Source organism: Homo sapiens, chromosome 2, assembly GCF_000001405.40.
Source record: "Homo sapiens chromosome 2, GRCh38.p14 Primary Assembly".
Lineage (NCBI taxonomy): Eukaryota > Metazoa > Chordata > Mammalia > Primates > Hominidae > Homo > Homo sapiens.
In genome coordinates, this window is record NC_000002.12 from 30,176,401 (window position 1) to 30,279,846 (window position 103,446).

The window sequence follows — 103,446 nt, forward strand, 5'->3', positions numbered from 1 at the left end:
ATTCCCATGGTGTAAATAATCTTACCATGACTGATTTCAGGCTACCAAAGTGATATCCCTAAATGTGGAGTTGGGAATGGTGTGCACACTTGTGTCTCATGAGCCAACATAACCCGGCTCCCATTGGTCCTACTGGTACTTTGGAACTAAGAATGAAAATGATGTGTTGGTTCTCTTTCTGGCTTCGTTGCTCCCTAGTTGCAAGACCCTTTGCAATTCACATCTTCCCTGGGCCTCAGCTTCTTTATCTGTAAAATGGAGATAGCAATACCTACCTGGTATGACTCCTTGGGCTGACGTGACAATTAAGTAAATACAGGACATGAACAACTATTGAAACTGTGAAACACAATGTAATCGAAAATAATTGGTAGTTGTTGATGCACAGACTACTACTGTAGTCGCCAAGGTGGTGTGGTCCAATTTTAAAAGTCCCAAGATATGGAATTCCTTTGTCTTTTGATCTGCTGTTCAGCTGGGCCCTGGAGCTGTTGGTTTACTTACCCTAACCTTTTTTTTTTTTTTTTTTTTTTTTTTTTTTTTTTTTTTTGAGATAGAGTCTCCCTCTACTGCCCAGGCTGGAGTGCAGTGGTGCAATCTTGGCTCACTGCAACCTCCACCTCTGGGGTTCAAGTGATTCTCCTGCCTCAGCCTCCTGAGTAGCTGGGATTACAGGCACGCACCACCATGCCCAGCTCATTTTTTGTATTTTTAGTAGAGACAGTGTGTCACCACGCTGGCCAGGCTGGTCTCGAACTCCTGACCTCATTATCTGCCCACCTCAGCCTCCCAAAGTGCTGGGATTATAGGCGTGAGCCACCACGCCTGGGCATCCCTTTTTTTTTCTTTCTCTGTGACCATTTAACTCAATGATTATCTGCACAATTAACAATAAAACAAGTTAGGCTCTTCCAAGCCACAGGAAACAAAGACTGGCTCCTGTTACCTGAGGCTGCAGAGCTTGGGAAGCCATCCATTCAGATGTCCCACTACCCACCGGTGCACAGGAACAAAATTCTTGTCCTTCAGGGTTATTATGGTGGCCTGGTCACTTTGTTGTCCCCTCAGAAATGGATGTCCTTAGTCCCCTGCTGATCACAAAGCTCTGTATCCATCTCTCAGTTTCTGTCTCCTCTTGACTGCTCTCTGCTGTGACCACCTCTACTTCAACTACATTGAAAGACACTCAGTGCAGTGGTAGGAGCCTGAGTCACAGTGCCTGGGTTCACATCCAGCACCATCGGGTTCTTGCTTTGGGATGGGTGTCTAATCTTCCTGTGCCTCAGCCTCTTCATCTGCAAAATGGGGACAACAGCACCTACCTCATAGGGTTGTTATGAGATTAAAGAGAGTTGAGGCGTGAGATGTTAAGAACCGTGTTTGGCACATGGCAGCAATAGTTGCTGGCAGCTGCCCTCTGCTTCCATGGCTGTCTCTCTGTGGTCCCCCATCGAGTCCAGGTTCTGAAGAGGTCCATTTGACACTGTTCAGTGGAGTGTTTCCCTCCTGGAGGGACGGTTCTTGTAGATTCTGGCTTCCCTTATGTCTGCATAAATGTGGCTGCCTTTGATGACATAGTAAGGTCCCAAGGCACGGAGCACGGCACATCACAGGGAGGAGCCACCGGAGCCCATATTAATCCAGGAGGAATGTGGTCATCTCTCAGCTTCTCTCCTTTCCAGCAAGCAGTCCTTTCTGAACATCTGCAAGGAGGCAACATCAAACCACAAGCACTTCCAGGAAGACACAGTCCATGGCAGGGTACAGGAAGGCTCTGGGGATGATGATAATCAGAGCAGCATACAAGAACATTGTAGTTACTCTTTCATTAGTGGACATTTTAGAGGCTTGCCCTTCACTGTCCTTGGTTGGAAAATCCATTCCTTAAAGGGTGTGGCGACAGCCAATCTTTTCCCACCCCAGTGCCCCTGAGTGGCCCCCTCCCATTGGGAACAGCCTGTGAGGATATCAGCGTGTCTCAGGCTGGGGCATAATCATCTCCAAGGGGCATGATCCTCTTGATAAGAAACAGCCAGCTCCTTCATTTTCCTCAGAAGGAAAGCATTTAAGAGTGTGTTTCCAAGGTTCAGCTGCTCATCTAATAACAATAATAATTACCTTAATGTTCTTCAATAGGGGATTAGTTAAACAAATTATGGTACATACATGGTACATGATGCAGCCATTAAATGAAGTAGAACGATACACCGTATTTCATTAATCCTTATACCACTCTATATCTGTACCACGTGGGTGGCTTTGAAGTCAAAGGGCAGCGCCCAGTTGCATCCTGAATTAAAATCATCCCCCTGGATGGGAGCCAAAATTCCATTTCCATGCTGGCTGCCTGAAACGGGAGACAGATGACCCGGCATGAACAAGTTTCCTGGAACATCACTGGGAAGCCAAAAGGACATTGTAGAGATGAGGCTGAGGCTAGAATGACAATTTCTGGGAGACGGCAAGGTTCAGAACTGGATGTTCCAAGTGGAGGATGAGTATGAGTCACCAAATTGAGAAAGTCTCTAACACTCCCTTGCAGTAGCACAGTCAGATGGTCAGGCTGGTTCAAGGACGGCAAACTGCCTGCCTACCGGCTGCTGCCTTGAGGACTCAGCTGCTCCTATGGGACTGAACACCTGGGAAGCGTCAAAACAGACTGCTTTCCGCTGGAAATTAGAAGGACTAGCAGCGAGTCCTGTGCTAGGGAACAGAGAACATGTTTGGGAAAGGGTTAGAACATGCCCCAGAAATAACACAAGGCTGAACAGGCTCCAGAGCAGAGATGCTGCTGCCCACATGAGCATCTGCAAGGTCCCACCCAAAGGGGAGCTGGCAGTCCCAGAGCCACGTGGGAGAGCATTTCTGGGCAGGTCTCCTTCACCACTCTCAAAGGAGCATATGGCAGCATAGATAGCAATTGGGGCTGATATGCTGAATTCATAACCTTACAGCAGGGACTTGGGGAACATTGACATCTCCTGTAACTATTGCAGGGTGCTTTCTGCCTGGGACCTACAAGCAAGGCTTGGAGGTCCACACATGCCCTCACTGAGTTCCTGCTGCAATGGAGTCTTAGCCAGTTCATGCTGCTATAACAAAATACCATAAACTGGATGGCTTACAAATAGCAGGAATTTATTTCTCACAATTCTGAAGGCTGGGAAGCCTGAGATCAGGGTGCCAGCATGGTCAGATTCTGGCGAGAGCTTCTTCTGGGTTGCAGATGGTGTTCTCACTGTGTCCTCACATGGCAGAAGGGGTGAAAGAGCTCCCCTGGGTCTCTTTTGTAAGGGCATCAATCTCATTCATGAAGGCTCATGACCTAATCACCTCCCAATGGCCCCACCTCCTAATACCATCATCTGGGGTGTTAGGATTTCAACAAATACATTTGTAGGTAGACACTAACATTCAGACCATAGCAAATGGTATGCAGCAGAGATGAATAAACCAAGGTATCGGCTCCCATTGTTCTGCTCAGTCACCATCTACCATGAGTACCAGGGAGCTGAGGAAGAAGAGAAGCAACTCTAGCAGCCAGAAAGAAGCAGGATGACAAATGGAGCTCCGATCTGAAGGGTCCAGGCAAGCCTCCATTGAAACCAAGGCAGGTCCCTGATACTCCAGGTCTTAGTGGGTGTAGACAAGCAGGGTCCTAGGCCCAGGAATGTCAAGCATTGGACAGGAGTCTATAATTTGCTTTCCATCTAGCAGAATAGTCAATAAATGAGAAAACTGTGCTCCAGTCATTCACTCAAGAGGTTGGAAATGGCTTTGTATTAGTTGTCTATTTGCTGCCTAACAAATTGCCTCAACACTTAGTAGCTTAAAACAATAATAATTTACCTCTCACAGTTTCCATGGCTCATAAATTCAGACAGGGCACATCACAGTGAGGATGGCTTGTCCTTGCTCCACTATGTCTGGGGTCATGGCTGGAAGAAGCAAAGGCTGGGGCTGGCATTATCTGAAGACTCATTCACTCACACGCCTGACTGTTGATGCTGACTACAGGCTGAAGGCCCAGCAGGGACAGTTGGCCAGACACCAGCGTCAGCCTCTCCACGCAGCCTGGGCTTCTGCAGAGTATGGTGGCTGTCCAAGGGCCAGGCTCCTGAAAGAGGGCCAGGCAGAAACTTCATGCTTTTTATAACCTTGGGAGTCACAGAGTATCATTTCTGCCCCATTATGTTTGTTATAATACATAACACTAAGTCCTACCCATATTTAAGAGAAAGAGAAATAGCTTCCATCTTTAGATGGGAGAAGGGTTAAAGAATTTGTGGACCTATTTTAAAACCACCATAGGCCTCATAGTTACATGGATTTTGACAAATAGGGACATTTAAGGGTGACAAATAAGGGCATTTAAGGTTGCTCTCATATTCCGTTTTCTTTGCAAAACTAAGATGCTGAAATTTGAAGAAGATACAGATTGAAAGACCTTAAGACTTTAGCTTTTATGATGCCATGCCACCTCCAGCCTAGGCACGTAAGAAGGAGGTAAGAGGACTCATTTAGGCTCCCGCCAGCAGTTCCCAAAGGGCTCCCTCCCAGAGAGGAATTAAATATGCTCTGATGATTATGATGTAGGGAAGGGAGGCTTTCACCTGTAAATATAATAGGAGGCATCATTAGACATTTGGGAAGGTCCATAGAAAAGTCAACAGGGGGAAAGCGGGACTGGACAAAACCTACTAGCATGTAAGCAGGAATCTCTCTACTGTCATAGGTTTTACCCTAGTCTCTGTACACACTAGCTATCTAAATTACACATGCCCTAACATAACTACTCACCCTGCATGAGCATTAGTTTCCTCATCCTGTAAACGTGAATGATAATAGCAGCCATGGCATAGGGTTTGCACGGGAGTTAAGTGAGATCATTCATGTACTGTGCAGTGCCGACACTTCGTGCATTATCTTCAAGGTGGTTGTTGCTATCTATCCTGTTACCAGCTGTCCCCCAACTCCACCGCCTCTAAAGAAGATGCGAGCCCTGCCTGTTCAGTTGTCTTCCTCTTTCTGAAGCTTGGAGAGATCCAGCCTTGCTAGGGGAGTTTCTGGAGCTTTTCCTATGGGGGAGGAGAGAATGAGCAAGAGAAAGAAAGGAGGAAGCAGGACCCACACTGAGAGAGAAGTTTTTTAGGGAATTTTGAAGGAGGAAACGCAGGTCAGCTCAGGTGTGGAGCCAAGTGGAGTCAGGTGTGAGCCAAGAGAAAGGATTTTCTTTCTTTCTTTTTTTAAACGGAGTCTTGTTCTGTTGCCCAGACTGGAGTGCAGCGGCGTGATCTCGGCTCACTGCAGCCTCCACCTCCCAGGTTCAAATGATTCCCCTGACTCAGCCTCCTGAGCAGCTGGGTTTGCAGGCGCATCACCATGCCCAGCTAATTTTTTGTATTTTTATTAGCGATTCTCCTGCCTCAGCCTCCCGAGTAGCTGGGATTATTGGCGTGTGCCCCCATGCCTGGCTAATTTTTTTGTATTATTAGTAGTGATGGGATTTCACCATGTTGGCCAAGCTGGTCTTGAACTTCTGACTTCAAGTGATCCACCCATCTTAGCCTCCCAAAGTGCTGGGATTACAGGCATGAGCCACCGCGCCCAGCCACCAGAGAAAGGATTTTCTAAGACAAATCCTTTATGTGGTTCAAAAACTACAATGACCAACTTGAGTTTCTCTAGATTAACTTTTGGTTGTTGTGGATGTTTCTGGTCAGGACATTGCTCAGAGTCTGGGCCTTGTGCAGATAACTTTATAAGCATTACATAATTTTAACTAAAATGAAGGCTCCAAACTGTTGGTATAGCATGCTTCCATTTGTGTTAGGTTTTTACATAGAAAATTTCTAGAAGAAATAAAAGTAACCATTAAGAGTAGCTTTCTCTGAGCTACAAGAGATACTGATTTTTCATTTTATACCATTTGTTTTACTAATTTTTTTCCAACCTGAGCACATGTAACTTTCTCTATTTAATGTAAATTAGTGTTTTTAAAGAAATGGCCATTTATTAAATCCCCATTAAATATCCGTCAGGGATTTTTATTTTATTTTATTATTATTATTATTATTTTGAGACAGTTTCGCTCCTGTTGCCCAGGCTGGAGTGCAATGGCACAATCTCGGCTCACCGCAACCTCCGCCTCCCAGGTTCAAGTGATTCTGCTGCCTCAGCCTCCCAAGTAGCTGGGATTACAGCCATGCGCCACCACGCTTGGCTAATTTTTTTGTGTTTTTAGTAGAGACAGGGTTTCTCTATGTTGGTCAGGCTGGTCTCAAACTCCTGACCTCAGGTGATCTGCCTGCCTCAGACTCCCAAAGTGCTGGGATTACAGGCATGAGCCACCGCGCCCAGCCACCAGAGAAAGGATTTTCTAAGACAAATCCTATATGTGGTTCAAAAAATACAATGACCAACTTGAGTTTCTCTAGATTAACTTTTGGTTGCTGTGGATGTTTCTGGTCAGGACACTGCTCAGAGTCTGGGCCTTGTGCAGATAATTTTATAAGCATTACATATTTTTATCTAAAATGAAGGCTCCAAACTGTTGGTATAGCATGCTTCCATTTGTATTAGGTTTTTGCATATAAATTTTCTAGAAGAAATAAAAGTCACCATTAAGAGTAGTTTTCTCACTGGGTGCAGTGGCTCACGCCTGTAATCCCAGCACTTTGGGAGGCCAAGGCGGGTGGATCACAAGGTCAGGAGATCGAGACCATCCTGGCTAACATAGTGAAACCCCGTCTCTACTAAAATACAAAAAAAAAATTAGCTGGGCGTAGTTGCTACTCAGGAGGCTGAGGCAGGAGAATGGCGTTAACCTGGGAGGCAGAGCTTGCAGTGAGCCGAGATCACGCCACTGCACTCCAGCCTGGGCAACAGAGGGAGACTCTGTCTCAAAAAAAAAAAAAAAAAAAAAAGTAGTTTTCTCTGAGCTACAAGAGATACTAATTTTTCGTTTTATTTTTATTTATTTATTTATTTTTTGAGACAGAGTCTCCCTCTGTCACCCAGGCTGGAGTGCAGTGGCACGATCTCCGCTTGCTGCAACCCCCTACTCCTGGGTTCATGCCATTCTCCTGCCTCAGCCTCCCAGTAGCTGGGACTACAGGCACCCACCACCACGCCTGGCTAAGTTTTTGTATTCTTAGTAGAGACGGGGTTTCACCGTGTTAGTGAGGATGGTCTCGATCTCCTGACCTCATGACCAGCCCGCCTTGGCCTCCCAAAGTGCTGGGATTACAGGTGTGAGCCACCGCGCCCAGCCTAATTTTTCATTTTATACCATTTGTTTTACTAATTTTTTTTCCAACCTGAGCACACATAACTTTCTCTATTTAATGTAAATTAGTGTTGTAAAGAAATAGCCATTTATTAAATCCCCATTAAATATCTGTTAGGGATTTTATATGCATTGTATCTGATCCACACAACAACTTTGCAAGATTGATTTTATCTCCTATTTTATAGATGAGCAAACCTAGGCTTGAAAGATGAAGTGAATGTATTGGTCAGGATTCTCCAGAGAAACAAAATCAACAGGAAAGAGAAAGATTTATTTTAAGGAATTGGCTCACGTGATTGTGGGTGCTGGTAAGTCCCGAATTCATAGGGCACGCCAGCAGCCTGAAAATTCGGATAAGAACTGATGTTACCGTCTAGAGTGTGAATTCAGCAGGGCAGCAGGCTGGAAACTCAGGCAGGGTTTCTGTGTTGCAGTCTTGAAGGAAATGCCTTCTTCTTCTGGAAACCTCAGTCTTTGCTTTACTTAAGGCCTTCAAATAATTGGATGACGCTCAACACATGATGGAGGGTAATCTGCTTGACTCAGCCTCTACTGGTTGTGTTAGCCACATCTAGGAAATACCTTCATAGCAACATCTACACTGTTGACTCAACATCGGGCACTGCAGCCTTGCCCGTCTAACACATAAATTAACCATCACAGTGAATTGGCCAAAATTTCACAGCTAATAAATTGTTAGTCTGGATTGGAACCCACAGTCCCACAGTCTGGAGCCAAAGGCTAGAAGTGGATGAGCAGACTACAGGCATAGGGTATACACAAATGGCTGGCTGTCTTGGGCGAGTGGAGTAAAGAAGAGGGTAAGGCATAACCCTTGCAAGACACTCCCGGATCAGATGGCAGCTCTCCTGCGCTTCTCCACTGAGCTCTGATGCCAACTAACCGGGAGACACTGGAAGTCACTCCTCTCTCCATCTGTGCTGTTGGTTTTTTCCCTCCTCCGAAGGGAGAGATTAAAGTAAATAGTCTTTAAGGGCCCTTTAAGTCGTACATGTTAAGATTCAATGCCGCTGAGAGGAAACACAAATTAATACCACAATAATGTACCACTATATGCCCATCAGAAAGGTTACAGAGACTGAAAATGCCAAGTATGTGTATAACTCAATAAGAAAAGGCAAAAGTTACATATTTTTATATATATATATATATATATATATAATTACACAAAAGAAGCTACACTATTTTTTTTTAAATAAACGCAAAGAGGTGGTTCTCATAAAAGTCAGGATACCACTGTCTTTAGTGAGGAAGGAATGAGTTATAATCAGGAAAAAGCCTGATAGGGCTCCTTGAGTCCAGATGGTGTTCTGCAGGTTTCTTGACCTGGAGGTGGTTGCACAGATGATCACTTACAGTAATCCATTAAGCTCTTCACAACATTTAGGTTTTATATACAGTCATGCAGTGCATATGGACATTTTGGTCAGTGATGGATCACATATACAATGGTAGTCCCATGAGATTATAACACTGTATTTTTACTGTACCTTTTCTATGTTTATATATGTTTAAATACATAAATTCTTACCATTGTGTTACACTTGCCTACATATTCAATATGGGAACATTCCGTCCAGGCTTGTAGACTCAGAGCAATAAGCTCTACCATGCAGCCTAGGCGTGTAGTAGGCTACAACATCTGGGTTTGTGTAAGTACACCCTGATGTTTGCACAACGATGAAATTGCCCAAGGACACATTTCTCAGACTCTGTTCCCATGGTTAAGTGATGCAATACTGTACTTTTATGTATAGATGGTATATTTTACAATAAAAATTTCTAAAAATAAATAAGAAACTTCGAAGTTGCTGCTCTCTTGATGCCCTGGAAGACAGGAGGCTCTGGGAAGAACCCCAGGCAGACAGCTTCAGCTCAGAGGCCTGACTCCCGGGCCAGGGTTCTGGCCACTGGCTCTGCTACCTTTCCGTACGAGGAAGGGACTTTGAAAAATTTTCTCTCCCTGTTCCACTCCTTTCAGGGCTCTTAATCAAGAGGAGGCACATCTTATTATAGAAGGCGCCTTCCATTTCACTCCAGACACAGCCTTCTCTTCCCTTGTCTGATGTGTTGATTAGATTTCAGGCAGGATTACCGGGGTTGATGCCATTAAGTAAAAAGTTATCTCCTTTGGAAACAGCCCAGAAAGTCTGGATTCCATTTTTAAAAGCCTCAGATCCCATTAAAGATGAAACATTGAGAACCAAGTGGATTTAGATTGGGTGGGAGAAATCAGAACTCCAAGTGCTGGCAGGCTCATGTGAACACCTGGGTGGGGAAGGGGGAAGAGGGATGGCGGTAAAATGGGGACAAGGAGTGTACTTTGGCAGTAAGATCAGCAAATTCTCAGCAACTCTCTTCCTCAAGAGCAAGTGATCAATAAATCAAATACTGCCCATCTGCTAGGCAGTCACTGAATAAATTACGGTATGCTCACACCATGATATATTGTGCGTCCATTAAAAGTACAAATTAGAGTTACATCAATGGACTTGGGTGGATTTCCACCAGGTATTATTGATTGAGAAAAGCAAGATACTTCAGCCTTTAAAGCATCTGTAACATGCTCCTATTGTATAAAACAATGACAAACAACCCTCCTCTTATGTACATGAATACTTCTGTACATGTATATGTGCCCATATGAGTCTGCATGTACGGAGCAAAATATGGAAAGAAACATACCAGGTTGTTAACATCAACTACCCAGCAAGATTTTGGGTGGTGGTGGGTGCTGAAGAGGATGGAGGAGACATGAAAGGTGGAACCAAACAAAAGAAAACCATGAAAAACAGCCAGCAGGAATGATAGGATCACATGTATGTGTTTATGTAAAAACGAATAAGGGGTGGGGAATTTAACTATGTATTGCACCTCTACTTTCTCTAGCCCTATCTCAGGCATTGTAAAGAACAGAGGACAGCTCTGTTGGCCGGAAGCTTACACTCCCTTTGGGAAAACAAGGCAAACCCATGCAGCACTCAGTGAGCAAGCCAACATAATTCAACGTTCGAATTCCCTATCTCCTGAGTTCCTATCACTCTATTATATTGTTTATTTAACAAGCATTTCTTCAGGCCACACTAGGTGCCAGGTGTGATCATTGTCCCTGAGGAGTTAAAAAAGCAATATAATTAGAGATGGATATCTAGTGCTAAGTAAATATTATCAAATGGGGTTAAAATAGCTGTAATTTGGACAGAGAGAGGTGCTGTATGATATTTTGTCTTTATAGCCTTTGTAGTCCATCACATCAGTATCTAGGGCTGGAGAAAGACCTTATCACCCATCTAGTGTAACTTCTATATATTAATTATGAGGAAACTGAGGCCCTGGGGGAGCAAATGAGAGTAGTCCCTTCCAGTGATTAGCAGAGCTGAGCTACAGCCCACAGCTCAAGAACCAGGCTTGTTTCTGTCCACCACACAATAGTGTCTTCAAGCAAAACTAAGAACAAATAATGTCTGAGAGTGAAGGATTTGATGTTTTAATGATCTTTCATCTGAAGCAGCAAATATAATAGGGAAAATATGGTGCTATAGGTTCAATTGTCTCCCCCCAAAAGATGTATTCAGGTCTTACCCTCTGGAACCTATGTATGTGAGCATATTTGAAAATAGAGCCTTTGTGGTATCGATGACTGCTACACCTCAGCCCGGGGCTGCACTGCCACCCTGGGCAACTTCAGTAGGTAGGTGGTCCACGCATGGGGCATAGCCATGGTCTCTCAGCTCTGCTTAACCACACGGGTCCAGTGTGTGCTTGGCGTGTTTTCAGGGAGGCAGAGAAAGGCTCTCCTAATGCACGACAGACCCGCCCAGAATGGCCTCTCTGTTCCTAGGAGTGTGACAATTTTTGGGTTAAAAAAAAAAAAAAAAGAAAATAGAGCCTTTGCCTATGTAATGAAGTTAAGATGAGGTCATACTGGATTGGGGTGTTTCCTAAATCCAGTATGACTGGTGTCCTTATAAGAAGAGAGAAATGTGGACACAGAGATACAGACACACAGGGGAGAAGGCCACACCAAGATGGAGGCAGAGATGGAATGCTGTATCTGTCTGTAAGCCAAGGAGCTCCAAGGCCTGCCAGCAACCACCAGAAGCTAAAATAGGCAAGGACGGATCCTTCTCTAGAGCCTTTGGAAGAACATGACCCTGTAGACACCTTGATTTTAGACTTCTAGCCTCTAGAACTGTAAGATAATATATTTCTACTGTTTTAAGCCATGCTAATATACATCGCTTGGAGTTTGTTAGATCTAGGTAAAATCTTGTTTTTGTTATTTACAAGACGGATGATCTTGGACAAACCAACAAACTTCGTTGATCCTTGGCTTCATTACTGTAAAACAGGGATAATAGCAGCACCTCGGTTGCTGTGAGGATAAAACAAGGTAACTCATGGACAGCACCCAGCTCCTAACCACTCTACTGAACTCTGGGAAAGGAAATGGACCAGGCTGGGCTCGGGGAAGGTAGCAGGCTCTGAGTCCCTCTTCCCCTGAACCTCATGATGCCATGTGGAGCAAGGCTGGCCAATTCATCTTTTTGGCTGGAATTAACCTACAGTAATGGCTTGCATGCTGTAGAATAGCTATGCTGTTGGCTGAAGCCTATCCCTCCCTGACAGTAACAACTTAATGGTCTAGAGAGTGATGCTGAGGCAGGAGAATGGGGTCTGGAGGGAGGGAACATAAAGCCAATTCACACTGACTTCCTAGAACTCAATCAAATAGAAACACTTCAGCTATGACAGGAAATACCCTCTCCATTTACATAGGGCGTACACCAACTAAATGACTTTGTAACTTTACTACATTCTCCTCATTTACATAGAGTGTACACCAGTGAAAACCTCTAGAGGGTATTTAAATGCCCCAAAATTCTGTAACGGGGCTCTTGGGCCCTTATGCTCAGGCCCACTCCCACCCTGTGGAGTGAACTTTTGTTTTCAATAAATCTCTGCTTTTGTTGCTTCATTCTTTCTTTGCTTTGTGTGTTTTGTCCAATTATTTGTTTGAGACGCCAAGACCCTGGACACCCTTCATCATTATCAATGCTACAGAAAACTGAGATGACACTGATAAGAGAGGGCATTGGTTTGAGCAAAAGACCCAGGTTCTATTCCTGGCTTGAAGACTTACTCTGTTGACCTTGGAATTTGCATCCCAGTAGGAATAACAACACCTTCAGCCTCATAAAGCATTAGTAAAAATGAATGTGTTCTTAAAAGTCCTTTGAACAATGGAGCAGAGCTACCAAAAGACAAACTGAGTCAGCTATAGATACAGATGTAAATTTAGGTTTCGCTTCTAGAGTAAGGGAAAGACAAAATTCCTGTTTGCCTGCATATATCCATTAAACTCCTTTTGAACAATTGCTAGGATCTGAGGACACAAAAATGAGTAAGATGCAGTTCCCTGTCCTCAAGTCCTTGCAATCTGGTGAGGAAGACAGTGCAAGAACCATGAGAACAGTCAGAAGCCATGATCCTGACTTGAGAAAGGTCTGGAGGTTTCTGGAGCTTGAATGGAAGGAAGGATGGTCAAAGAAAGCCTTTCAGAGGAGGAAACTCTGTGTCATTTTTTCTATTGCCAATTTTAAAAAGTGATTCTGGTCTCAAGATCTCAGAAAAAGCTATCATAAGTCATGGAATCATCTCCTATTTATTTTACAATGTATGAAAAATCCTTGATCTCCCTCTTTGCCTCATACCTTCTAAGAATGAGGTACCTTAAAAACACATCCACACAAAAACCTACATATGGATGCTTTTAGCAGCTTTATTCATAATGCCAAAACCTGGAAGCAACCAAGATGTCCTTCAGGAGGTGAATGGATAGGTAAACGGTGATACATTCAGACAATGGAATATTATTCATATAAGATACAATAAATCTTTCTGAGTTTGTCTTCAAAGGGTTTAGCCTATTAACTTCCTTATCCTTTGTTCTCAAACTCAACTTTCTTTTTCTTCCTTGCCCCTAGTTACTGTAAACAGCCTACCCCCTTCCCGTCAGCTCTAATCAATAACTCACGTCTGTTCCCTTGGTTACCTGTACCCATTGTTCCCCCAAAAACTGCACGTCTCACACACTCCACCTCTGTACCTCACGTTCCGCCTCCCCTTTTATATTTAGAAAAATATATACAAGTAGCCAATGGGGTCAGCTCAGATTGTGCGGTCCGACCCCAGCCCATGGGGGGGGGTGACACAGAGATAGGGACTGCATTAAGGATAAAAACCCCCTGGTCTCCTTTGTTCTCTATGCTCTTGCCATCTTGATCAATGCAAGTGGCACCCGTCTGCAGAAGTAAATTGCCTTGTTGAGAAAATTAAACTTTTGCCTGCGTGCTGGTTTTACTTCGCGGCACCAAGCATTTATTCCTGAAGCGTTTTATATCCAACATTCAGCACTAAAAAGACACGAACAGCCGAGCGGGGTGGCTCACACCTATAATCCCAGCACTTTGGGAGGCATAGGCAGGGGTATTACCTGAGGTCAGGAGTTCCAGATCAGCCTGGTCAACATGGCGAAACCTTTTCTCTACTAAAAATACAAAAAAATTATCCAGGCGTGGTGGTACGTGCCTGTAATCCCAGCTACCCAAGAGGCTGAGGCAACAGAATTTCTTGAACCTTGCAGTGTTGTAGGAGTTATTACGAAATTATCTGGCCAGGCGCGGTGGCTCATGCCTGTAATCCCAGCACTTTGGGAGGCCGAGACAGGCAGATCACGAGGTCAGAAGATCGAGACCATCCTGGCTAACACAGTGAAACCCCGTCTCTACTAAAAATACAAAAAATTAGCCGGCCTGGTAGCGGGCACGCCGGTAGTCCCAGCTACTCAGAAGGCTGAGGCAGGAGAATGGCGTGAACCCGGGAGGCGGAGCTTGCAGTGAGCCGAGATCGCGCGCCACTGTACTCCAGCCTGGGTGATAGAGCGAGATTCCGTCTCAAAAAAAAAAAGAAAGAAATTATTTGAGACAGATAGAGAGGAAAAAGGGTCCTTGGGAAGTCCCAGCTCTTAGAGCTGGGCCGGCAACTTTTGATATGCAAATGCAGGCCATTAGAAACTGGGCCTACCCAAACATGGCGGTTACTGCTGCCTTCTTGCCCTTGCCCCACATGTTCCTGGCAACGTCCGCCACATATCCCCACATGCGTAGAACGTCACAGCGCCCTGCATTTGCATATTAAAAGGCTAGGAAGGGAGGGCCAGCTTTTTCCCTGCTACGTGAATAAAACATGCCTGGTCAAACCAATCCGCTAAGCCCTGTGCAAATCAGATCGCCTCCTCCGGCCTCTGCATGTATACCTGGCTGGCGTCCACCACACTTGGGGCCCTCCTCTTTCGGCTTTGGAGCCCCCCTCCCTCTGTCTCTGTAAGGGGAAGCCTCTAAGTTCTGCCTTCTTTCTTGCCTATTAAACTCTCCGCTCTTTAAAACCACTCCACGTGTGTCAGTGTTGTTTTACCTAATTCAAGGTAAGACAAGAGCCCTGGTGTCCCTCCACTCATGGGAGCCGTATCAGCAGTGAGCCGAGATCACGCCACTGCACTACCGCCTTGGTGACAGAGCGGGACTCCGTCTCAAGGAAAAAAATAAAAGACACTAGCTATCAAGCCATGACAAGACATGGAGGCACCTTAAGTGGGGATATTAACCAAGTGAAAGAAGCCAATCTGGCAAGTCCACCGCGCCCTGCCTGCCTTCCTCCTTTCTGGTCATCAAACTGTTTGCTTCTAACAGTGCCCAGTGAGTAGGATTCTATTGAGTGCCAGGTGTAGGAGGAGAGATGCCAGCAGGAAAAAGGAGAAGCAATGCTGGCTGCTTCATGGTACCTGTTAGCTTGAAAACACAAAGATGCTCTCCCTGCGTCTTGTTTGACAAGCGATCGGCGGGAGGCGCGCTTGTTGGCATGAACAGGAACCACTGCCTGCTTTCCTTGACATGGAAGAGCATGAACTTCTTTGAGCAGATCTGTGTGGCAATGTCACCCTGAAATGAAAGTGCCCGGAGGGTCACAGGACACCCTGCTGAGGATAGAAGAGCCAGTAATCCCAGGGCTATGGAATTGAACAGCAGAGCAGCCCAGCGATAATGGAGGGGAAATGTCACAGAGGCCCTGAAAAGAACCCTGTGCCTTTGAGGAGGTAAAGCCAGGGGGAGGGGCAACTGTGACAGGGGCTGGGGCGGAGAGGGTGCCTCCTCACTTCTCTCTGCCCCTTATCTTTCCCACCTCCTTGTTATCTTACGAGGAGCTGTGCTAAGCCTTTCATGTGCCTGTTTTAGTTTTGGACTGACAGCCTGAAGATAACCTCACTTCTTTTATGAGCAGTGGGACCCTGAGTTATCACTTAGACCCTCTGAGGCTCCATTCCTACGTGAGAAGTGGGGACGTTAGTTCCTGCCGTAGTCACTGAGAGTGTGGGCAGCAGTGGCAACCCAGGCTTAGAGGAGGGTGGACCAGGCAAGGTCCCTGACGCCTCTACCCACCCAGACCTGCTTGGGCTAGTGAATAGAGACATGATGCCTCTCGTGCAGGTTTTAGGGGAGAATTTTCTTCATTAAAAGCTACCGTTCGAATGCCTCCTTGGTGCCAACCACACTCACTATATCATTTCATATACAATGCCCCGCTCGTATAACTACCTATGAGAGGTTAAATGGTTCCCATTTTGCAAATGAGGAAACTGAGGAGCAGAGAGTTTTGATGCTCAAGGTCACAGAGCCAGGCCTGTGGGTGCACTACACTGTCTGCAGTGTAGCAGGCTCTCGACAGCCATTGGTTCTCTCCCTGCCCCTTCATTCACAGGACTGATGTAAGAATAGGCAAACTGTGGAGACAGTGAAAAGATCAGTGGTTGCCCGGGAGGGATTTATAGGCAGAGCAGAGAATTTTTAGGCCATGAAGCTATTCTGTATGATGCCATCATGGTAGATACATGTCACTATATATTTGTCAAATGACAAGGCATTTGTAAACAATAGATGAAAATAGTACTTTATAAATATAGGCAGCTTTTTTAAATATATACAAAAGTCCTCTATTTTGTAAGTTGACATTTAAAACTAAGAAAACATCACAAATTTATAGTCCTGTAAATATTCCTTAGACTAGGATTACAAAGAGTGTTCACCAACAGAAAATATTTCTACAGTTCCCCAAAAAGATTTACTTAAACCATCCAATGACTCATTTTTATGGTACTGATGTAGTTTTGAAAGTCAAATAACAGTCTGTAAGGACCGAAAATCAAAATAGAGCTTTCTGTTAAAAAAAAAAAAAAATCATTTAGCACTCGTGGAAGATATTCAATTAGGAAAAATAGAAAGAGTTATTTTTCTTCCTGGTGGCTATCTCATATCATTTCATTTTCTGTTCATCTCCACTGCATTCCCGCAGCGGGCGCCTCCTCCATGCACAGCTGCGCTGGTCTCTGGTTTCGCCACCTCTGTTCCCTCTTCACTGGGCTGTGACTTTGGTTATAACTAGTTGTGCCTTCCCAGAAGCCGGCAGGGGAGGCCCCCAGGATGGAGCCAGGGTTATAGGCGAAGTACCCAGGCAGGGCCAGCCTCATGGACACGTGTGTGACCAGAGCAGCCACCCAGGGCCCCACACTCATCAGGGCCCCCTGCGCTCAGGACTGAATGCTCTGCAGTGGCTATCTTGAAATTCTTAGTAATTCTTTCTTTGAATTTGTGCTTTGTAAGTGAAGTCTGACTCACAACGGAGCCTCATCTCATTCCCTGTCCCTCCCCCTGCTGCCTCCCTAGGTCCCTCCTCCCCACCTCCTGGTCTCCAGCCCTGCCTGGCCTTCCCCTCCACGCTCCTGTCCTGCCATCACTGCTATCCTCTGCCCAGGGTGGTGACCAGGTCGCATCAGCAGGGACAGACCCACATTTCTGGGCACAGGCATGGGAGGATTAGGGTCAGACACACACGCTGTGACATCTTGGGATGAGGCAAGTCGGCAGCTGTCCTCTTTCAGGGCTGGCACAAGCAACTCAGCCAGAACCTCCCTCCACCCCCGATGCAGCTACCAAGTCATCCCAGTGTGGAAGCTGTCATCCCTTGGGGGTCACCTGGCCTCTCTGGCTTGGATGGCAGCTGGCAGGCCATGGGAAGGTGAAAATGCTTTCCTGACCTAGCAGGGGCTCTGTATTTTTTTTTTTTTTTTTTTTTTTTTGCATCTGCATCAAATTATGTAGCCAGCCTTCCCCTCAGGTCTCTCTTCCTGCCCTTCAGTGAGCACCAGGGTCCCCAGGTCCTGTTTCCTTCTCTCTGTACCACCTGGATGGTGCTCTCGTCCTTCCTCCTGTTCCTCTTCTAAGCCCAGCTTAGATTCTGCCCCTGCCCCAGCCAACACTTGCCTTCATCAGCGTCCTCTTCCTTTCCGTGCCCATGGCGCTTAATGCAGCCTGGCTCTTGACCTAGTGGCCTTCACCTCTTTGGGTCTCAGTTTCGTCTTCTTTATAATGGGGGAGAGAAGATGTGGCCAGCTCTTAGGAGCCCGTCCCCAAGGAAGGATACACATTTGTGGGCCTTGCTCCTCAGCAAGGATGCGAAGAATTCGAAGGATGAAACTCAGGCTTCCCTAGTGCATGCCTCAGTCCTCATCCCTATGTGCAGCCCAACACAAACATTTTCGCAGTGTCTCTTGAATTGAATTCCTTAGAACAAAGGTGCGTCAGCCCTTTCAGACTCGCCTGATCTCTTGCCCATTGTGACTTCGAGTTTTTGCATCCATCATGCGTCTCTCAGTTCTTCCAGCTGTTTCCAGTGGGCTGAATCCATCACAGTAGGAAACCTGGATTAACCTAGAGGTGGCCTCTCCTGCCTGTGTGTCCATCAGAGGCCACTGCTGCCCCAGTGTGGGTGCCCGGGGACAGCTTCCCTGACGCACTGTAGCCATCCTGCTCAAGTAGGGAGCACTCCTGACCTCTGTCACCAGCTGGAGGATCAGCTGCCCTTTCGTCCAGACAGCCACTGGCAGCCACTTGGCCAGACACCAAGGGGGATGATGGCTTGAAGGTAGGCAGCCAGTGTGGGAGTCAAGCCTTCATACAGCACAGTCAAAAACTCGTAAGTGTTTGTGCAAGGATGGAATCTGCTTTCCAGGGGAAGCAGCGTAGGCCATGGCCCTCAACTCTGTCTGGTGATAGAAAAAAGGCAAGAGACAAGTCCCTCGCCCAAAGAGTGCTAGTGCCAGAGACAGTACAGATTTGAACACAAATAGTCAGGAGGACCACTCTACTCTCTGGGCTTCTCAAATTTTATCATGTACAGGAACCACTTGGGGAGATTATTTAAATCCAGGTTCCCAAACCTCACCCTGCAGAGGGTCTGATTCTGTAGGTCTGAAGGGAGGTAAGGGGGGTGCTGAAATCCCAGTTTATAGCAAGCACCTCTAGTAATGTTGCTGCCCTCTCCACAGACCACACTTGGAGGGCAACTCCCCCATCAGCGAGCATCAGGCCACCTACCCTGCCTGCCCAGGCCACAGCCAGCGACTGGGGGCCAACCACGAGCTGATCCACAGATACTGAGGCTTGACTTCAACTACTGAGCAAGAATAAGAGACAGAGGAGAAACTGGCCAGTTTGTGCAGACCTGAGATAGAAGGTCAGGTAGCCTCGAGGGCTGGACAGCTATGCTGGGTTGTATTAGCCTGAGAAACAGAAGAAGCCTGTGATAGGGTGGAGAACAGAGAAGATGGCTGGAGAGAGACCCAGAGAGAGAGAGAGAGAGAGAGAGAGAGAGAGAGAGAAAATAGGAACCACCGCTAGAGCTGCCTTTCTCCTTTCCTTCCTTTCCAAGGTCTGAGGCTTCAGCCACGTTACCCTGGGTTCTTGTGCACCTGCACCCATCCAATCAGCCCTCCATTCCTGGGGTAACTTGGTTTTTCCTCTAAAGTGCTCTGACACACAGGACAAGCGCTGACCCTTGGCTGGAGCAGGCCCACCTCCCTGGTTGTGGTGGGGAGAACCTGCCTCTGGCAGCCTCTAGGGCCCTGGCCTTGGTGATATCAACAGCAGGGTGTATGATGGTGCATTCTTATTCTCTATTTTCTTTTTTCTTTCTTTTTTTTTTTTTATTTGAGACAGAATTTCACTCTCGTTGCCCAGGCTGGAGTGCAATGGCGCGATCTCAGCTCACTGCAACCTCCAGGTTCAAGCAATTCTCCTGCCTTAGCCTCCAGAGTAGCTTGGACTACAGGCATGCGCCACCATGCCCAGCTAATTTTGTATTTTTAGTAGAGATGGGGTTTCTCCATGTTGGTCAGGCTGGTCTCAAACTCCTGACCTCAGGTGATCCACCCACCTCGGCCTCCCAAAGTGCTGGGATTACAGGTGTGAGCCACCGTGCCCAGCCTCTCTGTTTTCTAGGATAGATTCCTGAAAGGGGAATTCTTGACTTGGAGGGTGTGAACTTTTTTTTTTTTTAATGTTTTCCTTCATGTTTCTCATATCTGCTTTCCAGAAACCCTGATCACGTGCCTGTTCTGTGGTTACACACTGAGCAAGCAAAAACCCCTTGCTGGGTGGAGAGATTCATGGCGAAGGGAGCCAAACAGGGCTGCACCATACTGGGAAAGACTGCTCAATGTCAAGCGCAATCGCTGCGGCTTCTGTTTTCTTCAAAGAAAGCAGATTCCATCCTTGCACTAACACTTATGAGTTTTTGACTGTGCTAGTCAAGGGTTTCTGCTGTAAAAAGTTGAAACCATTCTTGGTTTTCTTAAATAGAATGAGGAAATTCTGGAGGGTGTCATCAGCTGAATAATGTCCCCCCACAGATATCCATGTCCTAGTGCCTGGAACCTGTGAATGTGTTATGTTACCAAAAGGGACTTTGCAGATGTAATTACATTAAGGATCTTGAGATGGTGGTATTATCCTGAATTATCTGGTTAGGTCTGATATAATTACAAAGGTCCTTAGAAGAGGGAGGCAGGAAGGTCAGAGTCAGAGAAAGACTTGTGACATCGTCAGAAGTGGAGGTCAGAGAGACTTGAAGATGCTGCACTGCTGGCTTTGAAAATGGAGGAAGGAGGCCAGGTGCAGTGGCTCACGCCTGTAATCCCGGCACTCTGGGAGGCCAAGGTGGGTGGATCACCTGAGGTCAGGAGTTCGAGACCAGCCTGGCCAACATGACAAAACCCCATCTCTACTAAAATTACAAAAATTAGCCGGGTGTGGTGGTGCGCGCCTGTAATCCCAGCTACTTGGGAGGCTGAGGCAGGAGAATTGCTTGAACTCGGGAGGTGGAGGTTGCAGAGAGCCAAGATTGCACCACTGCACTCCAGCCTGGGCGACAGAGCAAAACTCAGCCGCTAAAAAAAAAGAGGCTAGGCGTCGTGGCTCACACCTGTAATCCCAGCACTTTAGGAGGCCGAGGTGGGTGGATCACCTGACCAACATGGAAAAACCCCGTCTCTACCAAAAATACAAAATTAGCCGGGCGTGGTGGCATATGCTTGTAATCCCAGCTACTCGGGAGGCTGAGGCAGGAGCATTGCTTGAACCCAGGAGGCAGAGGTTGCGGTGAGCTGACATCGCGCCATTGCACTCCACTCCAGCCTGGGCAACAGGAGCAAAACTCCATCAAAAAAAAAAAAAGAAAAAGAAAAGAAAATGGAGGAAGGGACCCTGAGTCACAGAATGCAGACAACCCCTTTAAGATGGAAAAGGCAAGGAAATGGGTTTCGCCCTAGAGACTTCAGCAAGAACCAGTCCTGCCAACACCTTAATTTTACTCTGTAAGACCTATTTCAGAATTCTGACCTCCAGAATTGTAAGACAATAAATATATGTTGTTTTAAGTCACTGAGTTTGTGGAAATTTGGGAGAGCAGTATCAGGAAATTAATACAGAAGGCTCCAAGCAGCTGAGAACTGCCGGGGAGGCTGGAGAAACTGGCTCAGGCAGGGAGACACAGCAGAGCCCTGCCCCAGGAGTGGCCTGCTCAGGACGCTGCCCCTACTGGACACTTGCCACTGCCTCGGTGAGCACCCCTCCCTGGGACATGTGCAACTGCTGCCAGATCCCACCTCACTTCACACCTTCATCTCGCCCCCTCAAGACTCAGGCGGGAGGTCTGGACTGACCTCACATGGCAAGTGCCCACACAGTAGGTGCCAGGGCTGAGAACACAGTTTCCAGTTTCCAAGGTGCAGCAGGGACCCTGTCTCTGGGTTATCTCAGAAATCCCCCAGATAGGAAGGTATTCAGATGGCAGCTGACTAAAATGGCAAATTTCCACCAGAGTGGCTTTGGGCAGGCTGCCAAGCCTCTCTAGACCCCAGTTTCCACATCTTCAGATAAAAGTTTATGGCCAGGCATGGTGGCTCACACCTGTAATCCCAGCAATTTGGGAGGTCAAGACAGGAGGATCACCTGAGGTCAGGAGTTCAAGACCAGCCTGGCCAACATGGTGAAACCCTGTCTCTACTAAAAATACAAAAAATTAGCCGGGTATGGTGGTGCATGTCTGTAGTTCCAGCTACTCAGGAAGCTGAAGCATGAGAATTGCTTGAACTCAGGAGGTGAAGGTTGCAGTGAGCCACGATCGTGCCACTGCACTCCGGCCTGGGCAACAGAATGAAACTCTGTCTCAAAAAAAAAAAAAGAAAAAGGTTTACTATTTATCTAAGGTCACTTCCAGTATATACATTCAATAAATATTTGTTAATTTAGTGTTGGGGAGGGAGGTGGCCAGGAGTGGAATGGAGCCATTTGTTTGTTGGCATGGAGTTCTGAGTAAGAGCCCCTCAAAGTCCTGGCCCTGGGAACCACCTCATTGTAATGGCCCTAACCATTCTCTACTATAGGTCTAGAAGTCACAGACTCTTGATCTGCAGAAATCTAGGTCTTTACGCATTTAAACCCACAAAATTTGAATTTGTACATTGAGACTCTTTGAGAAGCTGTCTGCTCTTGAGGTGAAGGGAGTGGAGACCACAGCTCTATATGGACCCCAGAAAATCCTGCACGTGAATCCTTAACAACTTAGCCAGGAGCAGCACATTCAGTCTCCTCTTCATGGGGGCACCCAGGCAACACGAGTCTTCAGCAAGAAACAGCCCTGCTGACACCTTAATTTTATCCTGTAAGGCCTATTTCAGACTTCTGACCTCCAGAATTGTAAGATAATAAATGAGTGGTTTTTGAACAACAGAAATCTATTTCTCACAGTTCTGGGGTCTGGAAAGTCCACGATCAAGGTGCTGGCAGAGTTGGTGTCTGATGAGGGCCTATTTCTTGATTCATAGATGGTGCCTGCTGGCTGCATCCTCTGAGGCCTTAGGCAGAGGCCTTAGGCAGGAGACACACCATAAACCAAATTCCTCTGACCAATTTCCTGAAGAAAACATTCAGAAAAAGGAGACATAAAGCAATATGCTGCTGGGAAAAGTCATCCTGAACACCAGGGTTTCCTAATTCCCTACTCTGTTCTCGGGCAGGGAATCAACTGAGATGATTAACAACTTACACCCAAACCCCACCATGTGCCAGAGAGAGCAGCACTGTGAGAATTGCCTGATTTAAACACAAGAATCGACTGAGTCACAAAAGAACCTCCATTATCCATCACCTAGATTCAACAATTATCAAAGGGGATCCAGATTTTCTTCCTGCTATGGTCTGAATGTTTGTGTTGCTCCAAAAATCACACATTGAAACCTAATCATCAGTTTGATGGTATTAGGAGGTGGGGCCTTTGGGAGGTGATAATCTCCTAATCTTACCTTCCAAAGGCCCCACCTCTTAATACCATTCTATTGGGTTGATATTAGCAGACTGGAAACTTTTAATGGAGGCCCCAGAGAGCTGCCTTCCCATTCCAACATGTGAGGACACAGCCAGAAGGCACCATTTATGAACTAAGAAGCAGGCCCTCATCAGACACCAAGTTGGCCAGCACCTTCATCTTGGACTTCTCAGCCCCCAGAACAGTGTGAAATGGATTTCTGTTGTTCAAAAGCCACCTAGTCTATGCTATTTGGTTATAGCAGCCCAAATAGACTTAAGATACTTCATTTATCCTTTTTTATCTTTGCTGAAAAGAAAAAAGCACTAAGCACTGTGTCATTTCAGTATGCATCTGAAAAATGAGAACTTTTCCTACAGAGCCCCAATGTCATTGTCACACCTACCAAAATTAGCAGGAATTCCTTAATATTATCTCGTATCTACACTCTAATTAAGTTTTCCATTTATCTCAAAAATATCCCTTTAGAGATGGTTTACTCTAATTAGGACCTGAATCAGGTCTACACATTGCATTTGGTGATTCTGTCTCTTAATTCTCTTATAACCTAGCAGTCCACCCTCTCCCATTCTTCACTCCAATTTTTCTCCAACCTATTGGTTTGCTACAGAAACTGGGCCAGTTTTGTGGTAGAATAAGTTAGCCAAAGATTAAAAAGAGGAGGACATGGTGGCACTATCATGGAGGGAGGATGGGTTTGTAGAGTGTCTTAGGATCAAAGCCTGACACTATGTGTCATTGTGTGTCACTGAGCCCCTCAATATATCCACTGGGGTTTGATCGAAAAGGAAGAGCCACTATGAGTGATATAGAATGAAGACATTTGGGGGAATTAGACCTTACACAATTGTGGGAGCTGATTCAACAGTCTGCCCAATGCAGCTGTTGCCATGTCCAGTGTTGGTCCTAAGTCAGTAGAGCCAGCAGTTGGAAAGGAGAGATGAGTGTGAAGAGGGGGAGAGTAAGACTAGATTAGAACCCATGAAGACAAACTGGGACCCTGGAGGACAAACTGGAACTCACATTTGTCTCACTCTCTTTCAGTGATGCAAGTGACCTGCAGGATTCACTGGTGCCCCACAGAGCTGCACAAGCTGGCCCAGGATTTGGAGAAGCAGAAGATTCGACAAGACCAATAAGGGCTGTGGACTCAGCTGCTGTTTCACGCTCACAAGGTGGCCAGGAGACCAGCAATTGTGTGCTTGAGCCCACATCAACCTTCAGAGCATAGAAATGGCTGCTATTTCACTTCCACTTCCAAATCTCATGAACTCCTCTTATGGCCAACCCTAGCCTAGAACAGTACAAGAAAGGGAATTCTGAAAATTCCTTAGTATTTCTGGTTAAAGTGATGTACATAGGCACCAAACTCACGTAAGGATAGCCTCTCCCATAGGAATGTGGCCAAGCTTACACAAGTGTACAGCAGGGTTGGAGGTCTCCCTGGCCCCTTCAGTTCTACTGCTCATGTCTTTCCCTGCCTTTAGGGCTAGCAGCAAATGATGCAAGTGTGTGCTGGTGTGGGTAAAAATCCAGGGCTCCAGGCGGAGGGCTGTCTTGCTATAGACACAAATCTCTTTGAGGATAGACTTGTATTCCCAGCAAAAACCTGGTCCCTGCGGGAAGGGAATGGAGCCAAGAATGCATATAGACATCTGAGCGTCTCCAAACGTGGCTGAGAGCAGGGGTTATTGGAATGTACTTCTTTTTTTTTTTTTTTTTTTTGAGACAGAGTCTTGCACTGTTACCCGGGCTGGAGTGCAATGGCACAATCTTGGCTCACTGCAACCTCCACTTCCTGTGTTCAAGCAATTCTCCTGCCTCAGCCTCCCAAGTAGCTGGGATTACAGGTGCCTACCATTATGTCCAGCTAACTTTTTGTATTTTTAGTGGAGACGGGGTTTCACTGTGTTGGCCAGGCTGGTCTCAAACTCCTGACCTCATAATCTGCCCACCTTGGCCTCCCAAAGTGCTGGGATTACAGGCATCAGCCACCATTCCCGGCCAGGGATGCACTTCTTACAGGCAGCAGAAATAGCCCCTCTCTACCCCAAACTCCGTTTAGAATTTGAGTTCACCACAGATTATGTATAAAAATCAACATTAACAATAATGATAACTAATATTTTGATAGTGATTAGTATTTGCCAGGCACTATTACAAATATTTTATATACACACCACTTTAACTCATGTAACAAATCCATCAGCACTAATGGACTAGGCCCTGCTTGGTTAAAAAAAGAAAAGGTGACAACCACAGACTAATACTATTTAGGTATAAGTTACCACAGATGATTTCAAGATTTGACATTACGTTTTTTAAAAACTTTCATCTTATCAAGAGCTATTTTCATGGAAATGGAGTTTCACTGAACAAGAATATTGTAATCTGCCAACAAGGTCGAAGTACCCTAAGCTTCTCCCGTCAAGAGACGGAGTCTATTTCTCACCCCTTGAGTCTGGGCTGGCCTGTGACTTGCTTTGGAATGCCATGCAAGTGACAGCTCACCAGTTTTGAGCATAGCCCTCAAGAGACTTTATAGCTTCAGTTCTCTCTTAAAATCTAGTTTTGCCACATGGGACAAGCCTAAAAGAAAAGACACTACATGGAGAGAGGCCCCAGATCATCCTGGCTGAGGCCCCAGACAAGTGAGTGTGTCCAGGGAACAACAGCCAAGCTTAGCCCAGACTGAAAGGACCTCCCAGCTAAGCCCAGAATCAGGAACTGAATAAATTATTGTTGTTCTTAGTCACATGATTTTGTTATGCAACCAAAACTGATATGGGGGAGACACTAAAAGCTAGATTTTACGTCTGCCTGATATCCTGGGCTCTTAGTGTTCTTTTCAAAATTCTTTCTGCAAATTCATGGAGTCACCTGTACCCTTCATGATGGGTACTGATTGATGGAGTTTAATTGTGTCCCTTTTATTCAAACAAACATTTCTCCCCTATCAAGTATATTTTTAAATTCTGACAAGAAAACATGGAAAATATAGAAAAGATTAAATAAGGAAACAAATAAAACTATAATTAAATAATCCACAGATAGGGACTGTTAATATTTATGGTTTTTTCTTTCACATATTTTTCCATTATATATTATAAATGTATACATATGCATATCATATTATTCTACATGGGTGTATATATTATACACACGTGTATTATATAATTAGTTTATGTAGTTCTGAATCCCACTTTTCTCTTCACAAGATTCTTATATATTCCCAGCCATTAAAATTCTTGGAAAACATCACTCTAATGGGTATAATTGCCCATCATAAAGATATATCATAATTTATTTAACTGCTTCCCAATTGTTGGACATTATTCTGTCTTCAATTTTTTATTATTATAAGTGGCAATGTCATGAACATCTGTGTACATCTTTGTTCAGATCCTTGAATCTGTCCTCAGGAAGATGGAATTGCTGGGTTAAAGAGCACCAGCATTTAAAGTTTTATCCATAAAAGGAACTACAATCCAAACATCTCGGGAAGAATATCTAAAGGAAGACAATGTTTATCTCTACTCCTGATGTTTAAGCCAGGAACAGGTCTGCTTTTGTTTTACTGGTACTAGGTCGGGAAAGAAATGCTCAGTGAAACAGAAGTCCAGGCATTCAGTTCTGGACGCCAGGGAACCCTAGCCCAGGGCCCCTCTCTACCGAATTGCTCAGACCCTCCGTGACCACTCTTGAGGTGTGTTCTCCTGGCTGGAGAGAGGAGATGCAGGCTGGAGAAGACATGGCGGAGTCCAGGGACCATTCTTGTCCTGGCTCCCGGAACACGCTCCTCTTAGGGGTTTCATTTCCCTCTAGGCTGGGAATGCTGCCAGGGGGCTGAGGAACTGATGTTCCCAAGGCTGGTACATTTGATTTTCACTCTTGGCTAGAATTCAGAGCAGAGAAAAGTAAACTGCATCTGGGCCAAGGTGAGCCTGTCTCCTTGGAGGTCCTTGGGCTAAATGGAGGAGAAGGGTATACAGAGCTGAGAGCCAAGGAAGCCGATGAGGAATTGCACTTGGGTGTGGAGAACAAAACTACGTGGCCATTGATTGACTCAGGAGCTCTGCTGGAGGTGCCCTTGGCTCCCTGCATCTTAATCCTGGCCTGAGAATGGTCAGTCTACTTGAGGGCCAGTAATACGATCTTAAACCTTCATGACTTACGCCTCAGTACCAAGGCCAGTCCCTTCATTTGAAAAGGAAGAAGGAAGAAAACTAGAATCCATTGGCGATTTGCTGTGTGCCAGGCACTTTACAATACAAAGAAGGCTTATTAATATTCTCATTCAAAAAAATAAACAAACCAACGCCACAGTAAATGATGGGATTTGCTTAAGGTTTTGGGACTAATTAATTCAAAAACTGAGACTTGGCTAGGCACAGTAGCTCATGCTTGTAATCCCAGCACTTTGGGAGGCTGAGGCAGGTGGATCACCTGAGGTCAGGAGTTTGAGACAAGCCTAGCTAACATTGTAAAACCCCGTCTCTACTAAAAATACCAAAAATTAGCCAGGCGTGGTGGCAGGCACTTGTAATCCCAGCTACCCGGGAGGCTGAGGCAGGAGAATTGCTTGAACCTGCGAGGTGGAGGTTGCAGTGAGCTGAGATTGTACCATTGCACTCCAGCCTGAGCGACAGAGCAAAATTCCAGCTCAAAAAAAAAAAAAAAAAAAAGAAAGAAAGAAAAAGAAAAGAAAAAATGGAGACTCGAATTGGGTGCTTTTTAATCCCTGGATGCAGAGGCAGGTATGGTATGGCAAGGAAAAGATCACTGACCTTAGATTTTCTACAAGCCCTGACCTTAGATTTTCTTATTACTTCTTTGAACTTGGGAATGGTACTCATTGCCTCTGAGCTTCAGCTTCCTATTCTGTAAAATGAGCAGTTGCCTACCTTGCAGGGTTCTAGTTAGGAGTGGCAGGGGGAATGCTTGCAAAAGACCTAGTGCCGCACTTGACCCACAAGAGGACTCTTGAACACCAGCTGTAACATCCACCCCTTTTGCTTCTGTTGCCTCTTCTGGGAGCCCTGACGGGAAAACCCAGTGAGGTTGAGGATACAGGGGTTTGTGGGAGACCTCCGTCTCTGGAACGAATCCCCCACTCCTCCATCATGCCCACCACACTGGCTGCTTGATTTCTCTGCCACACTCTAGCTTTTCTCTCTGAAAAACAACTTGCCAGTAACACAGCAAGAAGGCTCAGGGCTCTGAACTATTGTGTGCATCCCAGGTGGACTCAGTCCCCAGATGGAAGAAGGACAAGTCTCCATCTCAGAGACAGGGAGTGGGAAGGTAACTGGAATTTTACCTGTGCAAAGTGCCCTACATCCAGGTGATATTTCATCCTGCTCTGTTCCTTCGTAAAGGTCTCCAGCGAGCAGAAGGGTTCCATGAGCCTTACTCCTCTGGTCCCAGGCCTTGCCAGGCACATGTTGCTTTTCCCTGGGAGTAGGGCTGGGCACTCCTGCCTCCCCATGCCCATCAGCCATGGGGTTCCCTTTAAAGGCTCTGGATTGAGCACAGTCACCTCTAATGGGACCATGGAGGACCAGCCCAGCAACCTAGAGCTGCTTCCCAGGCTGCCTGGGAATCATTTCATTTTCTATTTGCAGAATCACAGATGTTGACTTTTGATCTCTTCCTCTCTCCCTTGGGGGCCTCAAATCAGTGATGACAGCTATTTCATTTCTTTTTAATTTTTTTTCTTTTCCCTATAAAGAGAAAAGGTCAGAAAGGGCTCAGAAAGGTTTTGAAAATATTGGAAGAGCTACATACTGGCTACTGGAATGCAAAAGAAAAGCTCTAGCCCTCTCTATGGAAAGCTCATGGCAATGACCAGGCAGAGGCTGGGGTGGGCACTCTTTAAGGCAGTAATGTTAACCTTTAGTGTGTCTGTAAATCATTCAGGAGTCTTGTTATTAATACAATGCAAATTCAGATTCAATAGGTCTAATGCACTCCCAGGCAAGGTCCATGCTGCCAGCCCAGAACCATGCTTAGAGGAACAGGTGCTGAGTTTCTTCCTCACCTCCACCTTGCCCCAGTCCTGAATCCTGCAATCTGTAAATGCTCCCTGCTATCTTCATGCAGTTGAGTCTTAACAGGCAAGAAGCCAGCCAAGCGAGAATCTCTCAGCAGACACTTTAATCAAATTAAAACCCACATTTAGATTTTTATCACTTTTGATCATTTAAACAGAAGAACTTTCAGATATATATAGATTTCCAAAGAAGGGATCACAAGAGGACACTCAGGTGAGGGGTGGGGAGTTGGTGGCAGTGTTGGGGGGGCTTTCTTCTCTCACCCCATTCTATCCCCTTTGACTTATTCATTTCTTTTAAATAGCATTTGGCTCAACTATTATGATCTTATGCTGAACCTTTTGCCATCCCATGAATGGGCAAGCCTCTGTATACCCAGTGAAAATTACCTTTTTCTTTCCATAGGTCCCAGTTGCTTTTTTTTTTTTTTTTTTGAGTCAGAGTTTCATTCTGTCACCCAGGCTATAGTGTAGTAATGTTATCTTGGCTCACTGCAACCTCCTGGATTCAAGTGATTCTCCTGCCTCAACCTCCTAAGGAGCTGGGACTACAGGCGTGTGCCACCATGTCAGGCTAATTTTTGTATTTTTTAGTAGAGATGGGGTTTTGCCACATTGGCCAGGTTCGTCTCGAACTCCTGACCTCAAGTGATCCACCCTCCTCAGCCTCCCAAAATGCTGGGATTACAGATGTAAGCCACCACACCCGGCCTCCCACCTCCCAGTTACTTTTATAAAAATTTTTCTATGTGTTTTGCTCATGTGAACACAACTTAAAATGCATTCTATGATAACTCAAACATAATAAGATGGATAAATATTGTGTATTAGAAAGCAATGTCCATTTTCTAAAATGATTCACTGCATCATGCCATAAGCGATGAGCCCTTTCTGGGTCTTTAACCATCAAAAAGTGACTCTCAGGGATTCAGACCTAATTGGCCTGAGGAGGGACTCAGGCACTAATATTTTTTAAAAGCTCTGAAAATGATTCTAATGTACACTCAGGTTTCAATACCACTAGACTAAATGATGTCAAATTGCTAACTTGAAACCATTCCGATGCCTCGCTATACATTTAAATTCCACACGCATTTTTGAGTGCTTGTCATATACCAGGCACTATGTGGGCTCCTGAGATATGAGCAGATCAGCCGCAGCTTCTGCCTTCAGGGTATGCACAGTCTAGCAGGGGAGATTTTAAAAAGCAGAATTAATTCTATCTAGAGGCCCCACAAATAGTGAAACAGGGAAATGTTGCCTCTATAAATACAAATAAAAGGAGAGGAGGGAGTGGGGGAACCTGCCCATATCTCCCCCATCATTGCTCTTCCTCTCACTTCCTCCAGAGGGTACAGAACGTGGATTAAACAGGAACACAATGAGTGCAGGGCAGAACCTCAGCTCTCAGATTTGAGCTCTGGAGAGAATGGGCAGGGCCGTGAGCAGCTGAGAGATGGAGCCTTCCAGGCTGGGCGATTTCTTAATGTAGGAATGCAAAACCTGGCCCTCAAGTGGCAAAGGCTAAATTGTGAAATGATTTTCAGCAGCTCCTCCACCAAAAGTGTCAGGTAGCTAAAGTCAGCCTCCTCCTCCCTGTCTGCATGCACTCCAGCTGCCTGCTTTTTGTGCTCTTCCTGCCAGATGCCCTCAGCTGGTCCCTTCACTTATATATTTATTTATTTATTTATTTATTTATTTATTTATTTATTTATTTACTTATTTGAAACAAGGTTTTGCTCTGTCACCCAGGCTGCAGTGCAGTGGTGTGATCTTGGCTCACTGCAACCTCTGGCTCCCGGGTTGAAGCAATTCTCCTGCCTCAGCCTCCCAAGAGGCTGGGATTACAGGCACCTGCTATCACACCCGGCTAATTTTTGTATTTTTAGTAGAGATGGGGTTTCGCCACGTGGGCCAGGCCGGTCTTGAACTCCTGACCTCAAGCAACCTGCCCGCCTCGGCCTCCCAAAGTGCTGGGATTACAGGTGTGAGCCACTACGCTGGTCCCTTCACTAAATCTTTATGCCAGCCTGGCTTACTTGCCCCCCAATTACCTTGCAGGTGTCAATCAGCTGGGCGGGACTTCATACTGAGCATGAGTGGCCAAGAGGGTGTGCAAGAACACCTGCATGGTAAGGTAGGAGACTGTTTCTCCCAGAGAAACTCCAGTGTTGGGGAATTCATGAATGAGATATTTTAATAAATGCAAAATCATGCAGTCCCCAGTCCAAATGAATCCACGGATGAGTAAAGCCAGTGAATTTTGGCAGAAAATAGCATATGACCCAAACCTGCCCCTTCACCTCAATTCTGGGGCTCAGCAGGTGTTGTCAAGTGGAGTTCTCTCCTACTAGGGAGAGGGAGCTTGCTCCCAGGCACAGCTGACCAATGAGGGAATGGGCTGCTTTTTGAGATAATGAATTTCCCACCAGAGGCCTTTTGTAAGGTTTTGGGGCAGGAGTATTTAAGCAATGGAAAGGGTGTTGGCTACTTTTAATGTGCCTTATAAGGAACCTCTTAAAACCACTTTGTGACTGCCTTTAAGTACCTTTCAATTCTACAGTTCTTTGAAATATGTGAACTGAATTCAGGTCTCCTATAAGCAGAGGAATAATGACAGTGGCAACGCTGCAAAGCCATGAATATCAATGAATATTAACTGGGAATTTCCTCAGTCGCAGCTCTGTGACACTCTCAAATACACCCTATCCCTCAAAAATGTGTAGAATTATATTATACGTACTTTACAAATAAGGAAATATGCATAAAGAAGCTGAAAGATTTGCCCAATATCCCACAAAAGACACGTGCTTCAAGTCCAGGTTTCTTGATTTGTAGTCTGATGTTTATAGTATAATATCATAATTTTTATTTTGTTCAGATACAGTAAGAGCTGAAAAAAATCCTTAGAATATGTATCTTCAGGAAAGAAAATGATCTCAAAGAAGAAACAGATTTGGTGGAATTTGATGGCTGGATTAGCTGTCAGGGTAATGCTCATGAGTGGCCAGCAGGGAGCAGAAGCCTGCCATTCTAGCCGCTTACATCCTTTCCAAGCCCGTAGAGGTCTGGAAGTTAGTGCAGGAAAACCATTGAGAGCAAAGCCTAAGAAAGCAGAAGGGAGCCAGTGAGGACTGCTGCAAAGGCTCCTTTCAGGCAGGATGTATCAACAGCAGGGTGCATCTGAAGAAGAGGCTTCCCCCAGGAGGATGCCTCCAGGACCCAGAGGCAGCAAGAAAACTCTGGAACATGCACAAGATTGGAATATCAGCAATCCAAGACTCCAGGAGTCAATCTGCTATTTTCCAGCCCATGACCCTTTCTCTGCATCTGTTTCCCTTCTCAATTTACAGTACATTGCCATTGTCAAGCTGTGCAAAGGCCTTCTCTTGTTTTATTTCATTTTCCTATCATTTCCAGTTTGTGTTCCCATTCCCCCACATATTGTTCTCTTTTTCCCGTTGGTTTGCAAGAGCTCTCTGTATAATCTAGGTGTACATCTCTTGTTGTTTGCAAATATATTCTCCCCAACTGTCACTCAGCTATCTGTAAATTTCACTAAAGAGAAATATGGCTTGTGTTTTCCCACCCTGAGTTCACAAAGATATTCCACATTTCCATCTGGAGTTTAGAATATGATATAAAGTTGACTATGATATAATAAAGTTGAGATACAGCTTTATTTTTCTCCATAGAGTGAGCTAGTTAGAGCCCACCACCAGTCCCCAAGTTCATGTTTTTCTTACTGTTTTGGGGTGCTACCTCTATCATAAGTCAAGTTTTCATATTGAAAAATGGGTTTTATATTTTTGAGCTCTTTAGTTTGTTCTGTATGATTTGCTTGTTTCTGTACCAATACCACATCCTTTACTACCATGGCTTTGTGGTAAGGTCACCTGTCTCTCTCCTCTCCTCTCCTCTCCTCTCCTCTCCTCTCCTCTCCTCTCTTCTCCTCTCTTCTCCTCTCCTCTCCGCTCTGCCCCGCCCTGTCCCTCTTCTCTCCTCTCCTCTCCTCTCTTCTCCTCTCCTCTCTTCTTCTTCCTCTCTCTCTCTTTCTATTAAAAATGGCTTAGTTATTTCTGGATCTTATTTATTTTTGAGACGAAGTCTCACTCTGTCAGGCTAGAGTGCGGTGGCACAGTCACAGCTCACTGCAGCCTCGATCTCCCACGCTCAAGCAATCCTCCTACTTCAGCCTCCTGAGTAGCTGGGACTACAAGCATGTGCCACTATGCCTGGCTAATTTTTAAAATTTTTTTGTAGAGACAGGGTCTCAGTATGTTTCCCAGGCTGGTCTCAAACTCCTGGGCTCAAACAATCCTGCCTTGGCCTCCAAAGTACTGGGATTACAGGTGTGAGCCACTGTACCTGGCCTACTCTGATTCTTAGCATAACCCTGAAATATCCATCTACCTTTATGGTCCTTCTTTATTTTTCTAGTTTTATTGCTTTGGCCAAACCTCTAGGACTATCCCGGAGGGGTGCTTTCAGGCCTGCCACTGTGGCAATGCACAAACTTGGACATTTTCAGAAGTTCACTGAGCTTCAGATTCGCAAACTCTCCTTCCAGAGTCTGGTGCGAGAAACTGCTCAGAACTTCAAAACAGATCGTGCTTCCAGAACACAGCTATTGGTGTTTTGCGGGAAGTGAGGCCTATCTGCTTGGCCTTTTTGAAGACACCAACCTGTGTGCTAGTGGTGCCAAACATGTAACAATTATGCCAAAATATATCCAGCCCGCACTCCAGATATATGGAGGGCATGCTTAAGAATCTGTTATGATGGGGAACATTTCATTCTCAAAAAAAAAAAAAATCTTCTTTCTGTTATTGGTAGTTCTGACCATTAGATTTTCCCCCCCAAGGGATCAAAAGGTACCTAAATATATGATTGCATGTGGAAAAATAGGACAGAAACATCAGGTATTGGCAATTGTCTTAGTCCATGTTGGGCTGCTATAAAGGAATGCCTGGGGCCGGGTAATTTATAAAGAAAAAAGGTTTAATTGGCTCACTATTCTGATGGCTGGAAAGTTCAAGACGGGGCATCTGGTGAGGGCGTCCTGCGGCTTCCGTGTATGGTGGAAGGCAAGGGGAGCCAGCATGTGCAGAGATGACAAGGTGAGAGGAAACAAGAGTTTGTGGGGACCTGGATCTAACAACCAGCTCCGCAGAAACTAATAAGGTGAGAAGTCACTCATCCCCACCGCACCCCCATGCCCAGGGAGGGGATTAATCTATACATGAGGCATCTGCCCCCAGGATCCAAACACCTCCCACTAAGCGCCACCTCCTAACATGGCCACACTGGAAATTAAATTTAAACATGGCCAGGCGTGGTGGCTCACGCCTGTAATCCCAGCACTTTGGGAGGCCGAGGTGGGCGGATCACGAGGTCAGGAGATCGAGACCATCCTGGCTAACATGGTGAAACTCCGTCTCTACTAAAAATACAAAAAATTAGCCGGGCGTGGTGGCAGGCACCTATAGTCCCAGCTGCTTGGGAGGCTGAGGCAGGAAAATGGCGTGAACCGGGGAGGCAGAGGTTGCAGTGAGCCAAGATCGTGCCACTGCACTCCAGCCTGGGCGACAGAGCGAGACTCCGTGTCAAAAAAAAAAAAAAATTCAGCATATCATCAGGTGGGGACAAACAAGCCATATCCAAACCACAGCAGCAGCTTTTCCATTTTCATGTGAATTTTTAATATAAATGTGGGCACATAAAGCATTCAAGAAAGAATGTTTCAGTGAATACGTTTTAGCAGTTCACCTTTATAACAATTATAAATAAACCTGTTAAATTTTTCTGGACAATGTCAGCACTTGAATATTTTTTATAACAAATAAATGTCTTATTGACTAAATGGTATTTGCAGCATTTTTACCATACAGTAGATTCCACGCACTCACTATACTTTTCTGAGCCCTACATGCAAGTACTTTTTTTTTTTTTTTTTTTTGAGACAGAGTTTTGCTGTTGTTGCCCAGGCTGGAGTGCAATGGCGTGATCTGCAACTTCTAACTCCCGGGTTCAAGTGATTCTCCTGCCTCAGCCTCACGAGTAGCTGGGATTACAGGCGTGAGCCTCGCACTCAGCCACAGATACATATTTTTAATGTTGTCTGTCTTCTGTGCAATTCCTGTATGTTTGTTATTAAAATACATTAGGCTATAAATAAATAAATACACTATTGGATACCATCAACATATTTTATTCTGAATTTTCAAATATGAAATAGCCTTATAGTTTTGTGTGTGTGTGTTTCTGCCATCCTCCTCTGACTTTGTAATAAAGATTAGAGCAGTCTTATAGCAAAGGAGGAACTCATTTCTATTTGCTGGGGTAATTTATGTATGTCAAGAGATTATCTATCTTTTTTTTTTTTTTTTTTTTTTTTTTTTTTCTGAGAAGAGTCTCACTCTGTCACCCAGGCTGGAGTGCAACGACATAATCTCAGCTCGTTGCAACCTCCGCCTGCGGGGTTCAAGTGATTCTCCTGCCTCAGCCTCCTGAGTAGCTGGGATTACAGGCATGGGCCACTACACCCGGCTAATTTTTGTATTTTTAGTAGAGACAGGGTTTCACTATGTTGGCCAGGCTGGTCTTGAACTCCTGATCTTGTGATCCACCCACCTTGGCCTTCCAAAGTGCTGGGATTACAGGTGTGAGCTACCACACCCAGCCCTATCTCATCCTTAAAAGTGGGTAGAGCTTATCTGTAAAACCATCTGAGCCTAGGGCTTTTCAGAAAGGTTTTTGATTATATTGTAATTCTTAATTGAATACTTGACAAAACAGTTTGTTATTTATTCTGTTCCAGTCTTGGAATTTTGTATTTTTTCAGAATTGTATCAATTTTAGTAGGCCTCCAAATTATAATTCTTCATAATAGTATTAGTCTCAAACTTTTCATAGCCTGTGGCTTTCAGCATTTAATGCATGGTTTTATCTTCTCTTTTTTTTCTCCACCAGGCTCATCAGACATTTATATATTTTGTTAACCTTTTCAAAAAACCAGCTTGGTCAACGTCTTGTTGTTGATAAACACTATTTCTCACATTTCTGAACTTATGTATATATTTTCCTTTTTTCCAGATTTCTCTATTGAAAAATTAGCTTCAAGAATGTTTCAAAAGTGATTTAGGAATAAGCCATCTGAAGCCTTATATACCTGATACTATTTTTATTTTACTTTTATTTAAATGATAGTTTGTTGAAGTTCTTTCCCATCAACACTTTAAAATATTACTTTGTTGTCTTTTTCTTCTTCTTCTTTTTTTTTTTTCAGTAGAGATGAGGTCACGCTATGTTCCCTAGGCTGGTCTCAAAGTCCTAGGCTCAAGCAGTCCTCCCACCTTGGCCTCCCAAAGTGCTGGAATTACAGGTATGAGCCATCATGCCCTGCCAACGTCATTGTCTTCTTGTATCCGGTTTTGTTATCGAGGTTTTTTTGTCATTCTAATTCTTTTTCTCTTTTCGTTGATCTAGTTTTTCTTTATACATGTTTTGAGAATGTTCTCTTTGTCATTAATGTTCTTAAATTTCACTACCATGTATCTAGGTGAGAGTTCCTTTTTGTATTTGTCTTGTTTAACACTTGGCTTATTTTTCAATCTAAGTTTTGTATTTTCTTTATTTCTAAAAAATTCTCAGTCATCTTACCTCCAAATATAGCCTCCCTTCACTATTTGCTTCCCCCTTCTGGTTCCAAATTCAGCCCTCCTAACCAGTACACTATCCACCTGCTCTGAGAAGGTCAGCTTCGTTGCCCTTATCTGTTTGGGTATGGCTTCCTTCTACCACACCGTGAAAGGCAGGGGTAGAGTGCTGTTTTGTCTTTGTACTCCTGGGGCATCAGTACCCACCGTGTGCTAAACGAATGAATGAACTAAGAGAATGGAGAGGTGGAGGTGGCCACAGGGCTGGAGTCAGAGGTGCTGTGGAGCCAGGGCGGGAGCCCAGCTTCATGACTGTGCTGCGTCACACTCAGGCGCATGACCTCTACTGGGGCTGCAGCCCCTTAAGCAGACCCCTCCCTGTGGGAGTCTTACTGCTCGTACGTTATATATATATTTCCTTTCAATAGGGGCATCCAAAGTCTTAACCCAAAGCGGGCACCGTTCCCTGGCAGCCTGGTGGCAGGGAGGCGGGAGAGATATGTTCCAAGCCCCTCAAATGGCCCACTTAGGCAGTCATGTAGAATCTCGAGAAATACTCCCTAGCTTCCCAGGAACTGACTTTTTCCTGGATAAGTCTCTCTCTCCTGGATGTAGGCTATCAGCTCTCCAGAAACACCCCCTCACTTTCAGTCTCTCTTAATGGTTACTCTCAGCAACCTTTGAACCATTATCGATTCATGCTATTTTCTACCATCTCTTCGATTTCATTTTTCAAGAGGTCTGATGTTCTTTCACTATTCCTGCCTTTCTGATCTTCTCTCATAAAAATCTGCCTTTTCTATAGAAGCTTTATTGGAAGAGGTTTTACACATGAGTTAGGAAATTGGATTAGATTATCTTGGCCACCATCCAACCCTGAATTCATTGATTCTGTGAAATTTACAACACAGTTGAGCTAAACTAGCACCATTGGGGATCACTAATGATTAAATCATCCACCATACCATGGTGCCCTTCTGCTTAATGAGAAGATACAACGCTAACCAGCAAGTTCTATTTGTGGCGTTGAGATTAGTGAGCTACTCTGACATTATCTAAGTTGAACATTCAAACTAACCATATTTCCAGTGTGCCTTAGGTATCTCAGTAATGACAATCATAGTTAACACATATGAGACACCTACAATGTGCCAGGCATTGTCCCAAGTACTTTACGAACTTTTTTTTTTTTTTTTTTTTGAGACACAGTCTCACACTGTCGCCTGGGCTGGAGTACAGTGGCACGATCTCGGCTCACTGCAACCTGTATCTCCCGGGTTCAAGCGATTCTCTTGCCTCAGCCTCCCAAGTAGCTGGGATTACAGGCACTCCCCACCATGCCTGACTAATTTTTTGAATTTTTAGTAGAGATGGGGTTTTACCATGTTGGCCAGGCTGGTCTCGAGCTCCAGGCCTTGTGATTCACCTGCCTCGGCCTCCCAAAGTGCTGGGATTACAGGTGTGAGCCACCGTGCCCGGCCAGTACTTTACATACTTTAGCTCATTTATTTTCCACAGTTACACAGTGAGAGAATTAACATTTTCATCCCTGCATTACAGAAGGGAAAACTGAGGCATGCTGAGGTTATATAATTTACCCAAGATCAGAGTTGGTAAACGATAGAGCTGGAATTCAAACCGAGCAGGCTGGGCTGTTAACCACTGCACATACTACATCCTGAAGCTCAGAGAGATTATTGTGCACCCCCCATGTGGAATTACGCCTTCCTATCTCCTCACAGGAGGCTGCCAGAACTCCCTTCCCCTCCTATCATTATGACATGCGTCTGGGCTTCACCTTTTGCACATCTGAAAAGAGTTAAAAGAATTAGGAGACTTTTGAAAGAGATGGATGGTATAGTAAGGAAAGATACTGAAGCCAAAACAGGAAATAGAAAGTCAGTCATGTTTGGGTCAAAGTAAGAAGAGTTAGAGAGGGAAGAAGAGGACGAAATTCAGGATCTTATGGAGGGCTTGGAAAGCATGAGAACACGCCAGATAAAAGGAAACAAATAAAAAGGAAGATGTAAAATAATAAAGATGTCAATTGTTCCCAAATCAATTATACAATTTCAGCTGAAGTCTAACACAGCTTTTTTTTTTTTTTTTTTTTGGTTGGGTTTGGATTGTGTTTGGTTTTGTTCTGCTTTGTTTTGAACTAGACAATCTGATCTCAAAATTCCCTTGGAAGCACAAAGGGCCAAGAATAACTGAGAAACAATTTTGAAAAAGTACAAGGTGGAAGAACTTGCCCTACCAGATATCAAGATTTATTATCAAAATATTTAGAAAAGAAGACAATATAGTCTGCGCACAAGGATAAGTAAGGGAGCAGAATAAAGGGCCCAGTCACTGGCCTGCCCATGTTTGGAAAGAAGATGGGGCAGAGATGATGTTACACGCCAGTGGGGAAAGGGTATTCTATCTGATAAATGAGTGCTAGGAGCAACCTTTATCCATATGGAAAATAGTAGATTTCTACATCAGATCATTCCTGGGTGATCTTAAAAAAAAAAAAAAGCACAACTTTAAAACTTAAAAACTTAAAAAAAAAAGCACAACTTTAAAACAGAAGATGAAGACATAGAAAAATTCTTTGTAATTCTTTGTGACTTTAAGATGAAGAGTTCATTTAAAAACACTGAAAATAGAAACTTGGGGTAAGTTTAATTTTAAAAGTGGTAATGTGGACTAGTACATTAAAACTCACTTTTGTACAACAAAGGCCATGAGAACAAAGTGAAAACCAAGCCATAGACTGGAAGATAATATTTGCAATGAATACAATATGCAAAGCGATATCTCTAATTAATAAGAAAAAGACAACATATGGGGGAAAATGGACAAAACTATCAATTCACAGAAAAACTCCAGGTCAATAAAAATATAAAAAGATGCTTACTTTCACTATTAAAGAAGTACAAATCCAAACAACAATGAGATACCATTCACACCCACCAGATAGCAAAAGTGTATGTCAATGCCAAGTGTTGGGAAAGATGTTAAATCATGGAGTCTCATTCACTGCTAGTGGAACTGTAAGTTGATCCAAGTACTCCAGAGAGCAATTTGGCAACAACTAATGAAGATGATCATGTCCAGAAATTCCACTCCTAGGCATATAGTCAAGAAGACATGTATTAAGATATTCACTGCAGTACTGGAAACAGCTTAAATGTCCATCCACAAGAGAATAATTAAATTGTATTAGAGTTATACAATGGAATACAACACAGTATGTGTCAGCATAGATAAAAATCTCACAATTGTAATGCTAAGGGAGAAATGAATATTGCAGAAGATAGTGATACTACAGATATGATTATACACTATATAAAATTTAAAAGCTGGCATAATAATCCTTTGCAATGTCTGTGATACATAAAAAATGTAGTAAAAATAGTAAAAGTATAAAAACACATGTGAAGATGATTAACACTGATCTCAAAACAGTGCTTAGCTCTGGGAAATGAGGGAAGAAAATGGGATGAGGGAGGTGTACAGAGAGGAACTCAATTGTATCGCTGATATTTACTTTCTTTGAAGTAAAAAGACATGAAGCAAATAAGGCAATGTGTTAATATTTGCTAAAGCTGATGTGGCCATCATTAGCGCTACCCACCAAATATTTCTGGCTCTCTGCCTGCCAGGCCCATAGTAGGATTCTATGTCCTCACCCATTTTGAATCAGGAGCAGCCTAGAGATTTGCCTTGGCCAATGAAATGTGACTGGAATTGACTTGTGTTTCTGGCCTCTTGAGCCAATGCACAAAAACTTTGGCCAACATGGCAGCCCAGAGACAAAGCTTCTGTCCTCCCCAGTCCCTGAGCAAGCATGACACCCCCAGGCAACCCTAGGAGGATGGGAGGATGGGAGGGAGATGAGTGCTGTCAGCCGCTGAGGTTTGGGGGTTGTTTGTTACTACAAGTCTACCCTGGAGAATAGAGCTGGAAAATGGGTCCACTCCTATTCACTGTATCAGTCTCTGATTTTATCTACATGTTGAAATATTATCAAAAACATTGTAATACTTTTAAATTGGACTGGCTTTCTATCTCTTCGTTCACGAAAATTCTCTGTACTGGCCTGCGCAAGGCCCCTCTCTTAATTTATTAACTTTTGTGTTTTCAGAAAGTGCCTCTGACTTGGGATGGAAGCAATGTGGAGCTGTAGGAGCCTCCTGGTAAAAAGGATGAATGGCAGAAATCATTGATTAAGCCCAGATTTCTGGGTGAGCCCAGATTTCCTCCAGTGCTGTCTGCTAGCATTTCCCATCAATCTGGGGACAGAAACCCAATGAGAAAATCTTAGCTTTTCTCCAGAGAAATGTAAGCAAGAATTTTGATGAATGCAACTGCCGTTGATTCTTTGTATGGCTTTTAGAAAGATCACTTCACCCTTTTTCCCACTTCTCTGCAGTTCACCTCTGGGAGAAATGTCAAGAAAACTTTCCCACACCTCATGGCTTCCAGGTTCCTTTTTAGGGCTGCCTGCAAGGCCCACAGGGAATAAAAGGCCCAGCAGGAGGTGGAGGAGGGGCAGCATGGTGAGAGAAGGAAGAGAAACTCCGTTCTTGGCCAGTTGTGCTCCGTACTGTGCAGACACACAGGCAGCGCCTGGAAGTCACCGAGAAATGCAATGCCTTTGAGAAGTTCCGTGGAAAGAATGACATCATGACCAGTCACTCCCCCACCCCACCTTTTTTCCAGTGGGAGTGAGAAATAAATAGACTGACACATTTTCCAGTCAGGGAGCCATTCTGGACAGCAAGTTTACCTTGGCACAGGAGCTCAGGTGGGGCTGTGAGAAACCTTATCTGTGCTTGCCTGGTAAACAAGGAGCCTGCAATCTCCCCGGAGTCTTGGCCACTGAGCAGGTGACTGCGGGAGGCAGGTGAGCAGAGCAGGTGAGCAAGGTGAGCCTCGGGCCCAGGAGCACGCTGTGTTAGGTAAATATTGCCTTAACTTGATTGATGGACTCACTAACTGTCTGTTTGTTGCCAAGAGAAATGCCATCACCGCCAAATTCAAAGGTAAAATTCCTGTCCCTTAAATCAAGGGTTCTCAAACTGTAGTGCGTTACTAGGTCACCTGGGGAATGCCATTAAAATGCAGGTTCTGATTCAGCAGGTTGGGATGGCTGAGAAAATTGCCTTTCTAACAAGCGGCTGGTGATGCCGAGGGTGCTGGTCTGTGGACCACTCTCTGAATTTGCAAAGTCTTAATGCTCAGATGACTGTATGCATTTTACACGGTCAAAATAGTTACTGATTAAGGAGCACTGATGCAGGCTGCAGGTGTCGTACCAGATGTTTGCTATCATCTCTTGTAACTCTTCACACCAACTCTGCAAGGTGGGTGTTATTATCCCCGCCCCCTCCTTGGCTGGCAAGGAAATTGAAGCTAAGAGAGGTTAATTCATGCATTATATGTGTAATTTCCAAAAGATTTCATTGCTACCTTCCCTCCTTTCACAGTGATCTGAAATAACCCAAAGACAAAAGATAATAAACGCCTGTGGTAGAGACGGGTGTTGTCTGCTTGTGGTGATCGGCCCTCTTGGCACCTGGAAATGAGTAATTTCGTCCGTACATTGTCAGGGCCAAGCTCAGGAATTCAGAAATCCTGGTTATCTAGGTTTGGCCTAGGAGGTCCTCTCTTCAAAAGAGAGAGTAGCTCCAAAAGGTGGACAAGACTGGTTTTTCAGATCCCTCTGGTGCTGATGTGTTCGCCCCTAGGACACGCAGTTGGAGAAAGTTCTTGATACCAGGAGGAGTTGCTTTGATGTGTCAGCTTGGAAAGAATGCCTCGTAAGGGCCATTCAGGACTCCAGGAGAGCAACAAAAACAAAAAAGCCCCAGCTCGTGGAAACATCAAAGTGAAGGCAAATATAACCAGACTGACCCACCTGGAGGTATTTAAATACCTTGAAGAATGGTGGTGTGTCCTTGCAAAACCCAGGCAGCTTTCAGGTAGAAACTTGAGTCATGTCTGGATCATAAGGAGTGAGGTGGCCCCACTGGCTGTCCCTGGCCACTCATTATAATCAGGAAAAAGTGAGGACAATGTGAGACTCTCCCTTGGAGAGTCTGAAAACTTGGAAGACCTGAATTTTGGTGACCACTCAACAAGTCAGTCTGCTCCAGGGACCCATTAACATTGCAACCTCATTCCTAGTGGTGCCAAGATGCAGCCATGATTTGTACTGCAGTGTGGGGAGGCCAGATTTGGGCCCTCCTGGAAGTCCACAGCAATTCCGTCCCTGGAAAGTTGTTGCACAGAGGAAAATACAGCGCCACGTCCCAAGACAAACTGAAGGCCTCCAAAGAAGACATAAGTAATTTTGTTCTTTATATTTTACATCTTTACAGAAAGTATCCGAGTTTACAAAAACCACATAAAATAGAACAAAGTTTAAAAAATAGAATATAGAGGGAAAGGAAAAATAATAGATAACAGAGGACAAAGCCCAGTGTGGCTGCTACCTTATTGCTGTAAGGTCCTGTACACTTTCAAATCAAACTCTGACTTCCCAACCCACAAAGCAAAAGTTAAAGAAATGCACGTACAGCACTGCACCCATGATAAGAAAAACCAGGCAGCTGCTGCAGAGAAGCACATCTATTCCTGATGCTGAGGCTCCCCATGGGGCCTCATGAGAAAGAATTGGAAGACACAGTGGAAGGCCACCAAGAGCATCCCCAACAACAGCCCTACCATACACCATAGGGAGTTTTCTGGGATGGAGTTTCCTGGGATGGTTCCTATGACATCCCAGTGCAGGCTACTGGCCATGCCAATGCCTGGTCCAGTGAGAACAATTATGGGAGACTCCAGAATGACCTCTGCTGAGCTGGCTTACACCTAGGACAAAAATCAGAGCAAAGAAACTGCTTTGGGAATCCGAGGGGCCCTGCCTCTCTGGGAATCTGAATTCGGGCTTCTCCCCAGGTCTTGTGCCAGCTTTGCTCTTTGCTTTGGGAGGGGAGTCCCTAGGGTTTCCAGCAAAGCTGCCGTCATTGAAGACAGAGGCACAGCACATAGCCCATGCACAGGCCAGGCCCATGGTCTTCCCACTGAGACCTCTAGCCACAGAATAGTCTCCAGTCGAGCAGAGGCTGAGGAGAAAGAGGGACTAAGTGCTGGTCCTGGGTTCACCAGTCACTGACAGTGGGAACCTCAGAAAGCCAACTCCTCTCTGTGGGCCTTAGTTCTGTCGCCTGCGAAGTGGAGCAGACGAGCTAGCATCGGATCTGTCCTTTTCCTGAGGATTCTCATGGCTGCAGAGCTCTTCAGTGCATGGCAAGCTGAAGAGAGGCAATGAAGCAGGGCTGGAAGCGTTGGGGTCTGTGGAAGACATGAAATGTACCACCCAGATCCGCCTTCTACGGAGGGCCTTCTGCCCAGCTGCGGGTATGGAACCAGCAGCCTGCCTCCAGCTGTTTGTTCCTTCAAAGTCTGCCACAGCTGCAGAAAGCTGCCTCCCCCAAGATCATGCCCTCCCAAGATAGCCCATGCTGTGGATTGGGTGCAGCAGGGGAATAAAGGCCCAGGCACTTTGTCCCTGTGCAGATCACTCTGAACAGGTAATATTAGCTCCAAAGCTCCTCACAGAATTGGCCAACATTTGTTGAGCCTGCATTTCAGTTAGACTTCTTTTTCTACCCAAGCCCGCTTCTTCCTTCTTCTTTGCACAGGTGTTGCTCCCAAAACCTGTCTTGGCATCTGCTTCTGAAGAACCTAATCTGCAGCAGAGGCCAAGCACCCAAGCACAAAGACTTGCCTGGCCTATGACCTTTGGAACAAACACCTGAGCCACCGTGGACCCAAGAGCTAGAGAAACAACCAGCGTGGATGGTCTGACAGCACCGCTGGCCACAGCTGCTACTCAGTGGCCGTTCATCACATGGAAAAGGGACATGACCCTCTTCTCCCCAAACAGCCCCCTCTTGACTCTGTTCTTCCAGCGGATGATGCCAGTTTTCCAGCCACCCAAGCTCAAGATCTCCAAGCCTCTCCCAAGTTCCTTTCCCTTCTGCTCCTATATCCGAACAGTTACTAAGTTTTGAAGCTCCATCTTTGCATACACCACCTCCCTCATGGGCTACTGCAGCAACCCCATGAGGACCCCTCCCTCCTTACTATAAGATGCTCACCCCTGGTGCAGGTCCTGTCACTGTGATTCCTGCTCGCGCTCCCCACCATATGGGTCACTGCTCTGTGGAAGGAAGGAATGACATATTGGAGTCACACCTGTTTCCCCGAAGTCATTGGGAAGTGTTCGTTGCTGCTTGTTAGAAATACCCAAACACAAACAAAAGGTGGTAAAACAATGTGAATTCGATGAGAAGTTTCTGCTTCTGTTTGGATTGAGGTCAGTGTTATTTCCCTAGCGTAGACCCAGAAAACAGAGCACTTGTTCAACTGAGGAGATGCCCCTGGCATGTAAGTGAATGTGCTTGTGTGGACATGTGGAGGTCTCAAGAACAAAAGAAGAGCTGGGCAACTTGCTGGCACTTGATACCCAGGTGTTTCTTAATGTTCCTGTTGAAGAAATAGCTGTAAAATGCTGAAGGAAATGCCCGCTTCCCTGTGTACAGAAGGCAGGCTGCGAAGGTGGGGCACCATACATTCTAGTCCAAAGAGGACTAGTATGACCTCCCCATTAGGCCACACGAATCCCACAGCTGTGTGCGTGTAGCCAAGATGTCAGCAAGGTGAGACCCCACACAAATACTCCAAAATGTGCTGGAAAGAGGGAGGGATGGAATATCAACCATTCTATTTGGCATCATTCTCTGCTAAGAGAACAGGCTTGGCCTCTCTTTTTCAGAAACCAAGAAAGGGCTTTGCTGCCTTTGCTATGTTTTCCTGTTAATCAGCAACAAAATGAAATCATCAATTTGGGTTTCCCTACCCCTTCTTTTTACTGTTCTTCAAGTAGGCCCAATAGAGGATAATTTACTACTGCAATTTTGTGTCAAGGAAGCTGAGTGCTTGTTACAGTTGCACAATACTTACTGCGCCATAAGCGGAGGGCAGGAAATATCAGGCCCATTTTACAGAGAAACAAACTGAGCCCCAATAAGTGAAAGGAATTGGTGGTTCTCTTATTAAGAATGCCTGCAGCATCATATCTGGTGTGTAATCCATTTACTTTCTTCTTTTTAAATAGAGAAATTACTAAGCATTGTGGAGGCTTAGGGTCCTGGAGATGAAGGCAGTAAAATGAGACTAATGCTGGTGAGGGTGTATGAAGGGGCCCTCTCTAGGGTGGAAGTGGAAGCCAAGTGGGTCAGCACTTTTATTGGTACAACCTGCAACCATCCCAGATAAAATAATCAGGTGGCTAGGAGTGGGGAAGGTCCCCCCTACCCCTGGGAAGACTCAAACACACAGAACATTCTAGCTTTTTGCAGTAATAATATCATGGACATTAAAGAAGAAGATCAGAAAACAGCTTCAGATGCATCACCTTCTGTCTTTCTGGTGCTCCTTTCTAAGAGGAGGCCTGGATGAGAATGCACAAGAAAGCCAGGCACTCACTCAGGAGAGTGCAAGCCAAGGTTCCTACCTGGCTGTGCCTCTGAATTCACCCACCCAGGGCCCTTGGTGAGGGTGGGAGGTGTGGTGGCCAGTTGCCCCGCCATCTTCAGTAGCTGGGGGCAGTAGGGCCACTGGCTCTGCCTGAGGCCAAAACGTGCCACACTGGCTGCTCACTGGGCTCTGAAACCCTGCATGTAAGCTACCCCGAGGCCTCACCAAGCGTGTGGAAATGTCTTTCTGCTGTCATTACTTGTCCTGGCTTTTGCTCAGACTCACACAGGACTTACACCCCTGGGCAGGGATGCTGAGTGCCCGGGTCCCCTTAGTCTAAAGCTCTGTCCCTTGGAAGGAAGGAAGGAAGGAAGGAAGGAAGGAAGGAAGGAAGGAAGGAAGGAAGGGAGGGAGGAAGGAAAGAAGGAAGGAAGGGAGGAAGGAAAGAAATGGTATGCCCAGATCTTTTTTCCCCTCTTCTGAGTTAAACAGCTCAAGTGCTATGATCATATTAGATCTAGGGACAAGAATTCCAATCAGATCCCTCCAGAAGGACTGTGATGGACAAGGAAAGTCACCTCATACTGTGCCCACTGGATGCACCCACCCCAGCCCTTCCAGGTGGTTCCCCCTCTCTCTCTCATCATGACATGGTTTCCCCCTGGGCTTCAACCATCAACCATCAATTTGCCTCCAGGACCAGAGACTTTCCTGTCACCCACTTACCCTGTCTGCAGTGCCACCATGAAACTGAGGCCTTTGAGGTGCTGCCTGCATGTCATTCTCACAATAGTGTGAATTCATTTGTCAGATCAAGTTCTCTTGCCTGGCAGCTGCCTTGGCTTAGAGAGCTGCAGGATGGAAGTTTCAGTGGAAAAGCAAAGAGTGGTTTTGGAGCTTGGGAGGCTGTTATGAAGGGAGTGTGGGGCTTCCTGAGTTCAGTGGGTGCCTGGGGCGCATTGAAGGGAAGTGTGAAACAAGAGGGGTTAGAAAGGGGAAGTCTCAAAAGACAAATTTCACATACATGAAATTTGACCTACTTAACACTTCTGCTGAGGCCCCACCTGGCTGGAAGAGAAACGCTGATATTAACTCGAATAACATAGAGGTGAAGGAACCTGGACTGATTTGGCTAATGGAAGTAACAGACTTTTCTTTCTGCTAGAAATTGTGTGCACAGTCCCTTCCGCAGAGCATGAGGCCTTTTACTCACAAATAGTTATTCCCTTCAGCATGTAGACTTGGAGTCATGGGAGTGCCTCTCCCAAGGTCTGGAATAGATAATGCTGCTGCCCACCCCTAGTTCCTGGGACACACCTGGCCCTTTCTGACCCCTACACCTTTGCTGATGTTGTTCTGCTGGCAGGATCGCCCTTCTCTAGCTTCTCCCCATCCTTTGAGGCCAGCTCAGTTGCCATCCCTTCCCTTTAGCTATTCCTGCTACCATTCTTTCCACAGATATTCCCTGAGTGCCTGCTAGATTCCAGGCACTCTTCTGGTGGTGGTGACACAGTAAGACACAAAACAGACCTACTCCTTGCCCTTGAGAGCTTCCCTTCTGCCAGTCAGCCCCCCTCTCCCAGTGCCTTTGCCTGGGACTGAACTAATCATATCCCCACCCATGCTCACATGAGTCTACTGCAGCAGTTATTGTATGATATTAGAGGGAGTGGCAACTAGGTTCCCAGACACCCCAGTGCCCAACACCTTGCCAACACCAGAGGTAGACTCTCACTTCTTTAAAAAAGAAACTCAGGGGTAGCAATTTGCATAGGAAGGGCAGAGGCTAGGAGACTTACCTGCAAAATGCACTTGCTAGCATGTGTGACCGTTCTACTTAGTTTTGTGTTTGTTTGTTTTTGTTTTTGTTTTTTTTTTTGAGACAGTTTTGCTCCGTTGCCCAGGCTGGAGTGCAATGGTGCGATCTCAGCTCACTGCAACCTCTGCCTCCCGGGTTGAAGCGATTCTCCCTGCCTCAGCCTCCCAGAGTAGCTGGGATTACAGGCACCCAACACCACGCCTGGCTAAGTTTTGTATTTTTAGTAGAGATGGGGTTTCACCATGTTGGCCAGGCTGATCTCGAACTCCTGACCTCAGGTGATCCGCCCACCTCTGCCTCCCAAAGTGCTGGGATTACAGGCGTGAGCCACCGTGCGCGGCCTTAGTTTTGTGATTCTTTGAGGGGATCATTAATGCAGTTTAGGGAATTTGTCTTACAGGTGCAGTGACCTTGCAGGCATAATACCATCACACAGACTGTGGTTATCTGGGATGGTTACAGGGAGTTATGGAGACAGGAGAAAACTAAACGTCTCCTAAACCGATTCTTTGGAAATGCCAGCACCTGTCTGGCACACAGTGGGTGCTAATGCCTGTTAGAATTGTTGTTGAGAGGGCAGGAGGGTGTAACATGGACCCAGCTATCTGATCCTGAGGCTGGGCGCCATGTGGGTGTGAAGTACACCAGGGGCTCCAACCAGCAAGTGCTAGCTCAGGTTACAGTTAGGGAGCTGGCAGAGTGTTCAGGAGGAGCTGCTGTCTGGTGCATAACACGCAGCTCGCTCCTCCAAGGAAGAGCAACAACACAGCTGCCCCTGGAGGAAGCTAGCAGACATCCTGTGTACTTGAAAAGAAAACTGAAAGTGCTTTTCTTCACAAGAAACTGTTGTGTTTCCCTCTTTTTCATAAATCCTCCTCCCTCCCCTGCCGCCCCAGGTATGATGGAGTTTCCCTGGTCCAGAGTTGTGGGTAAAATAGTGGGAGACGTGGACAGAGTGGTATGAAGGGAGTTTATGCTGGGCTGTGGTCCGTGCTGTTTGTCTAATTCAGGGAAGGTATCAGGCTACCCCAAGGAGGACTCTGCTATACGATCTGCATCCTGGTGATAGTAACCTCTCTTTTCTGGCTGTTGAAGTGCATTCCTGTGCGGATGTGGAAAGAGAGAAAGCAAGATACAGCCAGGGCTAGGACAGGAATGTGAGTATTTCCTTAATTGGACATGAGAGCCTTGAACTGATTCCAGTTGGAGTGTTTTCTTTTAGGGCCTGGACCCTAAAGATTTCATACAGTTTTCTTTGTCAGAAAAATCCCTTTGGTTCAAAGGCCCCTCGATAGAAATAAAGAAAAAGCCAGGGCTGAATTTCTTTGATATGTGGGAAGGCAAGAGTTTATGAGCTGCCAGATCTCAGGCTTCTTTTGGGGGCAATGAGAGGATTCTGGACTGAAAGATGAAGGCGCCTCCTGCGCTGCCACATGGGAAGAGGGACCACTGGCTTTAGGGTGGGCTGCAGAGCCCCAGTGGTATGGTAAGGACGTAAAGCACTTTTCTCTTGACCCTTCATAGAAGCAACTTATCTCAGCCTTACTAGACCCTGAGGCCTAAAAGAGAGACTTCTATTGCCTGCTTTTATTGCTTTCTATGTCTGAGACCCAGAGAGGTCAACCCACTTGCCTGAGAACTTACAGCAAAGTAAGTCAAAGGCTGGAGGATTTTGTCTGGTGGGTTCGGGTTGCTTTGTGTTGTTGACTGCTAATTCACTGATGACCAAGATAGGAGGTTCACATTCTCGGGCCTCATTCATTCTCTGCGTGGCCAGTACCCAGCTGGACACTTCCTGGGAGGCACCAAAGACAGAGGAACTCATGGCGGCGAGAGAAGATGCTTGGACTCTGTGACTGCAAGAGTGGCCACCAGGCAGAGCGTCGCTACTTGCCTCTAATGTCTGCTCCCTAAAAGCTAGACATGTCAGTCAAGGGACTCCAGGAGGAAAATGGGGCAGTTTGTGATGGCAATAAGTAAAAAACTGAAGCAGATGAAATCAGCTCTGCTAAACCCCCTCTTTTTCTCAAATACCTTAAAAACAAGCCCTACGTCTGCTCAGTGCTTTCCAATTTACCAAGTGTTTTCATAACATTATCTCATTTCATTCTCACTTCAACCCACACACATTCTTGCCTTTTAGATTTCTTATGTACGCAAATGAGTTTCACCGAAAAATTGGCTAGAAACTTCCCTTCTCCTACTCACTGTCTTTTTTTAACCCCAAGCCTTTGACTATCTTTAAGAAGCTCCCAGATTCCCAGGGTGAGAAAATTGTTTATCCTGCCAGCCCTGCCCTCCTGGATGGATCCCAGTGGTCTTTGCTATTGGAACCAGAGGTTTTGTATTCAGTTCATAGTGTAGCTGTGAAAACAAACAAAACCACAGAGGCATGGTAAGTGTGGTATGGTGGGGAAAACATCAGCTCTGGAAACAGCAAGCCTCAGAGTCACATTTTGGGTTTTTTTTTTTTTTTTTTAGATGGAATCTCACTCTGTCCCCCAGGCTGGAATGTAGTGGCGCGATCTCGGCTCACTGCAACCTCCGTCTCCTGGGTTCAAGCGATTCTTCTGCCTCTCAGCCTCCCAAGTAGTTGGGGTTACAGACACCCACTACAACGCCTGGCTAATTTCTGTATTTTTAGTAGAGGTGGCGTTTTACCATGTTGGCCAGGCTGGTCTCGAACTCCTGACCTCAAGTGATCTGCCCACCTAGGCCTCCCAAACTGCTGGGATTATAGGCATGAGCCACCGCACCCTGCCCAGAGTCACATTTTGGTTCAGCCATTTGAGAGCCACGTGGCCACGGCCAAGGTAGTTAACTTATCAGAGCTTCTGTTTCTTTGTCTATGAAGTGGGGGCAATCTGCCTCTGTCTAAGATTGTTGTCAGGCATAAGTGTAGTAAGAAATACCAGGGTATCTCAGCAAGTGTGGCCCCTTCCCTTCTTCTATTTTCCTCCCCAGGGTCAAATAGCTACTTTGTAAGGTCCCTTATTAGTAACCAAAATACCAGCTTCACCATCATTAGGCAAAATAAATGCAATACTGTCTTTTTGCAAGCCAGAGGGAGATAAGAAGTGGGAATGTGTTGCTTAATGATCTTTTTCTTTGAGACAGGGTCTTGCTCTGTTGCCCAGGCTGGAGTGCAGTGACGTGATCATGGCTCACTACAACCTCTGCCTCCGGGGGCTCAAGCGATCCTCCCACCTCAGCCTCCTGAGAAGCTGGGACTACAAGTGTGCGCTGCCATGCCCGGCTAATTTTTTAGTTTTTGTAGAGTCAGGGTTGCACCGTGTTGCCCAGGCTGGTCTCAAACTCCTGAGCTCAAGCAATCCTTCTGCCTCAGCCCCCTGAAGTGCTGAGATTATAGGTATGACCCACTGCACCCGGCTGCTAAATGAATTTATATGGAGACTTTTTTTTTAACTAGATGAATGAACTCGCTACCTGTCCTGCATACACAGCATCCTTGCAGCTGAGATAACTCTAATAATATCTTAAGCTCATTACCTTTATTTTTTTTTTAATTTGTATTTTAGGTAGGTAAGAGAAGGTGCTGGCAAAATGGATGTATGTAATGTCAGAAAGCAAGGCAATTCTGATTACACCTGGATTCTATTGAAGCAGAATTGCAATTCAACTCTTTAGTCTCCAAAGACAAAGACGGGAGAAGGGAGGGAGTGCAGAGGCTCTGACTGGGTAATTAGTTCACTGATCTGCATCTAGTAGATGTTCAATAAATGTTGGTGATGGACTGTGGTGGTTTACAGAGTCCAGACGTTGTGTTTGACCTTTGCTGCTGACTTCTTGGCAAATGCAGTGCAAGACGCAGTGTTAAAGTGGAAAGAACATCTGACCAGCAGTCTGAAGACCTGCGTTAGGTTCCATCTATACCACTTAATAGCCTGGTGACCTTGGACATGCCATTTAATCTCTTAGGTGTCTTCTCACCTGTAAAACGAGGAGACTGGGACAAGGTGATTTGGAAGGTCTCGTTCAGCTCTAAGGTTCTGGGGCTCTAAGTAACTTCATTCGCTTGTGTTTCTGTTTCTTCATTTATTCAAAGGCAGTAGGGACAGAAACCTATCTCATAGGATATTGGGAAGAAATGGTCAGTGTGCATGTTGAAATACTCTGTATCTTTAGAGATATGAAGGAAAGGCAGTCAGCCAGAGCTATGTTAACAGAAGGGGAAGCTGAGTATGCCTACAACCTCTGAGTTCCAGGCCCAGCTCAACCACTTTCCGGCTGTGTGATCTTTGGCAAGCCTCCTAATTTATTTCGGCCTCAGTTTACATATCTGTGAACTGAGGACCATAAGTTGTGCTATGTTAACCTTATCACATTCTTTTGAAAGCCAAGACAATGAAATGCTTCAAAAAAAAAAAAAAAACCTGCAAGGCATCATATAGACTAGTATAACTGAGAAATGGCATGCTAGTTATGGTTGCATCAAAGCTTAGCCCCACGCCTCCCATATTTTATTTTATTTATTTTATTTTATTTTATTTTATTTTTTTGAGACGGAGTCACACTTTTGTTGCCCAGGCTGGAGTGCACAATTTCGGCCTACTGCAACCTCTGCCTCCCAGGTTCAAGCGATTCTCCTGCCTCAGACTCCCAAGTAGCTGGGATTATAGGCACCCACTACCACGCCCAGCTAATTTTTGTATTTTTAGTAGAGACGGGGTTTCACCGTGTTGGTCAGATTGGTCTTGAGCTCCTGACCTCAGGTGATCCACCTGCCTCAGCCTCCCAAAGTGCTGGGATTACCAGGCGTGAGCCACCGCACCCAGCCACCTCCCATATTTTCAAATGAATGGATGTGTCACTGTGATTCCAGAGGAGAAACAGAAAATGCAGACTGGGGATCACAACCCCAGGCTTATTTCTATTTTAACTTACTGACAGAGATGAACTTTAGCTAAAATGGGCATTAATAAGTTTCCCAAAGAGTAGGCCTCAGGTAATTCCCTCAATGCACTCCAATGTAGAGGATTTTTCCAGAGGCCAGATAACAGCTGGTGGAGGCCTTACTCCCCACCCTCTTCTCCAAAATGAGGCCATTTTGACATTTAGATATTTGGGAAAATGGGGAGGGAGGGAAATAGCTTTCTGAGTTTTGAAAGCTTCACATGGCAATAATCACAAACACATAAAGTGTGTCTGTTATGTGTAAAAGTGGCGCAACAGTCTTTGATCCCAGCCTCACCAGAGATTGCTACTGGGAAGAAGTGGCAGAAGGCTTCATCCTGCCCACCCGGGGTCTAGCCCAGACATTTTCCTCTGAGTGCCTGGAAGTCTCAGCCTGGAAACTAGCTCTCCAAGCATTGGCGTCTCCTGTGGCTGCCTAGATGACAATGTGCCACACCTGGCTAGTGACACTGAGAAGCTTCCCCACCCTCTGTGCAGGACATCAACAATAACCCCATCCCTGCAGCATCTCCCGTTTAGCCCCTCCATCAGGCAACACCCCCAGAGGAAGAGAATGCGTTTAGCTTGGGAGGTGGGGGAATTTCTCTGGTTGGAGGGGGCAGCCAGGGGCTTGTCATGAAGCTGTGTTTTCATAGGAAGCACACTATTTTAACTCAGGTTGTACATATAAGCATATAAGTGATTGAAAATAGCCCAGTTATTTTTAAATAAATTATTCTCATCAATTCTTATAATTTTTGTTTGGGCTGGTTTTGCGGGGACTGATGAAAATTATGAGGGTCTTCTCTCACGGCTTCCTTCAGGGTCCTACCCCTGTCGAACCTTCGCCATTAATTCTGTCATCCTTTTGCCTGAGATAAGCTATGCGTTTCCACTTTCAAGTACATATATACGGATTCAATACACTCACTGCCTTTCTTTTAAAAAGCTGATTCACTTCAAAGCCAATTTAATTTTGCTTAGTTTTTGATCTCCCCGCGCCCCCTTTCCTCAGCCCCTATACACAGGTAGGTGAGGGTTCTAAAGCCATTTTACAGGCGTGATTGAAGCGGAGGCCACAGAGCGGCAGCGCTGGGTCCCGAGTGAGACTCCCATCATGTGGCTCTGGGGGGCTGCGCAGCTTTGACTGCCTGGACAGACGCCCAGAGCTGCAATTCCTGGGCAGTGTGGGAGGCGTTCGGCTAAAGCTCTTTGTTTCTGCTGTCATGAGCGACTCCTCGGAGAAGACGTGGGAGTCAAGGATGGGGGGCGGCGTGCACACCGCCCGCCCACACCTTCTGCCCCCGCTGCAGACCGGGCGTATGTGTGTCTCCAATGGAAAAATCCTACCCAGGACGACACCACATCCTTGCTCCCACAAATAAAACCTTCCACGGAACTCAGGGCTGCAGACCAGCCCTTCGCAAGCCAACGCGCCCCGTGGGCACTCGGTCCCCCGGCTCCGCGTCTCTGCCACCTTCCCACCGCTTCTTCTTTAACCATGCTCTTGTTTCCCCTCGCTGATCGCAAGGCTGCGGGCGAGGATTCCAGAGAGAGGCCTAGTATGGGGAACAAACGCTTCAGAGGGGTCCGAGGTGGGCTGGGGACAGCCAGTGGATGGGAAGGAGGGCGCTGGCGCCGGGCGGCTGGGGTGGAGGAGTGGCGGGTGCCCTACCCCGGCGCAGAGCAGCCGCCGAGCTGTCATGTCCCGAGCGGCCCCCGCGCCCTCCTTGCGCCCACCTCCGCCGCGCTGGAGTTCGGGGTGTGCGTGGAGGGGGCTGTGAGCGGGAAGCGGCGCGGACGCGGAGTCCGGGCCGGTGCGAGTGAGCGCGTGTGCGCGTGGGAGAGCGGCGGGAGGGGGCCGGGCTCGCAGCCGCAGCGAACCACGGCCCCGGGAGCAGAGCCGAGCGCGCCCCCGAGCCGCCGCCCGCCGGAGCTGCGAGCGCTGAAGCCATTCATGATTTTGGTGACGTTATTCCAGGAGTGGGCGAGGGAGGGCGGGGCCTCTCGGGGCCAAGCCCCGCCCCCGCCCCTATAAATACGGCTTCCCGGGCTCTTTGTGGGGCTGAGTGCTCAGTGGAGAGCGGGGAGTTGTGTCCACCTTGCCGACGTCGCTAGCCGTGGGGCTGTCCTGGGAAGGCGGACGGCGAGCGCCCGGTGTCCGCACTCGGCCGCCTGCCGTGCCCGTCTGCGCCCGTGTCATCCTCACTCGGGACGCAGGGACCGTTTTTAAATCACAGGGGCGTGTGTCAGCCTGCCCTAGGACTTCATGTCTATATATTTCCCCATTCACTGGTGAGTACCCTGCGCCTGCGGCGGGCGTCTGTCTCGCGGCGGTGGCTGCGGGCCCGGGCGCCTGCTTCGTGCCGGCTCCGGGTGCGAGGGCAGCCGGCGGCGCGGGCGCTCAGCGCTAACCCGCCGCCCGAGCCCGTGCAGGAGTCAACGTCAAGGTTGCAAAGGTGGGGGTGGGGGGAGGGGGTGCTGAGAACATCCAGACAAAGGACGTGAACTCGGAGCCCTCACCTAAGTGACGGCCGGAGGGTTTGTATTGGTTGGCGGGGGAGCCAGGGGTCACGTGTGAATCCCCCCCAATGAAACCACCCTATGCGGAGAGCTGCAGGAGGCGCGCGCCCCACTTGGCGCAGGGGGGCTCCTGCTCTTCCCGGGCCCCTCCTCTTTTTCTTTTTGTTTGCATGCAAGTCTCAACGTCGAGGCCGGCAGCAGCGGGGCTGAGCTGGTGCGGCCGCAGGGTTTGCAGAGCTCCGGGGGGGTGGGGGGCGGGAAACGCTCTCCCCACACGTAACCCCACTAAAGCCACAAGCAGCAGGGCACGCGCTGCAGCCTCTCAACCCCTGCCCTCTCCACCGCCCCTAAAAACCGACGCACATTGGTGGGGGCCGGGACTGGGAGGAGCCGCCTTCGCCGTGCTGAAGGGGAAGGAGCCCGGGCCGGGCGCGGGGCGTCGGAGGTTTGCCCCGGACTGGGGATCGGAGCCGGGAGGGATGCAGAGAGAGGCAGGCCCCTGACTGCTGGGACTTCCTTGCTGGCAGTTTCTTCCTTCCTGCTCTGGGTTAGAGGAGAAGCGGCCGGGGGCGAGCGCCGGCAGCCCCGGAGCGCGCTCTCAGGTGCGGACGTGGGGAGCTCGGCCCCGAGTCTCCGGCAGGCGCTGAGCGAAGGGAAAACCGGCGCAAGCCGCGGCGGGGTCCGGCCTGGCCCAAGAAGCGGAAAGTTCATGCTTCTCGCTTCAACTTTTCGGGCCGGCGCCACAGCCCCGAGCGAGGAAGAGCCGCCCCTACGTCAGACTCTTCACCCTGCGTGCGCTCTTCTGGCTCCTTTCTTTGGAGGTCGCCAGCAGCCTTTCCAAGACCCGGGAGGAAACTGCCTTTGCAGGGCCCAGCTCCCGAACCTAAACTTGCCGCAAAGCCCCGCATCTTCTGTTAGTCTCCCTGCCCCCATCCGTCCCAGCCTGGCAGTGTTTAGAGAGGGGACTGAACTTCCCTCTCTCAACAGTTCAAGTTCCCCCACCCCGAGGCTTGTGTACCCTTCTTGTGGGTGCCCCTCCCTTGCCTCTCCCGTGGTGTGTGAGCAGCTAGGTGCCTTATTATAGGTGAAGCTTTGAAGGCTGTTGGAGGCTTTGTGCCTTTGGCTGCTCAAAATTTGCCAAGGTGGGTGTTTGGACCCATTAAGAATATTATGAGAAATTAAGGTTTAAGTTTATTTCATCGATTAGCACTTTGCAGCTTGCAATGCTTTTATGCAGACATTAGCCCTTAACCTAACTGTGAGGTATGCACTATTAGCATCAGAGTAACAGACAAACAGGACACTTGTGGCTCAGAGAAGTTACAGGACCTGTTCAAGATCACACAGTTCTTGAGGGGCAGAGCCTAGAACCTATTGCTTCTGTTTCTAAATCCAGTGTCATTTCTTATCTATGTAGTAACCATACAATTGAAGAGGCATCTGGTACCCCTGTTTCCTTAGATACTGTCCCTCAAAAGACTCCCCCATATTTTTGTTTTAAACCATGTGCACAGGCACGATGGTGGAAAGCATTGGGTGCTGTGTAGCAGGTACCTGTATTTGGTGCTTATGTTCAGCATTATGTGCACGGGATCCTGTATGTGCCCAGAGTTTGTGCAAGGATAAGGGAATATTCGTATCCTGCTTAGAGAGTACAAGGCACTTTCACATGTCAGCCATTGGTGGGCCAGCTTGGCCCCTCTGGAAATTTCCTTTGCAGTCAGAGTCGGGTATCCTTAAGGCTTTTAATCCAGGGGATGTTTTTCAAGCTGTGAGCATGCAGCTGCTGTGTCTGGGGCTAGAGAAAGGGGATGGATGGCAGATGTGAAACTTGCAGAAAAGCTGACCCCTTGGGGCTTTAAGTGGAACATTTTGCCAAAAGGAGCACCAGAGAGACAAATTTAGGAAAGCTGTATGATTGGACTTTGTTTCCCTCCAGTTGACCTGTTATTGTTATTGTGTATTAATAATATATAGAGTTCCCCTTTGGAAAGTTCATGTGAGGATTATTTTTATTCTTAGTTGGAGAAGTGAAGGGAGATGTGGTTGAATTGGTTTTAATATAGACAGATGGACTCAGCTACCTACTGTTTTGGTTTCTCTGGTTCTGTCATTTAAAGAAACATTCAGGGTCCCTCTGTGCCAGTGGGGACTAGAGTACAGGAGAGGAGGGAAGAGGTTTGCCAGAGAGGTCTGCAGACAATGGGCTTTGTCTGTTGCGGCTGAGCCCTGGGGCTGTGGGCTTGCAAGGCGCTTCCTCAGGGTGTGAGCTTGTTTTGCTGCAAGTTCTGTTTTGAACACCTCTCTTCCTGTCTCCAGACAGTCCCCTGATCCCACAGCAGTGAATGCATGAAGAGTTAGGAATGTGAAAGCGCGTGTGTTTGTTGACTTTTGGTCTGGGTTTCTTGGCAGCCCCGACTATCTGAGATCGGCCAAGATGACTGAGGTGATGATGAACACCCAGCCCATGGAGGAGATCGGCCTCAGCCCCCGCAAGGATGGCCTTTCCTACCAGGTGAGTAAGTCCTGGCTCCCCTCTGACTCTCTAGAGCCTAGTGGTTTTTGCTGGGGGTGAGGACAGACTTGGTTTTGCATCCCAGTGCCACATATAAGAGCTGTGGGACTGTGGCAGAGTCCCCTAATGCCAGTAAGCCTCAGTTTCTTCATCTGTAAAATGGGGCAACAATCGTCCTTATCTCCTAAGATTGTGGTAAAGATTCACCATGACAAGTGGATGTGTAGGAAGCATTCCTAGTGTCTGGGACAGATAAGGGCTCAGCAAGCATTAGCCATTGTGATGAATTGACCCTACTGGCTCTGTGAACTTTGCCATTCACCGCAGCAAAGGAGGAAATGATTTGTTTAGTCGATTGAGACCAGAACTTTCCTTCCCAGCCATGCCTGGGGTAGTAGAAGCATTGCTGTCGGGGGCTTCTGCAGAAGGGTGGTCTGGTGGGGATAGCCATGTCCAATGCTGCTTTCTTCCTTGGGTTGATTATTGACCTGTTGATTCAGAGTTAACATTCAAACCACTTAGAGAGGAAGATATTTTCCCCAAAGGGAGGCTAGCTCAGGGATGCTATTGCTGGGATCTTGCTTGGAGATCATCCTGTCTGGTGGATCCAAAATGCACAAGGATCACAAAAAGGGACCAGAGTGAGCCCTCTGGACTCTTACCCCAGCCCTCTCTCTGGCTTGCCCTGCTGCCTCTCTACTGCCCCTGGGTTGGGGGTGGGAGCAATGGAGCACCTGCAGTTCCCTCTGGGCTGTGAGCTGGTTTGGGGTTTTGGAGGAGAGTTCCTATGTTGTTAAACTGGGGGGAGGGAGGAGTCTCTTCTTAAGGAAGACCTTGGAGCTAGGGAAGTTGTGTAGGATGGCCAGCCCAGGGAAGTCGAAAGGGAGTGTGATGGGTCCATGGGTCCGTGCTACAGACATGAAGGTATGCCCACTGCACGCCAAGCACTCTACAGACGCTGCCTTGCTCACATCTTACCACAGCTCCCAGGCGGGGATCCTCACCCTGTTCACAGATGAGGAAATGGCTCAGCCTGAGTCAGTGACTTGGGTCTGTCTAACCCCAGAGCCTTGTTCTTCTGATGTATTGTGTGTCCACACCATGGCTTGGTTCCGCTAGGGTCTAGGTTGACTCTGGCTGGTCATTCCTTAGAACTGTTCCAGGGACATTTATTTTGTAAATTAAAAAAAAAAAAAAATCAAATAGAAAGCCAGGGAGCCAGGGTGGGTGCCATGGAGGGAAAGTAATCAGATAGAACCAAGCTAAAAGTTCAGGCAGGGTCACTTAACTTCAGACATGCTTGGGAGGCTAAGGAGGCCCCTTTGTGTTGTCTATATTGGCAGGCCTGTCTTGAAATAAGTAGCCATTAGCTTGAAGGGGGTGTGTGGAGCAAGGGGGAACTCTCTTTGCTACGTTTGACTTTTCTACCCTCCTCCCCCAGAGTGGGTCTGAGGAAGACAATTGAGGGCCCCTCAACCTGGTGGGAGGGGTAGAAGTTTCCTGGCCCACCAGCCAGGGGGTTTTGGGTAGCAGTTTCCAAGCCCCTGAGTCAGAATGAATCTCTTTGTGGTTACAGGTGAGGTTCTCTTTCGGTTCTGGGTTTTAGATTTCCATCACAGAACCTTTCCAAATGCAGTCATCTGTTCATCTTGTGTGTGCTTTTCATATTTTCCTTTTAAATACATCCCAGGATAAAGGGCCAGGCCCTATAGGGCCGTTTTCTCAATGCTTCGAGTCCTTCAGGCCATTCTGCTGGACCTGAGACTCAGGGCAGGTGGTGAGGGAGGAAGGAGCTGGGGGAGGAAGGCCAACCTGGGGCTGCAAGGGCAGCAGGAAAATAAAATCACCTCTGGGTGCCTGACACATCTCAGCACTGCCTGAGCAAAGGATCCACACATCTTCCCTTGTGGTGCTGGACTGAGGGCCCAGTTCTCAGAGCCCCCTCCCAGGAAATCTGTTTCTGCTACCTTGGTGGGGACCACTCCCCAGTTCCAAAATATCTTACTTGGAACTTCAGAGCACTCTGGTCACAATTTTTCACAGCTTTTCTGATTTCAGAAAGGTCTCTTGGTTGCCTGGTGAAGAGGAAAGGGAGATTGTAGTATTTAACCAAGCAACATTTAGGGGCACTTTCCCTGTGCAACCTGCTGTGCTGGCCTCTGTGCCCAGGGTCCAGGGCCCTTGTAAGAACCCAGCATCTACATAAACATCTGGAACACAGGTGGTGCAGTCAGTCCAGGTGGGGGACATACAGAAGCTACAGTGAGTCCAGGCATCGACAGCAACAATGAAATCCAGCCGACAGAATCAGAGGGAGGGCAGACTGGGGCTGGGCTCTGAAAGAAAATTAGGACTTTGAGAGGGCAGTTCCATCTCTAAGGTAATGTTCTTGCACCTTCAGATACCCCTGGGCTTGCCCCTGTTTATGCCAGGGGCAGGGCTGTGCAGTGAGCTGGTCTGACCATTGCGGTGTGACAGATATTCTCCGGGCCCACTCAAAGCTAGTGCCGTCCAATTAGACACATTCCCACCAGAGCTCTGGGGATTGGCTGGGACTGGCACTTGGCTGGAGCCCCTTCCCTTTGCATGCTCAGGCTCGGCTCAGGCCTGGGGGCAGGGGATCTCGGAGCTCTGTTCTTGGCATTCCTCCTAAGGATAATAATAGTACGTGGCTTTTACTGAGACCTGCTTTTCTAAGGAACTGAGAGTGGGAAGGAGACATCAATCCAGACTTGGCAGATGAAATAGGATCTCAGGCTTGTGATTTGACCTTGAAAGAAAGTCATCAAGTAAATGGCACATTGGACTTTGTCAGTCACTTCACTGCCTTGCAGATCTATCGAGAGTGAAGCTTTCCTGATTTCTCTGTACCAGCTGTGACGTTTCTTTTAATGCCTGTGGCATTTTGTACTTGCCAATGATGCCGCTTCGAGGATACGGGTCCTGTTTTACCTTCTCTTTGCCCAGGTCCTTGAAGGCAAGGGAGGACTTATCTTCATCTTTGTACCCTGCCCCCACCCAAGGTGCCTAAGTGCTAAAAGTGGGTGGTGGTTGTTTCCATGAAGTTGAGTCTCCTGATTCTAAAGCTGGTCACCTTCTCTTCTGCCTTAGCTTCTGGAAAGGGCCTCCTCACGCTCATGCCTACCAAGGTTTCAGATAGATGCCCTTTTAATCCCCTGAAAGATTCAAGGAAGCCCCAGCTACTGGTCCTGGGGCAGTTAGGGCTGTGTTGTGAGCCAGTGCCTTGTTTTGTAGTAACATTCATTTGGAGAGGCAGTTCAGTAAGGGAAATCCACGTGTGCACATTCACTTAACATGAATTGTGACACCCTGTGGGGTGGGTGAGTAAATGGTTGCTAGAAAGTCTGAGTACATTTTGGGCAGGCAGGCTGTGGGTGGCGGCCAGCTCACCAGCTGAGTGGGGAGGGTCTCCAGCAGGATGTTGATGTCCCTGATGGCAGCAGCTCCCTCCCCACTTCCATCCAGCCTGTGGAACAGGAATTTCTGCTGCCCAGTGCCTTCTTCCTTACCCTAATTCAAGGAAGCAAGTCAGCAGCTGCTTCTTTGGCTCCAGGGACTCTAAAAATATGGTGTTAGGGAATGCCTCTGCGACTGGGTCTCCTTCGATGCTGTGCCCGACTTGGCCTGGGCTCTGTCTGGGGAAGGGTCTTGGGAATTTGCCTGTGGGCACCGACACTGCCTCCACCCAACGGCACTGGGACCCTGGCCTTGCTACTCTAACTTCCTCAGCACAGCAGCCGAGGCGTCTACAGTTTCATCACCCCAGCTAAGGTCCAGATACAGATGTGGCTCCTTGGTTTTCATTTAAAACTTCCTTCTAAAGCACCTGGACCAAGGTCTGAACACATCATCCTTCTCCAGGCTCTTTAAATTTCTCTAATCAGCACACGTCCCTTCCTGGCTGCCCCTTGTATTCTTTCTGCTTTTATTCTTGGTCATGTCCCCACCATTTGACATCCATCTGTCAGTCAGGCAAGCGAGGGAGGATGCTCTGGGAGGGAGGAAGCCAGGAGGAGCGATTTCTTCACACACCACAGTGCTTGTGTGCACCACACATTCCCTTTGATAAACAGAGCTGAGAGCTTCCTGCATCTTCCCCTTCATTCCCCAGGTGGGAGGGAGTGATGTCCTAGTGCTTTCTATGGTAGGGAAGAGCAGGCTAGCGGGCTGACTTTTCTTGCCTCAGCCTTAGTATTTGCCTCGTGCAGTTGGAGAGCCTCAGCTATGGCCCTGCATTGAGAGGTGGTCTGAAGGACCATTGTGGGTGGACGACCAGCCTTTCCCGGCACAAGATCTCTTGCCCCTTTGTCTCTCAGGTCCCAAATAGCCACCTTCTTTCTCTCACTCCTCCCCACTCTTTTTTTTTTTTTTTTTTTTTTGAGATGAAGTCTCGCTGTGTCGCCCAGGCTGGAGTGCAGTGGCGCGATCTCTTCTCACTGCAACCTCCACTTCCCGGGTTCAAGCGATTCTCCTGCTTCAGCCTCCCGAGTAGCTGGGACTACAGGAGTGTGCCACCACGCCCAGCTAATTTTTTGTATTTTTAGTAGAGACGGGGTCTCTCCACGTTGGCCCTTCCCACTCCTTGTCAGAAGCAGCAACTCATCTCTCAAAGAACAGGCTCAGTTTGTTTCATCACCGAAGTTAGGCGGTAGCTCGGAAACCCCTTCTCTTTGCTCACATCTCTGCTGAGCCTCTCTTGATGGAGACCTCCTGAGCCTGGCTTCACTCTGCCGGTTCCACCTGGGTGGAATGCGTGTGTGGAAACAGGTGACGGGTTAAGCCCTTAGGAAGGTTTCTGGTCCGTGGCCTCTGTCCCCCACCAGCTCACGAGGCCATTCTGGGCATAACGCATCCACTCTATCCGCCTCCTCCTCATTACCCCTGTCTCATTGCTTACTCCCAGCTGTAGTTCCCCACATGTCCTCAAGAGTTTGGGAGGCGCTGCTGAGCAGCTGCACGCAAGTCCCATGGTCACCAGGAAACATCTTTCACAATGTCAGACTTAAAAGGCCTCAGTAGTCCCTGGAGAGACATAGAGCTAAAAATTCCAGAACATTTGGCAGGAGGCATCCAGCCGCGGACACATGTTCCTGGGATTGCAACAACTTTCTTTTCTCCTATCCCTACTCCCCCCACCCGCCTCTCTCCTTGACAAAAATCACAGGAATGGGATGTAGAACAGGCAGTTAGGGCCACGGGTCTCAAAAGCACAAGTAATGTGTTTCTCTGAGTGGCACTGGGCCCGTGTCTGCACATTCTGCCTCTATGTGAGTCATTGTTCACCTTGTTCAGAGCAAATCTACTCTGTATGAGGATCCAGCACCTTCCCTCCTACACTACCCTGCAGAGGGCTGGAATTATTCCCATGGGGATTTCCTCCTGGGCCCCATAAGCCCCCTGGTCACAACAGTGAGTCTGTAGCCTGGTCAGGGAGAGAACAAGCTTTCTTCACTTTCCCAGCCAACACGTTGCATACTAGGGCCATACATCCCGGCCTCCTCTCAAGGGGCCTGTGTTGGGCCTGACGCCTCTCTCTCCAAGAGGTTATGTGTTCATCTCTCTGCTGAGCCAGGGGCTGTGTCTTAGGCTGCTCTTTGTTTCTAAGACGCTGGGCACAGTGTCCTACAAATAGTTGCTTAATGAGCCTGGATGATGGATTGGCCCTTCCTCTCTCCCCGTCCTGCACTGAGAATCCTTTTATCTTGGCAGTCTCATGAAGCCAATTTTTATAGGATCAGCATTTTCTCTAAGTAGGCCCGGTCTCCCACGTTGGATAGAAAGGATGGTACTGTTAGGGAAAGGGATGAGTTTGGGTGGCGAATGTTGTGACTGTAGCCAAGAGCTATTCCTGGGTGTCTAGTGAATGTCCTGAAATGATCTTGCAGGCCTGAGTCCTGAAGTAGTCCTCAGAGGATATGAAGACAGGCCCTCATTCACACAGGGCGTAGACTTGCTGGGGGCTTCATTCCTTCCCAGTCTAGTAGCTTCTGTGCTGCCTCTGACTGCCTCTCACCTCGCCACCTGCCCTTCCCTTGTCCTCAAGCGCAGCTCAGGAAGATATCGTTATCAGCACATCAAATCCTCTGCTTCCTTCCTGGGCTGAGGGAGGGCCCCTTATTACACAGATCCATCTTGAAGAACAATTTCAATTTGCCCAAAGTTTCTCCAAACTATAGTCAAGCTGGCATTTTAACCTCAAGGAAACTTTGGGAGCCCCCTCAAGCCCCCTCTCCGGTGGACTTAATTGCCTCCCACCGGCAGTAGCTTATTTTAGGTAAACTGTGTAGAAGAGACCCCAAGCGTTTAGCTGAAACTCATACACTTCTTGCCTCTCAGCCAGGAATTTTATTTGAACCAATGGGAAGGAAAATTCTGGATTTCTCACATAAAATGGAATTGGTCTAAGCAAAGAGGGCACTCCTAAATTTTAGTACAGATACAGTTGGTGTCTAAGCCTGACTTTCTCTTGATTTGGTGGTTCCCAAACAGAATTTAAAATATACCTTGAACTCATCTTCCAGCTTTTCTTAGGAGAGCTTAAAGCACTTGTTCAAACTGGATTTAAGAGGTATCCTTGGCTTTCCCAAATTCCTAAACATTTTCACTAGATGTAGCCCTGCATACAAGCCCTAATTTAGTAGGTGGCCTTAAGGTCAGCCACTTATCCCCATGGACGTAGGCAGTGGTGCCAGCGCACATCCACTAACACACACACATTCACACACACAACTGTAAGGGCAGATGGGGGTTAATAAGTGGTTGTTTTAGATTAGTGTTTTAATTATAGGAAGTTTTTCCTTCCCTTTCCCTCTGTTGGCAATTTCATATTTTTATTGATAAAATATGTATTTTATTATTTTTATGCTTACTTTTCCAATTTTAAAAGAAACATATGCTCATTATGGAATTTCTATTTTTATTTTCTTTCTTTCTTTTTTTTTTTTTTTTGAGATGGTATTTTGCTCTTGTTGCCCAGGCTGAAGTGCAATGGTGCGATCTCAGCTCACTGCAACCTCCGCCTCCCAGGTTCAAGGGATTCTCCTGCCTCAGCCTCTTGAGTAGCTGGGACTACAAACACGTGCCACCATGCCGGGCTAATTTTTGTATTTTTATGAGTAGAGACGGGGTCTCACCATGTTGGCCAGGCCGGTCTCAAATTCCTGACCTCAAGTGATCCTCCCCCCTCAGCCTCCCCAAAGTGCCAGGATTATAGGCAGGAGCCACCGCGCCCAGCCTATTTTGTTTCTTAAATTTTTTTGTTTTTCAGTCACCACAATTTCACCATGCATAAATCACAACGGTTAACAATTTAGCATCTTTGCCTTCTTTTCCTGTGCACTTACGTTTTTATGTAGCCAAGATCACACGTTGCATTTTGCTGCTTTCCTTAACAGCGTCTAAGTCATCAGCACTCTATTGTGATGATTTATCTTAAAAATATTCCAAGCGATCATTTTTAGTAACTGTGTAATATTATATCATAAAGTTAAAACATAATTTGTCATTCAATTGTTGAAATTTTTAGGTTACGTATATTTTCTCTTATAAATATGTAAATATGTATATAAAAAGTTATATACAGTTTTTTATAAATCTTTGTGCATACTTTATACTGTTTCCTTAGCATAGAGACTGTGGAATAGGATTTCTTGAAAAAAGGTAAAAGTGTGAGTATGCATATATACTGTTACATATATGTTATTATTATAAAGGTAATATTCTTTTTTTTTTTGGAGATAGAGTCTCACTCTGTGGCCCAGGCTGGAGTACAGTGGTGCAATCTCGGCTCACTGCAACCTCTGCCTTGTGGGTTCAAGCGATTCTCCTGCCTCAGCCTCCCAAGTAGCTGAGATTACAGGCGAGTGCCACCATGCCTGGCTGGTTTTTGTATTTTTAGTAGAGACGGGGTTTTGCCTTGTTGGCCAGGCTGGTCTCAAACTCCTGCCCTCAAGTGATCTGCCCACCTCAGCCTCCAAAGTGCTGGGATTACAGGCGTGAGCCACCACGCCCGGCCAATATTTATTCTTTATAGAAATTTAGGAAAATACAGAGACATGGGAAGAGAAAAAAAATCCACACCCATATTTCTATCACTGAAACATTTTGGTATGTTTACTTTCAGTATTTTTCTATGCACTTAAAAAATAAAATTGAGACCATACTGTACATGCTGTAGTGAATCCCTTTTTCACTTAATATAATATCGTGACTATGTTCTTGTCATTTGGTTTTCTTTGTAAAATTCTATTATGTAACATTTCTTAATGCTGAATATTTAGGTTGTGGCATATTATGTTCTTACAAAGAACACTATTCTGAACATCATTTTACAGAAATCTCTGCACAGGTCTGATTTGTTTCTTTGGAATAAGTTCCTGGAAGTAGAATTACTGATTCAAAGAGATTCAACATCATTAAGCCTTCTGATTATATGTTACCTTAAAAACAGAAAAGATCAAAGAGTTTATCAAAATATAAGCTCCCAGCATTGAAAGCTCTAGCAAATAGAATCTCCAGGGTAGAACATCTATAAAGATGGGATAATGGTAGAGCTTTTTGGATAGAATCAGAAAGATATTTGGCTATTTTAAAGTGTTTAGGAGATATTGTACATCTTCCTATTGTTTGTTAATTACTTATTTCAAGCATGATGATAACAGTTGATGATGTTCAAGCAACATTTAGCCAGCATTGCAAAATAGCTGGTGATCATATTCTTGTCCCCTAGTAGGTACACTGACACCCTCTGTGGATTAAAAATGTACACAGGTCAGCGATTACTCAGCTTTTCTCCTTTATTCTATTAATGACATTGAGCATTGTGTAAACCTTGAAGAAGACCAGTAAAATTACATTGTTCTGGAGACCCAAGAAGGTTCACCAGATGCATGCTTTGTCTCTGAACCAACTTGGCTTTCCTGGGGTTCCAGATCTGGCTCATGAATAACTCATGGTTGAGAAATATTCCTTCCCTGGAATTAAGGATGGGCTGGACTCTTTTTTTTTTTTTTTTTTTTTTTGAGATGGAATCTTGCTCTGTCACCTGGGCTTGAGTGCAGTGGCACGATCTCAGCTCACTGCAACCTCCGCCTCCCTGGTTCAAGTGATTTTCCTGCCTCAGTTCCCTCAGTAGCTGGGATTACAGGCACCCACTACATGCCCAGCTAGTTTTTGCATTTTTAGTGGAGACGGGTTTCTCCATGTTGGCCAGGCTGTTCTCGAACTCCTGACCTCAGGTGATCCACCTGCCTCAGCCTCCCAAATTGCTGGGATTACAGACGTGAGCCACTGCGCCTGGCCTGGGCTGGACTCTTAAAAGTAGATCTTAACATAATGGAAGTCTTGGACCCAGTGTCGAAGGGCCACGTACCCAACAACTCTCCAAGGGTCTAGGTGCTTTGCAACACGTAGACAGCCCAGGCCAGTGCTCTAGCAGGGTCCACATACTCCTGATGGTTTACAAAGTTCATTTAGGTGCTATACAGACAGCTTGAAAAATGTAAGACTAGTTTTCCATTTATGTAGTGGTAGATTTTTAAACAAGTATGTTTTAAATAAATGAGTGGAGGAAACTAAGACATGTATGTGGACATAACAGGGATGATGAAGGTGATATCACAAGGCTGACACATACCAGCTTACATGAGTGTGAAATTCCACAGCACAATCCTTTTAGGATCCTCTAAAATGGGTATCTCTTTGGTCATGTGCCCCTCGGGTATGGCAGTTGAAGCATCAGGAACCTTCCTGACTGTTTTCATTGGCAGTTGAGTGTTAGAGATTTGTATGCCAAATTACTTCTTAATAATGCTTATACTACTTCACATTTTAACAAAATGTTAAAATGGGAGGACAGCTGCCTCTGGGGTTCACAGACACTTTCCAAAGGACATGATGGCAGGGAGGGTTTTCAGGAAATCCATTTCCACATCTTAAGCCTTCTTCTCTTGCTTTTTGCAAATTGCATTTCCTGAAGACTAGCTTCACCTGCTTCCTTGTCCTACCTTTCTTTCAAAACTGCCCTTCTCCCCCTTTACAAGAGGAGAACCTGTCGCAATTCAACTCACTATTGCAGTAAGAAACCTTCATTAAGGCTGGACGCGTGGCTCACACCTATAATCCCAGCACTTTGAGAGGCTGAGGTGGGCAGATTGCTTGAGCTCAGGAGTTTGAGACCAGCCTGGGCAACATAGGGAAACTCCATCTCTACAACAAATACAAAAAAAAATTAGCCAGGCGTGGTGGTGTGCACCCGTAGTCCCAGCTACTTGAGGGGCTGGGGTGGGAGGATCGCTTGAGCCCAGGAGGTGGAGGCTGCAGTGAGCTGAGATCGCACCACTGCACTCCAGCCTGGGTAAAAGTGAGACCCTGTCTCAAACAAACAGAAAAAAAAGAAACCTCAATAAAAATTTACCTTTGTGTTTAATAATTATTTGTGATATGTTTGTTGATCAGTTATATACTAATAGCTGCAATAAACCAATCCAGAATTTGTAAATTAACAAAGCCTTAAAGTAGGACATTTTTTAAAATATCATTTTGTATGCATAAATACATCTTTTTATTGTAGAGAATTATGAAAAGCTAATGACTAAAAACTTTCAAACATAAAAATATATTACATCAAGAAAAAATTCTGTGGAGAAGTAGAATGGAAATACAGTTTTACATAGAGAAAGTAAGAATACAAGATTTGACTTAAGAGCTTGTTCTTGAGTTTTTTAATAGGTCATGGTTGCCGTCAAATTCTTATGGTATTTGTAATCCATTTAGTACATTTAAAAGAGTGGTATGTATATTTTATTTTAAAATGTCAATATGTATAATATATCAGGGATTTTAGAACATGTGAAAGGAGACAGAGTTGTTCAGAATTCCACTGGGGACTACACTAGAAGTTCGGAAACCATGGATACGTACACTTTCTTCAGAATCAAAGCGATGGCACTGTAGGTCCTCAGAGGGGAGGGCAGCTTTGAGCTTGGTCCTATCACCTTGATAAGGAATGTCCTCTACAGTAGCCTGACATCGGGTTACCTAGATATTCTTTGGACACTGTGACACAGAGTCCAGAACCTCTCAGCACAGAGGGATTACAGACTTAAGAATCCGGATAACTGGTTTCTAATCTTGGCTTTGCTGCTACCTATGTCATCTCAGGCAACTCACATCACCTATTTGGGCCTGATTTCCATGTGTATAAGTGAGAGAACTAATCCTTATTGTGTTTTTTAAAAGTCGAATAATGACATGAAATCCACCATCCTAATCCTAAGATGTGCCCGTTGGAGTTTAAAAAACAAAAGCAACAACAAAAACCTGTTCTTTCCCTACCTATCAGCCTTTCAGATATCAGAAGGCACCTTTTATGTTCCCCTCAAATCTTTACCAGTTTTAAAATATGTTGTTTTTCAACCTTGACTTACATAGTCTTTTTTTTTTTTTTTTCCCTTGAGACACAATCTCACTCCGTCACCCAGGATGCAGTGGTGCCATCCCAGCTCACTGCAACCTCCGCCTTCCGGGTTCAAGGGATTCTCATGCCTCAGCCTCCCAAGTAGCTGGAATCACAGGCGTGCACCACCACGCCTGGCTAATTTTTGTGTTTTTAGTAGAAATGAGGTTTTGCCATGTTGGCCAGGCTGGTCTCAAACTCTTGACCTCAAGTGATCTGCCCGCCTTACCTCCTAAAGTGCTGGGATTATAGGCGTGAGCCACTGCACCTGGCCCATAGTCATCTTACTGAGGATTATTTCTCCAGGCCAACTATTCTCAAACCTTTTGGTCTCGGTCCCTTTCACACTCTTAAAACTTATTTTAGGACTACCCAAAGAGCTTCTGTTCATGATTATGTCTTTTGTTTTGATTATGTCTTTTGATATTTACTGTTTCAGAAATTAGAACAATTTTCAAAATTTTTACTTATTCATTTAGAGTAACAAAACTGTTACATGTTAATGTAAATAACAGTTTTTAGTAAAAAATATATTTTCCAAAACAGAAAATGTTTAATGAGAGGAGAGGCATTGTTTTACGTTTTTGCATGGCTGTTTAAAGTCTAGTTTAATAGAAGACTAGGCTAGACTCTCATGTGCTTCTCCAGTCAATCTGTTGCAGTATGTGTTGGTTGTTGGTTGAAGTCAATGAAGGATATCTAGCCTATGCAGATTTGTTTCTTTGGTACTTCACTAGTTTTTTTCCTCTTTCTTTCTCTCTTTCTCTTTTTTCCTTCCTTCTTTCTCTTTCTTTCTTTCTTTTTCTTTCCTTCCTCACTCACTCCCTCCCTCCCTCCCTCCCTCCTTTCTTTCTTTCTTTCAGCGTTTTGCTCTGTCACCCAGGCTAGAGTGCAGTGGCATGGTCATAGCTCACTGCAGCCTCCAACTCCTGGACTCAAGTGATCCTCCTGCCTCAGCCTCCCCAAGTCCCTATGACTATAGATATGTGCCACCATGCCTGGCTATTTTTTTTTAATTGTAGAGATGGGGTCTCACTATGTTGCCCAGGCTTGTCTTGAAATCCCGGCCTCCAGCAGTCCTCCCACCTCAGCCTCCCAAAGTGCTGGGATTATAGACATGAAACACTGTGCCCAGCCAACAAGTGGTAGTTTCTTAAATGTTAGTGGCAATGTGATATCTGACATCTTATCAATGACCTTTTTGTACACTAAAATTCATTAGTCTATTTTGCACTTTGAGTGCATCTTTTACCCATGCTTAGTGTAATGTTCTGATCATTTGGAAAATATAGGTTCACCAAGTTATGCAGGTCTTCAAAATGTTGACTCATTTCATTATACAATATCATAAAATCACATTTCTTAATGTCTCTACTGATCTCAAGCATTAGGAAGCTGTCAGGCTCATGGTGGCTGATACAACTTTTTCAAAATTCTAATTTTCACTTGAAAGCTCTATTTTTATCATTGGTGACAAATACTGTTATTTTCCTTGAAGTGACAGGCTCACTTTGTCACTTTGTCCATTTTTGAGAAAATGCCTGCCAAATACCCAAGTTGGAATAACTACAATTTGTTGGTCATTCTTTCAAGTAAGAATGGTGCTCCGTGGCATGAGCGGCTAGTTCAGCTGGCAACTCTGTCACATGACTGCTTTCCTCAAGACAGCTGTTGTACTTCCGTCAGCAGCAGAAATGTTGTAGGCTAACTGTCCATTTCACTGTGCCACATACATAAGTGACATGTGGTTGAGTCAATATTTAATATAAATTACTTTTTACCACTTCATCAAGGGCATTAATTTTTTTTGTTTGCTTGCTTTCGTTTTAATCGTGAGGGTGAGCTGGCGAACAATTGATGATGCCAAGTATGGTTTGCTGCCACTATGTTAATTCTCGCCAAGGTGCCAGCAGTTTCTTCCACTGTTGCTTTCTATACCCTTAGTGCAAGTGTTAACACTGAAAAAGGCAAACGACATCTTAGTATTACTATGAAAATATGTTACCTCTGTGGAGGCTCCCTCACTGAAAGGATCTTGGCAGTTGAGCTTGGAGAATGGCTGCCCTAGGCTAAATAGAATATGCCTGATGAGAGGGTAGCAGGTCCATCAGCTCTCTGTTAGTGTAGATGGTTTCATTGAAAGGCATATACCTCTAGGAATATAGCCCTATTTGCTTCAGTTGTTAGCCTCAATGCTGCAGTTGTGATCAACTAAAATCTCCAAGCTTCTTTTATGGGAGCTACTATCAAGGAAGACGTCTTGCGTGGGGCAAAAAAATTTTTTGTGGAGGACAAAGTGAGTCGTCCTGGTAGTGCACTGTAGAATGGGTAGAGACGGAATGAAAGTGGAGTAAAGGCCGTGGGGCAGGGCTGCAAGGAAGGCCTTCGAGATTTGTTTCCATCCAGGGATGTTTTTGGAAGCTACGTGGTGGGGGTTAGGAAGGGAACCCAAACAAGAAATGGAAGGCAATGGGACAGGCTAAATATTCAAGATTTGTGTTTCCAAAAAAAGAATGCGGGGATAGTTAGAAATGGCAGCTGAGAGAGGTGTGACCATGGGACATTGGGTAGTACTAGTGGAGGGAGGATAGAGAGACGGATGTGCCACCCACAGATGCCTGGAGGTGACAGGGGGCCAGTCTTCTTTCCAGAAGGTAATGATGATACAGTCAAAAAGTCGTGAATATTTGAAGTCATCTGTGCCTGATAACAAGTCTTTTCTCACTGCCCCGGAGAAAAAAGTTCTCTAACATTCCAAAAGCCTCCTCATTCCACTGGGCCCAGAGTTAGCAGTAGAAATTAGTGCAATTAATTAGAATTTGGAACTCCTGACTCGCAGGATGGGTGTGTGTTTGAGAGATGTTTATGAAAGATGGTGTTTATCCAAAGGATTTCCTTTTCTTTTAAGTTTCAAGGCTGGAGGCTTAAGCATCTTTGATCCAAAGGAAGGAGGTCTAGCAGTTGTTATAAGCCCCAAATCTTTGCTTAAGTCCTCTATAGGATTAGAGGCACCAGGGCAAGGCAGAACAGAGTGAGGTGGATGTTCTGTAACCCCAGTCCAGGGGAGATTTAAGGAAGATGAGAGTCTTAAAGATGGACAGTCTCTGAGTAGAGACTGGAGAATATTCTTCCTTCCCTGCATCTAGTTAGTAGCCCTGCTGCCCCTTTGCTACAATTCTTTCTGTTCTTATTAGCCACATTTCACGTGGAAAAGCCAGTAAAATGCAAATAATAATAATGATGATAATAAAATAGCAGGAGGCAAGTATTTCAAAGACGGAATTTCTTGCCTTCACACATTGTTAGGGGGCAAAGAACAGGTGGGTTTTTTATTTGAATTAGCTGCTGCTTGTTCATTCATCCCTTGGCAGAGCAGGATGCTGGTAGAGATCTGCCCATTGTTATAAGCCAGCCCATCGTAGGAAGGAAGGAACACACAAGGCAATTCATTGTTGTTCTCCAGGAGAAGTAAGAAATCCAGACGTTGGGAAGCTGAGGGGCAGGCCCCTGGAGTAAGTGAAAGGAGGAGGTAGAAGAAGAGGAAGGCCTCTGGTTGGGGGCGGGGTAGTGACAAGGGCATGGTTTTCATTCCCCCGGTCCTAACCCACGCCCTGGGGAAACAGAGCCACAGGGAGGGAAGTGATGAATGAAGTTGCAGCCATTTCTCCTAAGAACTCGGCCTAGGATTTGTGGGCACAAGCCCAGGAGTGCTGCGTATTTGCTCCTGTCCCAAGCCACAGCTGTTGACCCCTTGGTTCCTCACTCTAAATGCTGCTGGGGGACCCCAGCTTTACCTAGTAAGAACCATCATTAGGAAGGTAGAGTTTACAGGGCATGTTCACACATACCTGTGTTTGATTCTCTCCAAAGCCCTGCAAGATCAGCATTAGCACTGACCCAAATTATAGAGGAGTAGAGGAGGAGAATAGGCCACCGCTTCGATGAGCCTGTCAGGCACTGTGCTGGCTCTCAAGGCACAGCACTGTGACCTTGCCAACCATACCGTAAAGTGGAAATGATTTTCTCATTTTACTCGGGAGGCAGCTGAGGCTCAGAGGCGATAAAATGACGTGACCAGGGTCATAGCGATAATAAAAGATGGAGGCGAGGAAAAAGCCAGATCCTTCGGACTCTGTGGTCTGCCTGTGGGAAGAGCAATTTTCCTGAGCGGGTTTGGGCTGATTGTTCTTACTTCTCTGCAACAAGAGAGGGTAGAAGCTTACTGTGTGGTTTTGTCCACAGTGCCTTAGGGAGCTAGCCTGGTTATGTATCTCAGGCTCGCTCCCCTCCCTCTCCACCCCCGGCCTTCCTCTTTCCTCTTTCCACCTTTGCAAAAAAGAGCAAGATGTCCAGGCTCCTGAGGTCTCAGCTTGCAGAGCTGGTCATTAGCCCTTTGTGTCCTGCTAACCACCTTTCATCTCCTCTACCTGCTGGTGTCCGCTTTCCCTATTAGCATCTCTCGGCTCTTTGCAGAGCCCTCGGCCTCTTTGTGGCCAGCTTGGGTTGTTTGTCAGATGATGGCTGAGAGATGCACACTCAGGGGAGGGTGGCTCTGACCAGGAGCGCTCACATTTTCCATGCCAGGTGCCAGGCATCTCTCTCCTCTCCCACCCCAGGGGCAGCCAGGTTTAGGTCACCTGGCATGGAGGCAGACAGTTGATAGCCCGGTCCCTAAATTTGGGGCCTTTGAAGCCCTGGTGTTGCCTTTCAGTTCCCCTCCAAGGGTGAAATGGGAACTGGCTCACCGGCAACTTTTATGCCTAAGCAAGAAGCCTGCTGAGGAATTCCTGGTCTCCAGAAGCTCACCCTCAGGCCCAGGATTCTCTGGTCCAACAGCCTCCACTGTTGGTCGGTCAAACAAACGCCCTGGGATTCCCAGGAACATCCTGCTGCCTTCATCGTCCGCATACTAAATCATCAATCCAACGAGGCAGCCACTCGCCACACAGGGCCATTTAAGGTTACATTAAATTGATATTTATAGTATATAATATAAATTTCTATTAATAAAAATTAAATAAAAAATAACACTTTAGCCACCATTCTTATTTTTTATTGTCAGTAGAATTTTTTTTTTTTTTTTTTTTTTGAGAAAGGGTCTTGTTTCGTCACCCAGGCTGGAGTGCAATGGCACAATCTCTGCTCATTGCAGCCTTAACCTTCCAGGCTCAGGCAATCCTCCCACCTCAGCCCCACAAAGTGCTAGGATTACAGGCATGAGCCACCCGTGCCTGGCCAATTTTAGCCACCTTTCAAGTGCTCCATAGTCACACATGGCAAGTGGCTACTGTACTGGACAGCGCAGATAGAGAACATTTCCATATGCAGAACATTCTTTTGGACAGCACTGATCTATACAGCCAGAAATTCCAGTATCTTACAGACCATCTCTTCCTGCTACGAAGCCTTGAAGCTCCCTTGACCTTTCAAGTGAATTCATTTGAGTTCCCAAAATGCCACGGCCTGTTGGGACTGGAGGCCACCAGGCAAAGGATGCCTCCGAAGAGGTGTCCCCTGTAAAATTCACCATCACCATGGCCAGGCATGGTGGCTCATGCCTGTAATCCCAGCACTTTGGGAGGCTGAAGTGGGAGGATCACTTGATCCTGGAAGGTTGAGGCTACAGTGAGCTGAGATTGTGCCATTGCACTCTAGTCTGGGTGACAAAACAAGACCCTATCTCAAGAAAAAAAAAAAAAAAAAACTAATAAAAAATAAGAAAGGTGGCTAAAATTTTTATTTTATTTTTATTAACAGAAATTTATATGTGATATAATATAAACATCAATTTAATGTAACTTTAAATGGCCCTGTGTGGTGAGTGGCTGCTTTGTTGGATAGATGATTTAGTATGAGGATGATGAAGGCAGCAAGATGTTTCAGGGAAGCCCAGGGCGTTTGTTTGGCCGACCAACAGCAGAGGCTGTTGGAGCAGAGAATCCTGGGCCTGAGGGTGAGCTTCTGAGATGAACAATGGTGCTTACTTTTCTACACAGTGGAGAATGCAAGACCTGGGAGATTCATGGTGTGTGTAAATGTCAAGGCTTCATTCCATTTGCAAAGGATGGAACTTGGTGATATGGCTTGGCCGTGTCCCCACCCAGATCTTATCTTGAATTGTAGTTCCCATAATCCCCTTGTCTCATGGGAGGGACCTGGTAGGAGGTAATTGAATCATGGGGGCGGTTACTCTCATGCCATTCTCATCATGATAGTAAGTGAGATCTCATAAGATCAGATGGTTTTATAAGGGGCTTTTCTCCCTTTGCTCGGCACTTCTCTCTCCTGCCACCTTGTGAAGAAGGATGTGTTTGCTTCCGCTTCCACCATGATTGTAAGTTTCCTGAGGCCTTCCTAGCCATGTGGAACCGTGAGGCAATTAAACCTCTTTCCTTTAGGCCAGGTGCAGTGGCTCATGCCTGTAATCCCAGCACTTTGGGAGGCCAGGGCGGGCGGATCATGAGGTCAGGAGATTGAGACCATACTGGCTAACATGGTGAACCATCGTCTCTACTAAAAATACAAAAAATTAGCCGGGCGTGGTGGCGGGCGCCTGTCGTCGAAGCTACTCAGGAGGCTGAGGCAGGAGAATGGCGTGAACCCAGGAGGCGGAGCTTGCAGTGAGCAGAGATCGTGCCACTGCACTCCAGCCTGGGTGACAGAGCGAGACTCCGTCTCAAAAAAAAAAAAAACCTCTTTCCTTTATAAATTACCCAGTCTTGGGGATTTCTTCATAGTAGCATGAGAATGGACTAACACACTTGGTGTCCATTGGATTCATTTCAGCCATCAGCTTTGGCAGCCCAATGTGGCTGCTGGATGTGGAGTCCAGGGCTGGCAGAGGGAGGAAGGTGTAGGGCTGGGAGAATCACAGCTGGGGGTGGATTCTTCTAGACCTGCCCTACCCTGGGCTGAGGGTGAGAAATGCCTCTGAGAGCTGCAGAGAGAAGGGAAAATGATTTGTGTTTGTTTTTGCCTTTCTGTAGTACAGAGAGAAGGAGCACTTTGGGGAAAGAGGTTTAACCAGAAGCAGTTTCTTTTGGGAACAGGGGCAGTTCTTTACTCCCTGCCAGTTCCTGCAGGCAGGCAGCATGCCGGCCTGGCCTGCCGCCTCAACCCCTACCTGTCATGTGCTTGGCAAGTCTGACTCAAGTCCTTTTTTCCACTGCCTACCCCACCCGTCAAATTGCAGTTGCAACCTCTCATTTTTCTGCTGCCTAGATGATTAAAAAGCATGACTTAGTGGAAAAATGTTGACCTCCTTGGGGTCAGCCTCTGAAGCAGCTGTCAGAGATAAGATTGTGCTGGCAAATTACTCAGCAGCACTTTGCAAGGCTTTCTGTCTGTCTGTAAGGAAACCAGAAGCTGTTGGTTCTGGGTACTTTTTGTGTTTGGAGAGAGCTACAATTTTGAGGCCCAAATGGGTATAATCTGATAATAAAATAAGATCTCTGATGGAAGGGTTCGATTATTGTAGTAATTTTTAAAAATACAATTAATAGGCTTTGTAAACAAACAAACAAAAAAATTTAAACAGTGCTTGCTTCGAGCAATTCAGGGAGCAAAGTCCTCTGGCAGCTAAGCAGTATCAGAAGTTCAATTCTCAGACCTCTTGCAAGGTCTTAAAAGACTTAATTGTGGAGCTCTCGGTATGAATGGCGCTGTTTGGAATTATTTTAATTACTGTGTTCATATGACTCCCTCTTGCTTGGAGATTGGATGCTTACTGTAGTTCTTTTGAAACTGCTCCAAAGAGGACATTATAGTTTCAATTTTGCTTATGTCCTCAAAGTATTTTATCATCTTTATATTTGCCAAGAACTTGTACCCATCTAGTGAGACAAGAAGGTCACCTCATGTCTCAAAAGGAGAAACTGAGGTGTTTGGGGTTGAGAGGACTTGACCGGAGTTATACAATGGTGGTCAAGGACATAGTGAGCACCTGGGTTGTGTGGCTTAACCCATGCTATCAAGTGAACGCTTCATTTGAAGTCCTACAGGTCTGAGTTTGGATCCCAGTTCAGCTGCTTCCCAGGTGCGTGGCTTTGAGCAAGTCACATACCGTCTCTGTGCTTCAGGTTTCTTATCCACAAAATAGGGTTACAGTAGTCCCCGTTATCTCTGGGGGATACGTTCCAGGACACACAGTGGTTGCCTGAAACCACAGATAATACCAAACCCACATATGCTATGTTTTATCCTATACATCCATACCTGTGATAAAGGTTAATTTATAAATTAGACTCAATGTGAGATTAACAATGATAGCTAACAATAAAATAGAACAATTATAACACTATACTGCAACAAAAGCTATGTGAATGTGGTCTCTCTCTGTCTCTGTCTCTGTCTCACAATATCTTATTGTACCGTACCTACCTATCTTGGGATTGCAGTTGACCGTGGGTAACTGAAACCAAGAAAAGCAAAACTGTGGATAAGTTGGGGGGTGGTAACTAGAATTATTGTGAGGTTTGAGATTCTGCTCAGGAAAAATTTCATCCATCATCATCATCATTAGATTTTTTTCCTTATTTTAATGAAAGACCTGTTTCCAGCTTGAAGTGAAATCCAATGCTTCCCACCCCTCTCCTCCTCTTCGTCCTCTTCCTCCTCTCTTCCTCCTCCTCCTCCCCCTCCCCCCCTCCTCCTTTTGCTGGGCCTGCCCTGCTTGTCATGCCTTTTGCTTTTCCTTGGCTTAGGCTGTCATAGTTAGAATTGGGTTTTCACTCTCCCAGCCCTGACAATGTGGCCCTGGCACAGGTAGGCACAATCCTGGCAGTGAGGTCAGAGGGTGGAGGCAGGGCCAGGCTCTTCACAGGGCAGGTCCCCCTCTCCTCTTGACAGCTTATGGCGCTGTCTTGGATCCTGAAGGTTTAAAACAAGCATTGGGACTGGGAAGCTCACCTCCTGGGCTGGGGCCCTCACAGCTGCCTGGGCAGTGAAGGCCCAGAGTCTTACTCTCCCTCCCTGCTCAGTTTTCCATCTGTGAAATGGGGTGGAGACCCAGCAGCAGCCTAATCCATTTTCCAGAAGGCTCAGGCACTGAAAACAGCAGATGTAGGTTTGAATCCTGGCTCTGCCATGTGACCCACAGAGTCCCGGGTCTTACTATTCCTAGAGTGGCAGTGAGCCCTGAACGAGCTGACATCTGAAAGAGCTTCGTGACCTGTAGTGGGCTTCCCTCCATCGGGGTCCCTCTCACCCACTCTCAGAGCTCATGCTTGGAGGGCGCCTTGTGTCCTCACAGCCCATGGGGGGCTCTGGCCCCACCCAAGAAATGAGGACGCACCCAAAAAGCCCACGTGGCGCTCCTCGCTCGGCACATGCACGTCTGGGCACAGCGCCGTCTGAGGGCAGAACTTCTGGGCCAACCTGGTCAGGAAGACAGAGCCCAGAGTCGGGGTCCGTGTCCCCCTCTGCCTCCGTGACCCACACTGGCCCATCCCCTCCCTGGACTTGTTTTCCTCCTGGCTGCCATTATGATACCTTTTATGAGCCTCGTTAAGTCTTTAATGATGCCTGGTTGTGCAGCTGGCTTAAGGCTTAATCCCCAGCAATAGGTCTTATTGGATAAATGGTTAATAATCACTCGTTTGCAGGTATTGGGAAGGCTTCACTGAGGCCTGTGATTCCTGGAAGCCCCACGTGGCCTGTGATGTGGTGAGAGTGTGACTTGGCTGGGGCAGCACTGCATGGGGTTGGGTTGCAATAAGACCGGGTATCCTCAGAGCACCACAGAAGTTGGGAAGGCCTGAGTTTGTAAAAGGGCCTTTCTTCTATGTCCTGGTAATGGGTGACTCCTGTCTGCTGCCGTGGGCCTGTCCCCATCTGGATCAAGGTGCAGGCAGGACCAGGCAGCCCCCCAGATCTCTTCAAATGTGTCTCCACCCACTCAAAGTTTTGCTTTCCTTTCTTGTGCCATGAACAAGCTGTGTGACCTTAGGCAGGTCTCCTGACCCCTCTGGGGCCTTGAGTTGCTCATCTACCAAATGGAGAGGTGGGAAGAGATGGCCATGAAGGTGCCAAGTGCCTGATTCTGGGAGCCCAGCATCCCAGACAGAGGCTTCTCTCTCTAGCTCTGGGGTGTGTCACTGAGGGCTGTGAATGGCAGGGACCAGCAGCCCAGCGGATTAAGTACTTAAACTGCTGGGCCAAGAATTGGGTCAGCTGTAGTCACAGGGCAGTGTATGCAAAGGGAATCCGCAGAGCCAGATTTGGCCCTGATTTTATAGCTGGGTTTGGAGTTTCTGCCAGCTCTGGGCAGGACACAAAGTAGGCATTAAAAAACAAAGCCTGGCTGACGGGACTCTGGAAAAAGAAGTAGACTCCTTCAGGTGTAGAGCTGGCAAGAAGCCAGGAACTGTTCACAGGTGAAAAAGGATCCTTGGATTTTGTTCCCAGCCTGCCTGTGACTGGGGACCATGCCGTTCATCAGGATTTGGCTTTGACTTTACAGTTGCAATGGGATGAGGACCCATCTGCTTGAGGGACAAGCTGGTGTTGGGGCAGGGGAATCGAACATATCCAGTTTTTGTTTTTTTTTATTTTCAAGATGGAGTCTCGCTCTGTCGCCCAGACTGGAGTCCAGTGGCGTGATCTCGGCTCACCACAAGCTCCGCCTCCCGGGTTCACACCATTTTCTGCCTCAGTCTCCGGAGTAGCTGGGAATACAGGCGCCCACCACCATGCCCGCCTAATTTTTTTTGTATTTTTAGTAGTTTACCATATGAGAGGTTTCACCATGTTAGCCAGGATGGTCTCGATCTCCTGACCTCGTGATCCACCTGCCTCAGCATCCGAAAGCACTGGGATTACAGGTGTGAGCCACCAGGCCCAGCCCAGACCCAGTTTTCAATCTCATCCCATCCCTCACTCATTTCTAGGCTGTCTGGTCTTGGACCACCTACTCTCCCAAGCCTGAGATTCTTTAAGCTAGCATTAGCAACACCTGTTTTTCAGCATGACTGTGTGGGTTGGAAGTGATATATGTATAGCACCTGGTAACCTGCTCACTTAGTGCCAATAATTATTCCGGGAGGTACTTAATGCTGTGGCACCTGTTGTATTCTTTGTACTGCTGGAGTAAAATACTTCCTGCAGAGAGAGACCAGACTTACTGTGGATAACATGATTTGGGATGATTTTATCTGCAAATAAAATACAGAATCCAAACAGAATCACATCAACCTTTAAACTCAGCGGCACTGCCCCCAAACTTTCAGCTTCAGGATTGGAATGGAAGTCTGACTGAGGGACAGTTTCCTATGTTGCCCCAGAATATTCTCCCGTGGCTCCCACCTTATATACTCCACAGCCTCCCGAGTGCAAAGCACAGTCCCTGGCCTATGGCATGCACCCAGTATGCCACATGGATGTGCAAAGAAGGAATGGAATTTCTCTTTTCAAATATCTACGTGACCAGGCACCTGCTCTGCTTTTCTTTCAGATCTTCCCAGACCCGTCAGATTTTGACCGCTGCTGCAAACTGAAGGACCGTCTGCCCTCCATAGTGGTGGAACCCACAGAAGGGGAGGTGGAGAGCGGGGAGCTCCGGTGGCCCCCTGAGGAGTTCCTGGTCCAGGAGGATGAGCAAGATAACTGCGAAGAGACAGCGAAAGAAAATAAAGAGCAGTAGAGTCCCTGTGGACTCCCATGGGTCATACCAGCCAGCATCTGTTCCTGAACTGTGTTTTTCCCATCATGACGGAAGAAGAGAGTGAGCCGCAATTGTTCTGAAAATGTCAAACGAGGCTTCTGTTTTGCACCTGCAGATCACCGAGTTGGTTTTCTTTTCTTTTCTTGCCTTTTTTTTTTTTTGAAATTTGCCGAGCAGTGGAGCCCTCTGACAATTTGCAAGGCCCTCTGAGAAAGGAAGCTGCTTAGAGCCAGGGGGTTAGTGGGTGAGGGGAGCGAGTGCTGTTTTTGAGATCATTATCTGAACTCAGGCAGCCTAGTAGAGGCAGTGGTGGGATTCCAATGGGTCTTGGTGGGTGGGAGGTGGGGCATGTGCAAAGCAAGCAAGGAACATTTGGGGTAAGAAAACAAACATGAGGCAAAAGAAAAAATACATGTTTTTAAGAAAACATTGAGCAGAGAACTGCAGCCAGGATGCGCTCAGCAGACATTCACTCTGGCTGCTGGGACATCAGAAAACAAAGTCTTCATCTCTCTCTCCAGTTTCACCCACCCCACCCTTTGCTTTCATTTCAGGTGTGTTGGTCTATATGACAGGGAGGAGAGTAAAGGAGAGCAGGAGCAATTGGCTGCCTGCAAAGCCAGCTGGAGGTGAAGTGCAGGAAAGGAAAGGTCACCCCATTCTACTCCATGGCCTCTCTGCTCCCAGCTGTGGTAGGCTCACATAGCCAGTGTGATCGGTTTTTAAGAGGCAGTGCTTTTCAGCTTTTCTCCCTGATATATCCATTTTGCTTCCCAGCACTTTTTAGGAGTAGTGAGAGCACTTCCTGCCCTTGTTGGAAGCCCCAGGGTGGACACTCAGCACGAAGGTCTCTCCCTTAACTGCTGCCCTTCCAAGACTTGCTCCCGAGATGGAGTGGGCGTGGTCTTCCAGGCTGGCCCTTCCTTCTCCTCACCGCCACCTTCCCTGCCCCAGCCCCAGCAGCCATGGGTACATGGGTCCCCAGCTCACCTATGGATTCCCGCCAGTCTGCCCAGCTGCAGTACTCACGCCCCATGGGGGATCTTGGTCTGTTTTTCTTGTGGGAGCCTAGTGGAGAGCAGACGTGGCTTTTTATGTGTCTTGTTGGGGAGGTGACTTGCATGGTGGGGACAAGGCTGTCGTGGCAACCTTGGGATCGAGTTTGAGACTAAAGGATGTCATGAGATCCCTGGCTTCTCCCCATGTTGTTCCCGGACAAGGGCAGAAGGGAGGCATGGCAAGGGACCTCTGCTGTCCTTACTCAACAGTGGTCCTCATCCCTCCCCACCTCCCACTGCTTCCTGCAAGGGCACCAGTTGTATGAGAAAGTTGGCCTTTGGACTTAGGATTTCTTATTGTAGCTAAGAGCCATCTGAAGCAGCAGGTTGCAGGACAAATGCTTCAGTCCGCCGAGAGCAGTACCGTGTGGCCAAGAGGTGGACTCAGAGCCTTCCTTGAGCTAAACTCGGCCAACCAAGGCACGCAGCATGTCCCCTCAGGTCTCCAGTCAGTCCAGGTTGACCCTCAGTTCTGGACGTGTGTATATAGCTGTATTTAATACCTCAAGGTCATTGTGGCTCTGGGGATGCCGGGGCAGGAGGACGAGGGTGCGCTGTGGACACAGCAGTCCGCGGAATTCCGTTCTGGGAAGCCAATGGTCGCCGGCACCCCTTGCTTCCTCCCTCTGTTGTCTGCCTGTGTGACACACATCAATGGCAATAACTTCTTCCAACTCCTCGCAGAAGTGGGAGAGGCCGGCAGCCTGCACCGAGAGGGGCTTTCCTCTCTCTTGCTCCCCGCTTCGTTCTGTTTTGGCTGCAGAGAGTGGTTCATCCATACTCTCATTCCCTCGCCTCCCCTTGTGGACGGGGGTCTTGCCTTTTCAATTCCTGTGTTTTGGTGTCTTCCCTTATCTGCTACCCTGAATCACCTGTCCTGGTCTTGCTGTGTGATGGGAACATGCTTGTAAACTGCGTAACAAATCTACTTTGTGTATGTGTCTGTTTATGGGGGTGGTTTATTATTTTTGCTGGTCCCTAGACCACTTTGTATGACCGTTTGCAGTCTGAGCAGGCCAGGGGCTGACAGCTAATGTCAGGACCCTCAGCGGTGGAGCCTGCTGGGGGGACCCAGCTGCTCTTGGACAAGTGGCTGAGCTCCTATCTGGCCTCCTCTTTTTTTTTTTTTCAAGTAATTTGTGTGTATTTCTAACTGATTGTATTGAAAAAATTCCTAGTATTTCAGTAAAAATGCCTGTTGTGAGATGAACCTCCTGTAACTTCTATCTGTTCTTTTTTGAGGCTCAGGGAGAAACTAGCATTTTTTTTTTTCCAAACTACTTTTTGTCACTGTGACAGTTGTAAATAAAGTTTGAAAATGCTTTCCACTCTGGTCTGGTTTCCTTTTTCCCTTCCTGTTCCGTTGGAATGGAGTGAGCTCAGGAGCAAGAAGAAGTCCTGCAGGAGGCTGAGCTGGGGGAGTCCCAAGAGAGGCTCCTTATGTAGCTCACCTGATGGCTTGTCTGGGGAGAATTCACTGGGGAGATTTAACCCACAGCCAAGGTGTGAACTACCCTTCTAAAGGAAGAAAAACCCAAGACATATCTGAAGGTCATTCACAGGGGCTGGAGGGTGAGTGGGTGGGCATGTGGCAAGCTCAGGCTATCATGCAAAGCATTTACTGAGCACCTACTGCTTGGCAGGCATTAGTAAGAGGTCAAGGTCACAAATGGCAATGGCCCTGGTTCTCATGGCCCTGCCTTGGTGAAAAATTAAATGACGAATATGGTGAGTGCAAGGCAGGATCAAACTGGGATGCCCTGAGTGTGAACATCAGTTGGGAGGGTCAGGAAGGTCTTTGGAAGCAGTGACAAGGAGAAGTTAGCCAGGTACTAGGTGGCAGGGAGCAGAGGGGAGTTGGGGGCATTGGAAAATGATTCCAACAGGGAGAACAGCTTGGCAAGGGCTTGGCGGGTGGAGTGGTAGAAGAGGAAAGCATGCAAGAGGGCTACTCAGTCCTGGCTAGGAGTTTGGATTTTATTCTAAGGGAAGGACCTAGCATGGTCTGTTTCACATTTTAATACAACCTGGCTCAATGGAGATGGGATTGGAGGGGGCAAGATGAAAAACCTAGAGACCAGGAAGGAGGCTTTGTGGAGGTCAGAGTGAGAGAATGGTGGTTTGTAGAAGGGATTTGGGGGCATTTTTCTAACCCAAGGCTATTTTTGCCTTCACCCAGCCCTCCTCCGGGTTCCTTAACCTTGGTAAGTGTAGAGAATCCAGTGGTTTGTGCTGAAGGTGTCTACCAGGATTTACAGAATAATGACCCATTTTAACACTAGCCTTAGTGAAACAACTAGATCTATGGATCTGCTGCCCCAAGGATAACTGGCCGGACTTTACCCTCCTCATATGGATTGCCCCTTTATTTTTCTCCAGCAGCCTGAAGAGGAATTTATTAGAATGCAGCCTCCTTGAACACACCCCTGCAGAAAACTGTCTTTATTTGCAGATGACATCATCTGTGTAGGAAATCCTATGAAATCTACACAAAAAAGCTACTAGAACTAATAAATGAGTTTAACATGGTTGCAGGATCAAAGCTCAATATTCAAAATGACTGCATTTCTATATGTTGGTAACACCGACAAAAAAAACAAACACTGCATGTTCTCACTCATAAGTGGGAGTTGAACAAAGAACACATGGACACAGGGAGGGGAACATCACACACTGGGGCCTGTCGGGGGGTGGGGGGTAAGGGGAAGGAGAGCATTAGGACAAATACCTAATGCATGCAGGGCTTAAAACCTAGATGACGGGTTGACAGGTGCAGCAAACCACCATGGCACATGTATACCTATGTAACAGACCTGCACATTCTGCACATGTATCCCAGAACTCAAAAAAAAAAAAAAAATAACAGAACCTTGACATTTAAAATGCAATTTACATTAACATAAAAAAATATAAACTATTTAGGAGTAACTCTGATGCAAAATATGCAAAACCTCCAAAACAATGAAAACTGCAAAACACTGCTGAGAGAAATCGAAGAATCCCTACATCAATGAAAGCTCTACCATGTTCATGGATCTGAAGACTCAATGTTAAAATGTCAATTCTCTCCAAATTGATCTATAGACTCAACACAATCAAAACCTCAGCAAGCTGTTTTGTAGACATTGATGATCTAATTCTGAAACTCCTATGGAAATGGAAAGAACCCAGACTAGCCAAAACAACTTTGAAAAAGGAAACTAAAGTTGGAGGACTCTCAGTTCTCAGTTTCAAAAACTTAATACAAAGCTACAGTCATCAAAACAGTGTGGTGTTGGCATCAAGATTGACAAATAGATCAGTGGAACAGAATAGAGTCCAGAAATAGACCCACAGATGTGTGGTTAATAGATTTTTGACAAAGGTGCCAAGGCAGCTCAGTGGAGGAAGGAAGTCTTTTCAACAAGTGGTACTGGAACAATTGGATATCCATAGGAAAATAGCCCCTGGTGATGAAAGATGAGTCTTCACTTCTGTCTCCCACTGCCTCCATGTGACTTTTAAACAAAATAATTATTTGTTTGGAAAAAAGTTTCGTTATTCTTTTTCATGGTTAGCCAGTTGCTTCAATACCCTCCTGCTTCACCCCAAGTTGCCTCCTCTTCCCTGAAGGAGAAGGATTGGGTGACACCTGGCTGACTTTGCTGTGTTATTCGAGCTGACTTGCATTCGAGTCCTGTGCAGCCCCTCCATAGGTGCTGTGGGGCCATTTTGTTAATGTCTAGGATCCTCAGTGTTCTTGTCTGTAAAATGGATATAAGACTAATAACTCCCGCATAGGGGTGTGCAGATTGAGCACCCAGTAGGTGTTCCACAAGTCAGGATATTTTCTGTCTCTCTTTTGAGGGCCTAGTTGCTAAGGAACTAACTCTGCCTTCTCTCTGCTGCTTTTTGCTTTGGGTCCTTTGTGGACACCAGATACAAAGGTAGCTTCAAAGTGAAGACAAGATTCAACTCCTTCTGTCTGCCTCCTTTTCTTCATCACCTTGAGAGGGGAAAGGCAAGGAGAAGGGAACTGTAATGCCTCTGCCCACCAAAGATTGGAGAGGGAAGAGAGGGAGGTCTCTCATCAGAGAGGGTCTATACCTCTGCCTGACTCCTCTTTAAAGAGAGGATCCTTGGGCAGAAAACTCTTTGAAATGACAGTTGAGCTTTGACTAGACTGGGAAGAGATTCTAGGTGAGGAGACAGCAAGTGCAAAGGCCCTGGGGTAGAGATTGTCTCCATCTTTTTGAGGAATGTCTATGAAGCTAGTATGTCTGGAGTAGAGAAAAAGAGAAAGCTGAGAGCAAACACCACAGAGCAGTGCCTCATGGGTCCTCATGAAGGTGAGTTTCAGAATCACTGGTGCCCATTGTGAGAAGCCTTCAGGGAAGGACACAGGCTCACCAGGCATCCCAGCCCCTGAAATCCATTGGTCAGCCCATTTAAAGTTGCCCAACTGGTGGCCTACGGCAATCGATGTTGAGGGACCTGAGGCACTGTCACATCCGGAAAGGACTTCTGGATCATCAGAGGAGGATTAGATTAGGTAGAATTCAGTCTGTACATCTGTCCTTAAATTACTGAAGGGTGATTGTCGCTAAGAGCATTGGCTCCGAGATCAGACCCCTGGATCTGTAGCTGAGCCCTTCCTCTTACTAGTTGTGTGACCTTGAGCAAGTTACTTTTCTTTTCTATGCCTCACTTTCCTCATTTGTACAACGAGTACCTAACTCATAGGGTTGTGGCGACACCTAAATGCATATTACAAGTAACATGCTTGGAACTTTGCTAGACACATAATAAGTGCTCAAGAAATGTTAACCATTGTGAGGCCGGCCACGATGGCTCAAGTCTCTAATCCCAGCACTTTGAGAGGCTGAGCCGGGCGGATCACCTGAGGTCAGGAGTTCCAGACCAGCCTGACCAACATGGAGAAACCCCATCTCTACTAAAAATACAAAATTAGCCAGGTGTGGTGGTGCATGCCTGTAATCCCAGCTACTCGGGAGGCTGAGGCAGGAGAATCACTTGAACCCGGGAGGCGGAGGTTGTGGTGAGCCAAGATCGTGTCATTGCACTCCAGCCTGGGCAACAAGAATGAAACTCCATCTCAAAAAAAAAAGAAAAAAGAAAAGAAAAAGAAATGTTGGCTGGGCACAGTGGCTCACGCCTGTAATCTCAGCACTTTGGGAGGCCGAGGTGGGCGGATCACGAGGTCAGAAGATCGAGACCATCCTGGCTAACGCGGTGAAACCCCATCTCTACTAAAAATACAAAAAATTAGCCGGGCGGGGTGGCAGGTGCCTGTAGTCCCAGCTACTCGGGAGGCTGAGGCAGGAGAATGGCGAGAACCCGGGAGGCAGAGCTTGCAATGAGCCGAGATCATGCCACTGCACTCCAGCCTGGGCGACAGAGTGAGACTCCATCTCAAAAAAAAAAAAAAAAGAAAGAAATGTTAGCCATTGTGGGAGACAGAATAATGTCTTCCACCCCCACAGATGTCCATGTCCTCATCTGAGGAACTGTGAATATGTAATGTTACATGGCAAAGGGGAATGAAGTTTGCCAATCAGCTGACCTTGGCTTGGGGAGATCCTGGATTATATTTGAGCCCAATCTAATCACAAAGGTCCCCATAATGAAAGAAGGGGGCAGGAGAGTGAGTCAGAGAGATGTGAAGATGAAATGCTGCTGGCTTTGAAGACAGAGAAAGAGGCTGCCAGTCAAGGAATGCGGGCACCTCTAGAAACGGCAAAAGGCAAGGCCATGATTCTCCCTAGAGCCTCCAGAGGAATGGAGCCCTGCCAACACTTTGATTTTATCCTAGTAACAGCTATTTTGGACTTCTGACCTCCAGAACTGTAAGATAATAAATTTGTTGTAAACCACTAGGTTTGTGGTAATTTGCTAACAGCTACAATAGGAAGCAAATGCAGCCTTTATCATCACAACTGTGATAATGATGATGATAGACTTTTCCCGCATGGCCTCAGAGAACAGGGATGAGGGAGTGAATGGAAGGGGTTGCAGTCAGGCTAAAGCCACCATCCAGCAGTTGGAGCCCACAGCTTCCTAAGGATCAGTCTTCTCTTGGCGCCACTAGCTAGAGGTATCTCTCAGACGGAGGGAGCCATGACTGACCTAGGACTAGATAAATTTGAGGCTATAGATCCCTTCTTCTAGAATTTCAAAAATTAGTGATTTGTGTGTGATATGATCATCAGTATAGTCTTGAATCAGAATATTCATTAGACTACTCCCTTCTCTCTGTTTACCTGGATAAAAGGTCCTACTTTGACATGCAATTCATTTGCAATATTTCCTTTGCCGTTTTCAGTCAGAAAACTGTGAATTCACACTTTTCTATTATTGGCGGCTGCCAATTGCAGAGCACTGGTTTACCTCCATTTCTTCTAATTCTCATCACACTTCTTGCAAAGTGTGGGTTTTCGTATATATAATGAAAAGTATATTTAGCACAAAGTACATTTAGCAATGATGGAAATTATAAAAGATGGTGAAATTTAGGGACTTCATCTTTCAAATCCCATCATGGTAACATATCAGTTATTTGCATTTTGGTTTCCTTCCAGTCATTGTTCCCCCATACTTACCAGAATGGGCTCAATGAATATAAATTTTTCCTACAAAATGGACATTTTTAATGTTACTTTACAGATGAGGAAGCTGAGGTCAGAGGACTTCAAAATATACTGACTTTGGAAAACAGTAGAATTAGAACAAATGGTGTGCTGGTAAATGTGTAACAACCAGCCCTCTGAGATTTAAAAAAAAAAAAAAAAAAAAAAAGGCCCTGATTCATAGTGTTTGCCAATTTCCATGGTGTAAATGCTCCCACCATGGCTGATTTTGTGGGACTGGATGAGATGGGAGCCAGTGCAAGCCTGCAGCAGCACACCTCTGGAATCCCTGATCCTCCACTTCTATGCTAGAAGGAAATGGGCTCAGCCTGCCTGAGCCTCAGTCTCCTTTTCAAGAAGATGGATATCACTCAAAACCAGGACAGTGCCTAATTCACAGGGACTCAATAAACTCTAGTGCCCGTCCTCCATTTGGAAAAGAGAAATCATTCTGGAAAGTTATCTGGCACAGTATTTTTCAAGCTAAATCATGACTCATTATGGGGTTGTGAAAGTAATCCATTTGTGGGCTGCAACCAGAATTTTTTAAAAAAGAAAGAAAACAAATAGAAAAGACGACAATAGAAGAGGAAAAATCAGAGTACAGCAGATATAGGAAGAATAAATGTTATTCCCTGAATTTTTTTTGTTTCATCCCTACATGTGGATAAATGTGTGTACTTGGTCATGAAAAAAAATATTTTTCTTTCTGTGGGTCACAGTCAAAACAGTTTGAGAGCCACTGATCTGGGGAATCTGGCTTTCTAGAAAGCAGTACTTTTACTTAGTGGAGTCATGGCAGTGGGAGAGAGGCAACTAGAAAAAGTAGCTTAATACATCTCTCTGCAGAGGAAATGGGGCTGGCACACCCAAGGGTGGAGACTGTGTGGTCAGTGTGTAGGGGACAAGCCTGGGAAGGCCACTATGTCCTTGGTCTCCTCCAAGGCCAGGATTAGGCTCTGGGTAGCCTTCAAATCGCTGCCGAGCCCTGGAGGAGGGAGGAACTGTGCATGGGGAAGGAGGCGGAAGCTACACAGGAAACCCTCACTGCATGTTTGTCACTGCTGGCACCCACTGCAGCAGCTAGCAGACAACCAACAATAGTGACATCAGGTAAAAAATAACCCACAGGGTCCCAGCCCTACCGTGCAGGGGCAAGGGCATGCCGTCTAGAGGGCTGCAGTGTCACCAGGCTACAGCTGGGGTCATGCTGCCTGGCGCCATGCTGTGCCTTGATTTCCTGATTGCTAATTAGAGGGCACTTTTCCTGCCCAAGGTCACTTGGGCTGGCGCCAGCAATGGGGCCACTTGCCTGCAGAGTTTTTCCTCCCCCGATCTCTTGCACAAGGTGGTATTTAAAAAATCACTCATGCCAAGACCTTCAGGTCTGAATGCACCACCTCTCCCAGGGGGACTCTCATCTTAAAAGAAGGCCCCAGCAGTTCTTACCCAAAGGATTGTCCCAGGCAGGGCCTGTGCAGAAAGCCCCAGCAGCCTTACAAGCCTCTCCTTTGGCTACGGTAGGCTATGACCCCAGGCCCTGTGCTGACCCAAAAGCACTTCCCGCTGTTCTCCAAACCTTTCTCTCCAGACCAAAGACACAGGCTCCCCATGGTTCCCCAGCACTGCCAGCTGGTACATGCTCCCACACACCAGTGAAGGGTGTGGAAGGCAGAGCTACATCAGATGTTACCGTATTAGGCCATTCTTGCATTGCTGTAAAGAAATACCTGAGACTGGATAATTTATAAAGCAACGAAATTTTAATTGGCTCACGGTTCTGCAGGCTGTACAGGCATGGTGCTGATATCTGCTTGGCTTCTGTGGAGGCCTCAGGGAGCTTTCACTCTTGGCAGAAGGCAAAGCAGAAGCTTGCACGTCACGTGGTGAAAGAGAAGCGAGAGAAAGCAAGGGGATGGGAGAGGTGCCACACACTTAACCTGATCTTGCAGGAACTCACTCACTATGGCGAGGACAGCACCAAGCCATTAGGGATCCGCCCCTGTGACCTCCCACTAGGCCCCGCCTCCAACACTGGGGATTACATTTCAACATGGGATTTGGGCGGGGACAAATATCCAACTCTATCATTTACTTGACTACAACAAAGCGTGTTGAGGATTAGCAGCCAGCTCTGACACATAGGAACTAGGGTCCCCTGTTTGCTTCTGACCTCACAGTTTGCTGGTTAATCATCTAGTTTCAGCCTGGTTCTCAACCTCCCTTGCCTATCCTAAGAGCACCCACGTCCCTCAAGAATGAACAATATTCACAAGGACTTTCCACTCGACAGTTTACAAAGCTCAGTTCTTATCTTCCATCCACCTACACAGCATTTCTTAACCTCGGGTTCCTAGAATTTAGGGGTGCATGTGACATTGGATGGGACAAAAATTACATCTATATTTTAGTTAATTACTAAGTGAAATTCAGCATTTCCTGTTTGTAGGAATGCAGGCAACAAACCGCAGTGGTGTCAGCAGCACCTGCAATTTGTCACGAATAAAAAATCACAAGTATTTTCATTTTCACAGTACACTTGTTGCAGGTATCATGAAATATCATTTGTAGCCATGGCTACCTCAAAATTATAGCTGCTGCTGGATCTCATTAGGTAAAGCTTTAATAAAGAAGGATATTTCTGACTTTTTCTTTTTTTTTTTACAAATGTGTTTCTAAAATTCTTTTTGATGGCTGTATGTCAGCAGACTTTATTTTCTTTGCAACTCTCTGTATTTTATGTTATGCATTTAAAGCATTATTCTGAGAAGGGAATTAAAACTTCTTCAAGCTGCCAAAAAGATCCTCAGCCCAAAAAAGATTAAGATTAAATTGCCCGAGGAGATGATGCTCCAGCCCCGAGTAGAGCTACAGTAGTGTGCAACCCCAAGGAAAATTCACTCTTACCCCTAAAGAGCTCAAAGCCAGATAGAAATATCCAGAAGCAAAGAAACACTGCACACTAGCCTAATGGGTGCTGTGAAGGCAGAGACTGTATGGGCAGATGGCATGACTGGGAAAGCCTGGGAGGGCTGGAGTAGGATCTGGAGGGCGGAGAAACAGGGGGCCACTGCCTCGTTTCAGACCCTTGGTGGATTCACAGCCAACCCCTGGCCAGAGAGGAGACAGCCCATCCACCTACACCGACATGGGCTGCCCCGGAACAGCTTGTTGGCCCTGGGTGGGAGTAGCTTCCCCTAGGCCTGCTCCATTCCCTCCCCAGCAATCCAAATGCCACCCACAGCCCTGGGCCTGGGAGCAGGGGGATGAACTGTCCCCATTTACCTTGGCCTAGAGGTTTCATGGGACACAGAAATTTGAGTGCTAAGAAGGGGGAAAGTCCCAGGGCAAACCGGTACAGGCTGTCCAAACTCCACCCCTTTCACCTAGGACTAATTCAACTGCCTGGAATTTGGGTCAAGTTAGTCCCATAGCACATTCTCTATCTGAGTTTCCATTTCTGTTCCCATCTGTCTCTCTCTGGCTGTCACTCTCTCACCTTCTACCCAATTTCTGCTTTAGCTCCCAAGCTTAGCAATGTCCTCAGCTCCTGTCTCCCAGTACTCTTGAGAGATAGGACTAGCTGGATTTCCTAGGCCGACTAAGAATCCCTAAACCTAGCTGGGAAGGTGACCACATCCACCTTTAGACACAGGGCTTGCAACTTAGCTCACACCAGACCAGTCAGGTAGTAAAGAGAGCTCACTAAAATGGTAATTAGGCAAAAACAGGAGGTAAAGAAATAGCCAATCATCTATTGCCTGAGAGCACAGCAGGAGGGACAATGATTGGGATGTAAACCCAGGCATTCGAGCCAGCAACGGCTACCCTCTTTGGGTCCCCTCCCCTTGTATGGGAGCTCTGTTTTCACTCTATTAAATCTTGCAACTGCACACTCTTCTGGTCCGTGTTTGTTACGGCTCGAGCTGAACTTCATCCACCACTGCTGTTTGCCGCCGTTGCAGACCCGCCGCTGACTTCCATCCCTCTGGATCTAGCAGGGTGTCCGCTGTGCTCCTGATCCAGCAAGGAACCCACTGCCACTCCCAATAGGGCTGAAGGCTTGCCATTGTCCCTGCACGGCTAAGTGCCCAGGTTTGTCCTAATCGAGCTGAACACTAGTCACTGGGTCCCATTGTTTTCTTCCGTGACCCACCACTTCTAATAGAGCTATAACACTCACCACATGGCCCAAGATTCCATTCCTTGGAATCCATGAGGCCAAGAACCCCAGGTCAGAGAACACGAGGCTTGCTGCCATCTTGGAAGTGGCTCACCGCCATCTTGGAAGCCACCTGCCACCATCTTAGGAGATCTGGGAGCAAGGACCCCCGGTAACACTCTAAGGACCTGGCTTTCTCCTGGGGGCCTGTTGAGCACTACTCATTCTTTGTTGATAATTGAAGTATAAATTACAGAAAGTGCTCAATTGTAGGGGACTAGGTCAGCTTACATTTGTACACCCATAAAACCACTACCCAGGTCAAGATACAGAACGCTGTCACACCCCAGAAGGCTCCCTAGTATCCCTCACTGTCAACCACTCCTCCAAAGGGTGACCACTGTTCTGTCCTCATCACATAGCTGAGTCTGAACTTCATGTGAATGGAAGCAGGCCTCCATGTCTCTTACGAGTGCATCCCACGGAAGCTGCAAATGATTCCACTTCAGCAGGATCACGGAGCAGAATTGGGCCAGAAAAGGCAGGGGAAACAGGATGTTTGGGCTGGAGGAAATAAATAGCCTCACGTTTAAGTGAGGACACTGAGGGCTCAGAGGACAGTTTGTTGACTTGTTCCTTATTTGACTAGCATTAACTGGGCTCAGGGACACATAGCAAGTTGGGGGAGGCAAATTTGAGATTAGAACTCAGAATCCCAGGACAACCTCCTTCCTTTTATCTTAAAGGTGCCCTTAGAACAAAAACCAGGGCTGGCTTGCCCTGGCTGGGAGGTTTTTGCTATTCTCCATTTCTTCTGCTCCTCCCCCTGCCAGATGCCCCTTAGGCCTGAGACAGCTACACAGGAGTGGTTCCCAATCCTCGCTGTGCATTCAAATCACTGGGGAACTTTAGAAAAATCTCGGTGCCCAAGCCTCAGCCCAGACCAGTGAAATCCCTAACTGTGGGAGTGAGACACAGGCATCCGTATTTTTAAAACTCTTTGGGTGATTTTGCTCTCCTCTACCAAGTTTGTAAAGCAGAAACACTTCTCAAACTGCAATGCATGTGACTCTTACAGGGCTCTGGTTAAAATGCAGATTCTGGCCGGGCATGGTGGCTCACGCCTGTAATCCCAGCACTTTGGGAGGCCAAGGCGGGCGGATCACGAGGTCAGGAGATTGAGACCATCCTGGCTAACATGATGAAACCCTGTCTCTACTAAAAATACCAACAACAACAACAAAAAAATTAGCTGGGCATAGTGGTGGGTGCCTGTAGTCCCAGCTACTCAGGAGGCTGAGGCAGGAGAATGGCGTGAACCCGGGAGGTGGAGCTTGCAGTGAGCCAAGATTGCGCCACTGCACTCCAGCCTGGGCGAGAGAGCGAGACTCCGTCTCAAAAAAAAAAAAAAAAATGCAGATTCTGATTCTGGGTGGAGCCTGAGAGTCTGCACTCCTAACAAGGTGCTGGGACGCCAATGCCTCTGCTTCACAAACTACACTTTGAGAGCAAAGCTACAGAGGCCTCCTGTCCCTTTCTTCCTGCACCCCAATTCTTCTTCATATAAATAGACTTTGCAATGATTTATTTTTCAGTTTGTCTTTTAAACGTACAGTTTCCACATCACCCGAATAATTATAGATTTACCCACCCTTACCAGAAAGGGTATGATGATGTATCATGTGCCTTCTACATGCAAAATGTTGTCATCAACTGCTTTGAGGAGTTACAGCCCCTGTTCAATGATGAGAAACAGTAGCTCAGGGCCCCTGGTGTTAGTGGCAGTTCTTGCTGCAAGGCTCCAAGGCTCTTCTAAGGTACCTGCTCCTCTTCACCTGACTCTCTCTTTAAATTTGTGATTATTAAGCTTGTGAATCTGATTCACATTTTAGTTTGGAGGTCCAAACTTCACCTAGTTTTTAATATACACTGAAAAAGATCCTCCCATTTTTCTAATCTCTACCTCAGATCTCTTTTTCATTTCTGCTTTCCCTAATTCCTTGCCCCGCCCAGTCCAATCTTCACCAAGACTTCCTTCCCCAAAGCCCTTCTATCTCTCACCACTGTTACTTTCCCACCCTCGGCTGGCCTCATCGCCATACACCCAGACTGTGTCAGGGGCTCTCACTAAGTGGATTCGAGAGAGCAGTGCAGCTAGGACACCCTTAAACAGCCCCTACGGAACCACCCCAGTCCTGGCTTACTTCTTTGTCCTTTATCCAATGCCAGCAGTGAGATTTGGACTATAGGATCCTGTCCTGGGAGTCCCCACAGTAGTCTTTGGGTTGCTATTGCCGAATGCCACCACAGAGAATTTCCCCGCAGAGTGAAGGCTGTGCTCTGGCATCGCTGCAATGGTTAGTTTTGTGCATCAACTCGACCGGGCTAAGGAATGCCCAGGTGGTTGATAAAATACTATTTCTGGGTGTGTTTGCAAGGGTATTTCTGGAAGAGATCAGCATTTGGATTGGTGAATTGGTGGACTGATGCCTTCCCCAATGGAGATCACATCATCCTATCCACTGAGGGCCCAAACGGAACAAAAAGGTGGAAGAAGGATTAATTCTCTCTCTCTGCCTGAGCTGGGACATCAGGCTTCCCCAACCCTCGGATACTGGTACTCCTGGTTCTCAGGCTTTCAGACTCACACCTGGACTCTACACCTTCAGCCTCCTGGGTTTTAGGCCTTCAGGCTTGAGCTGAAATACACCGCTGAATTACGCCTGTTTCCCTAGCTTGTAGATGGCAGACTGTGGGACTTTTGGGCTTCCATAACCACATGAGCCAATTTTTATAGTAATCTGCTCGTGTATGTGTGTGTGTGTGTGTGTGTATAAAATTGCCTAATTTGTTCTGTTTCTCTGGAGAACTCGAATACAATTGTGATGTCAATCTAAAGAGCTGCACTCCTGTCCCCTCACCTAGAGGAGGACAGAGACATCAATAACACACAGCTCCCAAGCCGGTTTTGCCCATCGTCATTCCCTTGCAGGTCTGTTAACCAGCACCAAGGTGATGGGTAGAGCAGGTTCTCTGTGGCAGCCTGCATCACTGCAGCTGGTGCCGAGGAACTACCCGTGGCTCTACCACATTGGCACAGCCAGGCATACAAGATCGCTGTCCTTACAGGGCCAGTAGGGCCAGCGAGGTCAGCTCTCTGATGAGAGGCAGCCTTGTGTGGTAGTGAGAGAACAGATTTTGGAAATAGACAGATCTGGGTTGAAATCTCAATTCCCCCACCACCCACTATCTGACCATGTGACTTAATTCTTTGTGCTTCAGTTTCCTCATCTGTAAATGGGGAGGAGGCAATAACTCATTAGGAGAATTATTGCAAAGATCAGGTATGAGTATGTATTCAAGTTTACCCCTTCTCTGCTATTTTGAGCATGACATGAAATGACGCTTGTGGAAAGCATTCATTAGCACAGCACCTGGACCAGTATGTGGTGAGAAGGTGCTCACCAGATATTGCCTTCTCTCCCTTTCTTGATGACCATCTTTCTGATGCCAAACAAATCACTTCTCTGCCCTAACCTTCATCCTAGGTAACAAAGGACTGTTGGGTAAGGCAAAGGGTCAAGCCAGAGCTCACAGGTTTCCAGTTCTCCCTATGGCCACCCTTCCCAGACAGCCCCCTCTGACCTTTTGCATCCTGCACCTTTGCTAGAATTCCTGGGATCAAGAAACCTCCAACCTCAGGCTTGGAGCAGTTAACCCAGGTGTTGGGGGTGAGGGAGAGAAAAATGTTGAAATGTGAACTGGTTCACGATGACCCCAGCTCACAAGCTGCATGGATAATCACTGTTTATCAACTCACTGGAAAAAATGACTACAATTACATTTCACACATCAACAAAAGGAAAAAATAAAGCCCCATTGGAATGTCTGAGTCATTCTTCAGAGCCTTTAAATTACCCATTCATTATGACCCTTCTCCTCATCACGTACCCTCCCTTGCAGGGACCGGCGAGCTGCCATCTGCCTGTTGCTTGCCAGCCTGGCCAAAAGACTCTGCAGATCAACCAAGACTCTGTTTGGGGGCTTACAGTAGACCACAAGGAGCTATTAAAGGGATCAGCAAGGCCTGGAGGGTCTCTTCTAGGAGCAATTGTTTCAGACTCTTTTCTGAATTGTTGACTTGGGTGTGTCATTTACACACACATACCAAAATCTGGCTGAGTGAGGAGGAGTCATGGTCAACAAGGAGATTTTGCTGTCACTTGGGGCCAGCATTTTTGCACAGATGTGAAACAACAGCTTCATGGTCATAGTTTGTTCAAAAATGAATCACTTCATTTAGGAGAAGAGGTAGGAGGGTTCAGCGGTAACCCCCGACCCCTGCCCCACGGAAACACTGCACCTTGTCTGCCACCAGATGTGTGTGGTTCATTATCTGGTTTGGCCAATCTATATGTCCCCTGAAAACTAGGAATGATCACATCTTAAATTCACAGGAACAGTGGTTTTAAAGCAGTTTGGGGGTCTCAAAGATTCCCTTTGAGAATCTGATGGAAACTATGGATTTTCTCTCTGCAAATACCAACATAGGCTTACAAATTCCAGGGAGTCCATAGGCTCCCATGAGAGGCAGGGCATCCCCAAAACTCAGCTAGCACTAGACAGACTTTTTTTTTTTTTTTTTTTTTGAGACGGAGTCTCGCTCTCTTGCCCAGGCTGGAGGGCAATGGCGCGATCTCTGCTCACTGCAAGCTCTGCCTCCCTGGTTCACGCCATTCTCCTGCATCAGCCTCCCGAGTAGCTGGGACTACAGGCGTGCGCCACCTCACCCGGCTAATTTTTTGTATTTTTAGTAGAGGCGGGGTTTCACCATGTTAGCCAGGATGGTCTCGATCTCCTGACCTTGTGATCCGCCTGCCTTGGCCTCCCAAAGTGCTGGGATTACAGGCGTCAGCCACCGCACCCGGCCTGACAGACTTGTTACTGAAGAAACCCTGGAGTGAATTTGTTTATAAAGGGCCCTTTGGTCCCGGGGGTCCCCCCACCCCATCACCTCTTCTGTGGTTTTTTAAGACTTCATCTTTGAAAGTAGGATTTGCTCAGTGGAAAAAGAAGTAGCTCAGACACTGAGACCTACAGGTCCCTGTCCCAGGTCAAAATGAAGCTCCCCTTTCAGTTTATTCAGAGATCAGAACATTCTTTCCAAACCAGGAAATTGGATCAGGCCAACGTCAGTACAAAGTGCACTGTCAGGGCCTGGTGGGTAACTTGGCCTCTCGTGGGTCACTCCTTATGCTACCAATACCAGGACTATCTTAGATGTCTCGGCCAAAACCATAATCTCTGGCCCCCAAAGAGAATGCTGTCAGACAGCAAGGAATGACAGGTTTCCAGGAAGTGTACGCCCTGTGCCACCCAGAGCTTCAAGAATCTTGGCTATCGTCCATTCATCAACTTGGTCATCAAATCTGCAGGCCATAGTGGGTGGTGAGCAACAAGTCTGGGCTGGAGAAGGCTGTGTTTACATAGCAGTTTTATGCCTGCCAATCTGTCTGTGAACTTTGGAAGACTTATTCACCACAGCAATATGGTAATTGTCAATGGGGACAATAAAGATTTCTTACGTCTGTGTGCCTTTTTACCCTATATAAAGCGCTTATGCCGATAAGGCATTCTCTTTTTTTATTGTGGAAAATATACATACAATTTACCATTTTAACTATTTTTAAGTGTAAAATTTGGTGACATTAAGTACATTCACAACTTGTGCAACTGTCACCCCTATCCATTTTCAGAACTTTTGCATCATTCCAAACAGAAGCTCAATTACTTTCTGTTTCTCTGAATTTGCCTAACATAGGTAACTCACATATGTGAAATCATACAATATTTGGACTTTCGAGTACGGTTCATTTCATTTAGTGTAATGTGTTTGGGCTTATTCATGTTGTGGCATGTATCAGAATTTCATTCTTCCCTATGGCTGAATAATATTCCATTGTATGTAGAGATTACATTGTGTTTGTCTATTCGTCTGTCAATGGACATTTGGGTCATTTCCACCTTTTGGCTGTGGTGAATAGTGCTGCTGTGCACATTGGTGTCTGGTATCTGTCTGAGTTTCTACTTTTTATTCTTTTCAGTAGATATCTATGAGTGGAATTGCTGGATCTTGTGGTAATTTTATTATATTTTCTTTTTTTTTGTTTTTTGAGACAGAGTCTCGCTCTGTTGCCCAGGCTGGAGTGCAGTGGTGCGATCTTGGCTCACTGCAAGCTCTGCCTCCCGGGTTCACACCATTCTCCAGCCTCAGCCTCCCAAGTAGCTAGGACTACAGGTGCCCGCCACCATGCCCGGCTAATTTTTTGTATTTTTAGTAGAGATGGGGTTTCACCGTGTTAGCCAGGATGGTCTCAATCTCCTGACCTCATGATCCACCCGCCTCGGCCTCCCAAAGTGCTGGGATTATAGGCATGAGCCACCGTGCCTGGCCCAATTTTATTATATTTTCTTATTTATATGGTGATAAACAACTCCTACTTTATTATAACCATTTTAAACATAAAGAATTTGAAGCTCAGAAAAGTGCAGGAAATGAATTCCCTCAATGAAGTTTGCTAACTTAGAGATTCCTGTGCCCAGGGTTGGGACTAGGGTGAGGCAAGTGAAACACCTAGTGTGGAAACAACAGGAGGACTCCCTCTCAGGTTTGGGTGACCCCTTGCCATGGTGAATTTGTCTACCAGCTGCAGTAGCAGTGCCAGGACCCATGATAGTTTTAGAGCCTATGAAAATGTTTTAAGGTATTTTATAATCAGAAAAAAGAAATCAAATCCAGCTTGAATTATTTGTCTCTATATCAATGCAGTTCTAAAATATAATTTTGTGTGTGTATGTATAGGTATTTTTTAGATAGAGGAAGGAATCTACAAAGGCAAAAGTGCCTAGGGCCCCCAAAAGTCATAATGGTTTCTGCCCTGAAAATGAGCATCCTATGAAGAATGAGGTACCCAGGGCACATGATTTAAAGAGGCTTTCATTTTTAGGTTCCTGCAAGTACTGAGCCTGCACTGTCATGATCCCCAGAGTGAATGCCTCCTTAAATGCTATGAGCCAGGTGCCTGGCTTGCCTTACCCTAGGCCCAGCCCCACCTGCCTCCTTATCAGGCTGGACTGCTACTCCTGGCACACTGGGCAAAATCATCTTGGGCCACAGATTCCTCCCTTGGCAGCATGCTTTGCATGTCTAAGGCAAGGAGGCTAGGGGAAGTTCAGTTTAGTCATAAAAAAAGCTAGGTGTTTGCCCACTGGGGCGCCCAGGAGAGGCCTCAGTGAACCCCTCCCCAATCAGCCTGCAGTAGTAACACTTACACCACTCACGCCGTCTCATCGAGTTTGCCACATCTGTAGTTGTTCTTATTTTACTAGAAAGTCCTATTTGTAGTCATTCCCAAAGCATTAGCTAATTCTGCAACCCATCAGGATCAGATGAGGAAAGATTTCCTTTCTAAAGGTCTTCCTCTGGATTCAGAATCTTTCTTATATTTTCATCCCTTCAGAGCACCCTGCTCACCACCTCCTCTTGCTTCTCTGCACCCACAGACTTCACGGGGTGCAGTCCTTTCATATTCACTCCTGCAAGGAGATGGCATTTGGAGAGACAAGATATACTTTACTTACTAAATAATTCATTCAGCAAATCTTCATAGAGTACCTACTAAATGCTCAGGCGCTGGGATACAGACGTGCACAGAACAATCCAAAATCCCTGCCTTTGTGGAGCTTACATTCTAGGAGGGATTACATTGCTTACATTGCTGTCACTTGGGGCCAGCATTTTTGCACAGATGTGAAATAACAGCTTCATGGTCATAGTTTGTTCAAAAATGAGCAAATAATAAAAATGTTAGAGCAATAATAAAAAATAAAGAAGTAAGTGACAAAATTTATAATGGGCCTGATAGGGATAGGTAATGGAGAAATAAAGCAGAGGATAGGGGATGCTGGGTGGGGCTGGGAAGTGCAATTTTGGATCAGGTGGTCAGAGGAGGTCCCATGGAGAAGATTGCATTTTAGTAAAGACCTGAAGGGTGTGAGAGAATAAGCCCTGTGGATGTCTGGGACATGCATTCCACGTGCCTGGCCAGGGCACATCACTGCTGTGTTCCTGTGGGTTGATTCCTCTTACAGCACCAAACAGTCTCACAGAGTGAAGTTTCTACCCACCTCATGCCTTAAAAATCACACATGACTCCAAAGAGTCTATGGGATGAAACTCAAATCTCTCCATTTGGCACACATGGTTCTTCACAACCTGACCACAACCTCAGCCCACTCTCCACACAGGATGGCAGGCAGCCTGAGACAGCCCCTGGTGATTCCCACCACTTGGTATTCATGTCCTTGTATAATCCCCTCCTCTGGAGAGTCACTGTGCCTGGTGATTTGCTTCTGCCATGTAAGTAAGGCGAAAACCATGGGATATCAATTCTGAGATTAGATTGAAAAGAAATCATGGCTTCCGTCTTGCACACCCTCCCTCACCCTTCTTTGCTCTGAGAAAAGCCAGCTCCCATGTTGTGAGCTGCTCTATAGAGAGGCCAATGAGGCAAGGAACCCAAGGGGACCTCAGGTCAAAAGTTGGAGAGGAGCTGAGGCCTCAGCCCAATAGCCTGTGGGAAACTTAATCCTAGCAATAACAACATGGGTGAGCTTAGAAGTGGACCTTCCCCTGGTTGAGCCTTCAGATGGGACCCCAGCCCTGGCTGGCACTCTGACTGCACTCTGACCTTGTGATAGACTTTGAAGCAAAGGCACCCAGCTAAGCTGTGCCCAAATTCCTGACCCAAAACTGAGATAATAAACATTTGTAATTTTAACAAGTTTTGGGATAACCTACTATACAGCAATAAATAATTAATACAATACAACCTCACTAAGTGCCAGAAAACCACTCCAGAGTTTAGCACCACTCTAAATTCTTGACCAGCATTTCCTCCAGGGCTGTCATCCAGCCTCACATTCTATTGTGCTTCTCTGGCCACCCAACTCTTCATCTCTCCCCAACAAATATAGTAGATCACACCAACTCTCTTCAAATTTCCAGCCCTCTGACTACCCACCCTTAGAGACTCCTCCCCAGCACTCTCCCCTCAATCCCAGGAGATGACATCACCAAGAATATGAAAGTTATCAGATGAGAAGTCTCTTAACCTCTCAGCTCGAAAGAGACAAAGTTATCCATGTTTGGATGCAACCACTCATGTCTCCCTCCTGTTGCAGTAGAGGACTAGTCCTTCAAGCTGATCCCAGTTCCTCCTCCAGCAACTGGATCCCATCCCATCTCTTTACATTGTCAAGGATCCCTCCTTTCTTCTGTATCTTCAACCCCTTCCTCTCCTTTCCAACAATCTTTCAAGTTACTCAGTTCTCTCCCATCTTAACAAACATTTCCTTGATCCCAGAATCCCCTCCTGCAACTGCCACCCACTCTGACTTCCTCTGTAACCAACCTCTTGCTGTGTCCTCTGCATTTCCTCCCTTTGCAGCCACTCCAGTCTGGCTTTTGCCCTAATCACTCCACCTGTCTCCAAAATCATCAATGTCCTAGAGGCTGCTAATCAAATAAACATGTTTCACACCTCAGGTCGTTTGACTTTCAGGACCATTTGAAGCATTAACCGCTCTGGGCTTCAAGACTCTCCTGGCCTCCCCTTTATAGACCCTGTTGCCAACTCCTCTCCTCTACCCAACCTCTACTACTAGGGTATCTCAGACTAGGTCCTAGGCCCTCTTCTACCCTCCCACCCCTTCCATCCAACCCTACGTAGAGTTTCCTTTTGCTAGGCATTCCCATTCACAACTCAAATAATATCTCTGCATCTGCATCTTTAACTCTCAAATTTATACCCCTGATCCAGACATCTTTGAGCTATAGATTTTTTTTTTCTTTTTTTCCTTTTTTGAGACAGAGTCTCGCTCTGTCACCTGGGCTGGAGGGTAGTGGCACGATCTCAGCTCACTGCAACCTCCTCTTCCTGGGTTCAAGCGATTCTCCTGCCTCAGCCTCCCTATTACTGGGATTACAGGCGCATGCCACCATGCCCAGCACATTTTTGTATTTTTAGTAGAGACAAGGTTTCACCATGTTGGTCAGGCTGGTCTCGAACTCCTGACCTCAGGTGATCCACCCGCCTCAGCCTCCCAAAATGCTGGGATTACAGGAGTGAGAGCCACTGTGCTAGGCTTGAGTTCCAGATCTATATATTCAACTGCCTGCTATCCACTTAGACGGCTCATAAGTACCTTAGATCCAATATGTCCAAATTTGAATTCATGTCATGCACCTCACAGTTGGTATTTCTCCATTGTTTTATTTCTCAGAGAATTGCCCAAAA

General features: G+C 46.5%; 1 protein-coding gene, 2 long non-coding RNA genes, 1 other non-coding gene and 1 pseudogene across 5 annotated transcripts, besides 19 other annotated features; 4 read left to right on the forward strand and 1 right to left on the reverse strand.

Moving 5' to 3' along the window:
* Positions 1-2,537: 2,537 nt before the first annotated feature.
* Positions 2,538-14,906, reverse strand: LOC105374414 (uncharacterized). 2 transcript variants are annotated; one of them, XR_939929.4, is made up of 3 exons: positions 4,801-4,888; positions 3,850-4,117; positions 2,538-2,703 (listed from the first exon to the last, which is right to left on the reverse strand). It is a non-coding gene; the product is annotated as an uncharacterized LOC105374414 (long non-coding RNA). The 2 variants fall into 2 exon arrangements; XR_001739381.3 differs by lacking the exons at positions 2,538-2,703; positions 3,850-4,117 and adding exons at positions 4,399-4,613; positions 14,399-14,906 and having other exon boundaries at positions 4,801-5,078.
* Positions 11,034-11,166, forward strand: SNORA10B (small nucleolar RNA, H/ACA box 10B). Its single transcript, NR_145719.1, has one exon. It is a non-coding gene; the product is annotated as a small nucleolar RNA, H/ACA box 10B (small nucleolar RNA).
* Positions 13,825-14,523: an enhancer, noted in NCBI's record as "H3K27ac-H3K4me1 hESC enhancer chr2:30413091-30413789 (GRCh37/hg19 assembly coordinates)". NCBI's record gives its function as "activates a minimal SCP1, AML or CMV promoter by ChIP-STARR-seq in primed H9 embryonic stem cells {active_cell/tissue: H9 hESC(primed)}" and the evidence as "EXISTENCE:reporter gene assay evidence [ECO:0000049][PMID:30033119]".
* On the forward strand, positions 14,627-25,840 carry LOC124907749 (uncharacterized). The gene is made up of 2 exons (XR_007086267.1): positions 14,627-15,467; positions 24,134-25,840. It is a non-coding gene; the product is annotated as an uncharacterized LOC124907749 (long non-coding RNA).
* Positions 16,623-16,917: a silencer, noted in NCBI's record as "tiled region #12598; K562 Repressive DNase matched - State 5:Enh". NCBI's record gives its function as "represses a minimal TATA promoter and a strong SV40 promoter by Sharpr-MPRA in K562 cells {active_cell/tissue: K562}" and the evidence as "EXISTENCE:reporter gene assay evidence [ECO:0000049][PMID:27701403]".
* Positions 17,145-17,704: an enhancer, noted in NCBI's record as "H3K4me1 hESC enhancer chr2:30416411-30416970 (GRCh37/hg19 assembly coordinates)". NCBI's record gives its function as "activates a minimal SCP1, AML or CMV promoter by ChIP-STARR-seq in naive H9 embryonic stem cells {active_cell/tissue: H9 hESC(naive)}" and the evidence as "EXISTENCE:reporter gene assay evidence [ECO:0000049][PMID:30033119]".
* Positions 32,208-32,432: a silencer, noted in NCBI's record as "fragment chr2:30431474-30431698 (GRCh37/hg19 assembly coordinates)". NCBI's record gives its function as "represses an EF-1alpha promoter that drives an FKBP-Casp9 reporter gene in an ReSE screen in HepG2 liver carcinoma cells {active_cell/tissue: HepG2}" and the evidence as "EXISTENCE:reporter gene assay evidence [ECO:0000049][PMID:32094911]".
* H3P5 (H3 histone pseudogene 5) lies at positions 33,627-34,090 on the forward strand (annotated as a pseudogene).
* Positions 41,541-42,740: an enhancer, noted in NCBI's record as "CDK7 strongly-dependent group 2 enhancer chr2:30440807-30442006 (GRCh37/hg19 assembly coordinates)". NCBI's record gives its function as "activates an origin of replication core promoter dependent on BRD2, BRD4, P300/CBP, MED14 and CDK7 cofactors, with strong dependence on CDK7, by STARR-seq in HCT116 cells {active_cell/tissue: HCT116}" and the evidence as "EXISTENCE:reporter gene assay evidence [ECO:0000049][PMID:35650434]".
* Positions 47,375-47,434: a silencer, noted in NCBI's record as "silent region_11324". NCBI's record gives its function as "represses an Ori minimal core promoter by ATAC-STARR-seq in GM12878 lymphoblastoid cells {active_cell/tissue: GM12878}" and the evidence as "EXISTENCE:reporter gene assay evidence [ECO:0000049][PMID:35858748]".
* Positions 47,955-48,024: an enhancer, noted in NCBI's record as "active region_15533". NCBI's record gives its function as "activates an Ori minimal core promoter by ATAC-STARR-seq in GM12878 lymphoblastoid cells {active_cell/tissue: GM12878}" and the evidence as "EXISTENCE:reporter gene assay evidence [ECO:0000049][PMID:35858748]".
* Positions 49,042-49,101: an enhancer, noted in NCBI's record as "active region_15534". NCBI's record gives its function as "activates an Ori minimal core promoter by ATAC-STARR-seq in GM12878 lymphoblastoid cells {active_cell/tissue: GM12878}" and the evidence as "EXISTENCE:reporter gene assay evidence [ECO:0000049][PMID:35858748]".
* Positions 49,743-50,037: a silencer, noted in NCBI's record as "tiled region #4877; K562 Repressive DNase matched - State 7:EnhWF". NCBI's record gives its function as "represses a minimal TATA promoter and a strong SV40 promoter by Sharpr-MPRA in K562 cells {active_cell/tissue: K562}" and the evidence as "EXISTENCE:reporter gene assay evidence [ECO:0000049][PMID:27701403]".
* Positions 53,800-54,315: an enhancer, noted in NCBI's record as "H3K4me1 hESC enhancer chr2:30453066-30453581 (GRCh37/hg19 assembly coordinates)". NCBI's record gives its function as "activates a minimal SCP1, AML or CMV promoter by ChIP-STARR-seq in naive H9 embryonic stem cells {active_cell/tissue: H9 hESC(naive)}" and the evidence as "EXISTENCE:reporter gene assay evidence [ECO:0000049][PMID:30033119]".
* Positions 54,316-54,830: an enhancer, noted in NCBI's record as "H3K4me1 hESC enhancer chr2:30453582-30454096 (GRCh37/hg19 assembly coordinates)". NCBI's record gives its function as "activates a minimal SCP1, AML or CMV promoter by ChIP-STARR-seq in primed H9 embryonic stem cells {active_cell/tissue: H9 hESC(primed)}" and the evidence as "EXISTENCE:reporter gene assay evidence [ECO:0000049][PMID:30033119]".
* Positions 54,316-55,183: a biological region, named in NCBI's record as "H3K4me1 hESC enhancer GRCh37_chr2:30453582-30454096".
* Positions 54,634-55,183: a silencer, noted in NCBI's record as "silent region_11325". NCBI's record gives its function as "represses an Ori minimal core promoter by ATAC-STARR-seq in GM12878 lymphoblastoid cells {active_cell/tissue: GM12878}" and the evidence as "EXISTENCE:reporter gene assay evidence [ECO:0000049][PMID:35858748]".
* LBH (LBH regulator of Wnt signaling pathway) lies at positions 55,134-83,628 on the forward strand. Its single transcript, NM_030915.4, has 3 exons — positions 55,134-55,364; positions 58,005-58,107; positions 81,033-83,628. The coding sequence occupies exons 1-3, from the start codon at positions 55,339-55,341 to the stop codon at positions 81,219-81,221; spliced, it is 318 nt and encodes a 105-aa protein (NP_112177.2). The 5' UTR covers positions 55,134-55,338; the 3' UTR covers positions 81,222-83,628.
* Positions 55,384-55,473: a silencer, noted in NCBI's record as "silent region_11326". NCBI's record gives its function as "represses an Ori minimal core promoter by ATAC-STARR-seq in GM12878 lymphoblastoid cells {active_cell/tissue: GM12878}" and the evidence as "EXISTENCE:reporter gene assay evidence [ECO:0000049][PMID:35858748]".
* Positions 55,864-56,063: a silencer, noted in NCBI's record as "silent region_11327". NCBI's record gives its function as "represses an Ori minimal core promoter by ATAC-STARR-seq in GM12878 lymphoblastoid cells {active_cell/tissue: GM12878}" and the evidence as "EXISTENCE:reporter gene assay evidence [ECO:0000049][PMID:35858748]".
* Positions 56,074-56,133: a silencer, noted in NCBI's record as "silent region_11328". NCBI's record gives its function as "represses an Ori minimal core promoter by ATAC-STARR-seq in GM12878 lymphoblastoid cells {active_cell/tissue: GM12878}" and the evidence as "EXISTENCE:reporter gene assay evidence [ECO:0000049][PMID:35858748]".
* Positions 59,829-60,036: a silencer, noted in NCBI's record as "fragment chr2:30459095-30459302 (GRCh37/hg19 assembly coordinates)". NCBI's record gives its function as "represses an EF-1alpha promoter that drives an FKBP-Casp9 reporter gene in an ReSE screen in HepG2 liver carcinoma cells {active_cell/tissue: HepG2}" and the evidence as "EXISTENCE:reporter gene assay evidence [ECO:0000049][PMID:32094911]".
* Positions 89,590-90,204: an enhancer, noted in NCBI's record as "H3K27ac-H3K4me1 hESC enhancer chr2:30488856-30489470 (GRCh37/hg19 assembly coordinates)". NCBI's record gives its function as "activates a minimal SCP1, AML or CMV promoter by ChIP-STARR-seq in primed H9 embryonic stem cells {active_cell/tissue: H9 hESC(primed)}" and the evidence as "EXISTENCE:reporter gene assay evidence [ECO:0000049][PMID:30033119]".
* Positions 90,205-90,819: an enhancer, noted in NCBI's record as "H3K27ac-H3K4me1 hESC enhancer chr2:30489471-30490085 (GRCh37/hg19 assembly coordinates)". NCBI's record gives its function as "activates a minimal SCP1, AML or CMV promoter by ChIP-STARR-seq in primed H9 embryonic stem cells {active_cell/tissue: H9 hESC(primed)}" and the evidence as "EXISTENCE:reporter gene assay evidence [ECO:0000049][PMID:30033119]".

What these genes read in the sequence shown, in the direction of transcription:
- LBH (NM_030915.4), top strand. Translation starts at nt 55,339, where the DNA reads ATGTCTATATATTTCCCCATTCACTG. An exon ending in ATATATTTCCCCATTCACTG is followed by an intron (nt 55,365 to 58,004) that starts GTGAGTACCCTG and finishes GTTTCTTGGCAG; the next exon opens with CCCCGACTATCTGAGATCGG. An exon ending in AGGATGGCCTTTCCTACCAG is followed by an intron (nt 58,108 to 81,032) that starts GTGAGTAAGTCC and finishes CTTTTCTTTCAG; the next exon opens with ATCTTCCCAGACCCGTCAGA.